Source organism: Cupressus sempervirens, chromosome 1 (genome assembly GCF_028749045.1).
Source record: "Cupressus sempervirens isolate cs-2001-9-10 chromosome 1, ASM2874904v1, whole genome shotgun sequence".
Classification (NCBI taxonomy): Eukaryota; Viridiplantae; Streptophyta; class Pinopsida; order Cupressales; family Cupressaceae; genus Cupressus; species Cupressus sempervirens.
The window spans coordinates 841,674,115-841,812,935 of NC_143118.1; the positions used below are offsets into that span (position 1 = coordinate 841,674,115).

A 138,821-nucleotide genomic window follows, 5' to 3' on the forward strand; every position below is an offset into this window, starting at 1 on the left:
TTTAAAAATGGATATCTATCTTTTGGAGTCATATCTTTCAATTTAATATTTTTTTGTCAAAGATATTTTTGGGGAGGTGATAAAATTCTTTATGTATGAATCATGATAATGACAATATGGGTTATTCAATATTGATGAATTCAAGATGACATGCGTTCTTATCTAAATTAATCTTTCCATTTCCTTGCAATTTCTTTTTTGTGAATATAAACACGTATATTATTTTATTAATAGAAAGAGGCTATTCATCAAAATAATAATATATAATAGCTAATTCTAGTTGAATCTTAAGTAAAACACCAATGTTAATTTTTTATTTTCTCTAATAACTAAAACTATTATTATTATTAGTATTATATTATATTGTATCACTATCTTAGATTCCTATCATAAATGTAACTCAAATTGAAATTTCAATCATAAGTTAATCTACCACACATAAATCTAATTTAATTTCAACCCATCTCTATCTCTAATTGAAGTGTAACCTCAATTATTATATTGTATTATATTATTGCAAGTTTAATTTTATATTTATATTATTGTTAATTGAATTATAATTCATTTATATTTACATATATTATTTTCTATTAGATTAACTTCACATCATTTATTCATTTTTTGATTAGTTAATAGTTGGGTCGAGATCTATAACCTTTGTATTATAATCAAAAAATAATACATAGTTTGATAGTTACAGTAGCATCATGTCTATCTCGGAGAAATTAGCTATTATCCCTATACATTGATTAGAAAAATGGTTGTTACTAGCACCAATCCAGGTACAAACATATATATTTCCATGAATCTTCTAATACACAACCTATCATGTCCATCTACTAGTATTATATGCACACAATAATACTAAACAGAATATTATGCAAAGAAAATCCTAATATAGTATGACCACACGGGTACACTCATAGCCAATTCTTTGATGGAGGAAGTAGAATGTATGCTAGTTGATATAGAAATTCTACTTTTTTCTAATGTCCCCAAGTCACACCTTCAATTCATCAAGCCCCATTGAAAAGATAAGTGGAAACTTTTTTACTATTCCTTTGTTTTCATGATAAACCTCCAAATAGTATTGTTGGGGCATTGGGATCATTTGATTGTTGTTAGTATTATCCAACGCTGAATCAAACTCCCCAAGAAAAAAATGCTTGAAAAGTATTTTACATGGCTTTTTTGCCTTTTCCTTCGACACCCCTTTGTGCAACATAAGGGTAAGGAACATTTTTGAGATCTTCATGTTGATGTGACACTTGTTATATGCCTATAGAACCTTGCATCCTAGGACCTCCTTTACTGTATGAAGGACTAGTGAATACTTCACTACAAGCATCAATTGTAAGTGTATGTTAGTTATTTCTCCAAAAAATGACACCAAACTCTTTGTGGTCTCTAAATAGATTAGTATATATGATGAGGGCACAACCTAAGACAAAATTAACACAACAGGAAAAGGGGAATATTATTATTAGAAGTGATATGCTATTACATTCAGTACAATGAAAACAGACTCAATGGTGTGCCCTAGAGGCTTACAATGTTGTCTGATTCTGGAGAAAAACACTCCTCATAGTACCTTCTCCCAAACTCCACCGAAAAATAGTGTTTGCAATGCCAAAAATGACCTTAAGTAACCTAAATTAGGTTTAAGGTTAGGAATACATTTTAGAATATTTCATTTGGCATCCATTGCCAAAACAAAAGGTTCTAGAAAACACATCAGAAGTCAGTGCAAAATTAGAAGAATCCAGAAATGGTAGTCCAACTTTCGAGAGGCATAACTTTTGATCTGGGACTCTGATTGACAAACTATTTACATTTTCGAAAAGCTCTCCAAGCGCTCTATAGCCCTATGGACAAGCTTTTATCATCCCCCATTTTTTAGGCTCGTACAAGGCCGTTTAGTGCCTCAAATCTTGCTTTGAAGCACTCTTAGGGGGTATCTAGGCAACTTAAAACTGCAATAACTTTCAAAGCATAAAGCCTTTTGACCTAATTCTTTTTCTGGAGTGCTTTAAATTACAAGTATAATCATCCCTCCAACTTAAACCCTCTAAATAATCATAATTATGGCTCAATTACAAAATAACCTATTTTTTGCATTGGCACATATCCCAAGGTGCTCAAAAACACTAATTGAGAAAACCAATAGTGGAACTATGAGAGTTTTAATCTCTATTTGACCCAAATGGGTATCCAAAAATAAAAACAAATTAAACAGAAACTAACACTAAGCATATTTTTGGGTGATACAAGATTGCCCTTACACCACTGGATGCTCTTGCATCAGACATCCAGGATAAATTGAAAAGTGGCCCTATCACTTTATAGTTGGTAGAGGAAAACCCACATGGGCAACCTCCGTCATGGATATCCAAGTTGAATCTTCCTTGGTTGTCATTTCCATTTCACTAGGTATTCTTCATATTGCATGTTTCTGGTACTCTGGCCAACACAGGTATCCAGAATTTCTTCAATCTCTTCCTTCTTAGAAGTAGGAATTGGACATGGCTCTAGCATCAACTCCTGATCTGCACCATCATCATGATATTTTGTTAAGTCTGCAATATTGAAAATAGGAGAAATGTGAATCTCATCTGGCAACTCCACCTCATATGCATTTCCTAAATCATGTTTCTTCAAAAATTTACAAGGACCAAATTTTTTCATCTTTAACTTGTTGTAGTACCAACTAGAAATCATTCCTTCCTCAAGTATACCATAACCAGATCCCTAACTTGGAACTCCTTATGTCTCCTCTTTTGGTATGATCTAGCCTTATACTACAGATTCATCTTGGCAATATGTGCATGTACCTCCTCATGTAGGTTCTTGACATGTTTGGAAAAGTCTTCTACCTTAGCACGTGTCCTCTCTCCTTGCTCCATCTTCCTCAGCTTTGGTGCATTCCTTGGACTTCTCCCATACACAATTTGGAATGGTGATCTACCAGTACTCTTACTCATAGAATTATTGTAAGAAAATTCTTCTTGTGGTAGAATCAAATCTCATCCCTTGGGCATATATCCTAGTAAGCACCTCAGTAAATCGCCTAGACTTCTATTCACTACTTATGTTTGTCTATCACTCTGCAGATGATGTGCAGAACTGAACTTCAATTCTATCTTCAACTTCTTCCACAAAGTCCTCCAGAAATACCCAAAAAAATTAGTATCTCTGTCAAAAACAATACTTTTTGGAAGGCCATGCAGCCTCACCACCTCTCTGAAAAATAAATCTGCAATATGCATTGTATCATGAGTCTTGTGGCATGGAATGAAATGTGTCATCTTGGAGAACCTATCAACCACCACAAATATTGATTCATTACCCCTTTGTGTCCTCAGCAATCCAAGAACAAAATCCATACTTATGTCCTCCCAAGGCTTCGATGGAATAGGCAATGGCTGATAGAGTCTAGTATTTTGACTTAATCCTTTGGTTGTTTGACATACTCAACAACTCTAGACAAAATTCTTCACATCCTGTGATAATTGATGCTAAAAATAATGTTCACTATTAATGGCAATGGCCTTATCTTGACCAAAGTGTCATGTCATCCCTCCACTATGTTTCTCCTTGATCAAGTTCTCCATCATGCAATTCCTTAGAATACACAATTGATGGCCTTTGAACAACATACCATCCTGAATCATGTAATCTGGCCACCTGGTCCTATTTAGAGTGGTAGGTTCTTTACAAGCCTTCCAAACCTCTGCAAAGTTAGGGTCCTTAGGGTATAGATTCTAGAGTTCATCAAACCCAACCACTTCAACCTACATTTCTATCAACAAAATTTGTCTCCTACTTAATGCATCTGCAACCCTATCAGACCTTTTGCTTCTATGTTTCAATACAAATGTATAGCTTTGCATGAACTCTACCCATTTCAAATTTCTCTGATTCAATTTACCTTGGCTATTTAGGTACTGCAATGCCTGATGATCATTATAGAAGAAAAATTCTTTAGGCAGGAAATAATGCCTCCATTTCTTTAAGGCTTGAACTATTGCATAGAACTCTTGATCATAAATAGAATACTTCTTCTTTGTATCATTCAATTTTTCACTACACTAGGCAATAGGTTTACCTTCTTGGCTCAACATAGCCCCAATAGCTCTACCACTAGCATCGCAATCCACCTAGAACACTTGTTTGAAATCAGGAAGTGCCAACACAGGTTGATTTATCACCTTCTTCTTCAGCAATTCAAAACCCCATGCATCTCCTATACTCCACTTGAACTCTTTTCTATTCCCCCTCATTGTTTCAGTTAGGGGTGCACATATACTATTGAAATTCCTAATGAACTTCCTGTAAAAATTAGCCAAACCATGGAATGACCTCACCTCAATGGCAGACCTTGGAGTAGGCCATGCCAAGATGACCTTCACCTTCTTTGGGTCCATTTTGAGACCTCCAGCTAGTACAACAAACCCCAAATAGACTAACTCCCTTTTGAAAAAGCTACACTTCTTCAAATTAAGCAAAAATTTCTCTTCCCTCAACCTTTCAAGGACACTACGAATGTGTAATAAATATTCATCTAAATACTTCCTGAAAATAAAAATATCAGTTAGATAGACAATAACATTTTTTTCCAAAAAATATTTTAGTATCTCATTCATAAGTTGCATGAAGGTGCTTGGCACATTGGTCAATCCAAATGGCATGACTGACCACTCATATAGACTCTCCTTGGTATTGAATGCAATCTTCCACTCATCCCCCTCTTGTATCTGTATCTGGTGATAGCCACTCTTGAGATCTATCTTTGTGAAGTATTGAGCTCCACTCAAATAGTCCATAAGATCATCCATCCTTGGCAAAGGAAATTGGTACTTGATGGTTATTTTATTTATAGCCTAAGAGTTTTTACACATTCTCCACTCTCCATCCTTCTTTGGTGCTAGCACTATAGGTACTACACATGGACTCAGGATCTCTCAAATCAAACCTTTCCTCAATAGCTCCTGAACTTGTTTGTTTAGCTCCTCAGTCTCAGTAGGAGTCATCCTATGAGTAGCCTTGCTAGGAAAACTAGCTACTAGGACCAAATATGTTTGATGACTGATTTGCCTTATTGGCGGCAACCCTTCTAGAACATTATCAAATATGACATCTCCATACTCACTTAATAGACTTGAAACTTCAAGTGGAACTTCACTAATACCTTCCTTATCCTTTCTAGGAATTAAAGCATAACACATATGTTGATGTTTCATGCCATCCATAAATTTTCTTCCATCGACAAGACATACCCTAGCACTATTGCATACCTTTTCACCCTCCTTTATCAAGAACTTCAATTTGTGGAAAACTCCATCCTTTTTCAGAGAGTATGTATTTGCATGACCATCATGTATAGAATGCCTATCAAACTACCACGGCCTTCCCAACAATAAATGGTAGACATCCATTGGGATGATGTCACAGAGAGCCTTGTCATGATAACTCCCAATCTTGAACTTTACCAAACATTGCTCACTAACCAAGACCTTATGATCATCCTGTACCCAAGAAATCTGATAGGGATGAAGATGTTTCTCCCTCTTGAGCTTTAGCTTTGAGACCATTTCTTCTGACACCAATTTGTCAGTGCTCTCACCATCAGCAATCACATCACAACATTTACCCTCACATTTGCACCTAGTATGAAACAAACTCCCCCTTTGTCCAAGTTCAGTCTCACTGCTCAGCAAGACCCTTTCATTAACCAAAACCTCTCATCTTTTTGCATCCTTTGAATGTGATGGTTGTGCATCATCATCCACATGAGAAACCCTTGCTTGACCATTAGCTCTCCTATCTATCCTTCCTTAGCGTTGAGGGAATTTTTAGGCACGATGACCTTCTTCATTGCAATGAAAATAGGTACCATGAAAGCCTCATCTTCCTTAACCTTGTCCACATCCTCTACCTCTTCCTCTTTGATCTCCAAAGTTTTGATCACAAGAGCCATTGAAACCCTTGTTCCTCTAGTTTTGGCTAGTACCCACATCTTCATTTTTCTTCAAGTTCTCATTTTGGCCTCCAAATGACCTGTCACCACCCCTTCCTCCTTGACTGCGCCCTCTTTGCCTTCCATCAAACTTTTTTTTTAACTTCTCCTCAACTTGCAAGGAAAAATGGTATTCCTCTTCAATGCTAGTCATTCTAACTAGACTTAACTCCCCCTGAATGCTAGGTCTTAACCCATTAAGGTAATGGGCAACCTTCTCCTTGTTTGCTTCTGCATGCCCCACCCTAATAAGAAATCGGTAAAACTCCTCTGTGTATTCCTGGATAGATTTTCCCACTTGCTTTAACCTTTGCATCTTCTTGAACAAATCAAGCTTGTAATAATAGGAATGAACTGCTTCTTTAGTTTGTCCACTGTGTGATCCCATCTTGTGATTTTCTCCTTTCCTCTTCTATTTCTTTCCAACTGAACCTCTTGCCACCAAATTTTGGCATGGCCTTTCATTTTGGTCTTCATAAACTTAACCCTATCAGGGTCCCCGATATCCTCATACTCAAAATATTCCTCTAGCTCATTGATCTAGTCGATCAACTCATCTGGGTTTAGATTTCTTAAAAACATGTTGACGCCAATTTTAGGTCTTCTTCCCAGCTTGGCAATGTCCCTAAAAAGCTTCTCCTCTACCTGGTTTAGGACTTCTTCATCTCCTTCCCCTTCCTACACAATATTTCCTTCTTCTTCATTTTCCTCCTCACTTTCGTCACCTACGGCAATATTCATCCCTCTACGGATCTCCTCTTGTAATGCCTGAACTTATCTTTGGAAGGCTCTAATGTCTGGAGGAGTAAATTTGGCTCTTCCACCCCACTGTTGTCATGGAGGCATCTTCTTGCTATCTCAAAACCCACAACCACATAGTCCTGGTGCAAACTGCCTCACAGTCAGTGCTCTATCTACACACTCGGGAAAACCCGCTCTGATACCACTTGATGAGGGCACAACCCAAGACAAAATGAACACAACAAGGAAAGGGGAATATTATTAGAATTGATATGCTATTGCATTTAGTAAAATGAAAACAAACGCAATGATGTGACCTAGGGGCTTACAATGTTGTCTGATTTTGGAGAAAAACACTCTTCATAGTACCTTCTCCCAAACTCCACCGAAAAACTATGTTTACAATGCCAGAAATGACCTTAAGTAACCCAAATTTGGTTTAAGTTTAGGAATAAATTTTAAAATATTCCATTTGGCATCCACTTCCAAAACAAAAGGTTCTAGAAAACACGTCAAAAGTCGGTGCAAAATTAGAAGAATTTAGAAATGGTAGTCCAACTTCTGAGAGGCATAACTTTTGATCTAGGACTCCGATTGATGAACCGTTTACATTTTTAGAAAGCTCTCCAAGTGCTTTATAGTTCTGTGTACAATATTTTCTCATTCCCCATTTTTTGGGCCCTTATGAGGCCTTTTAGTTCCTCAAATCTAACTTTGAAGAACTCTTAGGGGGTCTCCAAGCAACTTAAAACTACAATAACTTTCGAACCATAAAGCCTTTTGACCTAATTATTTTTCTAGAGTTATTTAAATTAAAATTATAATCATCCCTCCAACTTACACCCTCTAAATCATCATAATTATGGCTCAATTACAAAATAAACTATTTTACATTGGCACATATCCCAAGGTGCTCAAAAAAACTAACCCAAAAAACCAATAGTAAAACTATGAGAGTTGGAATCTCTATTTGACCCAAATGGGTATCCAAAAATAAAAACACATTAAGCAGAGACTAATACTAAGCATATTTTTGGGTGATACAAGATTGTCCTTACACCATTGGATGCTCTTGCATCAATATACATTGCTCCAAATCTAGCATGTTAACTAGTTTCCAAAATTATGACTCATCTATAGTTGTTCCCATTATAAATAGTGATCAGCTATCTATCATTGTACTCTAATCTCCACCATACCTCATTACACAAAGTTGTCATAAATGATATAGATTAACTAACCACTAACAAGCTTTCCAAGTGTACTTTCTGAACTATTTCATAAGTACTTAGCCCTTTTCTAAACATCATCCACCTTATGACATATTTATTTTAGTCTCATGTTTGTTATTATATGTTGTTTTTTAACACATGTTTTCTTTGGGATGAGAGTCAAGGTATACTTGTCATGTGATATTGTATCCTAGAAATCATTATTTTCCCTTAGCCTCACATCATCTTAGTTATTTTGTGTGCTAAAGTGTGTCAACTTCAGCTATGATTTTTTCAAGTAAGTCTTTGACTCCTCTTTTCACATTAACTTAGCTATATTGTATCGCAACTCAAACCACTTCTTAGTCCTTGTTTCCATAAATACTAGGATTTTACACTAGTAATTATCTCATTTATATTCTTTATGATAGCTTTTTGTGCAAACTCATCTGCAATAGGATTTCCTTGACAATAGATGTAATTAACCTTTAAGTCATCTAGCTCCCCCATTATTTTTCTCATTTGTGTGGTTTGTTTATTTAATCTCTAATCTAGTGTAGAATTTTTCTTGACAACATTAACTATTATCATTAAGGCTCCTTCCATGTGTGTTTTCCTTAGCCTACACTCCCTCCCAAGCTCCACATAATTGGCCTCAACAATAGACTGATAACTAGGAATACTTCCCATAACTAAGGATTGGGCGTCCATTAAGTAGTTATTTTTCTATCTCAAGGTGCATTTGAATGTCAGACTACGGACATAGACTTGAAATGGTGCAAGACATTATATATAGTGAGTTCCTTTTGGATCTATACATCTATAATTGAAAATAAAGTTGCAAAAAGGTGAATACTGGGAATGGAATCTATCTAATTCCTAATTACCAAAGCATGATCAAACTACAAAAGATTGTAAAAAATCTAGGTTTGCAGGAAAGAACTACTCTATTAGCCTTGGCTATAGGAATAAGCAAGGATCTAAATACTATCTAGGAAAATAGGAAAATACTAAGGTTCACTCACTAAGTGGGCCCCCTTGGGTTAGTGAAGAAAAATTAATAATCCATGAACTTTTTTCTTGTAGTCATAACAAAGGAATTGATTACTCATTGAAATTGAAATCAAACTATATTGTTAAAAGCAAAGTATAACAAAGTTACAATATAACTATCTCTCTTCACTCTACTTGCTAACTCGTAGAGGCATACAACAACTTATTTATACATATAACTATAACTAACTATCTTAACTATTGTTGACCACTCCTTCATAATAAATAGTAGAAGTTGTTTACATTAAATAGTGCATGAGAATTTGACTCAATAAGAAATAATATGTTTTCCATGCAAGAGTCACAAAAGATAATATAGGAGGTTTCAGTGCCTAGATCTTCTGCCAATTAAGAGAACACAAACCAATCACCCAAGAAGCCAAGAAGCTTGATTGGAACTACACTTCAATTTTTTCCCCTCCCTTCATGATCACTTGAATTGGTCTTGAAGTTGATGTACACATGTTATAAATTGATAATCCTCTCCTTTCTTGTTGACTTATTTCTATAAAGAGAGGTTGACAATACAAGACATACAACTCATTTATTCTAACCCTTTGGTAGTCCTCACCACTTTTTCCTTGAGATCATGTGGACTTCTCACCCTAATTTTTGGGGTTGTTTTTCACGTTGGTGGAACTTTTGAAAACTACAATTGGAATAATTATTATGTTGTCATTGATTTCAAACCTATTGGTGAGACAATTTTTTATATGATCTAAGTGTCATATCTATTTGATTGATGAAGAGGATTTGAGAAATTGTTCATAACAAAAGAATCTGGAGGATAGGTTGAGTTATGAAGTGGAAACTATAAATAGACATTTGATTAGTTGGACTTTGACAAGATAAATTGATTGTTTAAATCATGTTGCAAAAGGAGAAGACAATAATGCTAAAGCCTTGAAAGTGTGAACAAAGATAGATCAAATGCTTGGGCTTTGATCGAGCAACAAAGCAGAAGACTAAAGAATTTTGAAGTACATGTCGAGTGATGCCAGTGTCAACTAAGCCACTATAAGTGTTGAGAAAAATTAGTGTTGATTAAGCATTAGTATCGATAGAGTGATAGTGTATGTACTGAACTAGAAATTAAGTAGTAAGCAACCCAATGATGATCAAGTGTCAAAAATTAGTGTTGGCCAAGGAACAACATTTTAATAGTTTATGAGAAATCATAATTTCTAGCCAACTGAGTTGATTTCTTGGAATATGGAAATTGTGTTGAAGATAAGGATCAATTAGTTAGATCATTTGATATAATGAGGATTATGTAAATGACCTAAAAGATGGATTCTAAGAGAAGTTTCTAGAAAAGAAGAGGATAAACAAAATCGCAATTAGATTTATTTTATGTGACGAATCTAATAGTAAACCCTAAGATCCACGGTAATGATTAAGCAAAAAAGATTAGAATTGCCTATTTAAAGAGGTACAAGGGAAAACTTTTAATGAGTTCCAAAGTGATTTTCTGGAGAGTTCTAAATATTGGAGCAGTTGCTGATGTTATTGACTAGTCAATCTAAGTAGAAGACTGAGATGTGTTGAGAAGAGGTGAAGAGTGATTGCTTGAAGGGTTGCCAAGAAAATCAGACAGAGATGATAATGGAGGCTAGATAGTGAATCAATTTATGAGCTGAAAAAATATCTATACATGCAAAGTGAGTTGTACTTATAGATCAAAACCTCATTTTTACTTTTTAACCATTGTAAATAGTAGTTGAAATCCTTCAATCAAGATTGACCTAACAATCATATGTAAACCCTTTAATAGGGCGACATTTGATGGAATATTTTAAATTCCTCTAACAAGGCCACTCCTAACAAGGTGATTAAATCCTTTAACAAGGTCACATTTAACAGTGTGTTTTGTAACCTTTAACAGGGTTGGTTCCTAACATAGCTCACTTCGGAAGAGTGAAAATTGGTTACATGTTGTCGGTGGTTTTTCCTAAATTGGGTTATCACATTAAATCCTAGTTTCAAACTTGTGTGGTTTTTATTGTAATGTTTTATTGATTAAGGTTTACATTATGCAAGTTTTTTATATTTAGGAAAGTGAACTACTAGTTGATGTTACTAAAGTTTACAGTAGAGACCGAGTTCTAGAATGATAAGATATGAAATTGTTTAAGTTATTTTATGTTCAATTGGTACATCTAGACCTTGGATAACTGATTCACCCCCACCACTCCCTCCTCAATTATTCTAAATATTATAATAATTGGTATTAGAGCACTAGTACTTGTAGAGAGAAGTTTGAAGGTACTCAAAGCTAAATATCATGATGTACAAAAAGGAGGTACCAAAGTTGAACCCAAAAAAAATTCCTCGATGGAAAATGTTGATGAGGCTACATATATGATGAAGAGTGCTCCCCTTAATACCATAAACACATAATAGAAACAAAGAAATAAAAAAAATTTGTGAGAACAAAATATGGGCTTCTTATTATCAATGTCAATGCAAAATTATAGAATTGAGAAGTACAATATGCTAACCCACATGGGTGCCTTCATTATAGTAATATGCAAGACAAAGTTATGAACTATCACCTAGAGCTATCCTAGATCATTTTTGGGAATTTCTTAAATAGGAAATTGTATGTCATTCAGGAAGGTTCTCAACACTCAAACTTAATACCTAGGGCCAACAGACCCTAACAATACATATACAATCAGCCAAAAACATTTACATTTATTTTGGAAGTTTTGGTTGGCCCAACTTCAGAAGGCCATAGCTCTCGAACTATTGCTCTAATTGGTTATTATATCCACTTTTCAAAATCCTCAGCTTTTGATCTCCAAGCTCAAACATGTGCAAGCATCCATATGTCACTTTTTTGGGCCTCATTTGAGCATGTTTAGGCCTTCAACGGTGAGCCTAAAGTTTTTATACCAAAATTGCACACCAAAAATCTATAATAAATCCATGAATACTAATGATATGAAACTAAGCCTCAACTAGTAGACTAATATCCAAGATGAACATCCACATCTGATTAAGACATTTCGAGCTCATATGACTAGTTTACTAAGTAGCAAGCCTCTATAGACAACAACTCTGCATTAAGATTGTCGATAGTGGGCCAACGTCCCTCACAAGATTTGCAACATGGCTTAATCACCTCCTATGGTTTTATAAGACTATTGGTTGTATCACGTGTTAACAAGTTGATCTTTCGGTGCAATGACAACCCTATCCTTTCTAACAATTGGTATCAGAGCTTGGTCACAAGTTTAAATCCTACAAGCCATGACGAGTGACACTAGGAAGGGAATTGTTGCCAGTGTGCTAGCATCCCTCACAAGATTCACGACATGGTTTCATCGCCTCCTATGGTTCTATAAGACTATTGGTTGTATCATAAATTAATAGGTTGATCTTTTGGTGCAATGGAAACCCTGGCCTTTCTAACAAAGACAACCCTTATTCAAATAATTGAAATAAAATGTTTTTTGTTGATGCAAGATTACTCTTACACCCAGGATGCTCCTGCATCAATATAGTTGGTATTGGTGATGTTGTAGTAGATTTTTTGGACAATGCATGTGTGAATATAACAACAATCCCTCTGAATGCACAAAAAACTAAACGAAAAGCAAGAGCACAATCAAGAAATGTTGGAGATTGCTTCATCCCTAAGCTATGTTGAGTTTGATGACATAAAAGAGTGCAAGAATGAAAAGGAAATGTGGGATAAATTGAAGACCATTTATGGAGGAGATGATAATGTCTTGAGAGTCAAATCAAAAAGTTTGAGAGGAAACTTTGATGAAATGAGAATGACCAGAGGTGAGAACATAGTCTAGTACTATGCAAGAATCAAAGAGGTTGTCAATTCTATTCAAGATGCCAATGGAAATATTAAGGATGAGACAGTAATAAGAAAGGTATTGAGAACTGTACTTCCTATCTATGTTATTAGGGTTTCTACAATACAATATACACTAGGTAATGACTTAACTCTGGAAGGTATAATTGGTAGGCTTATTGCCTTTAAGATGTCTAATTTTGATAATTACACTTTTGTTACTATTGAATCTGATTTTAAATCACAACTGGCTCTTAGCAAGAAAGGAAAAGGCAAACATGTAAAAAGTGACAGTGATACTTCTAATGATGAACTTGATGAACTTGAGGCACTGGTAGCTAGGAGATTTGGAAGAGGCAAAGGAAAATATAAAGGTAAACTTCCTATAACTAATTTTTCACCCAAAAAAGTTGGTCATATTGTTGCTAGATGTCTTGATAGAAAAGACAAGGATGGGAGAAAGGAGAACAAGTAAAAAGGAAGAAGAGATGACCCAGACTACAAGAAGAATAAGGACTACAAAGATAAAGGTAAGAAAAAAAAATTTTATTGTTGAAGAAGAAATTGATACTAAATCTGAAAGTAATGATGAAGAAGTAGCCTATGTTTCTATGAAAGAAGATTCTGATGAGGATGAGAAAATTGCATTAATCTCTTATGTGAACAAAAGTGATAGATGGATAATTGATTGTGGTTTTTCAAATCACATGATTGGTGATAGAAGTAAATTTTTGAACATTGGACCATACAAGGGTAGTTTTTTTAATTTCGGTAATGATGTTCCATGTCTTATGAAAGGTAACAGATCAATTCAACTAACTGATAAGATAAAATGTAACAATGTTTATTAGGTTGAAGGACTTAACTATAATTTTTTGAGTGTTTCACAGTTAAACAAATTAGGTTACAAAGTTAAATTCCATCACAAAAAGGACAAAATATTTGATGTTGATGGTAAGCTAATTAGAAATGGTGATCAAATAAGAGGTAACTTATTATATCTAGATCTATCTAATGAGACATGTTTGTTTGCACAACATGAAGATATTTGGTTATGGCACAAGTCGTTATGTCATGTAAATTTTGACAATCTGATTAGCATTAGTAAAATGAAAAGAGTAAGAGGTTTTCCAAAATTGAAGAAACCTGACAATGCTATGTGTAAACAATGTCAATTGGGAAAAATGAAAAAGTCTAATTTCAAGAGCAAAACATATTCATCTAATGATATTTTGGAATTGGTTCATACTGACTTATGTGGACCCATTGGTGTTCAAAGCTAGTGTGGAGACAAATATTTCACTCTATTTGTTGATGACTACTCTAGAATGGTGATTGTAGTGTTTCATAAAGAAAAATATAATTCTTTATAGTTATTTAAGTGGTACATTTGTCTAGAGTTGAAAAGGAGACAAGGAAGAGTTTGAAGTACTTGAGATCTAACGGAGGTGGTGAATTCATTTCCAATGAGTTCAACATATTCTGCAATGACAAAGGAATCAAATGATAGATGTTAGCAGCCATGACCTCTCCTCAAAATGGAATAGCTAAAAGAAGAAATAGATCAATTATGGATTATTCTAGAACATTGATGATGGAGAAAAATGTGTCACAAAAATATTGGAGAGAAGTTGTAAGTACAGTTGTTTATACCTTGAATAGGGTACAAGTCAAGAAACGTAAAAACACTACACCTTTTGAATTGTGGTATAGATATTCACCTAAAGTGAAGTATTTCAAAAAAATAGAAGAAAATGTTACATACTTAAGGATAATAGAAATGGAAAACTTGATGCTAAAAGTGATAAAGACATATTCCTAGGATATTCCACTAAGAGAAAAGATTATAAGTGTTTGAACTCTAACAATAACAAAGTTATGGAAAGTGTGAATGTGAAAGTTAATGAATATACAAAGAAGAATGAAGTTTAATGCAAGATAGAACTTGAAGATTATATTTCATTCATATATGTGAATGATAATGCTCCTATCACTCCACTTGAACAAGAGAACAAAAAGTTGCAGATCCTCAACAGACTAGGAATGCCAAGTTGCAATAGCTAGTTGCCGAGAAGCATACTATGAGTGGTGAGCAATAGGGAAATGATGTTGAGTCACAGACAGGGGAAGTCAAACATCCAAAATGCAATGATGAGCATGTAGAACATGAACCAAAAACTAAACAAGAGAGAGTAAATGAGCTTGAAATCATTTTTCAAGATGAACTTGTTGAAGAACAAAGGATAAAAGAACCTATATTAGCAATATACGTGAGAAGACATCATGTACCTAAAAAAATTATTGGAGACAAAGAATCTATTTCTATGAAAAGAAAAAGACTCATATTTGATGCATCCTTACTTTCTGAGTTTGAGCCCAAATCTGTGAAAGATGCTTTGGAGAATGAAGATTGGAAAAAAAGTGGGTATTTAGGAATAAGTTGAATAAAAATGGTGAGGTCAAAATGAAAAAGGCTAGACTAGTATGCAAAGGAAATGCACAAGATGAAGGTGTTGATTATGGGAGACATTTGCCCCTGTATCAAGACTAGAAGGAGTTAGAATACTTCTTGCATACTCTTCCTATAAAGGATTTAAGGTATATCAAATGGATGTCAAATCTATATTTTTTAATAGGATACTTGAAGAAGAAGTATACATAGAAGACCCTAAAGGATTTTTGGATCCTAGCAAGAAGAATACAGTGTGTAAGTTGCACAAAGCTTTATATGATTTGAAATAAACTCCTAGAGCATGGTATTAAATATTGTATAACTATTTGGTGAAGATTGGTTTTGCAAGAACAAATGATAATAACAAGGTGTACTTGAAGACTAGTAAGAATAATGAGGTGTTGTTATTTGAATTTTTTTTTGATGATATCATATTTGCAGACAAGGAAGTGTTATGCAAATTATTTGTTGGCAAAATGAACAAGGAATTTGAAATGTCAATGTTTGGAGAGATTAAAAATTTGTTGGCTTATAAGTATATCAAATGAAGTAAGGTATCTCCATTACTCAATCCAAATATATCAAGGAGATACTTAAAAATTTTGGGATGGAAGATTCAAGACCAGTGAGTACACCTATGTCTACTGGACATAGATTATTTAAGAATGATGATTCTACTGATGTGGACCAAATACAATACAAATCAATGATTGGAAAATTGCAATATGTTGTTCAGCAGACCTAATATTGCATTAGCAGTTGGGATAGTTGCAACATTTTTTGCAAGTCTTAAAGAAAATCATATGATGGAAGTGAAAAGAATATTGAGATATTTGAAAGGAACAGAAGACTATGGGTTGAATTCCAAGAAGAATGATAGGTTTGAACTAAAAGTATTTACTGATTCTGATTGGGTATGAAATGTTGATCATAGGAAAAGCACAAGTAGAAGTGCATTCTTTCTAAAAAAGAGACAAGTTTCATGGACAAGCAAGAAACAAAACTGCATTTCCCAATCAATATCTAAAGCTGAGTATGTTGCAGTTGTAGTAAATTGCTCAAATATCATATGGATCTAGCAATGTTTGGAAGGTATGAAAGAAGAAATTATTAATCTAGTGGTTATCTATTGTGATAACATGAGTGCTATTAACATATCAAAGAATCATGTAATGCACACAAAGACAAAGAACATTTCTATCAAGTATCATCACTTGAGAGATCTAGTTCAAGACAAAGAAGTGAAATTGGAGTATGTGATTATTAAAGAACAAATTGTTGACATAGTAACTAAAGATTTACCTAAAGATGCTCATGAAATCTTAGAGGTAAATTAGGGGTGATTCCCCTAGACAAAGCTACTTAAGCTTAAGATGGTGCTTTGCATCAAATGTACTAATTAGACTATCATACAAATTGATGCAGAAAGTTCTACTTTAGGAGTTTCCTAAGGTAATAGTGAAAAGAAAGGCAGAATAATTGATCAATCATACAAAGATTATTTGTGAAGAACTCAAAACTAATATAAAGGTATCTACATCAAAAGATGCATAAGTTGAAGGTTCCTTTGGCATTGTTGTCAAAGAGGGAGAGATTATCTAGTCACCATGAGGGAGAAGATGTAATTTAGTTACCATGAAGAGAGAGAGAGAGAGAGAGAGAGAGAGATCATGGGAGAGATTATCAAAAAAATAATCCAGAAGAGAGATCAAAATGAAAGAGGGAGATAGTGAAAGCTATTGCAAGACAAAAGAGGAGTAGAGATTCCTAAGAGGGAGTTCATACATATCATAGTTACAGATGAGAATCAGAATGAAACTAAGGATATTGATGAAGGTATGATACATTGAGGGTGTTCTCAAGACACTAAAATGTTTTGGATTTCATGGTAACTTGAGGTGTTTGAAGTGTTACCATCAATGCCAAAGAGGGAGATTATTGGAAAATACAATTGGAATAATTGTTATGTTGTCATTGATGTCAAATCTGTTGGTGAGATGGTTTTTTATCTTATCTAAGTGTCATATCTATTTAATTGATGAAGAGGATTTGAGAAGTTGTTCATAAAAAAATAATCTAGAGGATAGGTTGAGTTATGAAGAGGAAACTACAAATGGACATTTGATTAGTTGGACTTTGTTTAAATCTTGTTACAAAAGGAGAAGATAGTAATGCTCAAGTCTTGAAAGTGTGAACAATGATAGCTCAAATGAACACATGACCAAGCAATAGAGCAGAAGACTAAATAATTTTGAAGTACATGTCGAGTGATTCTAGTGCCAATCGAGCCATAGTAAGTGTCAAGAAAAATTAGTGTTGACTGAACATCAATATCGACTTAGTGATAGTGTATGTGCCAAGCTATAAATTTAGTAGTGAGTGAGTAACCTAGTGTTAGAACTTAGTGTTTGGCCAAGGAACAACATTTATAATAGTTTATGAGAAATCATAATTTCCAGTCAACTAGGTTGATTTCTTGGAATATGGAAAGCATGTTGAAGATAAGGATTGATGAGTTGGATCATTTAATATCTAGAGAGGATTAGGTAAATGACCTAAAGGATGGAGTCCAAGAGAAGTTTGTAGAAAAGAAGAGGATAAAAAAAATGGCAATCAAATTCATTGTATGTGATGAAACTAATTTAGTAAACCCTAAGCTCTACAGTGATGATTAACCAAAAAATATCAAAATTACTTACTTAAGGAGGTACAAAGGTGAAATTTTGATGAGTTCCATAGTGATGTTCCAGAGAGTTTCAAAGATTGGAGCATTTGTTGATGTTATTGACTAGAAAATCTAAGCAAAAGGCTTAGATGAGTTCAGAAGAGGTAAAGAGTGATTTCTTGAAGGGTTTCCAAGAAAATTAGGTAGAAATGATAATAGAGGCCAGACAGTGAATCAGTTTATGAGCTAAACAGAGAACTATACATGCAACGTGAGTTGTACTTGTAGACACCTAAAAATCCTTTAGAAAAAAAGTATTTTTATTTTTTGAAAAAGTCTTGATGACATCATCATTTATTAATTAATTATTTATTTAATTTATTTATTTATTTTTATGCCATTAAATCCCTTTATCTTAATTAAAAATATTTAATTAACGAATCCCTCCCAAAAATGTTTAAATCTTATTTAAACATTATTTCCTTATTTATTAATTATTTAATTAATAAATTGACCAAAAATCCCAAAAATAAATAATTTATTTATTTTTTTCCCAAAAGTTGGCCAATTTCCTTAAGACCAATAACCTCTTCCAAAATCTTCTAATCCTTCTTTAATTTCGATTAAAGGCTAATCTCATCATTTCCTACCCCTAATCCCAACTCAAAATATTTAATCAAGATTAAAAATTAATCCTCATGTTTATTAAAAATATTTTAATAAATATCTCCTCAATCCAAACCCTTGAAATAAATAAAACTTTATTTATTTCATAAAATCTTATCCTAGGAAGTTCTAGACTCTTCTAGAAAGTCTTCATCCTCATCCAAAGTCTAGACTCTTCTAGAAGATGTCTTTAAACCTAATCCTAATCCCCTCCTAACCTTGTCACATTCCCTAAAAATGGGTTAAGACTTGCTAACTCAAGCCAAAGTTAAAAAATATCTCCTCCTTCACCCACCCTCATTAATTGCAATCCACTTGCCTATCCCTAAGCTAATCCTAAACCATCCTAATCCATCCTCTAATCATTTGCACAAGCCTAAGCAAGCTTAAAAACCTCCTAATCAAGTCCAAGTCAAAATTTCTCTCATCACCCTCAAAATATCTCAACCATAAAACTTTATGAAGCCCACTAGGCCATAAATGACTCTTCCAAGCCCTTTTATTGCTCTTACAAGCCATTATGAGGGTCTTTATGAAGATTTTATCCCTTGAGCCTCCTTTTTTGACTCATCCTTCCCCTTTCCTCCATCCTCTCACCATGTGACATGTGTCACTCCTTGATTGGCTGTAAGGAAGCACAATCCATGTGCTCTATTCTCATGCAATCTGAGCCCTCCATGAGCTTTTTCCCATCCTTGCATCTTAGCCCTCAATCCCTCAAGCCTCTTGCCTATAAATTGGATCCTTCCCCTTTGGAAAATAACACAATCCATGAAGTAAAGTCATAATTCCATTTTGAGAAGCCATTTTACATCAAAACCATACACTCACACCCAAATTCCAACTCCATTTGAAGCCCTTTTTGAAGCATAAAGCTTGAGCATACATCCTATCTATTTAGACAAAGCTACTCAACAAGAGAGCTTCTCATTGAGAGAGTCCATTAATGGCTCATATTCTCAATTGAGAGTTCATCTTAGTCTATCTTGAAGTTTATGAATTTTGTTTAGTTTGTAGAAGCTTTATTTAAATTTGGTTTCTATTAGCATACTAACATTGCTCATATACATTTTGGCACGCCCGATGGGACCCTGCATAGGTCATCTTCATTAGCTTTTTTAGTCAAGTTTTGTATGTCATTTGCTGATTTTGGCTAATTTTTCTTGTTTTTGTGATTGGTAGGATTGTATAAATTGGTTTTGTAGATCCACATGAGCATGAAGAAGACAAAGGAACTCATAGTCTATCTCATAGTATTTGCAGATTTTTTAAGCTTATAGGTGGACAAAGCACTTGGAATTCTTCTTCCTCTTCTTGTCTATATTCTTCTTATTCCATCTTCTTCTTCTTCTTCTTGTGGGAGATCTTGGCCATTTTTTTTTTAAGGAAGCAAAATCATACACACTTCTTTTTAGTGCTTAAAATGAACCCCCAAATCATACTTAAATCCATTAAAAAATTTAAAAAAATTTAAAAAGAAAAAATCTTTTAACAAGTGAAACTAAACCAATCTAATCATTTGCATCCTTGCAACATCAAGGTTTTAGATGCATTCATGCAAAGTTAGGAACACTTCATTTTTGGGAATTTAAAAAGAACTTCAAGTTTCCATTTCAAAAGGTTCAAAATCAACACTAAGTGCACACTAAAATCTAAATCAAACTCAAAGCATCAATCAAGGATAAAATGAACCTCATTTGCAAATATGTTAAAGTTCTTTTAAAAATCTCATGAAAACTAAGAGTCCTAAATGGTTGCCAAAATTGTCCTAAAAAGCTTTGTTATTTGTTCCAAACAAATGTCTTGTTGCAAAATCTTGAATTTTTCTTAGGTTTTTTATGCATCAAAACAATCTAGGAATATCATTTTTGGGCTTAAAACATGCAAACTAGAACACAAAATCTTGAATGAAAAGCAAAGTCCAAAGAGTCATTTTCACTTTTGAGTCCAAAAACAATCTTGAATGATCTAAGGTTAAAACAAAGCACTTCAAAGTTCTTAAAACAACACACAAAATCTCAATCTTGAATGCTCAAAGGAAAAAACTTGAATGTTTAATCACTTGTCTTTGAATGCATGTTGCTAAAATCACTCTTGAGTGCCATGGATTAAAATCAAAGTTTGTTTTTTTATGAATTCATTATTAAAACAACAAATCCAATCTTGAATGTCATAGATCAAATAATCATCTTTTGGAGCATAAAAAGAATCTACATTTTTGTAATCTTTTAAGTTATAAAAACAAATAAAAATGCTTTGAGTGAGTTTGCCGTTGTACTCACCCTCTTTAATCACCCATCAATTTAACCATTGGTTGCAATCTCAGTGCCATCTATGGGGATGGGTCCACCTAAGAGGGTGTTAAGTGCTCCACGCAAATCAAACTCCACTCACTTGGGTTTTTAGTGGTTTTTCTAAGTTAGAAAATTCTTTGAATGCGCATTAATCTCGCTCACACTTCATTTGGGCATAAAAATTGGACAAATCTTGACGTGGAGGGCCTCCGGGCACGCGCTTGAAATCGAATCTCACACACCTTTGTTTTGGGCTTAAAATAAACTCACACTCAATCTTGAATGCCTTAAAGAAAAATCAATCGATACTTGACATGGAGGGCCTCCGGGCGCACGGGTTTACCTTCTTGTTGACCCTAACTCTTCTTCTTGTTCGCATTTTCGATCAATTTTATTTTTGTCGATGCTTCAAAGTTGGAATAAACATTGTATCTTAAACATGAGTGCTTGCAAAGTCTAGATCAGAAAACTTAAGCGTCAGTTGGTAAAAGAAAAAGCGTGTTTTTTAGCCCAAGATCATCCAAGTCTTCTCTCCCCTTGTCGTCTTTTGAGGCCATCTTGGGTGCATAAGATTAGGATCCAAAATCTTGTCTTAGCTTTTTAGGAGGCCTAATTGGGGATTTCATCACCCCTTGGGACGACCTCAACTCCAGCGTTCCGGCAGAGTATAAAGATTGGGAGGTGAATCCAAAGACACCTGTCTTGGGATCAAAATTTTGTCACTCGGGCTAAGCCTCAAGGAACTTTATACCCTTGAGAAGTGAAAGAGGAGAAGTGGGTTACCGCTCCTCTCGACTGTGTGACATCTTTTTGGTTTCATCTACAGATTTGGGCCTCACGTACCTTGTGTATATCGAGAACTCCCTAGCTAAACCAAATTTCATCCTTGTAGAAAGCTTCCTAAGATGTTGTTGTGTTTGACGTGCTTGCTCAAAAAAAAATTCTGCTTGTTTGTTCATAGATTTTGAATGAATGTTCGCCAATTTTGGTCAAAATTCCAGAAAAGCAAAAATCTCCCAACTCAAGGCATACTTAGCGTAGTCACTGCCTTATCAGAAAATCATCCAAGCTCCCCCGATGCAACTGAATCTATCTAGTTCTTTGCCTTAGAACAATCCCAAATCCAAAGTCCATCAAAATCATCCCCCCAGCCAGCTAGCAACCCAATCCAAAATCACCCAAGCCTTTAAAGAGTTGTTGTCACTTTGCTAGATTTTGCTATCCAATCAATCCTACCAATCAACCAATCTCACCAAGGTTATCCCTTTGACAAAGCATTGTCTAGGGTAATCCAGCTTTGTCACTTGTATCCCTCATCACCTTGAGCTAAAGGTTGGGATCCACAAGTGGTCAATCTCATTTCATGCCATAGGATCACTAGTCTATCCTTAAGTTGACACAATCACCACGAATCCTGCACATAGGAAAGCAAAAATCTCACTTTTTGATAGCATACCCTTGAAGTCTTCCACCCACAAGAAAGCCAAAAATCTCCAACCAATCCTCCTTAGGTCTGTCATACAGCTTTGACTCTCCCTAGGAAATCTTTCATCAGCCAATCCAAAATCTGTGCTTAATCCAAATCCAACCATGAGCTTCCGTGTTCATCCATATGCAAGACCCCATCCCCATAAAACTCATCATCAAAGCATGAAGTACCAATCCTATCATGATGTGTTTGGTCGCATTTTCCTTGCTCCCGCCACCTCCTATTCCAATGATGATGAAAATCTTGTTGACTATGATGGGTATATTGAAAGCCTTAGAAACATTCCCCCAAGCATCCCCCAAAATCCAAGAGTTATTCCAAACTATCTAGTCATGCCATCCGATATTCTAGCTTCCCCTCCATCACCCCATCAACCAAGCTTCCAATCTTCCACCCCCATCACACTAGCTATTCCTGTCAATCCACCTCCACCTTCGACACACGAGTCTCCAAGGAATCTCCTAGAGGAAATACAAGAAAAGTTGCCTCCAACAGTCGATAAGCCATGTCATCTAATCCAACCATGTGAAGTAGTCAGTGATGAAGCTTCCCCATCTATAATATCACCTCCATCTCCCATAGCTATCATCCCCATACCATCCATCAAATTGCTTAAAATCCTTCCACTTCCCGCAAGCATCAAAATCCCACCACCTATCAAATCCCTCCAAATCCTATCCACATCGCCTCCAAGCATTTCCCAAATCTCTCGTAATGACCCTTATGCATCCATCTTCTACTCACCCATCTCCACTACTAAATCTCCCATCTATCCATCCGCTGCCTTTGAAGAATCCATCCCTTCACCTCCTATCACACCATCCACTCCAAACCAACCCTATCAAGATCCTGCCCAAAAGCATGTTGACATCCCCCAAAGCATAAATGAAGATATCATCATACCATGTCTTCCATCCATAGTGCAATCACCATCTCCTCCATCTCCAAAACCTCAAGCCATATCTCCTCCACTACAAGATATCTTGTCATCCCACCAGCTACATCAAGATCCTATCCTTCCATCTCCCCCACTCCATGCTTCCATATTACCACCTATCCAAGCTATTCCACCATCTATAATCTACCCTCTTGGTTCACTTACATTCATCCACGGTGGCCCTCTCTCAGCAGAAGAATTAAGAACAGTATCTCCCCATTACAATACACCTAATAAATCACTTCTACCATTTTCTGCAAGCAAAAAGTTTCCTCAACTTGTTCAAATGCTCGATTGATGGCATTATCAAGGTCAAGGTTTAGGACCACAAGAGCAAGGAATCAGAGAGCCTATTATTGCACAAAAAAATCTAGGATTTCATGGTCTTGGATATGTATCCAAAGGCTCACCATCTAAAGGTGTTGGTACACCACACCCCCAAACAAAGCCTATCTCCAAGCCCACCATGCCAGCCTCCCATCACTCCTTCAAGAAATCTTATGTCATCCCCCCTCTACCATCTTTGCAACCCAAAACAACCTACCATATCCCCCCTTCATCCGCTAAATCCATTTTGGGTCCCTATGTCCCAAAATCTACCATCCTCCATCCTCCTATTAGCCATCATAAAAATCCATTTCCATCCATTCCTATGCAAGATCAACAAAGGCACATATTAGGGCGCATCATCCATGATCATCCCCCTACATGCTCTTTCATATCCTCTCCATCTCACAAAGCCTCTCCTAACCATCTTCCCAAAGCTTACCACAACAATGTAAATGCCAACTTCAAAATGCATAAAGCTAAAAATCCACATCCTAGGCAATCATATGTCTATTCTAAAAGACATACTCCAAAAAGGCAAAATCCAATCAAAGAATGCAAAACAATGCATAAGCCTATGAAAAGAAAATCCAAAACCATGTAGATCCCCAAGAAAAAAGTTGAAACCCAATGCATAATGGCATCCACCATTGCTAATCCCCCATCTAGTGACTCATGTCCCCCATCTCCTAACTCCATCTTGGGTGCCTATATCTCCAAGCACACTTCCACAAATCCTCCATCACGCCCGCATCTACCATCTATCCCCATATGCTCTTTTCACACCCGTCCCAACATGTGCCAATGTTGCTCTTGCAAGCATCCCCATCTCATGCTCCTTTCCAGCATTTTCATCCCTCCATCTCCTACCATCAATCCCATCTAATCCGATCTATTGCATAAATCACACATCTGGTGTACCAACAGCTAGCAACAAAATTGAACATTCCAATAGCCAGTGAAAAATCCCAAAAAAGCCAAAATAGCTGAAGAAAGCCAAAATCATTCCAGCTAAGTCCAAAGTCAAAAAGTCAAAGAAAAATAAAGCGTCCACTGGTGAAAACTTGGCAATTCAAGCACCTTGGACAAGTACCGTGATGAAAACTTGGAAAACAAGCGTCATGCGTAATCCTGCCATCCCCAGCTTAGCCTATCACCCTCATGCTTTTGGTCATCTCTTGACATCCACCTCCATCTTCCAATCTATCCACCTATCCTCCACCCTCCATCTTCCATCTCACACCATCCACTTATCTCCTGCAGCTTCAGCCAACCATCCCAGCTATCATCCATCTCCCTAGCCCCTTCAGCTTTTTCCATCCTAGCTTCAATCCTATCACATCCATCATAAGACCTCCTTCCGCATATTATCTTCTGATTGGGGGCACTATTTTCCTTGGAGATCTTGTCTTGTCCATCCTCCCTTGTCATTGGTATCTAGCTCTAGGCTATCCTCATGCAAACCCAATGTCATCTCTTTATATCCATCATAATCCTAGCTATCTACCATCCTATCTAGCCATCTCATCCTGCTCCTCTAGCTATCCTTGGTCACAAAATCTCTCATCATCATTGGATGTATCCTTCCAAATGCATATCTTTCACTATCACCCCACCCTTAGCTTTTGCATCTTGCACAACATCGAACCATCCCACTATCCTAGCATCTTGAGCTTTTTCCTGCTTGTAACTATCTTGGTCAGCTTCAGCTTGTAAATATCTTGGTCTTTTAGCTTGTACATCCTCTTTAGCTTAGTACCATTGTATCTATCCAGCTTTCATGTCAGTTCCTCCTTGATCAGCATCTTGCACACATCGCACAACCCTTGGTTAGCTATCCCAATGCATCCTTTAGCTAGATCTCATGTCACCAAAGTGTTATCTTTCTTAGTTCAGCTTGCCAGACACATCACTCATCCAAATCCACCAGCTTAGGTGCTCTCCGATAGGTCCTTGTAGGATATAGCTTTCCTCATGTCTGATCTTGGTCCGTTAGTACCTAGTCCTACCCATCTCGTTGGCAAACGGTTCTCTTTTGGATTTTCGCTTTCTTTTGATTTGGACTCTTCCCTGTTGGGTCTTGAAATATCTTTTCCAAGAAATCTCCTTGTTCCCTCCTCAAGGTTGCCACGATCTTCCATATCATGGTATGTTACGAATGGGGCAATTAGAGCGTAAGCTCTTGATTAGGTCTTTTGTTTGTTTTTCTTTTCTGCTTGTGGGTTCTCCAGTGTCGTTTCCACGCTGCTTCCTCTAGGATTCATGTGTGATGCTGGAGCAATCCTTGCGTGTTTGTTTTGGGTCAGTTCGTCAGTCCTCTTGACGGTTGGTGAAAAGGCCTTGATGTTCTTGGTAACCTTGGCAATTAACCAATAGTCCTATAGCAAATCTAGTGCTCAACTACATGGTGGTACTTCTCTTTGAAGTATCCCCTCGCTCAAAAAGCTTCAATGGAATCCCTTCATCTCCATTATCCCCCATTCATATCCATCTCTCCTACCCCAGCTTATGCATCAGTATCTCTTTGAATCACTCCTCACCTTTAGCTTTAGGGATCCACAATCCTAGTCTTAGGGATCCACCAATCCAAATCAATCCACCAAGCCTCATCTTTCGAGATCCACAATCCTAGTCCTAGGGATCTTCGAAACCCATCTTTCGCCAATTTGACTCATTGAAATCCTATTGCATCAGCTTTATAATCCCCTCATCCATCTCCCTCTCCTAGATTCCTTTTTATAGCGCTTCGCTCCTTCATCCTCCACCTTCCCTAAAGTCTTAAGCTCGCTTCCTTTTGTGCATCTAATTCTCCTTTATCATTCTCCCATAGTGAGATTTTGAGCTAATTCAGCCCCTTCTCTTAGCAAATCTGAGTCTTCTTGCTGATCTCGGATTCTTGTACTTTTCAAGAAGTCATCGAGCCTCGCTTTCTCTCCCCACCGCCTTCTTGAGGGGGCATCTCATAGTCCATTCTCTCCTCTTCTGCTCTAGCCTTGGGCATCTTATTTTCTTATCTTTGATGCCATGCTACTTGCGGCATCACATTAAAGAGGGGCAAAATGTAGACACCTAAAAATTCTTTAAAAAATAAAGTATATTTATTTTCTGAAAAAGTCCTGATGACATCATCATTTATTAATTATTTATTTATTTATTTTTATGCCATTAAATCCCTTTATCTTAATTAAAAATATTTAATTAAGGAATCCCTCCCAAAAATGTTTAAATCTTATTTAAAAATTATTTCCTTATTTATTAATTATTTAATTAATAAATTGACCAAAAATCCTTTAGAAAATAAAGTATTTTTATTTTTTGAAAAAGTCCTGATGACATCATCATTTATTAATTAATTATTTATTTGATTTATTTATTTATTTTTCTGCCATTAAATCTCTTTATCTTAATTAAAAATATTTAATTAAGGAATACCTCCCAAAAATGTTTAAATCTTATTTAAACATTATTTCCTTATTTATTAATTATTTAATTAATAAATTGACCAAAAATCCCAAAAATAAATTATTAATTTATTTTTTTCCCAAAAGTTGGCCAATTTCCTTAAGACCAATAACCTCTTTCAAAATTTTCTAATCCTTCTTTAATTTCGATTAAAGGCTAATCTCATCATTTCCTACCCCTAATCCCAACTCAAAATATTTAATCAAGATTAAATATTAATCCTCGTGTTTATTAAAAATATTTTAATAAATATCTCCTCAACCCAAACCCTTGAAATAAATAAAACTTTATTTATTTCATAAAATCTTATCCTAGGAAGTTCTAGACTCTTCTAGAAAGTCTTCATCCTCATCCAAAGTCTAGACTCTTCTAGAAGATGTCTTTAAACCTAATCCTAATCCCCTCCTAACCTTGTCACATTCCTTAAAAATGGGTTAAGACTTGCTAACTCAAGCCAAAGTTAACAAATATCTCCTCCTTTACCCACCCTCATTAATTGCAATCCACTTGCCTATCCCTAAGCTAATCCTAAACCATCCTAATCCATCCTCTAATCATTTGCACAAGCCTAAGCAAGCTTAAAACCCTCTTAATCAAGTCCAAGTCAAAATTTCTCTCATCACCCTCAAAATATCTCAACCATAAAACTTTATGAAGCCCACTAGGCCATAAATGACTCTTCCAAGCCCTTTTATTGCTCTTACAAGCCATTATGAGGGTCTTTATGAAGATTTTATCCCTTGAGCCTCCTTTGTTGACTCATCCTTCCCCTTTCCTCCATCCTCTCACCATGTGACATGTGTCACTCCTTGATTGGCTATAAGGAAGCACAATCCATGTGCTCTATTCTCATGCAATCTGAGCCCTCCATGAGCTTTTTCCCATCCTTGCATCTTAGCCCTCAATCCCTCAAGCCTCTTGCCTATAAATTGGATCCTTCCCCTTTGGAAAATAACACAATCCATGAAGTAAAGTCATAATTCCATTTTGAGAAGCCATTTTACATCAAATTCCAACTCCATTTGAAGCCCTTTTTGAAGCATAAAGCTTGAGCATACATCCTATCTATTTAGACAAAGCTACTCAACAAGAGAGCTTCTCATTGAGAGAGTCCATTAATGGCTCATATTCTCAATTGAGAGTTCATCTTAGTCTATCTTGAAGTTTATGAATTTTGTTTAGTTTGTAGAAGCTTTATTTAAATTTGGTTTCTATTAGCATACTAACATTGCTCATATATAGTACTCAACTGGTCAAAACCTTGTTGTTACTTTCTAACCATTGTAAATAGTTTTTGAAATCATTTAATCAAGGTTGACCTAATAGTCATACTAACTTAATAGTCATATGAAAATCCTTTAACAAGGTGACATTATGATAGAATGTTCTAAATTCCTTTAACAAGGCCACTCCTAATAGGGTGATTAAATCCTTTAACAAAGTCACATTTAATAGTGTGTTTTATATCCTTTAACAAGGTTGGCTCCTAACAAAGCTCACTTCAGAAGAGTGAAAATTGGTGACATGTTGCTGGTGGTTTTCATGTTAAATCCTAGTGTCAAACTTGTGTAGATGTTATTCTGATGTTTTATTGATTAAGATTTAATATCTGCAAGTATGTTATACTTAGGACAGTGAACTACTAGTTGATGTTACTAATATTTATAGTAGAGACTAAGCAGTGGAATGATAAGATCTAAAGTTGTTTAAGTTATTTTTTGTTCAATTAGTACATCTAGATCTTGGATAACTGATCCACACCTCACCCCCCCCCCCCCCCCATAAGTTATTTTAAATATTCTAGCAGGAACACTCTATTTGAATGCTTTAAAATGAAAAGAGTCTCTTATAATCTAAAGTTCATCGAAAGGGAACTCAAAGGCTGGTCCAAGTCCTCTTTTTGGGACACTTTGAAACAAATAAAGGAAACAAAAAGAAATATTTATATTTTTTGGAACTCCATGGCTAATGGAGACCTCTTCCATGGTATTCATGAGGAGGAAGAAAGGTGGAGGAAAATGTGGAAAGACAACCTTGACAAGGAGGAAATAGACTAGAAATAGATGTCTAGAACCATTTGGTTAAAAGAGGGGGACCACAACAACCTCTCTCTTCCATGTAACTACTAGTACTCACAAAAGAAGAAATTGTATAATCTCTCTCCTTAATGACGGTAATCAATTGATCACATATGAAGGAGAAATTGGTGAAATGAAGCCTAATTACTTTAGATAGACCTTTAATGAGAAGGGAATTGTCAATTTTTTAATAGATGATAAATTATTAGATCACCTCCCTATTATGGTTGATGAAATTGATAATAATCTTCTTCTAGCTCCTATCACTCATGATGAGGTGAGAATTATGGTATTCCATATAGGTGTCTTAAAAGCCTTTGGCCTGAATGGCTACCCTTTGGCTTTCTTCTAGGAATTTTGAGACATTTTTAGCTTTGATGTTATTAGGGATACTCAAGATCTTTTAGGAACTAGAAAACTATTGAAGAAGTTGAACAACGCATTAATTGAACTTTTTCTTCAAGTATTTGAAAGGAAGTCCACGAACGACTTCAAACCAATAAGGTTATGCAATACCACCTATAAGATATTTTCCAAGATATTGGTCAACAGATTAAAGCCCTTGACAAATGTATCAGATGCAGTGAGAAGGGTCTTATTCCTTGCATATGAAAACTTAATGTTGTTATTGCTACGCACGAAATAATACACTCCATCGATAAAAGCCGCAAACAAGGTATGACCCTTAAAACTTGATATGTCTAAGTCTTATTAATAGGTACTTTATTTACAAAGTTATTTCTCAATTTGACTATAATGACAAAATGATTTCTAATGTTAAGATTTGTGTTGAAACCATTATTATCTTTAATTAATGGGATACCCTGGTGATTATTTCTTTTTGGTAAATGTTTTGGACAGGGATATCCTTTGTCTCCTTATCCTTTTATCCTATTTATTGAGGTTCTTAGGAGGAATTTCATGACCCTTTCCTTTATTGGTCTTCTTTAGTGTATCATTCATGCTTCTTCTATTCTCCCTTTAGTTTGTAGTAGTTTGTAGATGATACCTTCCTTTTTGGAAGATCATCTATGATTGAAGCTAAGAAATCAAAAATTCTTCATAGGATTACACTATTGTGTTCGGTCAATGCATCAACTACCAAAAAGAAAGATCTACTTCTTCAATACTAAGGAGGACCTCCAATATAAGATTAGATATATCCTAGCCTATTAGAGTGCTAATTTCCCTAATACTTGGTTTTTTCACCCCCTCATAGTTAAGGAGGCTACCCCAACATTCTAGAATGACATTCCTGAAAGGATTTTAAAAAAAAATTGCAAGGTGGAAGGTTAAATTCAATTTTTCATTGCTTACCTTCAAGGTATTCTTGTGTACTTCCTATCAATCTAAAATATATATCTAGAGTCATAACTGAAAAACTTGAGAGAATCAAGAGGAGCTTTTTGTGGACTGATATGGATGAAAATAAAATAATGGTGCTTTCCAATTAGGACACAATTTTCCACCCCCATATCTGAAGGGGGTTTGGGTGTGATAAAACTTACTAGCCTATACAAAGCTCTCTTTGCTAAGATGGGATGGAATATTTTTGTTGTTAAAGTTGATAGGTGCAATATTATGAAAAAAATTGCCTCAACCTAGACTGCTTCCACTAGGTCCTTGGCTTTAATGGACTTCCATCTAGTTTTAAAATTTGGAACTACATCACCAAATGCAGACCTATTAAAGGAGGGGCCAAAATGACTTATTAAAAATTAGAGAACTATTAGATTTTGGGATAATAAATGGTTGGGAGAACATGCCCCTCACAAACACTAATTTTCTACTCTAATGAGGCATGCCAAGATGATTTTGGGTCCTACTATTGTTGACTACTTTACCCCTAAGGTTTGATAGAAAAATATTTTAACCTGACCTACTCTCTTTGGTCTAGGATCTCTAACTTCTCTTTTCCCAAATCAAACTTTCTATCTTCCCTCTCTGGTTTTTTTCTATTAGATGTACATTAATGCTCAAGTTCAATAGTGACCCCAAAATTTGGTGAATAGTATGGAATGCCCAAATCATGCCAAAAATTATTCTGATGGACCTCCATTCATGGAAATATTCTAACTCTTCATAATCTTCAAAAGTGTGGCTTCCAACTCTCAAAATGTTTCTATCTCTATAAACATGATACATTACAAGTTTGTTTCCTATGTCTTGCAACACATTCTCCAAAGACAACAAACATTGGGTCTTTCAAAATGACATTCAATAATTTAATTTGGATTTTGAACCCCTTCCACCACCCCCTTTTTAAATAATTATGGTTGCAATTACCTTCACATGTTTTTTGGTTCCAGTGAAAAAAAAAAGAAATGGCAAAGTGTTTAGAGACAAGGAGCAATTTGGTGACAAAGTGTTATTTTACTATACAAATTAATTTTGGATAATTTCTTTGTTAGTAAATAGAAAATTCCTACTAACCCTCCTTCATTATAGATTTCATTTTTGCTTCATCGTAGATTATCTTGGAAGACTTTAAGAAATTTGGCAATTCTCAAAAAATGGTGTGTGTTGATACTTTTTTGAAACCCCTTATCTTTCCTTCATGTAAGATCAATTTTGATGACGCTTCCAGAAATAGTTTGGTTGCCAGGGGAGGAATCATTAGAAACCATAATGTTTCACTTATTCTCACCTATACATGTCACTTATATGACTCTACCAAAAACTAGACTCGAGATGGGGCTTCACTCTAGGGAGTCAAGTACTCCCTCTCCATTAGGATTCACACTTTGGTGATTGAGGAGGAATCCTAGTTAATTAATGAAACTAAAAAAGGTATTTTCTCTCCTATTGTTCTATTCAAGGTATTATAAATGACATCTATGGTCTCCTCAATGGGTTTGATGAATTCAACCTACAACATATCTAAAGAGAGGGTAATGATATTTTTTATGATCTTACCTATGTTGGGCTTAACACAACTTGAACTAGATGTTAGTGAAATGGGAGTACCTTCCCACATGGGACTCTCACTTTTATGAGAAAAGACACCCCTTCAATTATTATGATGTGAAAAGATAATGGGAGACCTCTATTGTATGTCCTATTTGAGATTCTTGTTGGGCTCTTGGTCTATTAGCCATTGTTGTTCTTCATTAGGTTCAATTTGATTTGGCCATATGGGTAGCTTTTGGGCTTATGTGTCACTCTTATTTAGCATCTTAATTTTTCAAGGGAAAGGGTTCATAATTTTTGTATCACTTTATTTTTTATGGGACTTCAACCTAGCTGATGAAATGTGCTAAAAATTATGTTATTCTTATAATTATTTGTATTTTCACCTTTTTCAGAATGTTATTATTTTGGAACTATCTTTTTATAATTTAAGATACAAGCACTTCATAGTTGTTCATGCCTTATACTTTATAATAAATATCATTCATTTTTGTTGTAATCAAAAGATAAATCTCCCACCATATATATATTATGAGGAGAGACACAACTTTCCTAAAAATATATTTAACATTTATCATTAATAAATAGCTAATATATTATTAATAGTACACTATCCATTATTAGTATATTAATGTTATAAAATATCATCCATTAGTTAAAATATTATTGATATAAATAATAGATTATATTATATTATTTATTTAAATATCTTTCTAAAATTATTATCATCATTATAAAATGATATTAAATAAAGTATTATAATCTTTTATATTATGATATAATACTATATATTATATTAGTATTCTATTTGTTCATTGATATATGATATTATATTACTTTAATATGTAATATTAGGAATATAATCAATTTAATAATAAATCATATTATAAATTACTCTTTAATTTATTTTATTTTTTTATTATTTATTATTTAAATATACAAGGATATAATCAATTTAATAATAAATCATATTATAAATTACTCTTTAATTTATTATTATTTATTATTTCAATATACAGGGATATCACAGTCCTCCCTCTCAAATTTTGCTTCTCCTCAAGCAAAGACAATTTATACAAATATTTCTATGTAATGTTACTATCCATAAAAATATGATGTAATAGAATATAAATCATATGCATACATGTTGATGCATAAATACACAAAGAAGATACATTAATGCATGAAGAAACAAAGCATACACAATGTAGATAGATGAAGACATGAAGTATACATGATGTAGACACACATTATGCAATTCCTTGATTAAGCCCTTTAATTTGTAATTTTTGGGGTTACAACAAGGAATTATAAAATTTACTTCCTTATTGTACTTGATTGTGAATCTACAACCACAAAATCATTAGTACATAGATATATTTAAAAGAAAGGTGTGTCATGATAAATTAGGTTCAAGATAATTCCATAGTAAACCCAAGAGCAAGACTTTAACCCTCTTTGTCTTGGTGGTAGGTATTAGGCATCCATAAAGGTGGTCTACTTAGGTAATTAATATATCTTTCTAGGTTTAGAGGAAGAGTTACAATAGGGTGCCATGTTACCCAACCCTAGGCTCAAGGACAGATCATTTAACCCCCTTGGCCCCATGTCAAATGGAGTGGTGCACCTAGTGTGCCTCACTAGTTGATAAGAAGCAACTAAGATTTGGAATGATAGAGGAGGTAGAGAAAATCTTTCCAAACAAGAAGAAGAAGCTTGAAAGAAAGTAGAGCCAAAGAAGAAGAAAGAAAAGAAGCAAGTATTTGAGCAAACAAATAAAGAAGTTGCACAATATAAGTTAGAGAGGAGCTCCACTCTAGAACCTAAGTCAGAAGAATCCAAGAAGAGGAGGAGACAAGAAACCTCTAAGCCCTTGACATTGGATACATACAAGAGAAAAGGTGAAAAAGGAAAGAAGATACCTACTCAACCAAAGGAAGAGGAACAAGAAGTAAAGTCACACCATGAAATCTTAATGTTTACAAAAGAAGGTAAGAAGATTTCTCTACAAAATATTTTTGAAGATATTGAAAACAATGGTAACTATACCACCATTAGGTATAGATTTTTAAAATTTACCAAGTTGAATAGAAGTAAGATAGTACAGTCTATACTAGTGAGCTTAAGAGCACTTAGCAGAACACCAAAAGAAGTAGAATCTCAACTACCTGAAGAGCTATCAAAGATAATTAAAGAGAGGTGGTCCAAGGCCACCATAGAATGGAAAGGAATGTTGGAGGAATATCTCATAAACATCAGACTCAAATGGATAGAGAAGAGCTCAAAGATCTTGTAAAGTCATGTAAAGAAAGCTCTAACCCAATTGAGAAGATAGCATTAATCAAAACAGGATTGAAGACAGATGCATTTGCTAATGAAAATAAATTTTGGTCCTAAAACTATAGGTCCCAGAACCACTAAAAGGAATCCATCATAGAAGCCTACTAAATAGGTCAAACAAAGGACACAAATAATTCAAGATCTAAATATTGATCCAAAAGGTAGTGAAGAAAAATAACAAGCCTCTAGAGGACCATCTAGTACATATGAGCAACATAGTACACAACCTCTAATCGTGGACATAATTGCAAGGGAAGTAAGAGAAAGTGTTAAAGAGATAATTGATTAAGAGAAGGACATGAACTGATAAGGAAAAGGAGAATCTATGAAAGAGAATTAACCATAGTAGGAAATGAAGGATACTCATCTACCACCAATGGAGGTACCAACTGATGCAAGTGAATAGCAAGAAAAGGGCACTGGTGTAGAACAAAGATAGGAAGATCCACAATCCAACTAGTACTAGGAAATGTGAACTGTTGAGCCATCATCAATATCATCCAAAGGACAAAGGATAATTATGATCCTAAGAAGAGAAAGCAAGATTCACAAGAATCAAAAAGTAAAAAGAGGAGAAAATGGATAGAAGAATCCTAGGAACCCAAAGAGTCAGACATATTAGAAGATGAAGGAGCACTATATAACTCTAATGTTTCCTAAGAAATAGATGTGTTGAAACTTGGAGAATGAGTAAATGAAATCAAAGGAGTTGGTAAAATTTACCAAACTTATTATAAAATATAAGAAAATGAAGTAGAACAACAAGAGATACGAGCAAGTAGTTACACTAGTTGATGCTCATGACATCCTCAAAGGACTTAAAGGTGAAGCAACCTTTGATAAAGATGATGATTTGATCACTCAAATTATAGATGTAACAAGACAACTTCCTAACAAGATGGTACAAATCCCAAGGACAGTAGAACAACATGTTCCAATAAGAGAACTTGAAGTTGAAAAGAATTTTCTTAAAGAAAAGAAAGGGGAACTTATGACACTCAAAGATGACACATCAAAATCCTTAATAGAGATAACCAAATTGATTCAAAAATAAAGAGTGTCACACACTCTCATGATTGAGCTTGAGCAATCAAAGGAAAAGGCTCAACGAGAACTTGATATAGTAGCACATGCATTTGATCCACTCTCTGGATTAGTAGCTAAGCACCTAACCAAGATATAAGATAGAACGTACTTGTTATACTAGCTATGAGCTGAAGAAGAAAAGAAAAGCATCAAATTGATGGAGCTTCAGTGCTTATTGACTCCCACCATTAGATCCATTAGTGCCACACTCAAAGGTAGAAAAGATCTACTTAACTTACCACCACCCGAGAATAAAGAAGAATTCTACCGATAGTTAGTAGAACAGCAAAGTGTCATGATTGCACTCAAAGATTTGAAGGATTCATGGGAGATCCTTGTCAACTCATCTCAAGACAAGTATAAAGAAACATTTGAAAAGTTGTGATAAGTATTGTACAAGGGATTTCCCTCACAAGGAGAGACAACACCAGAAACCATACCATCCCATTGTCATTGATGACAAAAAAGGGGAAGTATAAGGATGAAAAAAGGAGAAGCTCACTCAAGGATGAAAAAAGGGATAGAAAGAAAAGGAGATGCGCATATAGGGGGAGAATTTAGTCTAAAATTTCCTTAAGGCATTAGATAGGCAGCATGAACTAGTCACATCTAAGTCTATATGTCTTATTAACCTACAGAGATTAGCTAATGGTAAAAGGTTTTCTTATCACTGCTAAAGGGGAGATTGTTGCAATAATCTATATAAATTTGGAAAGTGATGATAAATTAAACTCAAATAGTAAGTTAGAAGAGTGTGTTTTCATTGATTGACAACTAGTTAACAAGAAGTGGTGAAATATTGCAAGGGTAACTATCGATAGACTAGCTTACTAGTCAAGGAAGCAAGATGAAGGAAGTGCATGAAACAAGGGATAGAAGTATAACAATCATCATTCATGTGAAAATATGGAGGAAGTCTTGAACATTATAAGACATGTATCAAAGCTATGTGGTGGATTATGGCTAAACCTTGTATAGTCACCAGTCTAGACGTAGGTATGTAGTCGATCAAGGTAGCCTATATACATAAGCATCTATGAATAGGGGCCCACATGTGCCTTGTGATTTTGATCAATGTGGGTTTCAAATTTAAAACCATAATTTGAGTAGGATAATCCTTCAGGGTTTTCATTTGAAAGCATAGATCATGATATATATATACATATGAAAAAGATAAAGCAAAAAGTGAGTGTGTACAAGAAGGAGGGAAATCTAGAGAGATAAGATCCAAGAACAGTACTAATGCAATGGTTGTGTGAGCAAGAGAATCCACCTAAATAGTCAATCGTGATCGAGAGCAAATACAAGCAAGTGCAAAAAGCACAAAAGAAGGAGAGTAAGAGCATAGGGAAAGTTATACAAAATCCAGAACATCACTAAAAGATCTGTTAGAAATGCTTTAAATTAACTAAGAGGGGAGGTGAATTAGTTATTTAAGTTCCAAATGTCCTATTCAAATGTTTCACTAAGTGTAGTGAGCCCATTCAACCATTCATTCATCTAAGCTTTAACTTTTCTAATCAGAAAGTTACTGTAAATCAACATGCAAGCATAACACATAAGAAATCACCACATAAAAAAGTGATTTACATGAAAACCCAATTTGGGAAAAACCACCAATAACATGCTACTCAATTCTCACTCTTTTGAAGTGATGCCCTATGAAAGGCCTGCCCTATTAAAGGCTTACAACACACTATTAAATGTGACCTTGTTAGAGGATTTAACCACCCTATTAGAAGTGGGCCTGGTTAGAGGACTTTAGAACATTCACTTGGAATGCCACCCTGTTAAAGGATTTACAAATGGCTATTAAACCAACCTAATTCCATAGGATTTTTCCTTATCTAATACAATTGCTAGAGAGTATTAGAAAATCTTTGACCTAATTACAACATACAACTTATCTTGCAAATCTCATATCACTTCTTAACTCATACCATTGTCTAGCCTTCAATCATTGCAACTCTAACAATTTTCCCTCCTTTCAAGCTTAGTCTCCTTGAGTCTCTATGCTCAATGTACCAGTGCAATCATCTCTTCATGACCACTTGTAGAAGTAGAGCCCCTATGCTCTTCCTTCTCCTAGATGTCTTCTCCTTGACACCCTTCTAACCACTTCGTAGATTTGGCTCTTCAGCAACAACAGTATTAGCAGCATTTACTTCTTGGTCTATGACTCCTTAAATAGAAGTCTTGGAATTCTGTTTCCCGCTCAATTATTCCATTCTTTGATTTCAATTCGTATGGATTAGGTAGGATTCATTCCATCTAACCCATATTTTGTTTCCTCTAGAAACTTCTTGAATAATCCTCTTGAATTTGCTCAAAAATGGTCTACATAGAATTTTGTGCCACCAACTCGTCATCCTTATCTTCCAACTCATTCACAAAATTCAAGGTAACCACTTTGTCAGCTCAAATTTGGAAAATCTTCGTCATTTGAAATAATGCAGCAACTCAGCACTATTGAAATACTAGTGCTCGGCACATACTGTGTTACTCAGCATCAACTACGATTTTCCTAATGCTCAATACCTGAAGATCACTAGGCACCAACTAAGATTTTCGGATGCTCAGCACCTGATCTTCACTCGGCACACACTAGAATTTCCTATTACTCAACTCCAACTAAGAATTTGCTTGGCTTCAACTAACTTGCTTGGCACCCACTAATGATCTTAGTTTAAGCTTTGGAATCAACCTTGTTACAACTTCTTCCTCTAATGTTTCTAAGTGTGACCACCCTCTATATCTTTGAGTATTGTATCAATACATCATTTGACCATTGTCTTAACTGATCCTTGCACTTCATTACAACATCATAACTCAACTTTTCTCTTAGGTTCTCTTGTTACATCTTGTTGATCAAATCCTCTTCATCAATCAACTAAGTGATAGTACTTGGATCTTATAAACAAATGTCATTCCTACAAATAGTAGGTTTGACATCAATGAGAAAACAATGATTGAAAACAACAATCTTCTTTGTTTGCAACAATCTCCCTCTTTGATTTTCAACAATGAGCTTTTCAATCAGATTTCCAACAAGATCAAAGTTGTTTAAAATATAGAATAGGCTAGGTTACTGAGAGGGGAGGGGTGAATCAGGAACCAATAAAACTTAATCTTATTTCACCAATTAATCCTTCATATATGTTCTGATCTAATTGCATGCATGAAAGACTGAAAGTAGCGAAACATTCATAACACTTTGACACAGATATGGTGACCTAGAAACCTTCCAAATAGAAAGTAAAACTAGGGTGGGGATGATAACTACAAGCTTTAGTACTATAGTATAAATTTGGTCAATTAAGGCTTACAATTGATCACTTCTTATGATCTACCCTTTTAGGAGCAATAAGGACTGCTAGGTCCATCTTGTTAAAGGATTTACAAAATATACAATGAAGTATGCACTCGGTAAAGGATTTGCAAAAGATGGTTAAGTCTACCTTGTTGAAGGATTTAACTAATACACCTATTAGGATGAACCAGTGGTTGATCTCTGATTTGCAACTCTAATTTGTTGGTTGAGATTCCTTTGAAATGTAGTGATCACCTTGTTGTGCTAGATAAATCTTTGTTGGTCCTTATACTTCTTGTAGCCTTCTCACTTTGCACTTCTACTCTTCATCTCTTCTTGTTATATTTGGATGTGATAAAATACATTACATATATACCAATCCAAAATAGTATTCATCAAAGTCAGCTACAACACAGATTTCTAATAAGATCACAAATCTATATCAACTGCTAGCACTCAGATTCTACAGAAAAACTCAATGAGGTTCTGATACTCAGCAACCATTGTCAACACTTGACATCATCATGCACTCGGTAGACATAGAAGCTTGGGTCATACTAATCACTTCCAAGTAGTCTAAACTTGGTGAGCACTAGTGACTCAATGAACACTACGAAACTCAGCATATAAACTAAATCACTTGGGTAACTCTATATGGCTCAATCAAAACTAATACTGCAAGCTTAGTATAAATTGAATCACTTGGTTGACCCTCCTTGGCTTGGTCAACACTAGATTTACATCACTGACACTATGAGCTCGATAGACACTAGAGACCACGGTTGACACTATGTAACTTGGTTAATAATATGAAGCTCAATTAAAACTATCACTAATCAACTCAATAGATACTGCTCGGCATGAACTGAATACTAATTCTAGAATTTGGCAACAACTCTAGAACTCAATAACAACTATAGCACTTGATTAATACTACAAACTAAGAGATAAGCTCAGTAGCATCTTAACCAATTCACTAAGTGTGAGTCACTAATAAAAAAAATTGACCATAATGTCAAAAATATCCCCCTTTGGCATTAGTGACAAAAACACTTATCAATCCAAAACTGAATTCTCAAAATTTCAAGTCCAAAACATTCTTTTATCTCCATCCTGTGTCTTCAACTTGGTAATATACTCTGTTTTTGAGATTTTTTCAAAATTGCTTTTGTAAAAGATGTTTTGTGATTATATGTACATGTATTTGTATAATATTATACTACTTCCCCATACATATATACACATATTATACTTCTCTTCAATAAATACAAATTTCTCCCCCTTTAATATATATATATATATATATATATATATATATATATATATCACATCTTCTCCCCCTTTTTGTCATAAATACCAAAGGTGTATACTACATGTTAATCCCAAAATGTGACAAAAAGTCATAATGTACCTTCAAAATCAATGCCATTATCTTGTCCCAATTTTCTTGTAACACCTTTCTTGCATGAAGTTCAATTTGTACTTTTGTTGATAACTCCATCATGTGATCAGCTATGGAGAAGTTATTGTCATGAATGAGAGTTTTGGCATGTGCAATGTGTTTCTATAATGCATTCATGTTCAGAAGAATCATGCCCTGGATTTCTACAAGTGTGGCCCTAATCCTAGCTTCTTCCCTTAATATTTTTTTCTTGCAAATTAGTCAAAAATCTGATCTTTGAGTAGTGAGAACTGTAGCTCGGTTCAAGTGACAACTAGTGTGTACTTGCCTTCAAGTCTTCATCTATCTTAGATCATTTATCTTTGATTTCTTGAGTGAAGATAGATGTATCACACAACATACTGAATAATGAAGTAACATTATTTGTAGAGGTTTCCAATGAGCTAAGAAAATTAGACAATTCTACTTGATTTGTTGTAATTTTTTGTGCAACTTGCTCCAATACTTTGTTCTCAATTTTCCTCTCTGCCTTTTGTAGAAACTTTTCTTTTCCATTCAAGTTTTCATTTAATTTCTGGATAATTTTTGCTAACATAGCCAAAATAGGTTGTGAACTATCAACCTTAGTACTTATTGAATCTATATGTATGTTTTTCACATCTTCAAGCACTTGGTTTTCTCTGCTCTTCTCCTCTCTAAGATTATAATGCTTAGCTCTCTTTTGCAATATTTCACCCATGATGTTCATTTGATCAGAATTTAGAGTAGAGATATCCCAACTCAGGACAACTATATCCTCATCTAGATCAATGTCTTCTTCTTTACTTTTATCCTTACTTGAAACTTGAGTACTCGGTTGAGACTTGTTCTCAACTATCCTTGTACTTGTTATTTGTACACTTGTAATTGTAACAACAATAGAAATAGAAGGGCTAGCAACAAAAGTAGATATTTCACTAATAGTCAAAATACCTTGTTTCTTTCTTGCCAAATCTAATGATGGTGGAGGCACTACTTACTCGGTAGATGAAGTACTGATCACTTTAGTCAATATGGTACTCAGTTGAATAGGTGTAGAGATCGGTTAGGTGCATGGTGTCACAATGGTTGCTACAACCAACTCGGTAGAAGCTTTCTCTAAGATTGATGGCATTAAATCTTTGCTCTGAGAATGAGGAAATGAGGCCATCGCTATTGTTGCAATCTTCTCTAGGTTGATTTCCTCAATACTCTAAATCTAAGGGAGATTCTCCTCTATAGCTTCCTATTCTTGCTCCTCATCATCCAGATTTACATCATCTATTTCTATATCTTCTTTATCATTATTTTCATTATCTTCCTTTTCATCTTCATCATCCATGTCACTAACATGAACAAAAAAATCACCTAGTTGATGAAGTTTGTAAACATTCTTCCATGTAATTGTAGCTATCTTCACCACATGTTCAATGTCATTTACCAATATCATGCATGTGTTGAATTTTAGAGTGAGCTTTTCCTCATTTTTCTTCATGGATTCTTTCACCTCTTTGTCACTAAGACTTGGCATGAGCTACATCATAGTGTGTTCAAATATATCTTTCACAGTTTTCTTAGCATTTTCCCATCTTGGCTTGATTACTTACATAAGCTCATTGGGAATTTGTTGTACAAGTTGATCAGGAGAGTATTTCCATTTACCTAATTTTGACATCATCATGTCTTCAACTTTCTTCTTCTCCTCTACACTTCTGGTTTCATATTTGAGAGATTTGAAATTAGCCATTCTAGCTCCTCCTTCAATTTCCTTTAATTTTTCTTGGAATGTAGGTGGAGAGTTCTTGAAAATAACTTAATCAGCATCCTCCTCACTAAATTTCAATTTCTTTCTTGATCTTGATGCTCTTCTTGTGAATAATTGTAGCAGATGACTTGGTGGGTTGGGTAATGATAATCTTACCTTTCTTCCTTATAGGCTCTTCCTCTTTAAGCTTTGTTTCTTCTATTTCATCCTCTACTTCATCTTCTTCCATATCATCTCTTTTTCCTTCAGTCAACAAGAGAGTAGAAGTTGCTTGCCTTAGTTTTTCTATCCTCTTCTTTCCTTTGTTGACTACTTGAGGAAGATTTATTTCAAGTTCTATTCTAGCTTTGGCTTCATCATAACTACCAAAATATGTGGCCTTGGGATCCACAAGCTCATTCAATAGTTCCTCAATGATATCCTTAGTGTCATCAATGTTAACTTGATAGCTTAGAGACTTAACCTACACCACTATAGGTTTGACTACTTGAATGTACACTTTGTCACAGTCTACCATAAAACAAACATCATCCTTGTATCTTCTACAAGTTTCTTTGGAATTCTATATCTGTTATTCATCTTTTCCTTGAATGAATCAAAATAGTTGTCCATGATACTGACAAAGTTCTCACCCATCTCTACTATATATTCATTAATCTGATATAACACTGGTACATTTTTTCTCAATACTACTGAACCTTTACAAGGGAATAATTTTTTCACAAAGAAGAATAAACAAGTCAAGAGTGAATCAAACTTACATGGATTTTTCTTTGAAGTCCTGATGCTCTCCATGTTTTTGTTGAATTGATTCAGCATTAGCTCAACAAGGTCGAAGGACATTTTGTTCTTCACTACCTTGAGATCCAGATCAACTGCCTCACACAATACATTGTTGAGATGACCAGAGCTATAGATCTTATGGTAAATCACATGAATTAAATTTCAGCTCCATTTTAGTCACACTACTGATCTTCATTCATCTTCCATCCCACTCGGCAAGATTCTTGCTTTCTAGTTCTACTTGACTTAAGAGTTTTGGTGGTCTTTGTTTTGTTCAACATTGGGAGCCCTATGATTCGATGAATATTTTCTTTGTGATTTGAATAGGCTAATCCAACCATAATTTCCCATTTTGTACTCGATTAAGGATAAACCTTATCCATTTTATCTGAAAGTCTTGGGGAATATGTGGAATGTGTGTTAAACCCTTGGTCTCCAAATATTGATGCCCAGGTTTCAACACACCATTAACACATCACTTGTTCAAAGAATCATCCATCTCTAGGGTTCCAAGTTCTTGGATCAAACAAAGAAAATTTGAATGGATATCATTAACAAGTAATACCTTGGGTGGAATCTGAGATTTTGCTCCAGTTGGGTCAAGGGCTTCTACAATTGCCAGACTCAACTTGAAGTCTGGTGCCTTCCAATCGACTCCTCAAACCAACATCTCAAATCCTTTCCTGGCTTTGTTGTTGAAAGATGCCATGCTCAGTAAGGTTTATGAAAACACAAAAATCTTCAGCAAAAAACACACAGATTGCTTGGAAGCACAGAAATTGCCCTTTGCAAATAGCTCTTTGAAAATTCACGATGATAAATGAATTTGATCTCCTTCCTTTTAAAAAAATTTCACACTACAATCACCATAGATGATTGGTATGGTCACTCATTTGGTGATAGGATATTTTCCACTTGGTTCAACCTTAATGCTCAGTAGAGTCATTCATAGTTCAATGTCCATACAATGTTTTAGCATATCCCAACATTGCTCGGAAAGGTCTTGCAACCTAACCTAGCTTGGTGAGATCTTGATTTTCTATAGTCACTCGATGATCCCTTTGCATATTGAATGTTGATATAGATCTTTCCTTCTTACTAGCTAGAACTAATGTAAGATTTCTACTTTAGAGTCTTAGTCTATGGTAGATCAAGTTGAAATGCTTGAGTCGCTGAAATCTTGAGTGACATGTGCTTCATGACTTGAACTTGTATTCTCGAAAGATTTTAGAATCCATTGCTGCCTCATCTACTTTTTGATATTATCATCTTTGGCTTTCTTTTCATCTTCAATCCTTCCAGTGTTCATATAGTTCTTGGCAAGATATCCAAGTTCTATACAAATAAAACATCATCTAGTGGTGTCTCTTGTCCTCGTGTGATGTTTCGCACAATTTTCTCTAATCTACCCAAATTCTCCATAGTAGTGGCATCTACACCATGTGTTGTTGTCCCAACTAAATATAGCTTTCACAATCTATTCTGCTAGGTTCAATATCTTGGTTTTGCATTCAGAAGATTTGTGTCCTTGTTTATTGCACTTGTGACATTTACCTTCAAATTTAGGTTTCTCTTTGCATTCACTTGCTCTATGACCATGCTTATTGCAATTGTAACACTTTCCACTGAATTTTTTTTTACTATTACTCCAAAATTTGTTTGATATACGACCTAACTTACCACAGTGTATCCTATTCCTACTTTTCCTTTCTATCTATATTGACTTTACTCATTCAACTGATTCATGTCTACTTGAGATTTCAACATTCTTTCATTGGTTTTTTTCTAGTGTTTAGATCATTTTGCAATCTTTCATTCTCTAATCTTAGATTCATGATCTCTTCATTTTTATTATTAATTTAATCAATGAAGTCTGCTAAAGGGATAGATGTTGAATTTCATTGTTCTTTTCTTATATCTCTTTTTTGGCTTTGTCTTTTTCTTCCATGACTTCACATAATCTTACTGATTGAATTTCTTGTTCCCTTTTCATCTTTCTAACTTCTTCTTGAAGATTGCAATTCTTTTCCAATAGGTCTTCAATTTCCTCATTAGCTTCATCTGAATTTCTTTCTGGATATATGTCTTCAATTCTTTCTTCACTATAGAGATTGTCATTTATTTGTACTGCAAGATCTTTTCTTCTTTTCAATAATTGAGAGAGTTGCTCCTTTTCTTTCTTTAGTTTCCCAATAATCAATTCCAAATACATATTTTCATTGTCAATAGCCTTGTCTAGCCTGTATACCTCCATTACCTCTGATCTTTGCTCAAGCTGCTAAACATTTTCTCTGAGAACCACAAAGCTCTGATACTAATTGTTGGAAACATAGGATAGGCTAGGTTACTAAGAGGCAAGGGGTGAATTAGGAACCAATAAAATTTAATCTTATTTCACCAATTGATCCTTCATATATATTATGATCTAATTGCATGCATGAAAGATTGGAAGTAGTAAAACATTCATAACACTTTGACACAAGATATGGTGACCCAGAAACCTTCCAAATAGAAATTAAAATTGGGGTGGGGATGATACCCACAAGCTTTAGTACTATAGTATAAAGTTGGCCAGTTAAGGCTTACAATTGATCACTTCTAATGATCTACCCTATTAGGAGCAATAGGGATTGCTAGTTCCACCTTGTTAAACGATTTACAAAACATACAATGAAGTATGCACTTGGTAAAGAGATTTTCAAAATATGGTTAAGTCTACCTTGTTAAAGAATTTAACTGATACATCTATTAGGATAAACTAGTGGCTGATCTCTAATCTGCAACTCTGATTTGTTGGTTGAGATTCCTTTGAAATGTAATGATCACCTTGTTGTGATAGATGAATCTTTGTAGCTCTTTATATTGCTTGTAGCCTTCTCACTTCTCACTTCTACTCTTCATACTTTCTTCTTTTTATATTTGCGTGTGATACAATACATTACACATATACCAGTCGAAAACACAATTTATCAAAGTCAGCTACAACATAGATTTCCAATAAGATCACAAAGTTAGCTCAACTACTGGTACTTGGGTTCCGAAGACAAACTTGGTGAGGTTATGATACTTGGAAACCATTGTCAACACTTGACATCATCATGCACTTGGTAGACAAAGAATCTTGGCTCATACTAATCACTTCCAAGTAACTTGAACTCGGTCAGCACTGGTGACTCAGTAAACACTATGAAACTTGGCATATAAATTGAATCATATGGTTGAAACTACATGGCTCGGTCAACACTTATCTTGTGAGCTCAATATAAATTCAATCACTTGGTTGACCCTCCTTGGCTCAATTAACACTAGATTCACATCATTGACACTGTGAACTCAGTAGACAATGAAGACCACAGTTGACAGTATACAACTCAGTTAATACTATGAAGCTTAGTTAGCACTATCACTGATCAACTCGATAGATACTACTCAGCATGAAGTAAATACTAATTCTAGAATTTGGTAGCAATTGTAGAACTCGGTAACAACTGTAGCATTTGTTTAATACTACAAACTAAGAGATAAGCTCGGTAGTATCTTAACCAATTGACTAAGTATGATTCACTAATAAAAAAAACTTGACTATATTGTCAACAAAAGTATCTTCATGAAGCCAAAGTGGAGGATTTATTAGAAAAGGTATGCTAGATACTTAGATCTATTACTATATTTTTCTTTCAAACAATTTTATCTATTATAAAGCCTTTAACAGGGCAGAGTTGAAATAAGTCTTCAAAATCCTCTAACAATGTATCTCTAAGAAAGAGATCAAAATCCTTTGGCAAGATAGACTTAAAAAGCTGATTATAATCATAACATGTTACTATCATTCCTAACAGGATGAGTTCTAAAAAGTAATGATTGTAAGCTCTTAATCGAGCACCCTTTTACTTACAAGGAAAGACTAGTGGGTATATTACTCCCACCATGGCTTTTACCCTCTCATCAAGAGTTTTTGCATATAAATCCCTGTATCATTGATGTATGCTTCTTTGTGGAACATTCTATGGTTTTACTACATATCTTTTATAATTTTCTTAGCTGTTGAAGAGGCAATAACTAAGTTTTTTGAGAGAATCATCAGACTAATCGGTAGGAAGAATAAAAGTATAGGTATTGATTCACCCCCCTCTCCATACCTATTGGGACCAACATCTCTACCATCTATTTCTCTTTAAATGGAGGCTCTCTCCTCACTCTCTCAAACCTTATGCTTGCACTCTATTGTTATGTTGTGATTTTGCTTTCTCACTCTTGAGCACTTTGCACTCACATTTTCTTTACTTGCATTCTTAGCTTAGATTTCCTTTATGGACTAGGTTAGTTCACATAGTTTAACTAGGGGTTTTTGTATCTCTTTGTTATCTTAGATCTTGCATTTCATCTAGTTCTTACTTGCATTTTCATTTCATACTTGATTCTTGGATATTGGCACTCTTGCCTTTACTCCTTTGAATCTTCCATTTTGTGGTGCACCTTTCAAGGATTACCTAAGTAGGTTCTTTTGAGATCCATTACACTATCATTGCACTATTGCATGTCATAGATAGGAAGTTATAGACTACCTCTTGAGATGCTCTTCATCATGGGTATTCATAAGTATAACAGTCTATAGAAGTGTGACACTTTTTATACACACAAAAAGTCACTAATATTTTATAAATATATATAACCAGTTCAAAGGCTCATGGAATAAACAACTAGTAAGAAAAACCTCCAATCATTATCATACACAAAAATAACATAATATTCAAAAATGAGAGCCAGATAGATTCCCTTATAAAATGGATTGCATATGTATAGGGCTTAAACTACCACTAGACATAATATAAAAAGAGGGCGATAAAGATGCACTTATATAACATACTACATATGTGTGTGGCTCTAACTATCAAAATGACTAGACATGAAAATTTCCAAATACTTTGGATAACAATACACACACATCATTTTATAATACTCATAATACGAGTTATATCTTTATAATACAAATCCCACCATATTGGAAAAGGATCTTCTATAATGTACCAAAATATGATATTATTAGATTCTAAAATTGTAGTCCATGTTAGCTTATACTCTTGCCAGTCATGTTGCCAAACAACCATTATTTGCCCGAAGCTGGTATCCATGTTAGCATGTTCACCTGCTAAGAAAGATATTTTATATTTTCCAAAAAACCATGAACCACAAGGACATATGCTCACACTAGAAAAAGACACTACACAACCCCAAGAAACACAATGAAGCGTGTATGAAGAAACTAGGGCCATGAATGAGTAGTGCAAGTTTTCCCCATTTGTGATTGTGTATTAAATTCAAACTATCCATTAAGGCCAAGTGTATTTTAAGCTAGCATATTACTATAAGAAAAAATTGGGGCACAAAAATGGAACACTCAAATTTTTATTCCTCCATAGATTGACAACCTACACCCTTGTACCAATTAGAAATGTGAAAGTGTTCAAGGGTCAATGTGAGAAAGTCCATTTCATCATGTGAGTTATCATTTACAACAAAAGGGCATTGTGAAGGGACTGTCAATTGAGCATATAGAGGGACCATTAAAGTGGCATAATGGAATGTGTAGCAGAGGGAGAAAAAGAAGTGGTAGTTGAAAATGACCTAACCCCAAACTAAGGAGAGGGCATTGAGTGGTGAACATGCCCTAACATGGCTAAAACAACATGAAGCTTAGTAAAAATATTACTGCAATTATCATGGAGGAAACCCCTACCCATAATCTTGGGAACATTTTGATAAGCATTGATGTCCTATGTTTGAATAACCATCTTCATGTTGCCATTAACCAATTTATATTTTTACTTATCCTTCAAGTATTCACAAGGGAAAGTTTTAGTTACAAATGCCTTCCCCTTCTAAAATTGTAGTTATTCACTGTGTCCAACATATTAATGGTGTCTCTAATCTCCTCATTATTTTTTCAATAATTTATTCCAATACAACCCAACACTGAACCATGTCCATGATATTGGACAAAAAAATTGAACCAAGTTGAGAAATGAATATAAACCATTTCTCTTATGGAATAATTACCACATTACCCAAAATTTTATTGATGGCTCTGAAGAAATGAATGTATGATGACATAAAATCTTGACCAAGCCAAGTGTCAGAGATATTGTTGTCAGAGAATATATGCTATTGAATTCCCCTTTCTGAGAGTGTGAGATAGGATACACTCTGAGAACAAGTGCATCAAAGTCCAAACTCATTGTGGGATGTATATAATCTTCCAATTTCTCAAAGATCTATTAATGTGAATTTCGTCAACCTTTATCTTTTTTCTTAATATTAGTCTACCAAGAACAGATTGGGCTTCTGCTATATTATCTGTTCCCAAGGAGATTGATTGAGAAAAGATAGCTATATTATTTCCTTTGTGATTATAAATACAATCCAAAATACTAGAAGCTCCTAGACTTCCCTCTGAGGATCCATCAAAATTAAGCTTGAGAGAACCAACTATTGGAGGTATGCATCTTATTGTAGATTTCTCTACTGGTTGTGTCCCCAAATTTATAGCCACTAAATATGTTGAGGATGGCAAGGATTTCCAATTATTGGAAATCATAATATCCCAAGATGTGATTATTATTTTCTCTGAGTTATTTCTTACATGAGCTGAGAAGACCTCCATAATTGGTGACTCAATAGAGGTTACAATTGAACTTAAAGGAGAAGGGGAGTTCCCGAAGATACGTTTGTTCCTCTCCTACCAAATACCCCAAAAAACTAAAGTTTAAATGCACTTCCACAAGAAAACATAGAAGGAATGGGGAGAGAGGATTGATCATCATTGAAACATGTCCCAAAGTGTTGTTGGTAGTGGCATGACCATTTTTTTTTGCGTAATATAATGCCAATAGTATTGTGAAAATTTACAATGGAGGTCTCAATTTTTTATTAGCATAGAACACATGTAAAAACTTGTGTTATGTTAAATCTCTCTAGATTGTCACTTGTTAAGATTTTATGTCCTAACCATCAACATACTTTAGGAAAAATGGAAAAGTTCCAATAGAATGTGAATGCCAAATATTTAGGTATGCTTTCTTCCATACACCTAGCCGCATTATACCCATGTTTGATAGTATAATACCATCTTTAGATGTTGGCCATAGTATTTTATCGTGTTGATCAAATATGAAAACATTATACACTATTATATTTTGGAATGATAATTTGTCCTCTTTTGAAAGAGGAATATCACAAGGATCTTTCCACCTTGCTTTCCCTATCAACATATCTACATCATCAATATAATCAACTAAAAATTGTCATAATATTTAATCTAATGATTTATGTTTTTAGTTAAATTATTTATGATTTAAGATGATTTAAATTAATAACATTTTAGTATGATATAGTCAAATTGATCAAAGATAAATATAATTAATATTTAAATAAGATTTTATTTTTTTTAGTCGAGTATTAAATTATTCAATGAATTGTAGGAAATAGTATCATTATTATATTGATTAATCATATGGCATCCTTATACACATGATTTTATAAATGTTTTGTACATTTGGGAAGCTAATAACCTTATTAAACAAATGGTGATTTAATGTACACGATGAATTTATTTAACTTATATTATAGGTATTCATGCATGTTACTAAACAAGAACTCTTTTACTCAAGTTAAACTTTAGAATATAAATTATTATTTTTGCAATACTAAACTTATATTATTATCATGATTTCTCTGTATGTGGTTTTGTTGTATTTTCTTTAGATTTAGTTTTAAGGTTTGAGGTTTACCCATAAGAATTGTGATTCGAAGGCTATGGAATTTTATGTTCTATGTGAAATGACATAATTATTCTTATGTCTTGATTAGCCCATGCATGGTTTGGAGTGTAACTGAGAGTAATCCTACTTGTTCTCATCATTTTGTCTTTTGACTAAAAGGGGTTATGACCATTATTTTTGTTAAGTCTAATTTACCTAGTCACCTTTTATTATCATTTATGTCATTCTATATTCTTGATGATTGTGTTATGGGTTATATTACTTTATGTTCATTCTATAATTTGAATGGTGATCCTTATGTGTTGTACTCTATGATGGAGATGATATTATAGTGGGTTTATCATTTCTCTCATGTTATGAGACATTGTGGATTGTTACCATAATTATGAGATATTCATTATGGGATGGATCTTTTGATATCTTATATTGAGATGGACAATGAATTCTTATATGTTGTGATATTCTTTCTTATGCTCCATTACTTTGCTTTGGTGATTTTCAGGATTATGGTTTATGAGTATCCTTTATGGAATTTTTTATTCTTCTATTTTGATATGTTTTGAATGGAGCATTGGGGTAGGTTATCTAGGTGTATAGGGGGAAGTGTCTTACAATGGGGATCGTGGCCCTCGAGGTAACTCGTTGTAAATAACTTAATTATGTGATAATAACACACATTAAATGTGAGGTTTTAAAATGAATTAAAAAATAAGTGTTCCTTGCCCATGCCTTGAGTGCTAGTACATGTTAGAATGAGAGTGGGAGAAGACATTTGATTGTGATCTTGCATAGTTAGTTTCCTTATCATTACAAAAGGATTACCAATGCCACATAGAGTCACTTGGGGGTGGGGGGGTTCCAAAGAGATTGATATGGTAAGCTTAGAGTTGACTCATGTGATGACACTTCCCCATATACATATTAGGTTTCCTATATTTATATTTATGCTTTTGTATTGGTTTCCTCTGGGACCATCTTTTCATATGAATAATATCACTTGAGATAGAGAGCTTTTAGGATCTGTTGCCTAGAATTTGTATTGTTGTGTTTATGTTTTGATATCTATTTGTGGATCATACATTATCTCTCCAACACAATGGAAGTAGGCCTAGCCAGGTTGCCATGGGCTCGAGAGGTAGTGAATTCTTACTATTTGGGTTCTCCCATAGATTGACATGAATGTTAGTGTTAGAAGCATGAATTCTGATGATATTCCAGTGGGGGAGTATTGTAGATATTTTACCATGATTATATGTTACATTCATGATTGTGTTTGTCATTGATGTCAACATAGCAGTTTTATGTAGTATCTGATAGAAGAATAGTGCAAAGATCAAGTTGGTACAGTGCCTAGTTGAGTATTCTCACTATCCAAGGTTATGGGAGTTACTTGTAAGTATCTAGCATATGCAGTTAATGTTAGGTGAAGAAATGTTAAGTATGGAAGAAGTTATGTAAGTTTTGGTGATGTCTATTTTGAGTTAGAGTTTACAGAGGCATGTTCTAGTAAACTTTTTATATCTCTTAGCAGAATTGTTATTCTAAGAATTGAGCTTGAGGATGTGAAGAAGACATGTTGGTGATGATGTGGCTAAGTTTTCTCATCATAATATTATGTGTATGAAAAGTTAAAGTATCAGGGAAAAAGATTAATGTTATCGCTAAGTGTAATGTGTTCTTAATGTGGTCCTATAATAATTAATTGAGAAGGTCTAACAACCAACTCAGGGAATTTTTTATGAATTCAATATAAAGGAATGATATTTTCCTTTATCAAGGATGACATGGAGATGTGATTGTAAGCAGCAAAGAGAGTGGAATGCGAAGTTGAGCAGAGCAAAATGAATGTGAAGGAAACTTCATTGTCGAGGTTTTATTGAGTGATCTGAAGTTGGATACTTAGATCTAAGATTTGTGACCTAGTCTACAAGGTTTGACAGTGATTGGTTCAGTTGATAGAATAGAGGAAAGAGGAACTTAATAGTAAATTACATTTTTGGGTAGAGAGATCTTCTTGTAATTGAAATTACATGTTTGGGCAATGGGCTTTTCTTACATACATTGTACTACAACTCCTAATAGGGTTGGCACAACTCTTAACAGGGTTGGAATCTCCTAACAAGGATTCAAAGTCTCCTAACAAGGACTCATATGTACTAAATTTTGTAATAGACTCCTAACAGGGTCCATCCTCTAACAAGGAATATGTTGAGATAATGGGTGTTGCACACATTGTATAATATTGTTATGTTGTATTATTTTATTTTATTTTATTATGTAATCTTGCATCTAGATGGATGTGCAACATGGAAAGATTCCCATGGGATATAATTGATGAGTTGCATTGTAACATTTTGATAATATTTCATGTAATACCACTTGGTAGTTTTGTGGAACTTGCTACTATATAAGTAGCCACAAGGGTAGTTGTTGGAGTGAGTGAGAACGGAAAAAAAGGCAAGAGTCGAGCGGGACAAGGCTTTACAGGTTAGACAAGGGAGCATTTGTGAAAGTTGGAAGCATGGCATGGGATGTGTGGATTCATGTGTGTTCACATGGATTGCTTGGTTGTGGCTATGGCTTTGAAGGCTTTCATGGTTGTATTGCAATGGTATTTTTTACTCAATAATACATGGTGATGGATGCTTTTGGAGGCTAGGTTTTTCCCTCAATAAGGGTTTCCCTAGGTATATCTTGTGTCAATTTTTTTGGGTATGTTGTCTATTCTCTTGCATGTGGATTTCAATTGCATATTTATTTTAGATCTATTATGGGTTATGTGTAAATGGTTATAATATTTGTTGTGAGTTTCCTTACAAAATATTTATATTAGTACATCATCTTGTGGGCATCATTCCCATCGACGTTTTCCCTTTGATCAAGGGTTTCCCTAGTTAACCTATCTGGTGTAATTATCTATGTACATCTTGTTATGGTTCATGTTTACTTTGGTTGAATGGATAAATGTTTAGTAAAGATAGTCCTACATCTGACAGAAGAAATTTTGACACCTGAATGGTGGAAATTCTTGGTGAGTTATCATATTTGTGTAAAGAGTAGAGTATTGAGTTTTTAGATCCATAATCCTTATGTTGTATACAAAAGAATAGAAGCTCAAGAAAAGATAGATCCATATCCATAGAAGACATAAAGATAGATGAAGGTATTGATCTACTTACAAAAAGAGAGTCGGAAGGTATGAAAAAAATTGTTTGTTAGATATGTAAAGAGTTTGGTCATTTTTTGAGTAGATGTCCTAAGAGATTAAGAAAAGTTAGAAATAATCTACTTTCTAATAAAGTTAAAGAATTTAGAGAAAGCACAAAAATATCCTTGAAAGATTGTATTAATGAGTCTAGATTGGTTAATGAAGAGAAAGTATTAGAAGAAACAATTTTGGAAACTATTATGGAAAGTGAAAATGTGAGAATTGATGAGAAATCAGGATACAAGAGAGAATGAATAATTACAATTCAGATGATGATGTTGTTACTAAACCAAGGAATGATGAAGTATTCCTTGAGACTAATAATGATCTGTAGAATGAAGGAGAGCCAAGGAAGAAACAAATCTCAGAACCTTCAGTAGAGCCAAGAGTTGAGATAACATCTTCTACTTCAAGTAAGAATATGACAAAGAATCATCCACTTGAGCAGATCATCAAAAGCAAAGATAAAGGTGTAATGACAAGAAGAAAATTCAATGAAGAACTATGTTTCATATCATAAGTTGAACCTAAGAATTCATATGAAGCATGTAAATATGATCATTGAAAGCAAACTATGAAAGAGGGATTGGATCAGATAGTAAAGAATGAGACATGGGAATTTGTCCTCAGACCAGCAGACAAGAATGTGATAGGAACTAAATGGATATTCAAAAACAAGATGAATGAACAAAGTGAAAGTGTAAGGAATAAGGCAATATTGGTATGTAAAGGTTACTCACAGCAAGAAGGAATAGACTATCATGAGACCTATGCTCGTGTGGCTAGAATAGAAGTAGTGAAATTATTCTTAGCATATATAGCATATAAGAAATTCAAAGTATATTAGATGGATGTCAAGTCAGTATTTTCAAATGCAAAACTTGAAGAAGTGTACATAGAGTAGCCTAAAGGTTGTCCTTTCATAGATGACAAGGACATAGTATGCAGACTAAAGAAAGCATTGCATGGCTTGAAGCAAGAACCCAGAACCTAGTATGCAAGGTTGGATGAGCATTTGACAAAACTTGGATATAGCAAAGGTATGGCAGATAGTAATCTGTATTGGAAAAAAATTGATGATGGATTTGATGATTTTGGTAATATTTTTTGATGATATCATATTTGGAGGAAATGATGATGAAAGTGATAAGTTTGCAGAAGAAATGAAGAAATAATTTTAAATGAGTATGATAGGAGAAATGAAATATTTTGTAGGATTAGAGATTGTACAGGATAAAGAAAGAATCTTTATTTCTCAGACTAAGTACTTGAAGGATTCACTAAAAAGGTTTGTTTTGGAAACATTAAACCCATTAGAACACCTATGGTAACTAGACACAAGTTGTCTACAAAGGATGAGAGTCCTACTATTGAGCAGAGGAAGTATAGATCTATGATTAGAGGTTTGCAATATCTAACTCACATAAGGTTAGATATACAAAATGCAGTTAGAAATGTTACATGATTCTAAGCTAATCCCAAAGAAGAACATTATCCAGCATTCAAAAGGATATTTAGATACCTGAAAGGAACACCAAAGTTTAGATTGTGGTACGATAGATCTAATGTTTTCACTGTAAGTGCTTATACTAATGTTGATTGGGCAGATAGTATGGCTAATAGAAAGAGTGACAATAGTGGAGCCTTCTTTCTTGGAAGAAGATTGGTTTCTTGGCTAAGAAGTAGGATTGTACATCACAAAGTATAGTGGAAGTAGAATATGTTGCAACAGCAAACAATTGTAATCAAGTTGTTTGGATGAAGCAGATATTAAAGGATATAAGGATAGAAATAAGTGAACCTATTGTCATACATTATAACTATACAAGCACACTAAATATATCTAATAATCTAGTGTTGCATTCAAATACTAAGCATATTTCTATTAAGCATCACATGTTGATAGAGAAAGCTATAGAAAAGGAAATTAGATTGAAGTATGTGAGCACTAAAGAGCATATTGTAGATATTTTCACAAAGCCTCTTCCCAAAGAAACATTTGAGTATTTGTGAGCTATGCTAGGAATTATGCTCCTTCCTACATCAGAGTAGAAGATGCAACAGTGCCTCAGTCTAGTGTAATAGAGAACCATTGTTTTTCTAGACTGAATGTTGATGCTTCCTATGTGGGGGAGTATTTGTGATGGACGAAATCATCTAGGACTCTTGTTGGATGTTGTTTTGAATAGTGTCTTTGGACACTTGAGCTAGTAAGAATAAGTTTTTGCAAAGTTTGATGGTTTCTAAAACCTTTGACATTGATGTCAATGGGGGAGAAGAATTGCATGAAAAACATCATGGGGGAGAAGCAAAAATAGGCAAGAACAAGTATAGCATTTTCAGGAGAAGTACTGCATGAAAATAGTTTAGAGACATGGAAAAATAGAAAGCACATTGAGGCATATCAATGGGGGAGAATGATTGATGAAGAGGATTTGAGAATGATTGATGAAGAGGATTTAAAAAGAGAGATTAATAGTCTTTTGCAATTGATATTCTTGGAACTAGATATTTTTCATCTATGCTGCCATCAATGCTAAAGGGGGAGATTTTTGGAAGCATGAATGCTAATGATATTCCTATGGGGGAGTATTAAAAATATGTTATCATGATGATATGTTACATTCATGATTGTGTTTGTCATTGATGTCAACATAGCAATTTTTTGTGGTATCTGACAAAAGAATAGTGGAAAGATCAAGTTGGTACAAATGGCTAGTTGAGTATTATCACTATCTGAGGTTATGGGAGATACTTTTGAGTATCTAATATATGTATTTAATGTCAGATGAATAAATGTTAAGTCTGGAAGAAGTTATGTAAGTTTTGGTGATGTTTGTTATGAGCTAGAGTTTACAGAGGCATGTTCTGGTAAACCTGTTATATCTCTTAGCAGAATTGTTATTCTGAGAATCAAGGTGAGGATTTAAAGAAGACATGTTTTTGATGATGTGGCTAAGTTCACTTATCATAATATTGCATGTACAAAAAGTTATTTAAGTTGCAAGGCAAAAGATTAATGTTATTGCTAAGTGTAACATGTTCTTAATGTGGTCCTATAATAATTAATTGAGAAGGTCTAATAGCTGACTCAAAATTATTTTATGGATTTGATATATAGGAAGGACATTTTCATTTATCATGGATGACATAGAGAAGTGATTGTAAGTAGAAGAGAGAGAATAATGCAAAGTTGACAAGAGCAAAGTGAAACTAAAGGAAACTTCAATTGGATACTTGGATCTAAGGTTCATGACTTGGTCTACAAGGTCTAACAGTGATTGGTTTAGTTGATAGAATAGAGGAAAGAGGAATTTAATAGTAAATTACTTGTTTGGGTAGTGAGATCTTCTTGTAATTGAAAATGCATGTTTGGGCAGTGGGCTCTTCTTGCATACATTGTACTACAACTCCTAACAAGGTTGGAATCTCCTAACAAGGATTCAAAGTCTCCTAACAAGGACTCATATGTACTAAATTCTGTAATAGACTCCTAACAAGGTACATCCTCTAACAAGGAATATTTATGTTAGTACATCATCTTGTGGGCATCATTCCCACCAGGGTTTTCCCTCTGATCAAGGGTTCCCCTAGTTAACATATCCGGTGTAATTGTCTATGTGCATCTTGTTATAGTTGTTGTTTACTTTTTTTGAATGGATAAGATTGTTTAAGTTTGATAAATATTTTAATTGTTGGATAACTGATTCACCCCCCCCCCCCCCCCCCCCCCTAGTTATCTTGGTGGACTATTGTTTCTAAAAATAGGTATCAGACCATCAAGTCCTTGAAGATAAAGTCTAACAATTTTGGGAGATCCATGCCGAGCATGTTTTGGAAAGATAGTCCTACATCTGACAAAAGAAAATTTTGACACCTGAATCATGGAAATTCTTGGTAAGTTATTAGATTTGTGTAAAGAGCAGAGTATTGAGTTTTCAGATCCAAGATAGATCTAGATTAGAAGAAGACATAAAGATAAAGGAAGGTATTGATCTACTTACAAAGAGAGAGAACCAAAAGGTATGAAATTTTTTGTTTATTGGACATGTAAAGAATTTGGTCATTTTTTGAGTAGATGTCCTAAGAGATTGAGAAAAACTAGAAAGAGTCTACTTTCTAATAAAGTTGAAGAATTTAGAACAATTATCGAAAGACTCTTGAAAGACTATGTTAATGAGTCTAGGTTGGTTAATGAAGAGCAAGTAATAGAGGAAGCAATTTTGGAGACTATTTTGGAAAGTGCAAATGTGAGAATTGATGAGAAATTTAGGATACAAGAGAGAATAGTTGATTACAATTTAGATGATGATGTTGTTACTAAGCCTTCGGTGCACAGCACCGAGGGGTGTGCTAGGTCCTTGGCTCTATAAAACCTAGGACCCCCCTACCCCCTTCACTTCATGTTCGCCTTTTCGAACTCATCTTCTGCACCACCACACCTCATCAAGTTATTGAGACTATCAAGACAACAAAGATGCCAATTGATTGGGCTTCAATTCTTAGTGAGAACTTGGGTGAGTATCTAGTGGCAGTTAAGAGTAACCATAAGTTTTACATGACATCATATTTGGTGTACTTGTTAGCTACAAGGGTGACAGATTATCCAAGACTCTACAAAAAGGGTAGCATGCAAGATGCAAATGCATGGCCCTATTTAGTATATCCTCAACTAGTGAAAAAGAAGCTTCCAGAGCGTAGTAAGGAATGCAGGATAGTGAATGATGCATTTATTTTCTCAATAATCTGGTTCATTGAGGGGATTATGTGAAGAGGATGTCAGAGGAGGCAGTGGTTAAGATATCAAAGTTTGGAGCCTACTAAATCCCTTTTTGAACATTCACTTATTTAAGGGTGGTTGGTACCACTATCAACCCCAAGAAGCTCCCTAGGTATCCCAATGATAGACTTATACTATTGGAGATAGCTCGACAACTCTTGTCTACTTACGATAGAGTTAGAAAGCAGCATAAAATAACATGGGTATGGCCTATTTTGATAGGACCATTTAGTGTGGTCTAGAGACAAGATATTCCATCTTTCAAGCCTAAATGGGATCAGTATCCCTTGGAAGAATATAACTCTCCTTTCCCTTATTTTGATAACATTGGAAAGGTACAATATTTGGTTGGCAAGACATTTTAGCATAAAGATGCAATTGAGGATCATTGGATGAATGCAGTAGATGACTATGATATTTGTATAAGGGATTATTGTAAGATGACTCTCTATCTAGTAAGTAGTGCCTTGAAACTAAAGATCCCTTTGAAGATTATGCAATAGGATACGAAGGATGTTCTTGATCAATTGTTCAATAGGGACAAGATTGGTGATTGCCCTATCATGAATGTTCAGATTGACAAAGAAGAAAACTCAGACATCAATCATAGGGCTAGGCATGTCATCAAATTGATAAAGGATTGGATCAAGAGGCCTTTCAAGTTGGATCTAATTCCTCAAATAGTCGTCTTCCACACTCAAGCCCACCCAGCTAAAGGTCAAGGAGCTGAGGTCATAGTGCCTACATTTATAGCTCAGTCCCCAGTGAGGCGAGAAATAGTGCACCAACTTGACAAACAAGTTGGATATTATAGGGCTTAGAAAGGTGAAGGTAAAAGGAAGAGAACTTCTACTCAACCAGCTAAGACAAAAGAGGAAGCAACTCAAGTACCTCCACAACCAAGGGAAGAAAATGTACAAGAGTCAAAGAATGTTGAGGATATACAGACCTAGGACAATCCTCAAGTGCCACCAATGAAGGAAGAGCAAGGAGGAGCTGAAACAGAAATACAAGAGGTATCTCCACCTCTACAAGAGGTACAAGCCTCCCCATTTTCTTTTCAAAGATGAAAGATTAAGACTCCAATCAAGAGGAGAAAAAAGGTGATTAGGAGAGTGATTCCTTTCCCATTAATCTCAAAAATTATCCCAAAAGAAGAAGAAGAAGAGGATGATGAGGATGAAGAGGATAACCTTCCTTTGAACTAGAGGACTCATCTTGCAAGAGCTGCTAAGTTAGAATGGAGAAGAAGCTCCACAGTTACACCCACATCCATTCTTGAGCAGCCTATTTAGTCTACTACATTAGAAGATGAGTTACAATAATGGATCGATGAGTAGGAGGGTGAAGGCACTGATGTCTTTCAGATGTCAGATTTTTATTTTATGCTAGTTAGTATTGAATTGGTGGGAGACAAAATAAGGGACACTCCAACTAATCAACCTGAATAGGAGGATTAGAATCAGTTGCCACCTGAACCACAAGGACCCGAAGTAGCTCCACCATCACCCATTCATGTTACATTTTGTGTAGATAAGGGATTGGCTACCCCTCTTCCTCCAAACACGTAAGAAGAACAAATTCAAGTAGAACAAGAGGAAGAGCCACAACAAGTATCCACCGATGAAGTGTCAGAGGAAGGGAAAATAAGTGAGTAACCTCAGAAAACTTCCCAAGACATAGAGATGAGAACTATAGACTCCATAGATATAGAGGCTCCCAGTATGGATCTCTCATAGAAGGAGAAGACTTTAGAGAGGAGGGATAAAGGGGAAAGCATAGCAAAGAAAACTTTGTTGTCTTGAAAAGGAAAATCCCTGATAGAGCATGTACCAAGATGGTTGAGGAAAGAAGTCATTAGAAACAAAAGGCAGCAATTCACTACTGAGGAAGAGGATAGGATGGAATTGATTAAAGTTCTTAGGAAACTTGAGTCACCACCAAAGGATGCATGGGCATTAGCCTTTATCATGAGTGATTAGAACTAGGACTTACTTTCTCATGTGGCTCTCCCTCCTCTACATGCAGATGTTAAAGAATTGACTCCATGAGACTATTAGATCAAGGAGGTCATGCTTGGGAAACCTGCATTGGACACAACTAAGTTGATGGTGACAACGAGAACTAAAGAGGTTTTTATGCACTTAGAATAGGATGGGGAAGAATTGATAACACTTCAAAGACATAATGAGATCCTAAAAGGGTATTTGAATGAAGTTGTTGGTCCTTTAGATCTTACAAATCCCAAGGAAATGTTGACCATAGCATTGGAGAGAAGAGATAAGGGGATAGTACAGCTAGACCCATTTTTGAAAGCTTGTCAATAATGGCGAGAAATTTTTGAAGAGAAAGGTGTATATATTATACAAGGAAATCTTAAGTTGCTACACCATATACAGGATAATGTGAATAGGCTAGTGGCCATTTTGAATCAAGATTTTGGTTTTATGGATGAAGTACATACCTAGGGAAAGGACTTGCAAGCACTATAAGCAATCAAAGGCCAAAGGTATCAAATGTTAATGGAGGTGTATATAGTAGAGGAGTTAGATAATATTGATGATTGGATAAGAGAATATTGCAAATGGCAATAAAGTAATGGAAACATTACATGTGGAGATTCACAAGCTCAAGGATCAAACCCAAGACCAAATTTTGGAGGCAAAGAAGCTTTATAGTGAAGCGTGTTTAGACATTTTTGAAGATGATTCAAGGGACAAATTGATAGCTATAGAGGTAGTAGTTGAGAAATTTTGGAAGAATTTTGAAGAAGTTTATAATGATGATGACATTAGACAAGCATTTAGAACGGAGGAAGCATTATCAGAGTTGGATGTAAAAATTGGAGATTTTGTAGAAACTCACATCAAGGTGGGCAATTATAGGTAGAAAGTGAAGGATAAGTATGAAGCCTTAGATTTGACAAATGCAGCTCAAGTTACTGAGATCATCGAGAAGTTCAAGGGCAAATACCCAAACATAGCTCTAGTATAAAGGGGAACAAAACCTAGAAGCTAGAATTTTAGTTTTGACACTTGGCAAAATTTTGTATTTTTTGAACCTACTTCTGAGGTGTGTAGGTGTGCTAGGTGCACAAGTATGCCAGGTGCGCAGGTACACTACTTCCAAGGTGTACTTTTTCAGAGGTGTGGTAGAAGATTTTGAAGAATTTAGAGGTGCACCGATAGATAAGTGTTAGTTCTAAATTTAGGGCTTTCAATGCATTAAAAACGCATTCTGATGGCAATTTAACTCCTACAGACACCTAGTAAAGATGAAGCTTCTATTTTTTGCACTTCTAGACACTCCTACATCATCTAAAGGCTTTCTTCTTCTTATTTTCTCATGCTTTCTTTGTTTTAAGACATGTAAAGACTTTGTATCCATTAAATGATGTAAATATGGATGGAGTCCTACTAAGCACTAGTTAGAGAGTTAGTTTGTATATAAATGGATTTTTTTTATTAGTTTAGAAGCATATGTTTGCATAAAGATATCTCTCACTCTTAACACAAATCGAGGAGAAGATTTCTTATAAATTTAGGAATCTAATATGTATTCTAGACCACCATTGTTTTGATGCAATAATAAATGCTATTGGTGCTCAAATTTGGAGTGTAGTGATTCTTTCCTAGGTGTGTTATATTTTGTGAATGTATGTTCATGAAGTGTAATTGAGCCAATAGTTTTATTGTGTTGTTCAAGTTGTGTGATCTTTTAATTCTAGTGTTTGCTACAGGTCTACAAATTATACTGACATAGTTAGTTCAAGAAGAGATCACCATATTATTCCTGCATAGCTTTTTGTCTCACATGAGTGCACTTTTTGTGGCCTTGAAATTTGATGAAAAGTGAAACATCTTATGGTTACTGAATTTCCATCGACGATTGCATCAATGGAATTAAGGAAGCACTGCTCCTATTTTCATTGGTTACCCACTGATCTTTTCAAAGGCCTAACTCACAAACACATTATTTCCATGGTTTATGTCCATTAGGATTTTACTTTCATGTTATTTGCTTAAACTTCTTGTTACCTTATCTTCGTTATTTGCTTTTACAAACACTTGGTTAATTTAGGAATTCATATAGTTGCATTGTTGGATTGCATTTGTTAAAAAAAAATAGAAAAATACAAAAATATATTTCTTTTAGTGTTTTTTATTCTTTTGAAATAGCAAGCAAATCCTACATCTTATCTGAATTTTTCAAACCAGCAAAGGCCTCCTTGTGAACAAATACATTTATCTTCAACTGAGCAGATTCTAGTAGGTCGCAAGATCACCCGAAACTTTGGAGTTAATCCTAGATTAACTTTTTAAGAGATGAGTTTGAAAGGATTCTTGTCATTAAGCATCGTGCAAGACAATAGCTCAGCATTACCCTCGTCTACCATCACTCCCACTCAACCGTGAGACCTTCCTGCAGAGGATCGCTAAAAAAAAAATACCAATGGTCTGGCTAAAAAAAATAAAAACAATGATCGTCTGGCTCTGATACCACTTGTTAGGATTAATCTCAAATAGAAATAATATTTACATGCAAATATAACCAATATCAAAAAATAATAAATTGCACATAAGAGAACACAAGATACCAAGATTTAACGTGGTTCACCCAATTCCTAGGCTACATCCACCAACAAGAAGTCCAATATTATTATTATCCAGTGATTACAACCTGATTACAATATGTAATCCCTTATAGCTCAATAACATTGCAAGAACCAGTTTTTGCATCACACATTATGAAAATCCCTAACCCTAAGCCTTTTTATACAAGATTTTTCCGTTTACAAAATTAGGGCTACAGTAATAGAAAAAATAGTAGCTAATGCCTTTTACAATATAAGGTCATTTTTGGCTTCGAGGGTGTTGCCCCTGAAAATGCCTATAGGGGCGTTTCTCCTTGATCCCACCCTATGCTATGACATGGAGCGCACCTAGGGCACTACCCTAGGACCTTGTAGGGGTACTACCCCTTGACCTCAACTTGGGGATGCTGCCCCCAAACCCTCATAGAAATAATATGGGGAGAAAACCATGTCAAATAAACCTCCAAGTCTGATTAGGCTCCACATCACAACATCATGATGCTACGATCATAAACTATGGTCAAAACCCTTTAAATCATCTTTTATTCATAACCTTGACCTCTACAATCTTACGATTTCCAATACCTCATAACATCAAGTCCATCCTTCATTCTCTTTACGATCCTTCAATAGTAACAAGATCATACGATCTCATGATAGAATGACGGCCCTTAACACCCCTGGCATAAGGTCATAGTACCATTATTTTTTCCTTGCGATGTCACATCATGGTTGACTCTACCTTTATGATCTTATGATCACAATCCATTGTTATAGCAGTAGCCATGGCCATAACCCTTGTGATCCTATGATCATGGTTTGACTATCTTTGTTGTGACCTTGGGAGGCATCCTCACTTGTGCTTGCGACCTTACAGCTTTAAGATCATATGATCCACCTTCCCCTTAGTAGTATCGGTGACCTAAGAAGTCAACTCTATGATCATGTGATCATTGACCCTCATAGCATTGGAACATATCCTTGCAACACTTATGATCTTATGATCACTTACTCTCATAACATCAGGCAAGACCTTTTCCTTGGCTTATGACCTCTTAACTATCTATGATGTTATGACAACCTGACCACTTGACCAACAGGAGCCTTGTAGCATCTTATCTCTACTTAATTTTCTCGACAATCCTCCAAAACATGAGCTATTGTAAGATCAAGACCATACCATTTGTTCATGGCTTCAAGATTTAAAATATAGAATTTAATCTTGTGACCATTGGGTGTTATTCAAATATTTGAAATTAATCCTTGGCAGGAAGGCACTTTTGGCCAATAGGACCCACTGTCCAAATAGCTTCAAGAGCAAGACCAATGAACCCACTATCCAATGATTTTTATATTATTCCTTGCAAAATAATAGAATTGAATTGTACTTTCATCCTCTTTCTCCATCCTATCATCTAGACTTCCTCTCCTTATAATCTTGTAACCAAATCACAAATCTCACATCTAATAATCCCTTGGATCACTTACTCGTATTCACCAAATACTCTGCTCCTTTTTGCACTTTGCATAGAACACATATTACCATTACTTCTTACAAACAAGGAAAACATCTTTCCTTTATACCCTATCTTAAAAATAATTCCTTGAGTCAGTCTTGAGGCTTTCCCATTTAATTATAATAAGATAATTAATTAATTAAATCATAATTACAATAGCACTATTGGCTCACATTATATACAAAACTTTACACGTATGACTTCAAGACATGCACATTTGTTGACATCACCATTAGATTGTCTTCTATCATTGGTTGCTCGTGTATCACTAGATTATATCTCTTCTAGAAGATATAATAGGATCATTAGAAACTACTTTTCATGCACTCTATCTCTACACTGTTCTCTATAGATCACTTATAACTTTCATACATATTCAACTTAGACTCTACACATTCAATCTCATCATTAGGACACAAGGTACAAAATTTCCTTGATCACACTTCACTTGTACATCAAAACTCTCTCCATATAAGTATGATCTCTATCTACTACTCTACCAGTCTTCACAGACTTACTTCTATGTTGACATCAATGACAAACATGACCATGTATGCAACATGTCAATACTCTCCAATACTTAGGATACTCCCCCAAAGTAATACCATCAACATTCATGCTAAAAATATCCCCCTTTAGCATTTATGGCAACATAGATGAAAAATATTTAAGTTACAAGAATACCAAATAGTACTCTATTGTTGTTCTCATCTTTTCAAATCCCCTTCATTAATAAAATATGAAAATCCTCTGGAACACTGCTTGTTCTATATCTTCATGTTGTAAATATCCCCCATAGAGATATTCATTAATCTTTCTGAATCTCCCTAATAAAGTATCTCTCCTCCATACATACGTAGGAGATGTTTTTCATGCACTCTTCTCCCCCATTGACATCAATGACAAAGACCTCATTATGTTGATTGTTTCTCAAATAATTTAACCAACTCAAGTGTCCAAAGACATAGTTCAATACCAAATACCGAGAGTCCTTAATGACTCTACTCATCACAGATACTCTCCCATATAGGAAGCATTAGCATTCAGTCCAGTCAAACAGTAGTGCTCTATACCTTTGGAATGATACAATCTCTACATCATCTACTCTTAAGTAGGTAGGGGCATAACCCCAAGCATACCTCTCAAGTAATCAAATGTATCTTTAGGTAAAGGATTTGTAAAGATATTTGCAATCTAATCTTTAGTACTCACATACTCTAATCTAATATATTTTTTCTGCCACCTTCTCTCTTAGAACATGATACTTAATAGATATATGCTTACTCTTAGAATGAAATATAGGATTCTTAGATATACTCACTATACTTGTGTTATCATGTTACATGATAACAAGTTCTAAAAATTCCATCCTAATGTCTTTCAGCATCTACTTCATCCACATCACTTGATCACAATTATTTGTTGTTGCCACATATTCTGCCTCGATTGTACTCTATGAGATACAATCTTGTTTCTTGCTTAGCCAAGAAACCAATCTTCCTCCAAGAAAGAATGCTCCACCACTAGTGCTCTTTCTGTCATCCATAATGCCTACCTTGTCCACATCAGTATATGCACATAGAGTGAAATCACTCGATCTATCATACCATATTCCATAATCAGATGTCTCCTTCAAATATTTTGAATATCTTTTTTACTATTACATAGTGATACTCCTTAGGATCAGCTTAAAATCTAGCTACAATCTCAATTGCATTTGCTATATCTGGTCTAGTGTGAGTCAAATATTGCAAACCTCCAATCATGGATTTTTACTTCTCTTGCTCAACTACAGGTGTCTCATATTTGCTAGATAGCTTGTGACCAGTTATCATTAGTGTACCAACGAGCTTACAACTTTTCAAGCCAAATTTCTTCAACAAGTCTTTCAAATAATTAGCTTGTGAAATAAAAATGCCATCACTATTTTGCATAATCTGCAAACCTTAAAAAAAATTCATTTCTCCTATCATGCTCATCTCAAACTCATTATTCATTTCTTCAACAAACTTATCACTTGCTTCATCATTACCTCCAAATATTATGTCATCAACAAATATTACTATTTATCAACAAACCATTCTCTATTTATTTCAAATACAAGTTACTATCTGTCATACCTTTAGCAAATCCAAGCTTTTCCAAATAACTATCCAACCTTGCATACCAGGTCCTAGGTGCTTGTTTCAAACTATATAGAGATTTCTTTAGTCTACATACCATGTATTTTTCTTCTATTAGAGGAAAACCTTTAGGCTGCTCAATGTATACCTCTTCTTCAAGTTCTCCATTTAGGAAGGTTGATTTTACATCCATCTGATACACTTTGAATTTCTAGTTTGCTACATTAGCCTAGAACATTCTTATTGTTTCCATTCTAGCTGCAACGGCATATGTTTCCTCATGGTCTATTCCTTCTTGCTGTGAATATCCTTTACACACAAGTCTAGCCTTGTTCCTTACAACTTCACCTTGCTCATTCATCTTGTTTTTGGATATCCATTTGGTTCCAATAACATTCTTGTCATTAGGTCTTTGAACTAATTCTCATGTTTTATTCTTCACAATTTGATCTTGTAGACACCTAAATTTGTCCAAAACCCGTTCCTAGCCAATTAAATAAATATTCATTATTTATTTAATTCCCCTAGCTTAATTAAATAAATTTACATTTATTTACTTACATTTGCATTACCTTGATTTAAATAAACTAAGGTTTATCTAAATCCTAACCTTTCCTTGATTTAAATAAGCTAAGGTTTATTTAAATCCTAACCCATCCCCTTTAATTAAGTACTTTGTTTACTTAATTAATTCCTTTCCTAATCCCACTAGGAAATAAATATTATATTTAATCCTATTTTAGCACATGGCTCCTACATTTAACCCTCACCTAACTTCACTATCCTACCTAACCCATCATGCTAAACCAACCCACTTCCTAATCATGCTTTCTTTTCCTAATCATCCTAGCTAATCTCCTCTTAATAGTAAGTGTGTTCTCACACATGTGTGAGAGATGTTCACACTTTCCTCATCCCTCATGTCTTTCATGTCTCTTGCACACTTGTCCTCTTGCATGAGATTCAAGGTGTCTCACACATGTGTGAGAAGCCATGCCTTCTCACACCTCTTGCATACTTGTCCTCTTGCATGAGAATCAAGTTGTCTCACACCTCATTGATCATGTCACCATCAAAGGTTTCTCACACATGTGTGAGCATATGGCCCCCTTTGAATGTTCAAAACCCTAATCCATGTGGAGTCTACTTGGCCTCCACCTCATTGACACCTCATCGATCTTGAGGGATCCTAGCCCTCCATCCTGCATTTGATCTCAGCCATCCGTTGCATCCTTTTTCCTATAAAAGGAGAGCCCTCTCCTCATTTCTAAGAAGCACTATCTACCTTATTGTTATGCTACTGGACTTGTGAGCAACCACATCCCATGAGCGATGAAATCATCCAGACTTGATGGTTTCCTGAGATTTGCATAGTGATATTTTAAATGCTTTTATGCTCTTTTTTATTTTATGTTGTTCATTTACATGTCTTCTTTCATATTTTGAGGTTTTGCATGATAATGTAGGAATGTGCATTAGTTGCTTGATGTTATTTCCTTAGTTACATTTTTATGCAACACAGATCTAATTCTTCCTTCATAGCTTGAATCCAATGATCATCTTTACAGGCTTCATGTGCACTCTTAGGTTCAACTTGAGAAATCAAACATATCTCTGCATTAACTTTTTGTCTTGTCATCACTTTGTAGACACTTAAAATTGTCCTAAACACTATATTAATTTATTTAATATTTATTTTACATTATAATTAATTATGTATTAATTTATTATATATGTCATGTTCCTCTACTTATTTAATTAAATAGATTCACTTCCCTACTGTATTTAAATTTAATTTAAATGCATCCCTCTAATGTATTAAATTTATTAGTTTATTAGTTGGTAGGGGAAGAAACTTATTAGTTTATAGTGAAATTGTTCCTTGTGACAATAAAATGAATGTTGTTTTACTGTTGACAGTGATCTCATTAATTTGCAAAGGACATTGAGATTGTTTGTGTATTAACTTTGTGTGATAGATCAAGACCCATAAAATAATGTATATGAATAAAGTATTGGTTGTAGTTGTCCATGCTATGATCTTACATTTTGAGTGAATTAGTTGGTGTCCATTGGTGCTGAGCAAAACTGTCACTCGGCACCTTCATGTGCCGAGCAAAATTTTTAGGTTTGTGATTTTATTTTTCACAATCAATAGGCTGGTTAGAGTTATTATAAATAATAAATTAAGGAGTCATTCAATGAATCATTAACCAACTAATTCACTCAAAATTTAAGATCGTATCATGGACAACTACAACCAATACATTATTCATATTCATTATTTTATGGGTCTTAATCTATCACACAAGGTTAATACATAGACAATCTCAATGTCCTTTGCAAATTAGTGAGATCACTGTCAACAATAAAACAACATTCATTTTATTGTCACAAGGAACAATTTCACTATAAACTAATAAGTTTCTTCCCCTACCATCATAAATCAATTAGTGTACCCATCATAAAAATGTTGACATAGCATTTCAGTCATCAACAAACTTTAGAGTAACTTAAATCCATTTTCCTTCACTTGTCATAAAATTTATGTAACCCCATTTGTTATGAAATCTCTATTACAACCATAAGGTTGTTGTCAACAAGTTTAATAAATTTTCCTCTAATAGTACCATTAGTAATCTTACACCCTTGAAGGAAAAATTTTAATGCTCTTCTCAGCTTCCAAATAAACATTTGGACAACAATATTCCATCATAGAAACAATAGTCAATATATTTAGTGACTATCCTTAATTGAGGTGACTGTCATTTATAGTTTTAATAGACTTGTGCTCTTCCACCAATAACGTTTGCCCTAGACATCATTTTTGTAATTGCTTCAGTGGAAATGTGGAAGATTAGGTTTGAAAATACATATCCAAAAATGAGAGCAATCTAACGGTGCATTTCAGATTTACACCCCCGTACAGAGACCCAAATTTAATGTCAAAAAAAATCAAAATTTTATAGTTTTAAGGCACCAGGGCATCAAACCATTCTTACATAACACAACATTCTAAACTGCCATCAAGCTCATTAGAAAGTATAATAAATCTACTTCAAAATGTTCCAAGATTCAAACTTTCCAATGGTTATTATGAAATATGTAACAAAACCTTTGTAACCATGTTTGTTTGTGAGGGTTCCTAGCAGATTTTGTAAAATCTATTCGATCTTTCATTCTATTCCATGGCTGTAATCAAAACTTGGTTGAAAAGATTTTTAACTCTCCATGCTACATGATTCAATCATTTGATGAGCCTTTCCTATCCATTCTCATGCAAATAATGTTCATGAACAAAAAAATCACCATGATTGGCATAAGATCAATCAAGATCATTCACCAAACTAGCTTTATTGCCTTGTAAATTTAAAATGATTACATTACATGAGTTCAGATGGGCTTGTTCATGTCTTTTCATGATTATTGAGTAGATATAAGTTAATTTTTACATTTTTCTTCATTTCAATCTATTACAGAGATAGATTGATGGTGCTTTCTATTTTCATAATGGTGCACTCTATTTCAACTTATCCACTTTATTTGATTTACAGTAGAAATTTAAATTCAAGAAAATTGTCTAAATGTGGAGTTTTACATATGATCACAAAATTTGGGGTTTGAAATAGTTCATTCATAGAGGACATGAACAAATATTTAATCAATTTTTTTAATTTTTATTTTATTTTTTTGATCTGTAAATGACCGAAGCCTAGATTCATTGTTGTTATTTGATGTAATTATTTATTTTATGTGTTAAGTGAATTTGAACCCAAGACCTCCTAGATGAGAGGCTCACAAGTTACCATTATGTTGTAGGCTCTTGCCTATATTTAATCATTTTTTATATGCAGTATGGAGTACCTATTTTTTCTGAAAGCATGGCAATGCAAATCAGATTTTCTTACATTTCAAGAAAGAAATTAGATCTAAACCATTTCTTATTTTTCTCCACTTAGATCTTTTCTGCAGCTATCTTAAAGCCTTCTCTAAAGTGTTGGCTACCATTTACCTTTCAGCACACATGGCACATACGTATAGAGGAAAGAACTCAATTTGAGACTACTCTTGAGAACATTATGGCTGAGTTAAATAGAGAGAGAGAGAGAGAGAGAGAGAGAGAGAGAGAGAGAGAGAGAGAGAGAGAGAGAGAGAGAGAGAGAGAGAGAGAGAGGCTCTGATTGTAGGCATTCCCTTGTTGCTACCCACCCCCCCCCCCCCCCACTGCTTAGCAAGTACCTGTTGTTGAGAGAATGATGCACCCTAAAGCACAACACATATGGAACGATAAATTTATTAGGTGGATGGAATGATAGCATGGATGGCATTTTTTTGTATATGACTATCATTTTTGTACAACGGTAGTTTATGCTACAATTACTTACTCAACATCATATTATATAGGCCATAGATATATAATGTTTTTTGTGTTAGATATGATAGGAACTGATCACTTTAGTCATAGTATCGTACTTAATTTATCACTTATCACAGTCAATGAATATGTATAGTATTTGATTCCTTAGACATACCTTAGAAAAACATGATAATTAGTGTAAAACAAGATAATGGTATTCATGAGACAGTTGATATACATTTCATCAAAGATAGTATTGATCAAATGGCATTGGGCATGCTAGCTAAAAAGGAGATCTCACCAATTCTTAATAAAATCAAATTATTTTGCTTAATGATCCTTATTGGAATTATGTAGAGGCTCTTACATTCATGAAAAATAGTGATGAAACTATACATCCATCTCTCAAAATGCAAGAAATGTCTAATAGAGAAGATGTAGTGGATGATGCTTTTGATGTAGAGCTACAAGATTTTGAATGCAGCAATAATTTTGGCGTTGTAGAGGATAATTTGAATAATATTACCCTGGGCTCAAATGGTTCTTTTGCTCAAGCAAAAACTTACAATTGGGCAAGATTTGGCTATGACTAATTTATGTTTAAAGATGACAAGGATTCAACAAGTGAAAATACACTTGACTATTTGTTCTTAGGGATGGGGGTCTTATCCAAATCAAATGCTTAGGCTGGTCCTGAGCACTAGAATTTTTGGTGAATTAAAGATGTACAACATAGTTCGGATGCTCATAGTGAACTTTCAAAAAAAGACAAGAAATTAAAGAAGAAAAAGGAATTATTTTCCATTGACTTTTTGAATTGGTCTGAAATTGAAAATAATAAAAAATTTGCACACCCCCCCCCCCCCCAACATATAGAGGTCCTTGCTCTTGCCCCAAAATAGTGCTTCTAATAGGACTATTATGCTAGAAGATTGTCATTACCAGCTAGAACATAAGACTTCAAGTTAGAAATTGTGTGCCCAAACACTTAAACTCTTCTTCATGTCATGTGCTATGTGTATTGGGGAAAAAAGGAAGAAAAGGCAATTATGATTTTCTTGATCCTACCAACTGCTTTCAACCATCAGCTATGTGGGGCTGCAATGACATTTTGTTTCTTCTAACTAGGATGGTGCACATGTTTACAATGTTCTTGAAAATTCAAATGTGACCATGGTTTTTAAACCTCGTAAGGTTCAAAAGATTCAATTGAACTATGAAAAAACATCAAAGCAAGTTGATGTTCATGTTTTAAAAAGGACATTTTGGTTTTCCATCGAAGATGTTTGGAGGAAAGAATAAATGGTTTAGGAGCAAAAATTTAGAACTACAACATCATTTTAAGGGACTACTAAGCAACTTTTTTGTAGATTGCCTAGCTATTGTACCTGAGGTATCTCTGTGAATCTTACTACATTTACCTAATGATTGTGAATAGTTTATTATGATTTTTTGCCATGAGTACCTCTTGATATCATGAGCCATGAAGTAAATAATTGGGAGCTTCTCTAAAGGTTCTTCAAAATAATATGTCTAAGGATATTTTGTGCATTTTAAAATATCAATGGCATGTGTTAATATTTTGAAGCTAATTTCATTGTGCTCCATATAGTTGTTGTTAACTTCTCTAAGTTTGAAATTGTTGAAAGTGTAGATTTCAATTAGCAAAGAGGTTCCATGCAATAGAGAACAAAGTAGAGTGATTCTATAGTTCAAGGACCAAAGATGCCATGAAGAGTAGTTACTTAACAAATCCTTTATCTAGACAAGAGATAGTGTGTGGAGCCCAAAAAGGCAAGGCAGCCAAGAAGGAAAGAATATGAAGAAGTACAGTTGAACTAGATAGAAAGACATGAAATCTATCTCAAGATAGCTTGAAGTGAAGACTGGAAATAAAGGGAAATATGGCTCCATGAGGGTTATAAGAGGGTTGCAACTATGTACTAAGAGTTAAATGTCAAGTCACTTAGGGATATACTCATGAAGGGAATGTTAGTCATGCAATGAAAGTAGTAGTTTTGGTAGTCAGCATCTAGTGTGAAAGGTTGAATTTGAAGGTCTTATCAAATGACAATCAATACCTTTGAAAAAATGATTGTGATAACCTATAGAAGTGAATACATGTATAAGCACAATAAGTGTTGAAGACACTGAGCTTATAGATTCATTGTGGCAAGGCTTTCTAGCTCTGTACCTTCAAGAAGATTGTGAAAATCTTGAAACATGGTTTTTCTTAATAGTCCAAATGTAGTAGGGAATAATTTTTCTTGTATAGCTTCTAAGTTCAATTCTTTTGAAACAATTTCCCTAAACCAATCCATACACTTAACATCTCTTCTTGACAGTAAACATCTATTTGAGGCATCTTACTCTTCCATCATTCAACAGAGTTTTAAATAGTTGAAGGAATGGCGACTAAATTAGACCAAATGACAATGCCAAAGAGAGAGAAAATGTCCAAGACAGAGGATAGTAATGGTGAAAAGTGCAATCAAGAAGAACTTGACCACGATGGAGCAGTTTTTGTGTATCATGTGAGGTAAAGTAACATGGTGCAGTTAGTGAACTCTGAGATCTTAGTGCTTTAAGGAACTCATGACAAGTATGAAGAGGAATGGTATGAAGAAGGAAAACTATTTGAAGGGTCAATAAATTCCTCAATTCAGACAGAGGTCAAAGACTTAGCCAATGAAAGGCATAATTTTTTTCAAACAAACTTGGTTGTATTCAGGTAGATTGGATTGCATTCACAGTAGTGACCACAAAGAAAGAGGTCAAGAGTAATAAAAGGATGATGATAGGTCAATTTATGACCCTAGAAAATGTAGGTATGAAGTCCTTTTATGAAGAAGAAATAAATTATTTGTGGACAATAAGAAAAATGCAAGAAAATGAGAAGAAATAAGTGATGAATTTGGAAGGTCATCCAACTGGTACACTTGGATGTGACTCGTTAGGAAGTTAGAAAGTAATTTTCATTGCATATATCTATGCAATCTATTGTGATGAAGAGAAAAAGAAAAAAATAGGAATTGGTGTAAAGTTAAGAATTTGAATAGTTTATTAACACTTTTGTCTTGGTGCAGAACTGTAGTAATTCTTGTTACATCTTGTAGATATGAATTATCCTAGGCCTTTGTAGAGTTGTGTACATTCCTTTGTACCTTATGTTAATGTTCATTTAAGTGCCCAAGCATTGGGGTAAGGTCTATTTGCTTTTATCTACTGCTTTATCAGTAGTTTAGTCAATGCATCATTTAAGTTTGTTTCCACCTTGAAAAAATCATCAAGGTGATTTGAGTTAGCGTAGGACTAGGTAGATGTTCCTTCTAGGTTGGTTTCATTTCCTTCAAGTTTTCACCATGGCCATTACTAAGACAATTAGTTAGGCAAGACATCTCAATGTGGCTTGCTGGAAATTATGTTAACAATGAAAAGGAAAAAATAATTCATCATTTAGGTTTGTTTCCACCTTGAAAAACTCATCTAGGTGATTTGAGTTAGTGTAGGACTAGGTAGATGTTCCTTCTAGGTTGGTTTCATTTCCTTCAAGTTTTCACCATGGCCATGACTAAGACAATGAGTTAGGCAAGACATCTCAATGTAGCTTGTTGGAAATTGTGTTAATAGTGAACAACATTAAAGGAAAAAACATGATAGTGGTTTGTCTGAATGTGTGTTAGAGACCTTGCATACATTAATGGGATGTTGAAGTCTCATTGGTTGAGTTGGGTAAGCAAGATAAGGGAGATTTGTGCTCAGTTTGGAAGTGCTTTCATGGTTTAAGCCTAGCTACCATATCAACCACATAGTTCTTTAAACTTTTGTAAGCTCTTGTACCTTGTTTCTAGCATTCTATGAAGAAAATGGTCTCTCTCCCCACATTTCCTAATTTTTGTAGGGAAAATTCAAGGGGTGCATAAAGGGATTTGTTTTTGACTGGTTGTTATGATTCTCAAGTGAATGGTCTGACCTAATGTGTAACTATAGTTACTCGGTTAGACATAGGTATGTCAAATCATGAAATGGCATGCCTCACTATAAATGGTATAAAGGCCTTGAAAATTTGTATTTCATCAAGACTACATAGTTTTCCCAAGTAGAGCGATCATAAAACATTATGAATGAACAAAAAAAATGATGGGCTTAATGATAAACAACAATTAGAATATTAAACAATGCAACAATCTTAATTAGAGAAAACTTAAAAGGGATTAATTAATTAGTTATAACAATGATCCATAAAGAGGCATGATTACATTGTGAGAATTATTGAAGGGGCATCAAAGAGGAGACTTAACCCCTCACAAAAGGACAACCATCCCAAAGGTCACACATCCTGAGGAAAATAAGAAGATATAAAGCCATGAAGGGATAGGATAGAAAAAGGGCATGGAAGATCAAAAATAGAGATTTAATACATAAAACAATTAATTAAAAGTGGGTCTAGATTATTTATATGAGAAGAAAATCCATAGGTTTGAAGTTTGAAAATCTCAATAGTCATCAAAATTAGGTAAAGATCATTGTGATAGTGCACACAACACAAAGTATCAGTTCAGAAGAAACATCTCAAGAAATATCATTAGAAAAGTATTCTCAAAGGGACATCAAACATCATAAGAAAGTATATGATATTCAAAAAACTAATTGATAGATGGAACCATTTAGAAATTAGAACTCATTCAAAGGAGTGTCAATTTCTTTAAAGAAGTAAATAGTTTCAAACAAGATCTATCTATATTGCACTAACAGACTAAGAAACATGAATTAGGGCAGTTCTAGAAAGGGACATCACATGGAAGAAAAAAGACTCTATAAATATTTTATAGAAACACTAATATATGATTTGCACTTCATTCTAATTTTGGAGCTCAATGTTGGAATTTAGTGATCTTTTAACAAGGTGTTTGTTAACCATCATTTCATTTGGTGTCTCAAGCGACATCCATATCTACATCACACAACCCTCTTTTGCAAGTCATTATTACTAAAGAAACATACAAATTTAAAAAATCAAATTATTATCTTACTTATCATTATATGATTCATTCATTTCAACTACAACATCCACATTTCCTATAGTCATTGAAATTAATTGAAAAAAACATGGGAAGCGAGAGCGGTGGGAGCGGAGGGAGCGAGAGCTTTCAATTTTTGAATTCCTACAAGGGTGGGATCTCCTTGAATGGCTGGTTTTAGGTCCCTAGTCTGGAACACGGATAGCAAGATGGAGGCAAACTGGTAGATCTTGGCACAGGGGATCAGTCGAAAAGCATGGAGGGGGCCCAGCTGTCCATCCCAAGGAAGCGGGTAAGATTCCTTTAGTTCCCACAGCAAACAAGCTAGGAACTACAAAATGGTCTTTGTTATTCAAGGTAAAACCTTTAGGTAATTCCTCTTTCCTACTTATTAAAACTATATAGGATTTTGTGAAAGGTTCTTGCGCGATTGCTATGCCGGATGAGATAGTGGATCACAACATACGAGCTATGGCTTCTACTTTGGTTGGAAGATTTTTGGGTCCTAGACCGAACATTGATGATGTCAGGTTGGTCATCAAACAAAAATGAGCTCTCAAAGGTCAAGTCTCAATCACGTCTATGGAAAAAGGCTTCATGTCTTTCGACTTTACATGCTTGGAAGACCTTGCCAGCATTCTATGTGAAGGGCAATGGGCCTTTGGTCACTCTACAAAAGTGGTCATCCAAAATGAGCTTGAATGATTCTTTCTTTGTTCAAGCCCCTATGTGGGTCAGACTACTAGAATTGATGTTAGAATACTAGAAAGAGTACATCTTTGTGGGGATCGTGAGGACCTTCAGAGAACTCCTCTCAACAGATCCGATCTCTGCCTCTAAACGTCGTCTCAATTACGCTCGCATATGGATTGGGGTGAGTGAAGGAATAAACATGCCTGAGTTTGTTTCTCTTTACTCTAAACTAGGGGTGAACAACCAAAAAATCATTTATGAAACTATCCCCTTTGCATGCTTCCTTTGCCTGAAGGCTAGTCATAAGGCCTACCAGTGCCGCAGTGCAGCAAAGAAGATGCTCATGGAACCAGTAATCTCTAACCAAGCCAAGAAGCAATCATCCCGCCCTTCTAGTAAGGGTAAGATGAAGTTGCTCTAGAGGCACAAACTTTCTGTGGTGCAGGGGAGGAAGGCTGTCAGCCAGAAGGATAAAGCCTTGAAGGATATCCCTAAGAAGGACATTCCCAAGGAGCAGGTAAGTGCTACCCCCCTTGAGGAGGGTCCTGCCTTGGAGATGCTAGTCTTAGCCTCGATGGAGGATCCAAAGATGCAGGAAAGTCCCCACTCCCAAGCCATGGGACCTATAGAGGAGCAAGCTCCACCTTTGGATGCAACAAAGTAGCTTAGTTTCGCAGTGGAGCAAGCTCCACTTTTGGAAGCAACTGAGCAGCTTAGTTTGGGGCAGGAAGCCCTAGCCCAAATTATTCCAAAAGAAAAAAAAAGCCAGGATAAGATTCTTTCCCAAAAGCTCACTAATGCCAGACCCCTTTAGGGTCGAAGGGGGGAGAACCTTCTGTTCCCAAAGGGCTAGAGGCCAATCTCCATCTTCTCATTAAAAACACGGATCCAGACCAGATCGCCCAGTGGGAAGGTTGGTTAGAAAGCAGTGCGATGGTAAGCCTAGTTGTTTGGTGCATGGTAAAGAAGAAAAAGAAGAACCAAAACAAATTCCTCCCTCCTTTATCTCCAGCATCTACCAGAAGCAGGGTCAAAGCTGACATTGGGATAACCCCTAAGGGAGCAGGAAGAAAGAGCTCAAATCAGCTTCTACAAGAAGTAACAAAAAGGAACCTAGCAGATGGGAGCCAAAGAACCATCAAGGATTTCTTAGGAAGTAAGAAATGAAAGTCATTTCATGAAATATAAGGGGCCTAAATGGGGCTCATAAACAAGATCTAGTCAGAAATATGATTAGAGACCATATACTCGATTTTCTGATGATACAGGAGACTAAGATGAAAAGGGACCTGGTTAAGAGGATATCCTTCAATAAAGCTTTTAGCTGTGAAGCCTCAGATTCAAAAGGTGCTTCTAGAGGAGTACTAATCCTATATAACTCCAAGGCCTTCAAGTTATCTACTCTTTTTAGCACTCACAATGCTCTTCTGTTTGAAGTTTCTCACATCCATAGCAATGATTCCTGGCTTATCCTAAACTTGTACGCCCCCAACACCAAGAAGGAAAGATATTGTTTCTGGGTCAAGCTCCTCGACATCCTTTCCAATTGCAATGTTAACAAAGGGATTATCATAGGGGACTTCAACTCGCCTCTCTCTGATGCTGACAAATGGGGGGGTCTTGCCCCAGATCAGGACAGTAAGTGTTACCTTGCATTGTTCATTTAGAATCTTGCCTTCTTGGATATGGACCTTCAAGGGGGAAGTTTCACTTGGTCTAACATGAGAGTTGGGGGAGATAGCATTCAGGTTCACCTCGATAGAGCCCTTATATCTCCTGAATGGCTTCTTTCCCATTCTTGCAGATTATCCCTCCTCCCAAGGGTGGGTTCCGATCACTCCTCGATTTCTCTCTGTGTTTCCCCCCTATCTAGCAAAAGGGCCTTCCCTTTTCGCTTTGAGAAAATGTGGCTTTCCCATCCAACGCTGGAAGGAAAAATCTCTTCATGGTGGAACTTTGAGGTTGATGGTAGTGCTATGTACAAAGTTGCCCAGAAGCTAAAAAATGTGAAAAGGAACATTAAATCTTGGAACATAACTAACTTTGGCCACATTTTCTAGGAGAAAGATGAGAAAACTAATCAGCTCAATTCTATCCAGGAAGAAATCCAGCTCTCCAGATATAACGATCACAATAGGTAGGAGGAAAAGGCAATCCTCTCAAATTTGCATAACATCATATCTAAGGAAGAGCTTTATTGGAAACAAAGATCTAGAGTCAGCTGGTTGAAAGAAGGAGATCGTAACACCAGATTTTTTCACCTAACCACCCTTAAGCATCGAGCTAACAATAGGATATCTAATATCAAAAAAAGCCAGGTTTTGGTTTCTAAGGAAGAAGAGATAGTGAAGGAAGTTTTTTGCTAATTCTCCTCTCTCCTCACAACTGATCCCTCCCTCTCTGCGTCTAATCAAGAGGATATCTTGGCAGCCATCCCCCCCCCTACTGCAAGATCATCACAATTCCTTGCTGAAAGCTATCTGCACCCTAGAGGAAATTCACCAGGCCCTCTTTTCCCTCCTAGGGGATAAAGCTCTGGGCCCGGATGGTTTCCCTACCTTCTTCTTTCAAACTTATTGGAATGTGGTTAAGAAGGATGTGGTAAAGGTCATTCAAGAATTCTTTGGGGCTAGGAATCTGCTCAAAGAACTTAATGGTAACTTTCTAGTCCTCATCCCCAAGATTTCAGGAGCTGACTCTTTGGACAAATTTAGGCCCATTAGCCTCTACAACTCATTCTACAAGATCATTTCCAAGGTTCTCACTTCCAGACTCCTCAGCATTCTTCCCCTGTTCATCTCACCCAAGCAAACTAGCTTTGTCCCAGGCAGGCAGATCCTTGATTCCATCATATCGGTTCACGAAGTCATCCACTCTCTTAAGGCGAGCAATAAGGAAGGTTTCCTTCTCAAATTGGACTTGTCTAAAGCTTATGACAAGGTCGACTAGAAGTTCCTCTTTGCTGTCCTTCGGGCCTTTGGTCTCGATGCTCAGGGATGCAAGCTCATCTCTCAGCTCGTGTCTTCTCCCTCTTTGTCTGTTTTGGTTAATGGTCTCCCCACTCCTTTCTTCTCCCCCTCAAGGGGTTTAAGGCAGGATGACCCCATATCTCTTGTCCTTTTTGTCATCTTGGCAGAATGCCTGGGCAGAATCATCCAGATGAAGATCCGAGACAGGAGTTTGAAAGGTCTAAGGCCTTCTTCGGGACCCTCTACTTTCACCCACCAACAATTTGTGGATGACACTATCTTGGGGGGTGAAGCCTCTGTCCAGGAGGCCAGGACTTTCAAAAGCATTCTGAACTCCTACACTAGGGGCTTAGGATAGGCTATCAATTTGGATAAGAGTTTAGTTTTCTTCCTCAATACCCCTTTGGAGAGGCAGAGGAAAATTGCTTGCATCCTAGGATGTAGCATCGGGTCCCTGCCAGTGATTTATCTTGGGCTACCTCTTGGAACAAAACCTCTGGATTCCTTTTCGATCAGCATTATAGACAATTTCAACAGGAAACTTGTAGGTTAGAAAGGGGCCAACCTCAGTCAAGCTAGCAAATGCTCTCTAGTTAACTCTATTCTCCAGAACCTCCCTACCTAAGACCTTAGTCTTTTTAGGATTCCAGTTAAGTTTGTGAAAAGAATGGAGAGGATTCAGAGGGATTTTCTCTGGATAGGGATTGATGACCACAAGAGATACCACCTGGTTGCATGGGACCTAGTCTGCCAGCCCAAAAGCCAAGGTGGTCTTGGTATTAGAAAAATTTCTCACCTCAATCAATCCCTTTTAGCTAAAAATCCTTGGCACATTTTCCAAAGAACAGGTGTTTGGAGGGATATTTTGGCTAAGAAATATCTAGGTAGACTGTCTCTTAACTCCATATTTCAAGGGGTTGAGCTTCCGACAGGATCCCATATTTGGAATGGGATCTTGAAGGCCCTCCCCCTTGCTAAATCCAGAGCTAAATGGAAAGTTGGAATGGGAGACAAAATCCTTTTTTGGCAGGATAGTTGGCTATGTCAGGAACTCATCATTAATCACCCCATATTTGGCAAGTGGGTTGATCAGTGTATTGGCAGATATGATTTGATGGTAAGGAACTACAGAAATGGTAATGAATGGCACAATCTGGCTGAACTTTCATAGGACCTCAAGCCTTTAATGTCCTCTCTGAATGCCATCTTCATCAACCAGAATGGTGACTCTTTAGTTTGGGGAGATTCTTCAGGGGGCCTTTACTCTGTGGCCACCGGCTATCTATCCCTTGTGAGTAAAGAGGAGAAACCTATCTGGGCCAAAGTTTGGATCCCTAGGCTTACGCCTAAGATAAACATTTTCTTCTGGCTCCTCCTTCAAGATAAAATCCTCACCCAGGATAATTTAGCCAAGAGAGGCCAAATCTTACCTAATAGATGTTGCCTCTGTAAGTAAGATCTGGAAATGATTAATCATCTATTCATCCACTGCCCCTTCTCCTCCAGGGTGTGGAGCCATCTAACTACTAAATTGGACTTCAACTGGTGCCCTCTAGCTTGCATCTAGGATTTTTTTAGTCAGTGGAGAAGCCACCACCAAGGTTTGAATTCCCAGTTATTGAGCTCCTAGATCCTCCCACACTTCTGCTTGGGAATTTGGAAGGAGCACAACAATAGGATATTCAGAGACAGAGAAGCCCCTGAGGTTATAATAGCTGAGAAAATTGAAAATCTTATGACAGAGAACTATGCCATAACCAGAGAAGGAGACATAAAGGTTGGAGGGAACAATAAAGCCAAGAAAGAAGATAGGATCAAAAGAAGATAGGAGGTTGCTTGGTCTTTTCCCCCTAAGAACTGGCATAAAGCCAATTTCGATGGGGTGGCCAAGGGGAATCCAAGTCCAGTTGGATGCAGAGGTATCATAAGAAATAGTTTGGGAGGTGGCATTGTTGCTATCTCTTCCCCTATTGGCACCAAACCAATCATCTAGCTGAAGCCAGTGCTGCTAGGTTCACTTTTAAGTTGGCCCTGTCCTCAGGGATTGAGCAGTTGTGGCTTGAAGGTGACTCTTTAAATATAATAAATTGCATTTTAGGAGTCACAAAACCCTCCTGGACCATCGAAAGCATTATTGAGGACCTAAAATCAGACTTAAATAAATTTAAAAACTACCACGTCAGCCATGTTTATTGTGAAGAAAACACGATCGCTGACTGGTTTGCCAACGAAGTGGTTGCTAGCAACTTGATGATGACATGGGGAAGCAACAATGACTTTTTGGCAGCGACGACTAAGCTAATCTGAAAGGAGAAAATCCATAGCACCAACATAACATCCTTTTAATGATTATAGGATTTTCAAAATTGTACTTCAAAAAGGAATTTATTTGGAGTTATGCGGAACCCCCTCCGCTCCATAATCACGTGTATGGAAGACATGAGCTGAAGGAAGCTAGAAATAAACCCATAAACACAAGCAAAATTATTTTCTCTCTCAGCACCTTTTGCTACTTTGAACTTGGCAATACTACGAGTGGTTTAGGGTTAGTTGAGCCAAAAACTGCAATGGTGGGTGAAAGGATCAGAAGAGAGCCATGGGGTGAAGTAGAGAGATGGAAAGAGAAGAGGAAGGTCTGGAGAAAGCTCCAGAAGGGAGGTATAACCAAATTCATAGAGAAGCTTCATAGATTTGATGCGGAGGTTATTAAAGCTATGGTTGATTCCTGGCACAGTGGCAGGGTCAAAATTGATGGTGTTTCTCACCAAATCACTAAGGGTCTTATTGCGAAGGTGACTGGCTTTTCTTAGGATGGCTTGAACTTCTACAGGGACAAGAAGATGTCTACCAATGCTATCAATGACTTTGTCAAGGATGATAAGGAGAAAAGCAAATTGGTCAAGATTGACAGCTACTACAACATTGATTCCATCAAAAAATTCTAGAGGTATGTTCTCAGGATTATCATTGAATATGTCACTCTTGACCCTAGGTTTGATAGAATCAGGACTCATCATTTTGTTCTGTTAAATCATTTTAGACACAAGGTGAAATTTTTTTTTCCTTTTTACATTTTCACCTCCATGGCCAAGAATATAGAGGGGTTCAAGAAATGCCCTATCAAAAATCCTGCCCTCCATGAGGGTCTCCTGCTTCTGATTTATGAGTTCTTGAAAACCCAAACTAGAAGTAAAACCATTGGGGATTTGGGTAGTGCCTCAGAGGACACTGCTAGTTCTAATTCTGGGGATGAGCTTGTAGTGAAATCAGAGAAAATTGACACCTCGAGCAAAGCTATCCCTATTACTCATGATCCTCGCATCCCAAGCAAGAAGAGCCCCAGATGTCTTCCCCCTATCCCCCACTCTCCTCATCCTAAGGAGGTGAAAGAGGCTAGTGATGATGATGTGGAGTCTGATACGGAGTCTGAGGAGGAGGATGAGGAGATGGAGAAGGAAAGTGAGATGGAAGAAGATAAGGGGAGAGAAAATGACAAGGAGGTGGTGACCCCTATGGACCCCAAGGTTAACCCCAAGAAAAGAAAAGTGAACCAGGCCCTGCCCCAGGATCATCCCAGCGACCTTGTTGATGGGCCCCCTAGCCCCACCCTACCCAATTCACCTCAGGAAGTTCCCATTTCACCCCCGGAGAAAATGATTGAAATCATGGTTGAAAAATGGGGGGAGGTAATCAGAAAGAACAAGAAGAGGGCCTGGAGGAACTTCTATGGGGACAAGGTCAGTTTGGGTATTGTTAGAGAACCTGCTAAAATCCAGGTGCTGGAGGACCTTGACAAAAGTACCCACTATGACGAGCTCATTGACCCGACTCTTTTGGTTATCTCTGACAATGTGCAAGAAATTGGCTTCAATTTCTTGAACAATGCAAAGAACAGCCTGATTGACAACTTTCGTTCCATCAAGTGGCTTTTTCAGGAAATTGAGGCTCTAAAGGACAGGAGCAACCAGCCCAACAACCAAGATTCTAACAAGGACTAGGAAGCTAGAGGAAGCAAGGACCAGGTGGGTAGCTAGGAGAAAGATAGAGGCCAGGTTTCCAGAGACCATCAGAATGACAGACTCACCCAACTTGAGCAGAAGGTCCAAAGGTTGGATTCTGTCCACTAGATAATCACCAAATAGATAGTGGACACCCTTTACACCTTGAATGAGAATATTGTCAATCTGGGGCACTATCTAACTATAACTGGCCTTGAAAGGGATGTGGAGTAGAACATAGAGCAAGGATTCAATCGGGATGAATTTTCGAAAGAGGCTAGTGACCAAGTGAATCAGGGGAACTAGATGAACACTCCTACTAGAACTCAGGAGGGCACAGCCAGTCAGAAGGACAATGATGCTATAGAAACCCCATAGGCCATGGACACGGATGGCCACTAGCCTATTCACCTGGCTTTTCTTCTTTGTCTCTAGCCTTTGTACTTTGGCTTCGATCCTTCTTTTTTCTCCGGCCTTTTGTGGTAGTTTTTTGTTTGTTTAGTCTATTTCTTCTCACTCTTTTTGCTATAAAACTTTAGGTTTCAGGATCCCTGTAAAACCTGTTTTACCTAATCAAAAACATCCACATTTCCTATTGATCTCTGCTAATTTTTTAATTGTATTTTATCATGGAGGGATTCTTGTAGTATTATAGGATTAATTCACCAACCAAGAGTACCCTCCAGAGCCAGTTTATCCCCCTCTAATTCATTAATGAAAAAAAGCCTCCTGAAGAACTATAAAAAACAAATAAGTAAGAATAATTCAAAGATTTCCATGTTTACTTGGAAATAAAAAGAAAAAGGAAAAGTATTTTTAAAAATACCAAAATTGGACAATTCTTCTGTTTCCTCTTAGAGAATGGCAACCTAGCATTAGAACTCTTGGTAACCCTATAGATTGTTCACCCTAAGAAGTCTTGGTATACCTAATAACTGTTGACCCTAAGAATTTTGAGTGTAATGATGCTTATTTACCCTATTTAACCTTTATAAATGATGGCATAGCTTCCTTTGTAAAAAATGATCTTTGAAAGAGGAACAACAACCACAAATGAAAAGATTCAAAATCCAATGGCGAATTTGGACTTCTGATAGAATTGGCAATGATATTTTGGGGTCATTTGGATCAGAATGATCACATTTGAGTACAAAATATTGACCAGAATTGCTTCTCCCCTTAAACTAACAATATTTTTTAAAATTATAAACCATGAATTTTGAGATAGGTTAAGATCGATTTAGAAAAGAAACCTATAATCTCTAGTTTTTCTTTGATATTTTTTGTTCCCCTCTTAACTCCCGCCCTACTCTCCCTCTTTCTTTGGCTTCCACTTCTCTTTCTCTTAGTGCACACCCGTATTTTTTTGTTAATAAGACCAACAATAATTTCACTTTTGATTAATAATGGTGAAATGATAATATTAATATTTAAGATAAAAATTTACTTTTGTCTAAAAAATTGGGGGTTTTCTATTATTATTATTATTATGCATAACATTAGTTTGTATTAATTTTTTTTTTTAAAATTAAAATATTTTTAAATTTTATTTAAAATGATAGAAGTAATAGTTTAAGGAAAATATTAAATAATTTTAAGTATTTAACTATTTTTTATAATAATATTAATTTTTCATATTGTAATTACTTAACATGATTCAATGTTTGGAAGGAATTATGGTAGAAGGAGAAATAAAAACTATAATGAATGGTTAATAAGACAATAGTTTTAAATATTTAACAAGTGTGGTGATGAAGTGAGTTTCTGGGAAGACATCTAACTCATCTTTAAACAAAGCTAATTTGTCATCCTTTATCACCAAATAGGTTAGAGTGGTTACTCAATTTATCAATCAAAGCCAATAAGATTACACTCAAACACAAAGGAATAATTATTAAGCATTGTATGAATATATTACATTGATAATATATGCCAGGATCTTAGTGGAGTTCTATCATTTGCATGGTTCATGGGTAACACCCTTGGTAGCATCTAACTATATTTTCATTTTAATATAAGTTGTGAAAAATAAGATAAATTCATCTATCTATATTAGTTTATGATCGTATTATCAAATATTGTGATTATAAAAGAGTAATGATTATTTATAGTCTTTTTTTTTGTGACTAATTGTTTAGTCACTTATTTGGTAGTTTATTTAGTAATTTTATATCATTAAACTTGTGATTTTATCCAATGACCAAATTAGTCACTTATTTAGTCACCTACATATGTAAATTACACAGAAATAGTAGAATAAGATCAGTTTTAGTCACGTGACTAAAATTTTTAGTAGTGTGACCAAACGTTTTAGTCACGTAGTCACATGTTTGCCAAAATGTGCTAGTTTCAAAACATATGTCCTCTTCCCCCACGTTGCCAAGTCCATAATCCTCATGTTCCATTCACCTTGAATCCTCCATGTAATTCCCCATACTTTTAGCTTAATGTCCAAAACCATCATCCCGATCCCCTACCTAGCTCTCAATCGCCACACAATCCTAATCCTCCAAAATCAACATCATCCCAACCTTATAATAGGTTTATCTCATTAGAAACCTTATCTAAGTACAAAACTAAAAATAAAGTGACCCAATCACCCAATGTCATCTTAAGAACTCGTTCCAAAGAATGCCACTATGGATTCCTTCTCTCCTTTAGATCCAAGAAATTCCCCATCCCATAATTCTTGTATCCCTCAAAATCCATTTATCCCTCTTAATCCATCTCATGATCCCCTTCCTAATCAAGGTCAAGACATTCCATGTACCATGCACATTACTGATTCCCCTCCATCTCATGAGTTAGCATCCATTGATCCTCCACTTCATGAATATTTTCCTTCCACTTCATCCACTATGATTCCTCCATGTCAAGATCAAATTACTCCATCTCATGGTTTCATTCCCTCCACTCCATTTTATGATTCTATTCCATCTCATGATCCAATAATTCCTTCCATTCCACCACATGATGCTCTTATAATTCAAGATCAAGTATCCCTGCATTTAAAATTTAATGACCTCAATCCATCTCACAATCCTATTATCCCTCATAATTCCCCTCATGATCCAAATCATCCACTAGATTCCATCAAACCAATCCAATTCATTCATGAACCCCATACATAAACTAACATCTTGTATTAAAAATGATAAGTATCCCATTGAAGAAATAATGTCTCAGGATGTTGGCATACCTTCCACTCCTTCCAAATCCAAAATTGCTCCATCCAAACCTAAATATTCCCATCATCCATATTCCAAGTCCATTTTGGGACCTTATATCCATAATCCACTTCCTTACTCATTTCTATCCATTTTTGGTTGTTATGTTCCAAAACCAAACCCTTCATCCCCTACATACACTTTGGGTCCTTACATACATCCATCCACCATATCCAATTCTTCCACTTCATCCCCTCATGATCCTAATAATGATCAACAAAGGCACACATCCTTGAATTCCTTCCAATTTTCACCATCCATAAGTTGTCCATATCATTTGTCCTCATGCACCCATACCATGACCAATGGAAGCAAATTGGATGCCAACAATAAATTGAATAAAGCCAAATATCCACAAAAATCCAAGGATCAACATGTCAACTCTAAAAGACATGTTGAAGAAAAGAAAAATGTGATCTAGAAGAAAGAAGAAATTAAAAAGCTGCAAAGGCTCAAAATAAAAAATAAAAAATAAAAAAATCATGTGGATTCAAAAGCTACTTAATGAAGCAATTATTCTCAAAGAAAAGTTCAAAATGGAATCCAATTTTGTTAATCCAAAGGCTTCCTTCATCCATAAATTTTCAAATCTTCCATCTTCCAACTCCATTTTGGGTCCTTATGCCCCAAAATCCATCATCTCCTTCATCCATTTTGGGTCCTTATATCCCAAAATTCAAAATTTCTCCTAAATATCCTTCAAAATTTCCTCATGTCCATCACCCTTCAAGGTGAATGCCAATAATGATATTTCCACGTCCTTCATCCACTTATTCACAATTCTTCCAACCTAGCATCCATCAACAATGTCTTCCTCCCAACCACTCTACCCCCTTAATCTAGACTTGTCATAAGTCTTCGACCTCCATTTCCCAACCCATTTCATCATTCTTTTCACTATCCTACCAACATCTATGTGAAAATAGTAAAAAATTTCTTGAAAATAAAAAAGAAAGAGAGATAAATATCAAGGTATACCATCAATGTATTTAGATGCTTGAGTCATCCCTTTGTTTTTCTATCATGCATCTAGTGTCTTCCAATTCCACTTATCCATCCATTCACTTCTCCTCTTCCACTTTCATTCTACACTAGGGGCAAGCTTCATCAATACTACACTGCCTTATATATTTGATCTTGAATGTCATTTTCCTTCCATCCATCCATGCTCACTCACCATATCCCTTTCTCATTATCCTACAAATATCCATCTAGTTTGACATATTTGATCTTGACATCCTATCCATATCTTCTATCCCTCGTCCTTGCTAGATTCATTTCCTCCATTCTCCATCTATAGTCCTATATAATCCCATCCTCCTTTCATGTATCCTTGATCTTGATTATCACATGTATTTCCTCCATTTCATATTCATAACCTTCCCCTTATGTCTTGTATTCATATCTCTTCCACTTTCATACCTTTGCTTGTGATAAAAAAAACTAGAGGAACCAAATATAACAAAAAATAAGTAATAATATCCATGTATTCTTTGGAAAAAATTCACAAACCTCCATTTCCTCCATGTGTATCCTTTACACACCATCTTCCCTTTTCCATGCATCCTTTCCCACTGTATTTCCTTCCATTTTCCTATGCTTGGTATGAGGCATTTATTCTCCTTTGAAACATGGTCCTTGGCTCCCCATTGTCTGATACCATATCCTTCGGTCCCCATATTCTTTCACCTTTCATTTCATCCATTTACCATTCCTTGGTTCTCCCTTGTCATTGGGTCTAATCTAGTCCACCTTCCATCAATTTTAACCTTTTCCAATTCATGCAATCAATTCATTTATCCTCTAATCTTATCACATTTCCTTCTTCCAATCATTTCATACAAATCAATTTCCATCATATCCATTAAAAAAAAAATTATAACCCAAGCTTATCACAATAGTTTTGCTAATTCAAACATGTTCTTCCTTCATCCACCATCTTGTCCAAATTCTTCTATTCATCATCTAATCTCATGAAGTTGAGCTTCAACCCATGAAACTAAGCTTATAAAAATAGTGATTGCAAAAAAACTTACACAAATTCACATTAAGACTAGATGATTTGACAACCTTGTTCCTTTCACACAATTTCTAGCAAAAAATCACAAACATTTCAATACAATTCAATCAAACAATCAATTTTCACCTTACAAGATGCATCCCTCCTACACAGGCTTAATAGATTCACCATCAAAATAAAGTTCATGGCAAGAACTGTGGACTGAATGACTACATGGTATTAAGGTCTTTTGTTGATTTTATCTTTGTATGTCAGTGATAACCTCCCCAAGTGTGCCTCAATCTTCAATATCTTGGTATCAGTTGAATGACTTGACCTGATTACATGGGTATTTTTTGATATGACCCATTTTCATGATTCTTTAGCACATCTATGTCAGTTTCAAGCTATGGTTATGCATTGCTCACTAGGGGCAATAGGTTAGCACACTTTCCACCAATATCCTTAAAAAGACTTTGGGTATGCCCAGACCTCTCTAATGTGTATTTGTCATTTTTTCCATCATAGCTACAAAATCTACATTGTATTTTATGAGTCTAGTCCATGCAAAGGAACCTTGTCATCTATGCTACTATAGCATTTGATGCATAACTCCTCTTGCAATATCAAACTAGGGTGTGCTCTCCCATGTGAACACAACTGAATCCCATGAATTCATGTAGTTAGGATGCATTTAGATTAATTATCTAGTTAAATCATTATCCAATTCACCCTGCTTCATTTTGATCTTACTGACAAGTCATGCAAGGTCATCTTTTTAAGCCTTTTTATTTCCCTTTTCCTTCCTGTGTCTATTTTGGAGAAAATGGGGCAAAATATATTCCTCTTTCATCTTATTTCTTTGAGGGGCACCCTCCTCCCTTTTCATCACTACAACATGACTCTTGTGACTCCTCTCCTTGTCAAGGAAACCTGTATTTTCTTTTATATGATGCAATGCCATCCTGACACTACATCAAAGAGGGGGGAAATGTAGACACTTAAAATTGTCCTAAACACTATATTAATTTATTTAATATTTCCCTTGACATTATAATTAGTTATGTATTAATTTATTATATATGTCATGTTTGTCTACTTATTTAATTAAATAGATTCACTTCCCTAATGTATTTATATTTAATTTAAATACATTCATTTAATATATTAAATTTATTTAATACAAAGTGCTCCATAAATCCCCTCTTAAATCAAGTCTAATTTATTTAAATCCTTCCACTTTATTAAATTCTCTAATCCTCTGACTAAATTAAATCATGTTTGATTTAATCATAATCCCACCTAAAACCTAGCCTACCACCTATCACTCTCATCCTTCTAAGCCCACCCACTTGTTAAACTCACTTTTATAATCCTAAGCTCCATTTTAAACCTCTTTTTAGCCCTCAAATGGTTGCTCACACATATGTGAACAACTCAATCCCTAGGAAACCCTTTTTCATTAAATTCTCCAAAAGGACTCTTACATCCTTATCCCCCACTCCTTTCCCCAAGGTTGCTCACACATGTGTGAGAAAATCTTGAGCCACTCAAATCATAAAGGCTCCTTTTGTTTTTTGCATGGCTTGTCCTTTAGCCCATGTGTCTCCCTTGTGGCACCTATGTGGATGGATTCCACATAGTTGCCACTTCCTCAAGGTCTCCCTCAAGCCTATAAATATAGCTCTTGTCTCAAGCATTTTTTATCTCCTCCATTGCATTGTCATCATGCTATTTTAATTTTAGAGCTTTTTAGAGATTATTGCTAACCCTTTGGTAGTTATTTGATTTCTTGCATTTTCATTTAGCATTGCATCATTAGATTTACTTGTTTGCATTCACCTTCACATCATTGAATGCTTACAAGCATGTTTTCTTGCATAGCCATTTATTGAAGTGTTCTTCACTCATTTTAGTATATGTTCATACTCATTTTCATATTTTCATCATCTAGGGATTTAATAGTTGTGTTTGAGGAGAGAACATCCAAATCCCTCAATCTTGAGCACACCAACAATGTCTCATTTGGGTGCCCTTGTTGAGCTTCTCTGAGGTTGCATATGAATTCTTTCTTTAGGTTGAATTGGTGTAGTAAAACACAATGATACTTAGTAGTTATTTGTTTGATTGAAATCTTGATATATGTACATGCTACTAACGCTTGTTTGTTTACATATGCTCCCAATAGATTAGATTTTCACATATATAGACTCCTTTGTCTTTGGTTCAAATTATCTACTCTGGAGGGTGATTCTTTGTCAAATTCCTATTAGAGGTAGGATTTTCTAACTCAACTCTTATATCTTCTCTTGGTTCATATCTTTCTCCTCGTTGCTCAACAACTTGCACATCATTCTATAGATCATTGTTAGTCTGAAAGAAAACTTCTATATTTTGTCTAACAATTCCATTATTATTTTCATCTTCATTAGAATTGTAATCCATCATCTTTTCCTTAACTCCAAACTTTTCATCAACTTTTACATTTGTGCATTCTACTATAGTCTTAGTTCTATGGTTAAAACATCTATAAGATTTACTCTTCAATGAATAACCAAGAAACATACCTTCATCACTTCTTGGATCAAACTTACCAATATCAGTGTCTCCCTTTATATAACATTTGCTTCCAAAGACTCTAAAATACTTTACTGAGGGTGAATGACCAAACCATAATTCATTAGGAGTCTTATTTTGACCTTTTCGAATATGTACTTTGTTCATAGTGTATACTATTGTATTGACCGCTTCTCTCCAAAATGTCTTTGATACATCATTCTCAAACATCATTGCTCTTGCTACCTCTACTACCAGTTTCAACAATCTCATTCTTCTCAAGTGTCTTGGGTGAAGACAAGTGTCTCTTGATTCCATTATCTTCACAAAATATGTTAAAACTTTCTAGACGTAAACTCTCCTTCTCTATCAAATCTCAATCAATTTATCTTAACATCGGATTCATTCTCAAATCTATTCTTAAATATCTTAAACTTCTCAAATGCTTCAGACTTTTCTTTAAGGAATGCTACCCACATCACTCTAGTGAAATCATCAACAAATCATAAAATACCTTTATCCATAGAATTCTCTTGTCCTTCAAGGACCACTCAAGTTAGTTTGAATAATATCTAGTTTCTTTATAGTAGTGAACTTATTACTAGGAAAAGATACCTTCTTCTACTTAGCCAATATACATTCTTTGCAAACAATACTAGTGGCTTTATTATCCTAGGTAGATCTCTAGCTACAAATGTGCTACTAACGTTCACAATGTCATCAAAATCTATATGACAAAACCTCCTATGCCATAGCCAATTTTCATCCAATTTAGCAACCACATATGTTATTTCAGTAGGATTCAACTGAAATACATTACCTTTGAACCTTTTTCCAATTCTAATTAGCTTGTCATCTTTGTCTTTGATAATGCAAGTCTTCTCTATTAATTGCAATAGATAACCTTTATCTACCAACTGTCCAACACTCAACAAGTTATGCTTTAATCCATCAACAAAGTAGAAATCATCAATGTTAGTCTTTCTATATAGAGTAACAAATCCTACCTCTATGATGTTGATGTAGGAGCATACTGTGTTGCACTACTATCTTACATGTTTTCAGTTTTCCTAGTTTCTATCAAGTTGTAATGTCTTGCATTGTTGAGTTCTTAGTTGTTGTCAAGCATTTAGTGGATGTCAAGCTTCCAAGTTGATGTCAAGTTCATAGTTGCTGCTAAGTGTCTTTGGTCACCAAGTGTTCTTTGGTTGCAAAGTTATCCTTTGGATGTCGATTTTGTGTGGTTGTCAAGTTTGTTTGGATGTCGAGTGTCAATATTTCATGGAGTCTTTGTTTGCCAATTTGTCTGTGTGTAGTTTCATGTTGAGGTTAACCTTTGCATTTAATTTAGTGTTTGATAGTTGTTGTGAGCTGACTTGTGGCTTAGCCTAGCATTTGATATGATAGTTTATTTAGTTGTATTTGCAACAGGCCAACTTGTGGTTGTGCATGTATTTAAGAGACCTTGGTTAGAGTCTTAGAGAGGTAGTGGGAGAGATGTTGAGAGAGGAAGAAAAACATGAACTTTAATCATCAAAGATTGTAATTGAATTGATGTGGTTGTAACCTAGAAGGCCTTACAGCTGGGTATGTAATTGATCTTTGGATGAGTATATGAATGAAGGCTTTTACTTCCTCTATCTCCTGAGTTGTTTATTTTTGTATTTTTTGGTCTCCACTATGTGACTCTGTGCAAGTGGGTGAATAGTTGGGTGTGCCTTTGGCCCTGGTTGTTCTCTTATGTTTAATCATCAAAGATTGTAATTGAATTGATGTGGTCATAACCCAAAAGGCTTTATAGTTGGGCATGTAATTGATCTTTGGATGAGTATATGAATGAAGGCTTTTACTTCCTCTATCTCCTGAGTTGCTTGTTTTCATATTTGTTGGTTTTCATTGTGTGACTCTACGTAGGTTGGTGAATAGTTGGGTGTGCCTTTGTCCCTAATTGTTCTCTTATCAACCCTATGTCAAGTGGTATTAGAGATGAGATTCATCCTTGTGGAGATGGGATTATGTAGAAACCTAAGTGAATTTGGTAGGGGCTAGTAGATCTAAGGATTTGGCCCACAATTTGTAGAGGGTTACAATCTTGCAAGAACCTAATTTGTAAAGATGGTTCAAGGTAGAGAAAATGTTGATAATGCAGTATTGGATACATCAAGGTAGATTGTAGCTAGATTAGATGATGTAGAGATAGCCCAGAGGAGAGGAGCACATCTTGATAATGTGAGTGATGATGAAGCAGTAGCACCAAACCCTAATCTAGAACCTGAAGAAGATCAAGATGAGGCAAGATTGTTGAGGGTATTGTCTAGGGAAAATTCAAAGCCTGTTGTATAAGTTGTTCCTTATAATCATAAATTGGACACCAATGATGTGTTAGATTGAATCTTTCAAATGGAGAAGTTCTTTGAGTATGAAAACACTCTTGATAATAGTAAAGTGAAAATTGTAGTTACTAGGTTGAAGGGACATGCCTCACTATGGTGGGAGCATTTAGAAATTGATAGACAAAGGAGAGGAAAGGAGAAGATCAGAACTTGGGTAAAAATGGTGAACAAGGTAAAGAATAAATTCCTTCTTGTTGATTACCAAGTTAGCTTGTTGAAAAAAATGCAAAATTTGAGACAAAGAGACATGACTGTGAAGGAGTATACTGAGGAATTCTATAGATTGGACATTAGATTTGGACATGTGGATGATGATGTTGAGAAAATTGTAAGGCGCATAAATGGATTGAGATCTAGGATTCAAGATGAAATAAGTTTTGTAAAATTGGAAGTGTGGAGGAAGCATACCAATATGCCTTGAAAGCTGAGGAGATCTTGACAAAGAAGCATGAACAAAGACAAAGAGGTAGAGGTGGCAGATTCCAGAGAGGCCAAGGTAGATCTTATGGAGAAGGTGGCAAATCAAAAATTATGTGCAAGATAAAGGAAAATTTGAAAGGAAGAATGATGACAAAGGCAAGACTGAGTGGAAAGGTGGTGATTCTTATGGAGGAGGTACTAGTTCTTATCGAGGAAGAGGTAATTTTTATTCTAGAAGTGGATTTCATGGTAATTGTTTCAGATGTGGTAAAGAAGGACATAGATCCTTTGAATGTAGATCCTATGAAAGTGGGCAAGGTAACAAAATTGATGTAGTTCAAGGAGACACTGAGGTTCACCAAGTGGACCTGAGGCTGGAGAAAATTTGATGGTGAGAACCTTATGTAATAAGGGAAGTAATGAGGAACTGTCCTAAGGAGAAGTCTTCAAAACCAAATATAAGATGGCTAGAAAATGTTGCAAGGTAATCATTGACAGTGGAATTTCTACAAATTTAGCATTAGAAGAGTTGGTTACAAATTTATAGTTGCAGAGGTTGAAGCATCCTAAACCCTATCATGTTTTATGGATCAAGGATGAGCATAAGATATTGGTAAGTGAACAATGTATTGTGAAGTTCAAGATTGAACATTACTTTGATGAAGTTGTGTGTCATATTATGCCTATGGATTATTGTCATATTTTATTGGGTAGGCCTTGGCAATATGATAGATATGCTATACATGATGGAAGATTGAATCAATATACCCTTTGGGTGAATGGAAAAAAGAAAATATTGTTGTTTTTTATTGAAAGTCCAGATGAGGTTAATTGTACTACTACGAGAATTTGCATGGTTAATGGGAAAATATTTGAAAAGGGAATGAAAAAGAATCAAGTTTGTTTTGCTATAATTCTAAGAAGACCAAGTTGTGTCAATAGCAACCAAGTGCCAGAAAATAGTGTTAACCGAGTGCCAGTCAGTGGTGACCAAGTAATAGCAGAAACTGGTAGTATTGACCGAGTACCTATGGAAATTGAAAATTTGTTGAATGAGTATAAAGATATTGTTGTAGAGGATATACCTAATGGTTTACCACTAGTAAGGAGTATAAGTCATTGTATGGATCTAATTCTTGGAGCCAATTTTCTAAATAAAGTACCATATAGATTAACATCTACAGAGAATGAAGAACTTGATAGACAAGTGCATGAATTGTTGCAAAAAGGTTTGATCAAAGAAAGTTTGACTCTATGTGTTTTTCCTATTGTATTAGCACCTAAAAAGAATGGAGAATGAAGAGTGTGTACTGATTCAAGAGCTATTAACAAGATCACAATGAAATATAGGTTCCCTATGTCGAGGATGGATGACATAATGGATTGTTTCAATGGAGAAAAGTATTTTATCAAGATTGATTTAAAGAGTGGCTATCATTAGATCAGATCCAAGAAGGTGATGAGTGGAATACTACTTTTAAGACAAAAAATGGTTTGTATGAATGGTTGGTTATGACTTTTAGTTTGACTAATGCACCTAGCACTTTCATGAGGTTAATGAATGAAGTTTTGAAAAGAATCTTGGGTAAGTTTGTGATTTTTTATTTGGATGACATTTTGATATTTAGTAAGACTAATGAAGAATATTTTGAGCATGTTAGACAAGTATTGTAGAGGTTGAAAGAGGAAAAGTTGATGATTAATTTGAAAAAGTGTTCTTTTATGCAAGAAGAGATTGTGTATTTAGGGATTGTGATTTCAGTTGATGGTTTGAAGATGGATCCTGAGAAGGTAAAAGCAATTTTGGAATGGCTTGCACCTAATAATATGGGTGAGGTAAGATCATTTCATGGTTTGGATAGTTTTTATAGAAATTTTATAAGGAATTTCAGTTATATTTTTAATTCTATGACTTAGACAATGAGAGGAGATAAGTTGATAAGAGTTTTGAGACTTTGAAACAAAAGGTTGTTGAGTTACCTGTACTAGCTTTGTCTGATTTCAATAAGGTATTTCAAGTTGAATGTGATGCAAGTGGTAGTGCAATAGGAGTTATATGGATTCAAGAAGATAAACATGTTGCTTTCTTTAGTGAGAAGTTAAATGATGCTAAAAGGAATTATTTTTGTGTATGATCAAGAATCTTATGCTATTGTTCAAGCCTTGAAGAAGTGGAGACATTATTTGATTCTTAAGGAGTTTGTGTTGTATGTTGATCATAAAGCTTTACAATACTTGGGAAGTCAACATAAATTGAATCAGAGACATATGAAGTGGGTTGAGTATTTGCAAAGTTTCACATTTGTTATCAATCATAAGAGTGGAGTTACTAACAAAGTTATTGATGCATTGAGCAAAAGATATTCTTTATTGACTGAGATGAAGGTTGAAGTTCTTGGTTTTGATGATATAAAAAAGTTGTATAATACTGATACTAATTTTTCTAAGGCATGGAGAGAGTACAGAGCACCAAATCTAATAGATCACATAAGTATGATGAATATTTCATTCAAGAAGGTATGTTGTTCAAAGGAATTCAATTGTGTATCCCTAGAAGTTCCATGAGAGATAATTTGATTAAGGAAAAGCATACTAGTGGATTTGCTAGACATTTTGGAATTGATAAGGCATTGAGTTTGTTGAAGGATAAGTATTACTAGCCACAAATGTATAAGGATGTTCATAAATTTGTGAAGAGTTGTGGAGTTTGTCAACTTGCAAAAGGAGTAAGTCAGAATTCTACTTTGTATACACCTATTACTATTTCTGAGAAACCTTGGAGTGACATCAATATGGATTTTGTTCTTGGATTGCCTAAAACAGTGAAGGGGTATGATTCTATATTTGTTGTTGTGGATATATTTTCTCAGATGGCTCGTTTCATACCTTGTAAGAAGACATCAGATGCTGAGCATGTTGCTGAAATTTTCTTCAAACAAATTGTGAAATTGCATGGATTACCAAGAAGTATTATTTCTGACAGAGATAGTAAGTTTGTTGGTTATTTTTGGAAGAATTTGTGGAAGAAGATGGTTACTAAGATGAATTTTAGTTCTACATTCCATCCACAGATAGATGGATGGACAAAGGTTGTGAATAGAAGCTTGGGTAACTTATTAAGATGTTTAGTTAGAGATAAGCGAAGTAATTGGGAGATGGTATTAGCACAAGCTGAGTTTGCATATAATAATTCTGTAAATAGGAGTACATGGAAAATACCTTTTGAGATTATTATAGGATTGCAGCCTAGAGGAGTATTAGATTTGAGGGATGTTGTTGGTGAAGAAAAGAGAAGTGTTGCAGGGGAAGAATTTGTTGATTTTATGGAGTCTTTGCAAAAGGAAGTAAAATTGAGGATGGAACAAAGTAATCAGAAGTATAAGGAGAATGTTGATAAGTCTAGAAGACATCATGTTTTTGGAATTGGTGATGAGGTGATGGTTCATTTGAAGAAAGGAATATTTCCTAGTGGAACACATAGTAAGCTAAAAATGAAGAAGTTTGGACCTTGTAAGATCTTGAGGAAGTTTGACAGTGGTAATGCTTATGAAATTGGGTTACCCGATGACATGGATATATCTCTTGTATTCAATGTTGTTGATTTATACAAATATCATGAGTTAGAAGATGAAGTGGATGTATCAGATGATTATCCTAAGAAGAAGATTGAAGAATTTGAACAAATACTAGAGTAGAGAGTTGGTAAGAGCATGAGAGGGAAAGACTACTATGAGTATTTGGTAAAATGAAAAAATAGACCTATTAAAGATGCTACATGGATTTCTTAATCTGAGTTGGATTTAGCTCAAGTTGTGACACTTGCATGATTCGAAAGAATCATTTATTTCTACTCTAGTTGTCTGATGCGGGAGCATCCTAGGTTGCATTGCTATCTTGCATGTTTTTAGTTTTCCTAGTTTCTATTGAGTTTCAATTTCTTGCACTATCAAGTTTTCAATTGTTGTGAAGCATTTAGTGGATGTCAAGCTTCTTGGTTGATGCCAAGTTCATAGTTGATGCCAAGTGTCTTTGGTTGCCAAGTGTTATTTGGTTGTTGAATGTTCTTTGGCTGCCAAGTCATCCTTTGGATGTTAAGTTCATGTGGTTTCCGAGTTTGTTTGGATGTCAAGTGTTAGTATTTTGTGGAGTCTTCATTTAGCAAGTTGTCTGTATGTGGTTTCCTATTGAGGTTGACCTTTGCATTTAATTTAGTGTTTCATATTTGTTGCAAGCCAACTTGTGGCTTAGCCTAAAATTTAATATGAGAGTTTAATTAGTTGTATTTGCAACATGTCAACTTGTGGTTGTTCATGTATTTAAGAGACCTTGGTTTGAGTCTTTGAGAGGTAGTGGGAGAGATGCTAAGAGAGGAGGTAGAATGTGAAGTTTAATCATCAAAGATTGTAATTGAATTGATGTGGTCATAACCCAGAAGCCCTTATAGCTAGGCATGTAATTAATATTTGGATGAGTATATGAATGAAGGTTTTTACTTCCTCTATCTCCCAAGTTGTTTGTTTTCATATTTTTTGGTTTCCGTTGTATGACTCTACGTAGGTGGGTGAATAGTTGGGTGTACCTTTGGCCCTAGTTGTTCTCTTATCATCCCTTCATCAAATGTGAGAGGCTACATTATTAATAACTCTAGCAATACCTCCATCATGACTCCTAAATTTAAAAAAACTTATTCATATCACCAATAATGTGATGTGAACATCCACTGTCTATTATCCAATTAGACTTCTTTTTAACTTGGGAAACTAGAGATTTTTCTTCTCTAATTTCTATTTCAAGATCATATTCCTTAATGACTATGAATCCTAGCTCATCATCACTTTCACTATGAACTTTTTCATTAGATTCTTCATCTTCATTTGCATAGAGACAATTTCTAGGTCTTCTAGCCCTAAACTTCCCCTTAGACATTTTCTCTCTTTTAGGACATTTAGATGCATAATGACTAAATTCATTATAAGACCAACATTTATAAATATTCTTAACATCTGGTTTTCTTTTTACAAGAAGGGCTATACCTTCTTCAATTTTCTTACACTCATTAGATCCGGTTCTATTGTTGCTAGCAAAATCTCCATGTGTGCTTGCACTTCTAGTTAGATTAGGAAAAACACTTAAAGAATTGAATGTTGTTTCAACTCTTGTCAACTCTCTAGACTATCTCAGACTTTCTTCTATTGATTCTAATCTTCCAAGAAATTTTTCTTTAGAAAAAAACTAGTACAGGGTATTAGAAGTTCAATTATCTAAGTTGCTTGCTTGAATGATGGTGTCAAGGTTTTCAAGATCATCTATACTACCTCATCTTATTCTTTGGGTCCACCATATGATTTAATTCTTACACCAATATTATATATTCTACCAACATAGCTTCTTACAAATTCATCTTCCATCATTTTAGCATCTTGAAATGAACAAATCTAATTTTGCAATCTTATCCTCTTTGTATGTGTATCACCTTCAAAAGTAGATTATAATGCTTTCCAAATCTCATAAGATGTTAATAGAGATTTTACCTAATTGTATTCATTTTATGGAAGGGATGATTGTAAGGCTTCTTTGGCTTGCATATTATACATAAACAAATCTCTTTCTGCTTCACTACATTCTTCAATCTTCTCTTCTTTTACAACTTCCTTCTTGATTTTTGTTAAAAGCCAATAACCTAGACCCATACATAACAAACAAGTCTTCATCTTATCCTTCCATATGTCATAGCTGACTCCATCAAAATTAGGACTATCCTTTCTGAAAATATTTTCCATAGATCTCCCAAAGCTATTAAGTTTTCTCTTCAAGGACCTAAGGATCCTATACAAATTGTTAGAATATATAGTCTACCAATATAAATGGGGGGGTGGGGGGAGAGGGGGGAGTGAATCGGTCATACAATTATTATGACAATTATGAACCTTAAATAAACTTAACCATGTGAGCAATATAACCAAAAACTACAACAAGATACTCATGCACAATAACACCAAATATGTTAACTAGGGAAACCCTTGATCAAAGGGAAAACCCCAGTGGGGATGGTACCCACAAGATGGTGTACTAATATAAATATTCCTTGTTAGAAGATGGACCATGTCAAGAATCTATAACAACATTCAGTACATATTAGTCCCTATTAGGAGAATTTGAATCCCTATTTGGAGATTCTAACCTTGTTAGGAGTTGTGGAAGGCAGATGGACCCACTGTCTAAACAGCTTCAAGGGCAAGACCAATGGACCCACTATCCAAATTATCTCTATATTATTCCTTGCAGAATAATGGAATTGAATTATACTTCCTTCCTCTTTCTCTTTTCTGTCAACCAGACTTCTACTCCTTCTGATCTTGTAACTAGATCACAAATCTCACATCCAATAATCCCTTGGATCACTTACTCACATTCACCAAATACTTTGCCCCTTTTTGCACTTTGCATAGAACACATATTACCATTAATTCTTACAAACAAGGAAAACATATTTCCTTTATATCCTATCTTCAAAATAATTCCATAAGCTAGCCTTGAGGCTTTCCCAATTAATTATAATAAGATAACTAATAAATTCATAATTACAATAGCACTGTCGGCTCATAGTATATAAAAACTTCACACATGCTACTTTAGGACCTATGCACTTGTTAACGTCACCATCATATTGTCTTCTATCACTGGCTGACCACACATCACCAAATTATATCTTTGCTAGAAGACATAATAAGATCATTAAAAATTACTTTCCATGTACTCTATCTCTGTACTATTCTTTGTAAATCACTTATAACTTTTGTACATCTTTGATTTAGACTATATTCATTTAACCTCGTTATCAAGACATAATGTACAACATGTCCTTGATCATGTTTCACTTTTACATCTAATCTTTGTACGTACAAGTATGATCTTTCTCTGCTACTCTACCAATCTTCACAGACTTACTGCTATATTGACATCACTGACAAACATAGTCATGAATACAACATGTCAATACTCTCCAATGCTTAGGATACTCCCCCAAAGGAATACCAATAACATTCATGCTAAAAGTGTCTATATCATGTCTTCTTTGTGTTTTCATGCATTCATGTGTCTGTTTCATGGTTTCATGTGACTGCTTCGTGTTTTCATACATTTGTGTGTTTACTTTGTGTTTTCATGCATTAATATTTATACTCTATAAATCATTTAGGTGTTGTTGCATCCAAGTATAAGCTTTTTATGTTGAATCTTTGAGTAAGGTTATCTTTTCTTGAGGACGAGAAAATTCGAGAGGGGAGGACTATGATATCCCCACCTCGAGATAAGAATTTAATAATAAATAGCTATTAGATATAAAATTTATAATATTAAAACTAGCAATCACACCTTAAGGTGCAATGGGAATGCTGAACTAATATTGAAATATAATTACGAAAGTAATTGGTCTAATTTTTTTATATGTGTGAAATTAAGAAGGTAAGTTGGGTAGAAGTGGTTGCTATGAATTAACTACGCATCCATGTACATCACTCTAAACACAAATACATTGAAAGCTTCTTTACCATTAACCCTAATCTTTAATCTTATCAAAAATATTCAAGTGTAATCCTAACCATAATTTTAATCATAAATAATTTAGTAAGAGAAACTCCAAACAACTCTAACTATGACATAAAGAAAAAATCTTATCCTAAACCTAACCTCAAATATTTGACTATAATAAAAAATCTAACTTCATAAAATAAACCTTCAATCCAACTATAATAATAATAATAAACTCTAATCCAAGCAATAACAATAGAATAAACCTAATCAAAATATCTAAAGAACTAATTTCCACATCAAATGTTTCAAATAATAAATTATAATTATATCATTTATATATAGCAATGTAATTTACAATATAAATTTAATCTACTTATCAATTTTATTATAAATTTATAGACATGTATATCTAGTTAAATCTTTTAGAAATAATTATATTTTTCTTATTGGTAAATAATTCCACTTTGGTCTCTAAAGAAAATATGCCTAACATTTGTAATTTATCCCATAATTAATGATAAACATAATAAGTTATAAATACTAAATATTATTCTAATATTTTGATATTTTTATTACATAAATTTAATAATGTAAATTTAATGAAAATCAAATACTATAAATTACTTATATAATATTTATATATTATAATAATATACAATAAATTAAATATAAGTGTAGATGCTTAAAATTGTCCCAAAGACTATATTAATTTATTTAATATTGCCCTTGACATTATAATTAATTATTAATTAATTAATTATATTTGTCATATTCTTCTACCTATTTAATTAAATTTATTTAAGTAGGTTCACTTTCCTAAAGTATTTAAATTTAATTTAAATACCTCTAGCCTTAATGTGTTAAATTTATTTAATACATGATCCTCCATAAATCCCCCTTTTTAAATAAATTCTATTTATTAAAATCCATCTATCTCATTAATTCCTCTAAACCTATGATTAAATTAAATTTTATTTAATTTAATCTTAAACCTAGCTTGAAACCTAGTCTACACCTATCATTTTCATCCTTCTAAGCTTATCCACAATTTAATCCCTCTTAATTACCTTAATCATCTAGCTATACCCTTCTTAAGCCTAAGTGTGTGCTCACACATGTGAGACCACTCCCTCTTGCAAGCTTTGTCCCCCACTCTTCTCTCTAAGTTTTCTCACACATGTGTAAGCAAACTTTGAATGTTGACCACTTGCATGGCTTGTGTATGTGTCTCCTTGTGGCACTATGTGGATGTCACAGAGATGCCACCTCACCCAGGGTCTCTCTCAAGCCCATAAATAGAGCCCTTGTCTCAAGCATTTTCATCTGCTACACATGCATTGTTATCATATTAGTTTGAGTTTTAAGCTTCCATAGTGATTTCATGCTAGTTTGAGTTTAGAGTTTTCATAGTGATTTCATGTTGCATACTAACCCTTGGTAGCTGATTTTAGATTGCATTTGCATTGTTAGATTTAGCTTATTCATGCATTTAGATATTTATTTCACTTGCATACTAGTCTAGCATGCACATTAGCTTAATTTCTTTATTGCATTCCATCTCCACATCTTTGAATGCTTTCAAACATGGCTTCCTCCATGGCCATTATTTGAGGTGCTCTTTATCTCATATAGCTTAGTTTCATAGTTTCATCAATCACACTTGCACCTTCACATCAAGAGATTCAAACATAGTTGTGTTTCAGAAGAGCACACCAAACATCCCTCCAATCCAACACACCAACAAGGCCTCTCATGGGTGCCTTTGTTGAAGCTGTTTGAGGTTGCTTGAGGACTTGAGTTGTTAGTTTCTTTGAGTTGCAAAACTTAAGCAAATGTTAGTTAGCTTCTTTCCATAGTTTAACATTTGAAATATGCATATTGGCTAATGTTTGTTTATTTACTCTTACTTCCAATAGGTCTAGTTTTTCAACATACATTTTGACACACCTGGTGGGGCCCACATCCCTATTTTCATCTCAAAAATCTGTCAAGAATCTGCAGTCCATCACAAAAGATATTGCATTTTCATTTACGTCGAACGCGATGTCATTTGCGTCAAACACCTCCGCTGACCAACGTCTATGCATCTGTGCATATTAGCATCTCCGCATTGCATTTGGGAACATAGTTTTAGCATTTGTGTAGTTATTATGTCGTCTACATCGAGGTGGGTTTTAAAATTTCAAAAAAATCAATCTGTCATCGACGCATAGTATTATGTCATCTGTGATTTTTCATCTATCATCTGAATTATGGGCTAGATGTACTTTATCGTCTATGTGTTTCGATGTCTCTGCACATAGAACTGTTATCTGTGCCTGACAAACAGTACCATCTGACTAAAAATTTGTACATTGTTTTCTTCTATCGTCTGTGAGTTTCGACATCTGCACATTTCGACATCTTTGCATTCTGTCATTTGCACCTGTGATTTGTCATCTGCACTTTTTGATATAGTTATGAAATTTTGAGACATTATGATTTTCTAACTGGTGGTTTGCAAGGATTGTTAACGAATTTTCATGCAGGAAACAGACCTTGAAAGACTTAAAACAAACCAATAGTGATTTTTATCACTAAGAAAATTTGTAGTGATTTTTATCACTTTAGTATTAAAGGTTAATTAACTTGAATGCTATAATCATTTGTTCTTTGAATGAATGCTGCAAATTAATGAGTAATCTCTAAACACACTCTCAAGTGCCTAAAAGAAAAATTTTCATCCAATCTTGAATGACTTAAAGGAATTTACTCATATTTCATTGGAATGGATGTTTAGGTAGAAAACTCAATCTTGAATACCCTTAAGAAATGAACCATCTTTTTATTGGAATGTATGTTTAAGGTAGAAAACATTTGGATTTGGTGCTTAAAATAAACTCATACACTCTTGAATGCCTTAAGGGAATGGACATGCATCTTTAGGCTAGTAAACATTTGGAATTGGTGCTTAAAATGAATTCACACATTCTTGAATGCCTTAAGGGAATTGACATGAATGCTTAGGCTAGCAAATATTTGGAATTGGTGCTTAAAATGAATTCACATACTCTCGAATGCCTTAAAAGAAATTGATTTCATTTTCAGTATTTTTCTTATGTTCACACTCGATTTACTTTCTTATTGATGAATCTACGCTTTTCATTTATGTTGACATCGATTTCAAGTTGGAAAGAACATTATATGCTTTAAACATGTGTGTCTTCAAGTAGATTACAAAACTTAAAGCTTCATTGGGAAAGAACGCGTGTCTTTTAAACCCCAAGGCCACTTACGTATTCTCTCCCCTTGTGCCTTCGGGTGATCTTGAGTGCACAAGAAATAAGTGGTCTTGTTTTTCTTTTTAGGAGGTCTGCTTGGGGATTTCATCACCCCTTGGGATGACCTCAACTCCAGTGTTCTGGCAGAGTATAAAAATCAGGAGGTGAATCGAAAGATACCTCTCTTAGAAGTAAAATCTTGTCACTCTTGGCTAAGCCCCGAAGAACTTTATACCTTTGAGAAGTGAAGGAGGAGATTTGGGTTGCCATCTCCCCTCGGCTATGTGGCATTATTTTCTTTCATCTATAGATTTGGGCCTCATGAACCTTACGTATATCGAGGATGCCCTTTAGATAAGCCTTGTATATCCTAGTTGCAGCCTTATTAGGATTGTTGGTGTGTTATGTGTGCTTGTTTGTTTAAACATTCAAAACTAACAAAAAACATCAAACAAGTACAAAATGAGTGAAAACTGTGAGCTAAACTTTAGTGAGTGAAATAATGGTAAGTGGGTCCTCTTGACTCACGGTTATTTTCAAAAGTATTATATTGGTCTAGTATTTGAAATTGGTTGAGTCTAGTCATAGTTTGTGCTTAAAACGGAGTCTTATTTTGTTCCTACCATGACCAAAAAAGTCAAACATAAGAAGGTGAAATTGTCCAAACCATTTGTCTACAAGGAAAGGAAGAACCTAGCACACAATGACAAACAATTTCGATATGCTATCAAAGACATCCAAAAGGAAGAAAGTAAAGAAGACCGCTATGATAGAATTAAGTACAATGCAAAACTTCAAAATTGGTCTACATTCCCAAGAGTAAACCCCAAGTTTTTGTTCCCAGTGAGTGAGGATTGAGTTAACCATATAAGTGACCACCACACCTACATTTTCCATATACCATTTTCTTTTCCCACCTTTCTAGTCTTTCATTTGCAAAATTCCTCTAGAGAGCTTGATCATTTGAACCTAAAGACTTTGGCATAAGGACACCTTCCGAGATCACAACACTAGACCTTTTATCCATAAGCAAACACTTATCACTTATTTGGGATCACAAGTCCATCGCCAAATAGTGAGTAATCACACTTTGTTTGCTAAACCAAGGTCTTTTGCTTACATTGCATAAGGTTTAGCAGTTCTCTCCCACATTCCTTGCTTTCTTCCATAGTCTTCCATCCATTGGTTTTGTCACTATTGTATGGTACATACACGATCTAGCATATTCACATTTAATCCCATGTCTCGCTTATTGGAGTCATTGAGGCAAAAAGAGATAAAGAATCCTTTTCCTCCACATGTAACATCATTAGGGCCGGGGGAGAATTTCCCTCTAGTTCAAATCTTGGCATGCCTAGCTTAACATCCACACAAGAACCATAAAATCCTTTTCACAACACAACTTTGGAAAATGATGATGAGGAAGTATACCAAGAAGAAAACCCTATATATAACAACAATATCCCTAATGATGTTCGAACATTCCTTGCAGATCCATACAATGTCAAAATGATGGAAAAATCTATTAGGGCAAACAAAACTAAGATTTTCCTAAACTTGGTTAAAGATGGTGTTAATGTCCCTACAAGCTTTGATGAGACCACCTTGTTTGGACAGATTATGAAGGGTGGTGCTCCCATATTGTCAAACACAACCTATACATCTAGCCAAGGACCAACAATGACAACTAGTGCTACATCTACATCAAGTGTCACCACACAACCAACATTCCAATTAAGTGCGGAACATATCAAAGAAATCATTAGTGTCATCAAACACTATAGCTCATCACTCTCAAACAATGACACAAACAACAATAGAAAACCCAAATTTTGGTCCAAAAACAAAGGTGTCACACATGATGGCGTCATTGATGTTAAAAACATGCAAAACCTTCAAGGAGGAAACAAAAACAATCGTAACTATGACAATCAAAATCAAAACAATCAGCAATCTCGCAATCAAACACATTTTTTTTCTTGCAACAACAACAATACCAATAGTAATTACAACTGTGGCTATGGTCGCAATAGGGTGTTCACTAACTTTCATGAACCCTTGGAAGTCATATTCCAAAAACTAGAATCAAAATGGTATAGGGAAAATGAATATTGCAAATACCATCGCATCAAAGGACATGACACAAAAAAGTGTATAAAACTCAAAATCTTCATTCAAAATCTTGTTGATGATGGAGAAATTGAGGTAGAAGGAGGACCATCCTCTAAAAATGCTAAGCTAAAGATATTCCAAAAGCCATTTCCTGATCACAACAATGACAACAACAATGGAAACAACAATATGAACAATATGAATCAAGATTTGACATCAAATGCATTACTTTATGACTATTCTACTAATCACATATCAAGGTTTGACTCCTTGTGTGGTAAAATAGAAACCAACAATCTATGTGGATTTGATTCTATGTGTGGTCACATTGAAGAGGTAGACACTCATGTGAATACAGTTGTCTTACAAGTAACTGATTGTGATGCAACCACTCAAAGGAGAAGACTTACTTTGCAAGCTCCCACTCCCAATCACACTAATCCATCAGTTCCACATGCACCTGCTACACCATCCACCTCACAAAGGCCCACTTCTCACTATGATGTGTTATCCCAGCTAGGTAAGACTCTTACACAAATATCCATTCTTGTACTCCTTACCACATCACCCATCCACAAAGAAATTTTGGAGAAGGCTCTTTTAGAGTCTCGTGTTCCTGAAAATATTAATGCCTCCCAATTCACCACCATGATTGGAAACCTTGCCACACAACAACACCTTGTCTTCATAGATAAGGATTTCCAAGTTCCTGATCCCCATCATAATTTGTCACTCCACATTGAAGTCCTTATACAACGACATAAGATTAAAAGAGTCCTTATAGATAATGGATCTAGTTTAAACCAATGTACATTGAAGATGATTCATTTCTTGGAACTTCCAGAAGACCTCCTAGATGTCAATAAAAGGATAACAATCAAAGCCTATGATGAGAGGGAAAGAGAATCAAAAGGATTTATCATGTTGCCACTAAAGGTTGGACCACTTGTCATAAATACTGAATGCCATGTCTTAGACTTGGATTTTCCATATAACATTTTGCTTGGTTGACCTTGGATACATACACTAAAGATTGTTCCATCTACCTATCATCAATGCTTGAAATTTCCTCACCAAGGAAGAGAGGTCACAATTCCAAGAGATCCCATGCCTTTTGCCTTTTGTACAAGATTGGAAGGTGCACCAGCAAATTTTTGCCCAATCAGTGAGTTTGCTAAAGTTATACCTAAGCCTCTCACAATAATAGAATCACCTTCCACAACAATGCCAAAGTTAGCCAATAATGATTCCAATTCTTGTAAAGGAAAAGAAAAGGTGGAAGATACTAAGGTCAATACTATAGGGAAGAAGGTTACTTTTACTGATTTAGGAATGGGAGAGTATAAGTTTGAAAATGCCTTGTGTGTTGGACAACTACCACTCTCCCCTCATTCCTTTGGAAAACCTTCGCAATTATCACCTCCTACCAACAAATAAACTATGCATATTAACAAGACCACATTTGAACATTGGGGTTCACTTAATGATGAGCATATGGAATCTAATATCTTGGATTGGCTATACTATGATGGAAAAGATGAACTTGTGGAGTTCCCCAAGGATAAGTATGTTAAGGCCCCTCCCATTATCAAAAACATGGGATATCATGGTACTAGCCTTGGGCCTAAAGAAGATGGAATTAGACAACCCCTAGAAGCTAATAGTTATCCTAAAGCATGTGGTTTGGGCTCCATTAAACCTAAGGTATCCTTTGCTGACAACTATTGTACAGTTGAATCTAATTCTAAGACTGATGAGGAGGAATTCTTCGAAACACCCTTCCAATACATTGAAGATGACCTAGATACCCATGTCCATGCCATTACCATAGCTGACCTTTCATCCACCGACCTACCTCTCACCAACCTTGACATGATAGACTGGGACCTTCAGGACACACCACTAGCTCTCGATATCTGTAAGTCTAATGAGGCAGTGATGGCACTCTTTGGCCTTAAGAATCTTCGAGATTACGAACATGAGATCCAATACAATGAAGAAGCCTACTTTGGTAGCCAAGTCAACTCTCTTCATCGCAAAAGTGAAAAAGAAAATAAAAATGGAAAAATAAAAGAAACATCCTCTAGTGAAAACTCTTCTAGGGAACTTTTGGATGAAAAAAAAGATAAAATAAAGGATGCATCTTCTGGTGAAAACCCCCTACAGGTGCCAAAGGAGGGAGAAGTTGACTTTCCATTTAGATCTTTACCACCAGAAAAGTCATCTATTTTGAATGAGGACACAATTTCGATCAACTTGGGTATAGAGGATAATCCACAAGTCACCTACATTGCAGCTACCCTAAGTCCTAAAGAGAAAAAGGTAATGACTAAATTCTTGAGAAAGGGTAAAATCAATTTTGCATCGACATATAGAGATATGCCTAGTTTAGACATAGATTTGGTTATGCATCACTTGACAGTAGATCCCAAGATTAAACCAGTGAAACAAAAGTTGTGCAAAATGCATCCTAAAGTATCACTTTTAGTCAAAGCAGAGTTGTAGAATATGTTACAAGCAAAGTTCATCTGCCCTATTAATTATCCTGAGTGGGTCTCCAACATTGTTCCTATAGGAAAAGCATCTAGGGGCATCCATGTTTGTTTAGATTTTCAAGATTTAAACCTTGCATTTCCTAAGGGTGATTTTCCACTTCCTAACATAGACATCATAGTGGATTTGACTGCTGGACATGAATGTTGTCTTTGATGGATGGCTTCTTTGGTTATAATCAAATCAAAATTGCAAAAGAAGATCAACATAAAATGGCATTTACCACACATGGGGAACCTTTTGTTATCAAGTCATGCCATTTGGCTTGAAAAATGCTGGTGCCACTTATCAACGCATAATGACCACAATACTCCATGATCTTCTACATGTCATAATGGAGGACTATGTTGATGACATCCTAGGAAAATCAAAGACCCGTGAGGCCCACATTGATGTCCTCACCACCATTTTTGAAAGGTTGGGGAAATATAAAGTGTGCCTAAATCGATAGAAATGTGTTTTTGGGGTCAAATCAAGCAAGTTGCTAGGCTACATTATGTCAAGAAGAGGTATTGAGGTAGATCCTGCCAAAGTAAAAGCCATCATGGAAATGCCTCCACCTACCACATTGAAACCACTCTGCAGTTTTCAAGGAAAGTTACAATCCATCAGACGATTTGTGGCCCAGTTAGCAGATAAGGTTCATCCTCTTCAACATTTTCTTCGCAAGGAAACTACATTTCAGTGGGATTTTCTATGTCAGAAAGCATTTGAACAAATCAAGGCATACTTGGCTAATCCTCCAGTTCTAGTCCCTCCAATTGCAAGACGACCATTGATCCTATACATTTCAGCCACTTCAGTTGCCTTAAGTGCTCTTTTGGCACAATTAGAACACAATGGTAATGAGCAAGCTATATACTATATCAGTCAAACATTAGTTGGTTATGATTTGAACTACACTGCTATTAAGAGAGCTTGTTTAGCAGTAGTCTTTTGTACACAAAAGCTACGCCATTACATGCTTAATCATACTACACATCTCATTGCAAAGATAGATCACTCAAATATTTTCTACCAAACACCTCCTTCACTGGTCAAGCTACAAAATTGGTCTTGATTTTGAGTGAGTTCAACATTGTTTATAAAGAACGCAAGGTCATTAAGGGACAAGTACTTGCAGATCAACTTGCAGAAGCTCCTCTTCCAGGAGACCATCCCATAGTAGTAGATTTTCTAGATGACACCATAATAACTATTACCCCTACTACACCTTAGAAGTTATTATTCGATGGTTCATTCACACAAAAGGGATCAAGGGTAGGAATTTTGTTTGTTACACCGCAAGGAGATCTCATTCCTAAGTTTTATAAAATATCATTCCCTTGCACAAAAAATATAGCTGAATATGAAGGATTAGTCACAGGGTTCCGTCAAGCTATCAGATGGAATATTAAAAACCTTCTTGTCTTTGGAGACTCACAATTGGTCATTAAACAAGTTACAGATGAATACCACACTAAGGATGAGAAGTTGTTGCCATACCACAAGGTAGTTGAGGATCTTAAACAATACTTCACAGAGCTAGTTTTTTAGCAAATCCAAAGGGCTAATAACAAAGCATCAAATGTGGGGACCAACACCATAACTTGCAACTATTTATTTTTTTAATTTTCCTTCTCGCCTGGCTCCTTGTGCTTGGCTTCAGCTTTGGCTTCGACCCTTGGCTTTGACCCAGCTTCTGCGCCTAGCTTCGACTTTGGCTTCTACCCCTGGCTTCATTTCGGATTCTGTGCTTGGCTTTTAGCTTGCTTTAAGATAATATTTTTTCTTTTTTCTTCCCACCTAGCTCCCTGCGCTAGGCTTTGGCTTCGACATCGGCCCCTGGCTTCTTTCCATCTACTACGCCTGGCTTCATCTTTAGCTTCGACTTTGGCTCCTACGCCTAGCTTCAGCTTTAGACTCAGCTTCTATGCCTAGGCTTAGCTTAGGCCTAAGCTCTATTCTTTCTCCTATGTCTAGATTCAGCTTCTTGTCTGGCTTTTCGCCCAGCCCCCTGCACTTGGCTTCAACTTTGGTCTCAGCTTCTGCTTCTAGCTTCAGCTTTGGGCCTAAGTCCTATTCTATCTCCTGTGTCTGGTTTCTTTCTGATGGCTGCTTTGGCTTCTTCTCCTATGTCTGGCTTTGCGGTGATCACTTCTGCTTCTGTTGTTCAGGCTAGGGTTTTGCCTGTAATTGTGGGTGGTTCAGCCATTTCCTATGCTAATGTGGCTACTTTTGAGGCTGGTATTGGTGGTCAAACTGTGTAGCTAGGGTTTCGTGATACCGTGCATTTGGGGTTCTATGCTGCCATGCCGGTTGTGGTATGTAACCCAAAAAGGCTTCATCTAATTTCTTCTATAGTTGATGAGATTTCTATTAATATGGATGATCTCTTGGTTTCTGCTGCTATCTTTCGCTTTAAGGGTTTATGGACCTCTTTTTTAGATTTGCATGCATGGATATCCCATGTTTGGGATCCATTCATTTCAAAGAGTGCCCAGATTTACCCTGTGGCAAGGGATTTTTTTGTTGTGAAATTTGATTATGCAGATGATAGGAATGCCATCCTTAGCAATAATTTCTCTTGGGATGGGAAGTTTCCCTTGATGGCAAAAATTTGGCACAAGGATTTCAACCCTTCGACTGAAACTTTTAATAAGATCCCTCTGTGGGTAAGGTTGTTGAACCTTCCACTTCATCTTTGGCTGGAACCTTTCCTGGTGGAGGTGGGGAATGTGCTTGGACACTTCATAAAATCTAATTCGGATGTTGTGGGCTTGTTTCGGACAATATTTGCTCACATGCTTGTTGAGATCGACATTTCTAAGGGACTCCCTGATATGATTTCAGTGGATTCTCCTCTTGGTTCTTGGAATATTCTTCTAGAGTATGAGGGTATCCCTTTTCGCTACAAGAATTGCCACTTGATAGGTCACCTAGCTGCTAGGTGCTCTTCAGGTAAATCTAGACCAAAAATGTCCCCTTCTTAGTGGAAGGGGGGCTTGGAAGACCACTACACGTATGAGAAGGCTGCTGAGAACTCTTCTCAGATTCTATCTTCTCCTGGCATCTTGAAGAAGGTTCCTTCTTCAACCCCTTCCATGGTGACTGCTAGCCTGTCTCTAGTTTATGTTCCTGTTCCTAGTTTTCCTGCTACTGTCCCTATTTCTGGGGTAGATTTTTCTTCTATTTCTATTATGTCCTCTCCTCTAGCTCCTTCAGTGGTGACAACAAGTCCATCTCTAGATTTCCCAGTTTCTAGATTGGACTCTACTCCTATCTCTGTTGATCTGCCCTCTCCTGAATTCTTGTTGTTGGATCCACTTTTGGCTCCCTCAGTTGTGGTTGCTGGTCTTTCATCTAGTTTTTCCAAGGCAGTTCCTCCTCTGGTACCTTTGCTAGGTGCCATTGTTTTGTCTTAGGTCTCTGCTGTCACTTCCTCTTCTTTGTCCTTTTCCCTGGCCTCCGAGGTTTTAGGTTATGGCTGTGATGGTGCTAATTTTCAATGGTAGAAGGTTGTTGGTTTGGTGGAGGATGGATGGACTACAGTAAAAGGGAAAAAGGTAAAGCCACCCACTTCCTCTTTTCACATGGCACTAAGGTCTAACAAGAAGGGCTCAAAAGGGAAAGTCTGACTCTCCTGGATTTTGAACAGTTGTCCCCTGGCTCTTTTGGCCTTTTGCTCTTGGTAGTGTGTTTCATTTTGGGGTTTTAGGAGCCTGATAAAAACCTATTTTGGTGGTTTTTATTGTCTTGTTTTATGTTTTGCCACTATGGTCACCTTTTGTTTGGTGACTTGTTTCTCCTTTGTTGACTCATATAGGGTTTCAAGCACCCTTCAAAACCTGGTTGTCTGGCTGATGTGTACTATTTTATTTGCGATGCCACTCTGGTCACTTCTGTTTCGTGACTCGTTCTTCCTTAGGACTGTAGTTTTGTTTGGTTTGGGCTTCATTGAAAATTCTTGATTTGTAAAGGGTTTCAGGGTCCCCTTCAAAGCATGTTTATCTTATAAAAAATAAAGCATCAGATGTTATGGCTACTATTGCCTCCATGATTTCCATGCCAGAATATAGTCCTAAATGTGAGTTTCTTGTAGAGAATCTTTTTACTCCTGCTTATGAGCAAACTGATTCAGAGTTGGTGTGTGAGATTGTTGGTCTTGAGTCTCCATGGTACGCCAACATTTTTACCTATTTACGTCACAAAACCATTCCCATAACCCTCAACCCAAATCAAAGTAAGGCCTTCATCCTTCACACTGCCCGATATACCATCCTAGATGACACACTTTTCCAAAAACATTTTGATGGAATCCTCCTCCAATCTCTCAATTCAGATGAAGTTAAAATGGCATTAGAAGAGGTCCACCAAGGGATTTGTGGTGCCCATTCTAGTGGCCTTACGTTAGCAAAAAAGCTTCTTAGAATGGGTTACTATTGGCCTACTATGGAAGCAGATGCCTATAATTTTGTGAAGAGATGTGTCCCTTGTCAGTAGCATGGTGATTTGATACATGCTCCCGCCCAAGACCTTCAACCCACCATCACTCCACGGCCCTTTTCTTACTGGGGATTCAATCTTGTTGGTCAAGTATACCCAAATTCTTCAAATGGCCACAAGTTTATTATTGCCACCACTAAGTACTTCACAAAGTGGGTCGAGGCTATTCCATTAGCCTACACTATTGGAAAACAAATTTTGAAGTTCATCTTGAACTACATTATTTCTCATTTTGGTATACCTCAAGATATAATGACTGATAATGGAACCCCTTTCAAAAATTAGGAAGTTGCCACATTATGTAAGAAATTCAAAATCACCCAGCATTTTTCCACCAAATACTACCCCCAAGGCAATGGCCAAGCTGAAGCTACTAATAAAACCATTTTGAAAATCCTAAAGAAAACCATTGATGCAGCTGGTCATGATTGGCACCTCCATCTTGCTCCCACCCTTTAGGCCTACTGTACCTCTATCTGTACCCCCATAGGAGCCACCCCATTTTTCCTTGTTTATGGTTCTGAGGTTGTCTTACCCATCAAAATTGAGCTCCCTTCCCTCAAAATCTCTCTCAAGAATCTGATGTCTGAAGAAGAATATATAGTTGCTCACTTGCAAGAGCTGCAACTCCTTGATGAGAGATGCCTTAATGCCCTAAACCACCTCCACGTGTATCAAAATTGCCTTCAGCTTCAGTATCATAAGAAAGTCAACCCATGAGAGTTTGAGGTGGGTGACTTAGTTTTGCAACATAACATGAAGAATCTCTAGAACTATGAAAAGAAAGGAAAGTTTGAGGCTAATTGGCTTGGTTCATTTATCATTACAGCCAAATATGGTTCTAGGGCATATCAAATTACCACTCTAGAGAGAGATCCGCTGCTTGAGCCTATAAATATCCAACATCTCAAGTGGTTCTATGCTTGAGTTTTGTAGTTCCTGTACAATGTTCTTATAGTCCTACAAAAATCCAAAAAATCCAAAAAAAAAAATCATAAAATGTTCCTAAAAAAAGACAAAAAAGAAGAAAAAGTTCCTAAAAAAAACATTTTGATCCATTATCTATAAGGCTCATTTCCCTTCACTCCATTCCACCATTCCATTTCCATTGTACAAAGTCTTGTCTAGCTTATGCTTTTCATGCATCCAATAAAAGACCTCTTGTCTGCGAGGCTTCGTTTCACCTCCAATTTTTGAAAGACCTCTAGTCTGCGAGGCATTTTTTTCCCAGTCAAGTGTTGGTTCCAATCCCCTCACAGTGAGCTTTTTCACAATAGTGACCATGCAGGACTTGAACAAAATCACCATTTGAGACTTAATGATTCGAGAAACTTGTTCTTTTCATAGCATTTTCCAAAAAACAAATAAACGATTTATGATACTTGACGTCACACAAAACAAACTTTCATAGGATGAATCCTTCCTATAGGTGGCATTATGACATTCACTTCTAGACCTAAGGTTCTTGGCAGGAACTGTGGACTAAATGACTACTTGGTCATGAGGTCTCTTTTTGGTTGATTTCATTTTGTATGTTAGTCGAAGCCGCTTATGGTGCATCTTGATCTTCTATATTTTGATCGTACTTGAATGACTCTCATTGAGTAAACGTTTTGTTTGTGGTATGATCTATTTTTGAGGCTTTACTACATATGTGTCAGTTTCAAGTTATGTTAATGCATTGCACAGTAGGGGCAACAGGTTAGTACACGTTCTGCCAAAGATCCCTACAAAGACTTTGGGTGTACCTAGACCTCTCCAACGTGTATTGTTCTAAAATCTCTAAGTCTATGCAAAAGAGTCATGTCATTTATGCTTCTATAGCATATAATGCATAAACTCATTTTGCAAAATCAAACTAAGGTGTGCTCTTTCATATAAACACAACTGAATCTCTTGATATCATGTAGTTAGGGTTCATGTAGTATAAGGTGTCATTGAGCCATGCTTGAGACAAGGGTTATGTTTATTCCTTCCCCTCCCCCCCCCCCCCCCCATGCTATGCTACTTGGTTTCTATGAGTGAAATTTTTTGACAGATAATTATTCATTAGGTTCATTATTTCTACATTTTCATTTTAGGTTGCATTCATTAGTGTTCATTAGGCATTTTTTTCATTTTATTAGGTTGCATCATTGGTTCATTAGTTACATGCATCTAGGGGCATATACATTATAAAAAATCTCATAAAATGCATCCATACATGTAAAATAAAACAATGCATACATCTCATAATCGCCAACAAACATGTATCATCCACACGTTAGGCATCATATATATACATAGGAAACATCACATCACACACATCTTGCATCACAAGTGTCAGTATCCACATCATAGATATAATATGCATCACATAATCCATATACACATAGGGCCATCGAATCATGTCATATATATCAAAAAATAATATATGTACAATCTGTATACAAAATCATGTAGTACAAATACATCATCAAAAACTCGCTACATCTGCACATATCTATCAAAACTTATCACTATACAAAATCAAGTCGCTGGCTATGAGAGCCCAGCCCCCCCTTTGCCCGCCCCCCCCCCCCCCTTAGGGAGTTCTTTGTTGTCCTATAGACTACTCTGATCTGGCCCTACCCCCTGTGGTCCATGAGCTAGCACCCCTCTCAAAATCTAGCTAACCTTGATCGGCAGGCATGGCCTCATGATATAATGATCTATAATAAGCCACCTCTCATATGGCTTGTGCCTTTGCTCGACTGGCTAAAATGGCTTCCTCTATGACTGTGATGATTTCCCTAGGCTGTAGCATTTGTCTCACTATGTCCCTCTGCCTACGGTAGCTGTCCAACTACACCTGATAGGTAGCCCACTCAGCTCGTAATACGGCCACCTCTCCTCGGAGTCTCTCTAGCTCTGCCTGCTCCTCAGCATCTGCATGGACCTCCATATCCATGAACTCCCTGGAATCCACCTGTGCCTATAGGGCTGCTAAAGCCTCCTGTGCATTATTTTCTCTAGCCCTTTGAGCCTGCAGCTCTACCTGTATGGCCACCATGGCCTACTCTAGACTGTCCGCTCATGCTTGTTGCACCTATGCCACCCCCTATAATCGAGCTACCTCTACACGAAGGCTATCCTGCTCAGCCCTCACCATGTCTAGGTCCTTTATTGGCCCCTGTCTCTGTCTACCTGGTCGAATCTGTACCTGTACTTGTGGTCCCTATCTTGGTGCCTGTACTGGTGCCTCTGCTAGTACCTGTGTTGGTACTAGCCTTGGGCCTCTCCTCGCATAGGCTTTGCACCCTCACGGCCCCTCCTATGCTCCTTGTGCTAGTGCTGGCATCATAATTTCCTACCCACATCCCCTACTCCCTCTCCCTCTCCCTGTGCCTGCTCTACCAAAGGAGGTGCCCCAGGCACTGTTAGTCTCACAAGTTGATGAGTTGCCCACCATTGTGCATATGCTACTATCACCCCTGCATCTTCGTGATCCTACCCATGTACCCAAGGCATCGGCTACATCACCAACCATGAGCTCTGAGCCAACTGTAAGGTGGTCCCATCACTCCAGAGTCTGTCGTACTCCTGAGACATGACAAGGTACAAAAACCTGTCTGGAACTGCATCTTGAATCCTACCAAACTATCGTCGCACTCTAGAAGGCATGTAGCACATAACCACATGAACTAAGCATCCAATAATCTAGTAATCGATCCGTGTAAACCAGAGATACATCTAATCCTCCAAGTAATCCTCCTCACCTGCAACCAAAATTGTCCCCCATCACTCTACCCCATCATACGGAGTCCAATCGAACATGATGATCTCATCTAAACATAGCCGCCAAAATCTCATAGACTCTATGGAGGTATACTAGATCAAAGGTTGGTATTTGTAGGTGAATGGATCACTGAGATGTCTAGTCTCCCGCCTAGTAATGGGTTGTGTGACTCTAATATGCTCCCAAAACCACACCATCAGTAGAGTCAATTTTGGCCCCATAGTCCTTTGTGTTTGATACGCAAACATGTGCAAATTTGATAAAGCTCCACTAGAATGGTCTAGCCCCTGCAATAGACCTCTCTGTCCTCTTGTAGAAGGGTGCTCAACACTCGTGCCCAGCCAATAGGGAAGCCATGCCCAGCATGGTCTAGCAACATCCTCTAGATCAATGACACTAAGTACACCACCAATCGGAGCAATCTCTACTCCAAGGCTCCTCTCCACGTCAACCATGATCTATGGACTGATAGCCTTGCTGTCATCATCCAAAGAACTCTTGTAGATATGGGTCTAAGCCCTCCAACACATACTTTGGATACGCCCCCCAGATGGGCACTTGCAAAATTTGCCACACATCTAGTAGCGCAACTGTCACCTCTCTAGTAGGTAGATAGAAGCTCCCTATAGGTGTGTGTCATCACTCAATGAGAGCCAACAGTTGTGCTAAGTGTGCCCTTAAGTCTGGCCACTCATGGATGTGCTCCAACCTACATAGTCGAATGTGTCCCCAGTCTGCATCTGTCAGCCTCTGCTCTAGCACCATGGTCGGAGGATAATGCTCCCTCCACCTAAAAACCATTGTCTCCTCCTGTAGCATAGACATGCAGCGAGTCAATTTTCTTAGCTTAAGTTGTCCTTAGAATGGGGCATCATACCTTGTCCTCTATCAATTTTTCCCAATTGGCGCAGACATCGATATGCATAGACGCCAATATGCGAAGATGTTAATTGACGCAAATGTCGATCAGCGTAGATGACTATTCTCGTCGACGTCGAGCAATTTGTCATCTATGAAGACAATGAATAATGGATCGTCATCTTCGTTGTCTTTTAGGCCTTTTTATCATCCATGAAGACAATAGGTTGAACCCTGTCATCTTTGCAGACCTCATTTCCCTAGTAGGTCATTTGCACAGACGACAGGATAGATCCTGTCGTCTCTACGAATGACATGGTCTCTAGTCTATCATCTACACAGACAACAAGGTGGAGACTGTCATCTTTGCTCCAACCACATTTTTGCCTCATTTAGGGCACAATAAATGCCCCTATCCTAGCTTAATCAATCGAAATGACAAAGAGGATCAGATGACTTACCAGTGAGCCCATCTTGGCTACTCGCTGATACTCCTACACATGCTCACTAAGCTGTAAACAATCAATAGGGTTCATCTCTACTCTAGATGCTCTGCTCTCTAGGTGTGCAAGTGACCTTCTTTGATCCCCTTAGAGCCTTATATAGGCCCTTCAAGACCCCATTTTGAGCTTGTGCCTTCCTTGAGCTGTGTTCGTCCCTTATTTGCTTGCAAGTCATGCAATGTCTTCATTTATTTATTTTTTCTCCTTTTTCCTTTTCTTCCAAAGACCTTTTTGCGAAAAATTGCCCAAAATTTATTTTTTGTGCAATTTCCATGAGGGGGCACCCTCCTTCTCTTTCGTCGCTCTTAAGACTCCTATCCTCTCTAGGGCAACCTATATTTTCTTTTCTTTGATATGATTTCATTTCGACATCACATCAAAGATGGGCAAAATGTAGACGCTTAAAATCATCCCAAAGACTATATTAATTTATTTAATATTACCTTTGACATTATAATTAATTATTGATTAATTATATTTGTCATTCTTCTACTATTTAATTAAATTTATTTAATTAAGTTCGTTCACTTTTCTAAGATATTTAAACTTAATTTAAATACCTCCAACCTTAATGTGTTAAATTTATTTAATATATGATCCTCCATAAATTCCCCTTTTTTAATTAATTCTATTTATTTAAATCCCTCCATCTCATTAATTCCTCTAAACCTATGATTAAATTATTTAATTTAATCTTAAACCTAGCTTAAATCCTGGTCTACACTCATCATTTTCATCCTTCTAAGCCTATCCACCATTTAATCCCTCTTAATTACCTTAATCATCTTGTTAAACCCTTCTTACGCCTAAGTGTGTGCTCACACATGTGTGAGACCACTCCCTCTTGCAAGCTTTGTCCCCCACTCTTCTCTCCAAGTTTGCTCACACATGTGTGAGAAAACTTTGAATGTTGACCACTTGCATGGCTTGTTTATGTGTCTCCTTGTGGCACTATGTGGATGCCACATAGATGCCACCTCACCTAGGGTCTCTCTCAAGCCTATAAATAGAGCCCTTATCTCAAGCATTTTCATCTCCTATACATGCATTGTTATCATGTTAGTTTGAGTTTTGAGCATCCATAGTGATTTCATGCTAGTTTGAGTTTAGAGTTTTCATAGTGATTTCATGTTGCATACTAACCCTTGGTAGCTGATTTTAGATTGCATTTGCATTGTTAGATTTAGCTCATTCATGCATTTAGATCTTCATTTCACTTGCATACTGGCCTAGCTTGCACATTAGCTTAGTTTCTTTATTGCATTCCATCTCCACATCTTTATATGCTTCCAAATATGGCTTCCTCCATAGCCATTTTTTGAGGTGTTCTTTATCTCATATAGCTTAGTTTCATAGTTTCATCAATCACACTCGCACCTTCGCATCAAGAGATTCAAACATAGTTGTGTTTGAAAAGAGCACACCAAACATCCCTCCAATCCAACACACCAACAAGGCCTCTCATGGGTGCCTTTGTTGAAGTTATTTGAGGTTGCTTGAGGACTTGATTTGTTGGTTGCTTTGAGTTGCAAAACTCAAGCAAATGTTAGTTAGCTTCTTTCCATAGTTTAACATTTGAAATATGCATATTGGCTAATGTTTGTTTGTTTACTCTTGCTTCCAATAGGTCTAGTTTTCGAGTATACAATAAGTTAATAAAAATAAAAATAGTAATTAAAATCAATACAAATCGACATATTTTAATATCAAATCTAACAAATTTAACAAATTTAAAATATTCTTGATTTTTTGAAAATATTTACCTTAAAAACACATTTCAAGTAAAATATTAAAATAAGAATTCACCATATAAAATTGTAAATACTAAAATTTAAATTTTAATATTAAATTTAAAATAAAATAATTTAATATACTAAAGAATTATAATTTAATTAATTCAAATTATTATGATATTCAAATATTGTTTTAAACATCAAAATCAAATTTAAAAGATAATCATATACGACTGCATCATTTCAAAAGAAGTGTTCACATTCAAATGCTATGCTCCTAAATAAATTACACATTATGAACCATTTCATCTAATTTTACCTGGTGCCTTTATGCTAATAGAAGAAAATGTTTAAAACGCTCGTAGCAGTTATGAAAATTCTAGTCCATTTTTATTGTTTTTTTTACAACGACGAATGAAAAGTAAATGATGTAGACAACGAAGATGCTTTCCATCGTCTTGTATCTTGTATTCACTATTTTAAACCATAGATTCATTTTTTAAAGCTTGAGAACTTAGTATAGGAACACCTTCAGCGTAAAGATAAATAATATTTATAAAAGTAAATAGTATAATAATATTAAGATTGAATAAAAATTATAATACATTTTATATATGATATTCTCATAACACTACAAACATATGTATGTATGTATGTATGTATGTATGTATGTATGTATGTATGTATGTATGTATGTATGTATGTATGTATGTATGTATGTATGTATGTATGTATGTATTGAAATAATAATATTATAATATGTGTGTGTGCGTGTGTCAACTATCACTATATTTTACTATACAATAATAAGTAGGAATCGATATATAAAATAAATAAATATATTAATCATATGAGTTATTATATGTTATTTAATATGTAAAATTTGAAGTATATATGATATTAATACTATTATGCTAATAAATAATAACCTAATATTAATATATTTCTACCTGGAAAGTCAAGTGGTTGTCTTTGTCAAGTAGAATTCTCTTAGTCGGATCTATTCTTTCAACTATACCAAACTATTTCATTTATGTTCTTCATGCTCCAGAAACATTGATTAAACAAATTAGGCAGATCATTACCAATTTCCTATGGAGTGGCAATATTTCAGGGTAGAGGAAAATCCCTTTAATTTCTCTCCAAGAGATGGCTTTAGATAAACATTGTGGTGGGTTGGGTCTTCACAATCTTTCTCTTAGAAACAAAGCATATGGAGGAAACTTAGTTTGGCAGATGATGAAGAAATCAAATAGCATATGGTGTAGGATTATGCAATCAAAATACTTGGACTCTATGGATCCCACTCATATCATCTCTATTGCTTCTCTACCCAAAGGCTCTGAGATATGGAATTTTATGACCACCTCTAGAGAAATTGTTGGTGATTACATATCCTAGGAAATTAACAATGGGCAGAGTGCATTCTTTTGGGTAGATTCGTGGAATGGTTTCCCCCCTCTAGTAAGTATTCCTAAATTTGTTGATTATATTTATGTTTTTAAATCCTCTTGGGGGGATAAGGTGTGTCACTATATAGATCATGTGGATCCAGTGCCACATTGGGTCACTTGGAAGGAGCCTAGTATTCTTCCTATTTCTGATGTTTATGCCAACCTTTTTAAGGATATTTTAAAAGAGAGGCAGGATTTTATCAAGACAATGAGGATTCAATTTTTTAGGCCCTTGCATTTTTTGGTAATTATTCGGCTAAGGCCAGGTACATGGCTCTCAGTAGAGTATTGGATTCTAGAATCAAAAGTAGGGCATTCTCATTTTGTTGGAATGATTGCACATTACCTAAAGTCAGATGTTTCTCTTGGCTAGCCCTTTGAAAGAGATCACTCACTAGTGATAGGATGGAAAAATTCAACATTTCTTAGAGGTTTAGATGTCTTGTCTACCAACAAGATCTTGAAGATGCAGATCATATGTTTCTACAATGTGAGTTTGCATAGGAATGCTGAAAATTTGTTCTTAATAAGTTGAATTTTGTTACACCATTCCCTAATACCCTTTGGCATTTATTTGAATCTTGGCCTACATTGTATACTAAGTCTCTCCTTACATATATTTGGATATGTTCTCCATCTCTAATCATTTGGTCATTATGGTGGGAGAGAAATAAGCATATCTTTAGGCAATCCCCTTCCAGAGTGGATGTTGTGAAGATTACTATTGAAAAGTCTATATTAGAACTAGTTTCAAACAATATTAACAATAATTCCTTGCACATCTTATTCTCTAATTGGGATGATGCTAAAACCAAGGAGTGGAAATATATTTCTCTCCCAACTTTCCTTAATTTTAATAGGGCATCAAGAGGACTTGATAGGACAAAGGTTAAATGGTCCCCGCAAAAACATGGAGTTATTAAGGTTAATTTTGATGGAGCCTCGCGCAGGAACTCGACTAAGTCATGCATCGGGGTTTTCTTGAGAAATAATCTTGGAGTTCCTATTGCCTTATTTTCATCTCCCATCCCACGAGGTACAAATAATGTGGCTAAAGATTCTATGTTGTTACAAGGCTAGTGATTGCCAGTTCTTTGGGATGCACTTGTATCCATGTTGAAGGGATTCCATGATTTCTATTCATGCTTGTATTAATAGAAAATTGTTAACAAAAATTTGGCCTATATTTATAAGCAAATTTGAAGGCTTATTGAATCCTTTTATTCATGCACAATTTCTCATATATACTGGGAAGGTAATTCAGTTATTGATCATCTTTCAAACCTAGGTTGTGATGATATTTTGATTCTGGACCATGACATGGATAAAGTACTTTATCTACATCCAACACTGGCAGTAATCATATTTGAGGAGCAAGCTAGGATTTGATTTCATCAATTTCTTATATTATTGATTCAGTTAGTATGAAGTTTGGGGAAGTCCAATTCGTCCTTTAGCTTCATAAGTTCAATATTGTAATTGTATATATCTTTTTTGTAATGGGGTTGAGAAGCAGGGTTTTCTTCCTAGTTCCTTCCCCATGGAGCCTTTGAACTAGGTTTTATCTTTATCTTTATATATATATATATATATATATATATATATATATATATATATATATATATATATATATATATATATATATATATATATAAGCTTTGTCTACTTTTCTTTAAAAAATAATAATATTAATAATATTATATGCAAACTAAATGAAAAGACGTGTCTTTTCTATTGATATTATATATAAGAGAACAATATAACTTGATATAGGGTGTATGAGATTGATTTATAAAATTCTAAAATATAAATTGAAATAAAATTGGACAATGTCTTAATAAGGGACATTACATCTTTCTCCTTCATTTTATTCTCGACAATACATGGCACACCGTAATTTTTTGCAAGTTGGGAAAAATATTAAAGTTAAGATTGTTATATTTTTGGCATGTTTCATATGTTGGAAATATGATTGAAAAGCTCATTGTTGAATATCAAAGAGCGAGATTGTTGCAAAGAAGGAAGATTGATGTTTCCAATCATTGTTTTGTCATTGATGTCAAACCTGCTACTTGTAGGAATGACATTATTATACTAAGAGGGGGTTGACTTAGCATTATAACAACTTTTCCAATTTACAACTTTTTATCCAAACAATTGCTTTATAATAACTTATAATGTTGAAATCAACAATTATGCACATGGAAAAAAATGGAGAGAGGGAGCGGACAAGGGAGTGGACGGGATGCACTTGTTCAAATTTCAAATATGGTCTCAAGCAGGAATACGTAGGGAGGAGGAAATTGGAAACCAAGTATGAAGGAGGGGTTTCAGCCAGAGTGTAGAGAGGCAAAAAATGGGGATGGGGACCCACGTGCTGTTGGCGGAGTCCAGGACAAGCCAAAAACATAACCCAAGGTGGACAGGCCAGGGAATCTTCCAGCGAAATGGGCCTCGCTCTTTGGTGTCAAACCCTCTGGTAAGTCATTTTTGCCTCTGTTTAAGATTGTCTCTGGTCTGGAAAAGGGATTGTGCACGATTGAAATTCTAGACAAATTAGTTGATCATAGTATTGCTTCGATGGCCTCCACGTTGGTTGGGAAGTTTATTGATCAGACGCCAAACATCGATGCGGTGCGGTTCTTCACCATGAAGAAATGGCATCTAAAAGGTCAGGTCAATGTTACCATGATGGCAAAGGGGTTTCTCTCTTTTGACTTCACTTGTAATGAGGACATGGCTAATATTTTGTGTGAAGGGCCTTGGAGCATAGGACAGGCAACACTGGTGTTGCAGAAATGGTCTTCAAAATTGGACTTAAATGAATCCTTTTTTTTTGCAAGCTCCAGTATGGGTTAGACTCCCTTAGCTCCCCTTGGAATTCTGGAATGAGGATTTTTTTTTGGTGTGGCCAGTTCTTTTGGAGAACTTTTATCTATTGATCTTATCACTACTTCTAAGAGTAGACTAACCTATGCAATAATCTGTATAGGAGTTAGGGAAGGGGATGATATGCCAGAAGTGGTGTGTTTCAAGTCTAAACTCGGTACTCATATTTAGTAGTTGGACTATGAGAGTGTACCTTTTGGATGCTTTCATTGTTTAAAGACTGGACATAAGGCTTTTCAATGTCCAAAAGCAAAGATGGATAAGAAGAAGATTCTTTCTTCTTCTTATCTCAATAGGGACAAGAAAGTTTGGAAGAAGAAGACCACCATCTTAGGCCAGAAGGATGGTTCTAAAATGGCTGGTCAGAAGGTTGTAGAAGTTAAGAAGGATGAAAATCAAAAGCTATCATCTTCTACTGCAATACCTCAGACCAAAGATAAGAAGGATGTTACCCAAACTGAGATTTTGGAGCTAGCCCAGAAATCTTTAAATGCTGATGGATCTGTCGATCTAAAGGAACTGCCAAAGGCAAATGACCCAAATGAAATTCAAAATTTCATTCAAGAGATAGTGGAATCTCAAGTCATGGAAGGGACAACAGTATTGCAATAGGTTAATCCTATGGTAATTGAATGCAAGGAAGCTTCACAACAGATTATGCTAGAGGTTGATTCAGAAGGGATCCTTGAAGAGCCTGAAGGAGGGGGGGGCGGGGGGGGGGGGGGGTGTTTTAGCCTCCAATGAAGAAGAAAAGGATAGAGTAAAGAAGGATATAATTATCTATCAAGGTTCTGAGGATAATCTTGTTTCCTCTAGAGTAGGAGATGAAAGAGTAGCGGAGAATGATGTTTTGGAGAAGGTTCTTGATGATTGGGAGGTTCTTCCAAGTACTCCAAAGAATGCTCTAATTGTATCTAGGTCATTGGACATTGAACTAGAAAGAGAATTTTTTCTTTCCCCTAAGCCTAGGAAGAAATATGTTAAAGAACCCTCTTTGGCCTCTCTGATGGAGACCAGAAGCAACTATAAATCGAATGTGGGAACAGTGGCTAGAAGAGGTAGAAGAACAAAGAAGCAAACTAGAGAGGAGGAGACTAGAAGATGTTTGGCGAATGGGTGCCAGAGAACTCTTCAGGAGTGTTCCAAGAATGGAAAATGAAGATTATTTCATGGAATATTAGGGTCTTAAATGGAGCCCACAAACAGGAAATTATTAGGAATTTGATCAGAGATCAAAGACCTGATATTATGATGATCCAAGAAACTAAGATGAAAAAGGATTTTCTGGGGAAAATTAAGTTAAATAACATGATGAGCAGGGAGGCTTCAGATTCAGAGGGTGCTTCTAGTGGTCTATTAACTCTGTTTAATAACAAGCATTTTAGAGTTGAATTAGTTTTTAATGAAGGTAATATTCTTTTCTATAAAGTTTATCATATTCAATCCAATGAAAACTGGTTTTTGCTGAATTTATATGCTCCTAACAACAAAAGAGAAAGAAAGAATTACTGGATTAAAGTAGGAGAGCTGGTGCAGAGTAGTAATTTTAAGAAAGGTATCATTATGGGAGATTTTAATACCCCTCATGTGGATGAGGAGAAGATGGGTGGCCTAACTCTGGACTGGGAAAGTAAACAAGACCTCTCTAGCTTCATCAATGGTTTGCCTTTTTTGGATCTAGATCTAATGGTAGGTGCCTTTACTTGGTCAAACAAACATATTGGGCAGGATTGTATAAAAGTTAGAATGGATAGAGCTTTAATCTCTCCTGATTGGATGCAGTCTTCCTCTTTTAGGTTAGCTCTTCTGCCTAGAGTGGGTTTTGACCATTCTCTTATCTCCCTCTCAGTTATTCCTATAGGACCTAGAAGGAACCCCCCTTTTAGATTTGAAAAAATGTGGACCACTCATCCTGATCTTTTGGATAAAGTTAAAAATTGGTGGGGAATAGATGTGGAAGGCACTGCTATGTTTAGAGTTGCCAGGAAATTGAGTAATGTTAGGAGGATGGTTAAAGTTTGGAACAAATCTAATTTTGGCCATATCTTTCTTGAGAAAGATGACTTGTCTGATAAACTTATTTCTATTGATGCCTATATTTAGCAGGATGGGTATGATGAGCTTAATAGGGAGGCTGAGTTGTCTATTCTTTAAGACTTACATAATATTATCAGCAAAGAGGAGAAGTTCTGGAGACAAAGATCTAGGATTAACTAGCTTAAAGGTGGAGACCAAAATTCGAAGTTCTTTCATCTAACCACACTCAAGCATAGAGCTAATAACAAATTTATTGGTATCAAGAAAGGGCAGGATCTGCTGACTAAGGAGAATGATATATTAGCTGAAGTAGTATCCTTCTTCTCCTCTCTTTTGTCTTGGAACCCTTTGCTATCTAAGGTGGACCAGGAAGACATGGTTGCTTGCATTCCTCAAATCATCCAACCTCACCATAATTTAATGCTTCGAGCTATTCCTACTGCTTTTGAAGTTCGTGAAGCTCTCTTTTCTTTGCCTGTTGATAAATCTCCAAGCCCAGATGGGTTTCCAACCTTCTTTTTTTAAATGTATTGGCAGGTGTTGATGGAAGATGTGGTGAAGGAAGTTCAGGAATTCTTTGGAGCCAGGAGCATTCTTAAGGAGATTAATTCCACCTTCTTGGTTCTCATTCCCAAAGTGCCTAGAGCTAACTCTTTGGACAAGTTTAGACCTATTAGTTTATGCAATTCCTTTTACAAGATTATTTTGAAGGTGCTTACTTCTAGGTTGCTCAAGCTCCTCCCTTTGATCATATCGCAACAACAAATAGGTTTTGTCCTGGGAAAACATATTTTAGACTCGATTATGATGGTGCATGAAGTGATTCACTCTATGGAAGCTGGCAAATGGGAAGTAATGTGCTTAAACTAGACCTCTCTAAAGCCTATGACCGAGTTGATTGGTCTTTTCTTGATATGATGCTCAAGGCTTTTGGGTTTGATTTAAGATTTTGTAAGTTGATATCTCAACTTTTTTCTACTTCCTCTCTTGTTGTGTTGGTTAATGGAGCTCCTTCAGATTTTTTCAAACCCTCTAGAGGTCTTCGTTAGGGGGATCCTCTCTCACCTATTCTCTTCATTATCCTGGTTGAATGTATAGGAAGGCTTATTGAGAGAAAGAAGAAGGAAGGTAGAATCAAAGGGATAAAACCTTCCTCTAAAAGTGATCCTTTTTCACATCAGCATTTTGTTGATGATACTATCATGGGGGGGGCGGGGGGGGGGGAGGCTTCAGTTAAGGAGGCAAAAGCTATGAAGAAAGTCCTAGATATCTACTCGAGAGGGTCGAGTCAGCTTATTAACTGGGATAAGAGCTCTTTATACTTTATTAATACCCCAAAGGATAGACAGAAAAATTTCTAGGATTCTAGGTTGTGGAGTGGGAAAGTTTCCCTCTACTTACCTTGGGCTTCCTGTAGGAATGATTCCTCCTGACTCCTTCTAGAACAATATTATGGACAGGTTCAGCAAAAAGTTAGTAGGCTAGAAAGGTGCCACTCTTAGCCAAGCTGGCAAATGCCAACTGGTTAAATCCACCCTTCAGAACTTGCATGTGTACGCTTTGAGTCTTTTTTTGATTCTAGTGACATTTGCTAAGAGGATGGAGAAAATACAGAGGGATTTCTTATGGGCTGGTGTAGAAGGGAAAAAAAAAGATATCCTATTGTTGTCTAGGACAAAGTTTGTCTCCCTAAGAAATATGGAGGTCTTGGTATAAGGAAGCTTACTCATCTAAATAAGGCTCTTTTGGCAAAGCAATTATGGCATATCTTCAACAGCATTGGGGAATGGAGAGATATTTTGGTTAACAAGTATATTAAGAGGTCTTCAATTCAATTCACCCTTTTTAGTGAGGATATTCCTAGAGGATCTGCTATTTAGAATGGTTTTTTGAAAGCCAAGGACCTAGCTAAGGCAAAAGTTTCTTGGGAATTAGAGAATGGGGAGGATATCCAGTTCTGATCTGATAGTTGGCTTATTCAAGGTCCCCTTATGAACAATCTTGTCTATGAAGTTTGGGTGAACCACTGTATTCAACATTTTGGGCTGAAAGTCAATAACTATAGGAATGACCAAGGTTGGAAAGATCTGTCTATTATCTCTGAAAATCTAAATCCAATCATGTTAATGTTAAATTTTATGGCTCTTAGCAACAAGAGGGATGAAATGATCTGGGGGGACGATTCCAACAGAAACTACTCTGTTGCTTCAGGTTATATGGCTCTTTGGAGCTTTAAAGAGAAGCCTTTATGGTCGAGAGCTTGGCTCCCTGGCCTCATACCAAAAATCAATATATTTTATTGGCTAGCCCTACAAAATAAAATCCTCACTTAGGATAACCTTATAAAAAGAGGATAGATTATGCCAAATAGATATATTTTATGTAAGAACCAGCTGGAAATAGGCAACCACTTTTTCATTCACTGTTCCTACGCAAGGGAAGTTTGAGATTTCCTTTCCCAAGACTTAGGTATTAGTTGGTGCATGCCAGATAATCTCCTGGATTTTTTCAACCAATGGAAAAATTTGTTCAATTTGTCTATTTTGCAAGAATTAAGTACTTGGATCTTACCTCACTACTACTACTAGAGAATATGGAAGGAGAGGAACAATAGAATCTTTAGAGACAGAGAATCCTTCGCAAATACTCTGTATTGACCTTGCTGTATTCCTTGAACTGTTGTTGAAAATCCTTTGCAGATACTTTTCAAAATTGCTTTTCATTACTTCACTATTCCTTAATATTTGATATCTTACAATACATCTTACATATATACCTTTCAAATTTACAAAATTTCAAGGTTAGCCAAAATACAAATGAACAAATACATTACAAAGTTAGCCTAATAGTAAATAGCTCGGGTTCACTGAACTGACTCGATGACCTTCTGATACACAGCATCCACTACATTACTCGGCATTGTCATGCACTTGGTAGAAGTGAAGGCTTGATCCATACTAATCACTCGATGTAGTTCTGAACTTGGTAACCACTGGTGACTCAGTAGATGTAGTGTCACTTAGTAGATACTACACACTGAATTTACCTTGCTTCACTCAGTAAACATTGCTTCTTCCAATGCTTGGTTTACACTGAATCTCCATGACACAAACTTACTGCTTGGTAGACACTGGAAACTCGGTAGACACTACTGGTCTTCACATTGCCTGTATTTACTTGTCAACTTTAGGAATGCTCAGTGTAAACTGCTTAACTGTTAAGCTTACAAGGTAACCACTGAATACTCGGTAAGCATTTAGAATTAAGTGTTGTCACTAATGACAAATATAACATAATACCAACAATCTCCCCCTTTGGCATTAGTAACAAAAACACTTACGAACCAAAACTTATGTTAACTAACATTCTAATTTTGATTTACCAAAATTGATCTTTGTAAATCTGCTATATATACATATCTTACATATCCCCCCCATACATGTGGCATACATAGCTTTTATCTATACATATGTCAATTTCTTTTCTTTCTTATTTCTTCACAAGTCTCTTTTACTCCCCTTGCTCTCTTCTCTTGTTCATCTCATACTCCCCCTTTTTGACAATAATGCCAAAGAATATATAAAATAAATTCAAATAGAGACACCAAAATGTGAGAGAAATTTGGAGTGTACCTTGAGAATAAGAGACAATGTCTTATCCCAATTATCTTGCAAAATTTTGCAGGTGGAGAGAGCCATTTGAACTTCTTTAGAAAGTTCAATCATATGATCTGCTATAGAAAAATTGTTGTCTTGGATCAATGTTTTTGAATAGGCAATATGTTTCTGCATTTGGTCCATGACTGGAAGGATCATATTCTGGATGTCAATCAGTGTAGATTTGATCCTAGCTTCTTCTCTAAGTAACACTGCCTGCATTTCTGACAAAAATTTCACCTTCATGTGATGTAAAGAGCTTGAACTATGGTCAAGCTGTAACTTTTGAGCACTAGCCTTCATATCCACATCTATCTTATTTATTTTTTCTTTAACATCCTTGGTGTACTCAGTAACATGCCAAAAAGTAATGTTACATTTGTAAAAGATTGCTCAAAATTGTGGATAATTCTACCTACTTTATTGCAATGTGCTCAAGCACCTTATTGTCAAATTTCTTCTCTACCTTTTCAATGAGTTTCTCTTGCCCAGAGGTGTCCTCATTGAACTTATTTATAGCCTCTTCTAATTGTAACAAAATGTGTTGAGATGGATCAACATCAACACCAATAGCTTTAGTAATTATATTTTTGGCATTCTCAATTATTGTGTATTCTCTATCCCTCTCTTCTCTTAGTGGCTTCTACCTTGCCTTTTGCTCTAAATGCTGACTAACCATTCTCATTTTTCTGGTTGAGGCAGTGTCCAAATCTATCTTGGGAATAATAATTTCTTTATCCAATTCTAAATCTTCATCAATTTGCTTACCAGTAAGCAGAAGTTTTAGAGGAGTCTTAGGTTTTACTTCAGTGCTTACTTCCTTGGATTTAGAAACAGAAACAATAGTTGATATAGATGGACTAGCAGAAAAAACTTGAATTGGTCCAACTGGAGGAAAACTAAGAGAAGTACCAACTGTATTCAAAATTGATGTGCTTCCCAAAAATGATGTACCAATAGGTAATGTATAGGCTAGAATATTTATAATTGAAGTACTAATAGAGATTGGTGTAATTAGAGCTGTGGTAGAGAAAATTGTAGAATGGGTTGGCGAACTTACTACACATGGAGTAGAAGAAGTTGGCAAAGTTGATGATGTTGTGATTGATTGCTTAGGTGTTGATGAAGAGGTTGCAGCTTGGTAGATGAAGTAACTAATACTTCCATAGAAGATGCTTGGAGTTGTGGGGTGGTAGGAGCAAATGATATTTCTAATGTAGATGCAATCAATCCTGCTGAAGTTGTTTCCAACTTTGATGATGTTGTCAGCTTAGGTGGAGAGTGAGGAAGAGAAGCAATGACTTCTACTACAATCTTCATTGGGTCATCTTCTTCATCCACTTCATTTGTGTCTTCCTCTTTAGCTTCTTCCCCTTTCTCTTCATCATCAGCCCTTAGTGCCTGATAATCTTCAATATCAACAGTAGCACATGGAGTGTTGTCATCTTCTTCATCATCACTATCACCATCATCATCCTTGATCACAACTGGATTCATCACTAGGCTTATGCAGATGATAGATATTCTTCCACATGTTTGTTGAATCTCTTACAATATGCTCAATGTCCTTAATTAGAATCAAACATGTGTGAAATCTAATCATCATTTTACCTTCATTATTCTTCATGGCTACTTTTACTTCTACCTTAGTGAGATTTGGTAATAGATTCTTCAAGGATTGTTTATAGATGTCCTTTGTTGTCTGTGTGGCTGACTCCCACCTCAATTGCAGTCTTACTAATAATTCTTTTGAGATCTAAGGAGAAATTTAGTTTGGGGAATACTTCCACTTTCCCATTTTGGTGAGTACCAACTCCTCAATCTGCATTAGTTCTGGTTTCAAACTTTAAAGCCTTGAAGTTTGTGATGCCAGCTCCTTCTTCCATCTGTTTTAGCCTTTCTTGGAAGGTAAGTTGGGGCTTGTTGAATACTACTTCACCTTTATTTTTTCCTTTGTCTCTCCTAGTGAAAACAATTGTGGAGGCCTTTGGAGGTTTAGTAATGGTAACCCTCCCTTTCTTCTTTGTTGGCTCTGCCTCTTTTTCAGATTCTTGCTCTTCATTTTCTTGTTCTTAATCCTGTTCTTCATCCTCTCCTTTTCCCTCAGTAAGCATTAAGGGACCAGTGAGATTTTTCATCTTAGCAATATTTCTCTTACCTTTGTTGATTGCTTGAGGTAGCTTAATTTCTAATTCAATTCTGGCTTTTGCCTCATCATAAGTACCAAAGACTGGTTGCTTGGGATCTACAGGCTCATTTACCAGTGCTTCAATGATGTCCCTAGTTTAATGAATATTGACCTCATAAGGGAGACGTTTCACCCATGCAACTTTGGGCTTGACTGCCTGAATGTATACTCTATCATAGTCTAACATGAAACATACATCATCTTCAAAGTCCTTAACAAGTTTAGGAGGAATCCTAAACCTGTTGTTCATTCTTTCTTTAAAGTCTTCAAAATAATTATCCATTATATTGTCAAAGTTTACACTCATTTCTACTATAAACTCATTTATCTAATACAAAATGGGAACATCCTTTCTCCATACGACAGAACCTTTGGATGGAAAGAATTTTTGCACATAAAAGAAAAGACATTTTAACAAAGAACTGAATTTGCAGGGATTGTTCTTTGATGACCTGATGCTATCCATATTCTTGTTTAGTTGCCTTAGTAGTAGCTCTGACAAGTCAAATTCCAAGTTTTTTCTTCACAACTTTGAATGCTAAGTCTACTGCCTCACATGGCACACTGTTCAAACGACTGGAACTATAAATATTGTGAGCAATTACATGAATTCTGAACCTTAGCTCTACATCGGTAATGGTGCTAATTTTTAAGCCTCTACCATCCCACTCGGCTAGGGTTTTCTTTTGGAGTTCATCTCGACCTAGGGTTTTTGTGGATTTAGCTTTGCTTAGAATGGGAAGGCCAGTAATATTGTGAATCATCTTTTTGGTGATCAATACAGGCCGCTCCAACCATAACTAACCATTGTGAACATGGCTAAGAATATACCTAATCCATTTTATCTGAAAGCTTCTTGGCAGGTGTGATATGTGTGTCAACCCTTTTGTTTCCAAATGCTTGTGCTTGGGTTTCAATGAGCCATCAACACACATTTCTTCTAAAGCACTATCCATTTCTAGGGTTCCTATCTCTTGAATTGAACATTTAAAATGAGTTGAATATTGTTAATCAAAAGTACCTTTGGTGGAATTTGTGATTGCACGCCATTAGGGTCGAGTGCCTCCGCCACTGTAGGAACTAACTTGAAATTTGGTGCTTTCCACTCTATACCCTTGACCAACATCTCTGATCCTCTTTTTGCTTTGCTATTGCTGGTGCTTTCGGATCCCATTGCTGCTCGGTAAGTGATGGAAATCTTCAAACAAATTTCCTAACTGTAAATTTGCTCAAAATCGCTTGGAATCTCTTGAAATTGCTTGAATGCACCTAGAGATCTCTTTGCTCTAAGGATACAATGAAAAATGAAGTTGAATTTTGCCCATTTTGATGAAAAGTTCACCATTAATGCTAGGTACCATATTGTCATAGTGCATGATAGATTGTCATCCGCTAACCTAACTCGGCAAGAGTATCAACTCGACAGACAAACCAAATTCCTTTTACTCCCGACTTCACTCAGTAAGGTCTTTAACCAACTTTCCTCGGTGGAGTCTGATGCAACTCAGTGAAAGACAACCTTTCTGTGATCCTAGTGTATCTAGAATACTAATTGGATAATTTACATTCCTCATATTTCTTGGAACTACTTATGATTTTCTTGCTGAGTATAGCTCCAACACATTCTTAGGAATTTAGTTTGAGGGGATGGAGTCACCCACTTCTTGAGTGACTTCACTTCCATGATTTGAGCTTATATCTTCAGTGGATTTAGGAATTCATTACTGCTTCATTTGTTTCCTTATGTTTTAAGCCCTTACTTTCTTTTCATCTTCAATTTTGCCTATATTCATGCAATTTTTAGCTATATGACCGAGTTCAGTGCATGTGTAACACCTTATAGTAGCGTCATTCTTCCTTAGGTGATGTCTTGCACAATTTATACCAGTGTGTCCATATTCTCCACAATAACGATATATGCACCAGGTATTGTAGTCTCATCCAAATATTGCATTTACAAGTTGTTCAGCTAGATTGAATGATTTGGATCTGCATTGAGATGCCTTGTGACCATGCATTTTGCATTTGTGATAATTACCTTCAAATTTTGGTTTCTTCTTACATTCATTGGCTTTGTGACCATGCTGATTACAGTTATAGCACTTTCCATTGAATTTTCCTTTTCCATTGCTCCAGCATTTGTTTGATGTATGACCAATTTTCCCACAATGATTGCATGAGGGTCTTAGATTCCTTTTTGCACCTTGCTTGGAAGATTCACCTTGTTCTTCGTTGTATCCAAGTCCTACTTACCTTTTTTCTTATGAAGATTCTACTCATTTTGTTGAATTAATTGATTCATGTCTTCTTGTGATTTCAACATTCTCTCATTGATTTGTTTTTTAGTATTTAGGTCATTCTTCAATTTTTCAACAATTTGCTTTTCACATCTTAGTTCTCTCAATATTCTTTCATTAATTTCCCTTTCATAATTTAGATCACTTCTTATTCTTTAATTTTGTGCTTTGAGAATCCTGATTTCTTTGTTTGCTCTAGTGATTTGATCAGTGAGGTCTTCATGTTGATTGGATTGATTATGTTCTTCATTGTTTCTTGCCTCCAAGTCTTCATTTTCCTTATTCCTTTGTTCCAAAATTTCACATAGCTTGATTGATTGGATTTCTTGTTCTCTTTTGAGTTTTCTTACTCCTTCCTATAGAGAGCCATTCTTTGCTAAGAGTTCCTTGATTGCCTCATTAGCCTCATCTGAGTTGCTTGATGGTCAAAGGTCTTCAATCTTTTTTTCAACATACTGATGGTCATCCATTTGTCTTGCAAGTTCCTTCCTTCTTTTCAGGGATTGGGAAAGATGCTCCTTTGCTTCTTTGATTTGAGCTATGGCCATCTCTAGATCTGGCTTTTCATTTTTAATTTCCTTGTCAAGTCTGAATATCTCCATTTATCTTTAGATATTTTCTCAAGTTGCCAAACTCTTATCTTGAGAACCCCAATGCTCTGATACCAATTGTTGGAAATATTCAAGATATGACAAGTTATTGAGAGGGGAGGGGTGAATCAATAACTTTAAAACTTTCCTTTAAATTTACCACACATCCATCTATGCTACTGCATACATTAGTTCTGAAAGATAAAACATTCATTACACAAAAGAACACAATATTTTGGTGACCCAAAAACCTCCCAAATAGAAAGTAAAACTAGGGTGGGGATGATACCCACAAAACTTCAATACTATAGCATAAAGTTGGCCTGTTAAGTCTTACATTGACCACTTCTAGTGATCTGCCCTATTAGGAGCACAAATGACTGCTAAGTCTACCTTGTTAGAGGATTTACAAACATACAATGAAGTATGCACTCGAATAGGAGATTTATACAAAGACTGTTAAGTCTACCTTGTTAGAGGATTTAGAAAATTGATTCACCTATTAAGATGAAGTAGTGGATCTACTTACAACTGATTGTTGATAAGATCCTTTATGCACTGATCACCTCATGTGATGAATATAACTTTTCTGCCTCTGTATTGACCTTGTATTCCTTGAACTGCTATTGAAAATCCTTTGTAGATACTTTTCAAAATTACTTTTCATTACTTTGCTATTACTTAATATTTGATATCTTATAATACATCTTACATATATACCTTTCAAATTTACAAAATTTCAAGGTTGGCCAAAATACAAGTGAACAAATACATTACAAAGTCAGCCCAACAGTAAATAACTCAAGTTCACTAAACTGACTCGGTGACCTTCTGATACACGACATCCACTGCATTACTCGGCATCATCATGCACTCGGTAGAAGTGAAGGCTTGATCCATACTAATCACTCGATATAGTTCTGAACTCGGTAACCACTAGTGACTTGGTAGACGTAGTGTCACTTGGTAGATACTGCACATTGAGTTTACCGTGCTTCACTCAGTAAACATTGCTTCTTCCAATGCTTGGTTTACATTGAATCTCCATGACACAAAATTACTGCTCAGTAGACACTGTGAAGCATGGTAGACATTGAGAAACTCAGTAGACACTGTTAGTCTTCACATTGCCTGTATTTACTTGGCAGCTTCAGGAATGCTCGGTGTAAACTGCTTAACTGCTAAGCTTACAAGGTAACCACTGAATGCTTGGTAAGCATTTAGAATTGAGTAAGTGTTGTCACTAATGACAAATATAACATAATGCCAATAGTAACATCCCCTCGTAGGCTGGGAAAGAGGAAAGTGGTAGCTCAAGCTACTCCTTTGACTCGGATGATCTTCAGAGCATTAGCTCTAAGGAAGGGGGGTTAACTTTCTCTAGTAAAAAAGTTACGCCTCATGATAAGAAGTCACCCTCTCCAATTACCCCTAGTAGAAAAATACCTAAGGGTCATGGTTAGAAGATGCTTGGGAATGAGGAGAAGGACTACAGTGATGAAGAGGAGGACATGGAGATGGAAGATGAGGATAAGGAGAAGCAGGAGGAAAAAAAGGAAGACCAGGGTGGGAAGAAACACAAGCAGGTGGGATTGGACATTGAGAGGACGCAGCGAGAACTGGATATGTCTTCGCTACCTCTCTCCCTTGTCCATCCTCAAGCCCATCCAGATGAGCAGAAAAAGGATAGTATTGGAGATGAAGGGGGGGGAAGTGCTGGCCAAAGACAGGAGGAAAGCCTAGAGGAATTTTAATGTGAGGACAATGAAAATGAGTATTTTCAGAGAGGTGATGAATCCCCAAATTTTGGTGGAGAACTAGGAGGAGCCGCAACTTGAAGAGCTAATTAACCCTGCAATTGTGGCAATCTTTGATAATGCCAGGGAAACTAGGATGAACATTTTGAACAACGCCTACAACAACATGATTGACAATTTTAGGTCAATCAAGTGGCTCTTTCATGAGCTGGAGGAGGTTAAGGAGAAGGTGGGTCAAATGGAAGGAGCCAAGAATCTGAAGGGTCTTGAGATAGAATTAGCCTAGTGGAAAGAAGGATTCTCAACTTGGAAAATTACAACCACAATCTTTCGAGCTAGATGATCTCACTGCTCAACTCGATAAATGACAATATCCTGTCTTTAATTGGTTTGCTTAAAGATAGAGGAATGTAGGGGGATGAAGAAGGAAAAGACAGGGGAAAAGCCAGATTTGATAATGAAACTACCACGAGTATCACTAACACTTGTCTGGACTAGGATGTTCATAGGACTCATCAGTAGGAGGCTGAGGAGAACCAAATGCCCTATGAGGCTACCCAGGTCATGCAGGAGCTGGAAAGAAAGAACAAGGATTAGCTCTTTTCTGTCCTTTTGTTTCTAGCTATTCCTTTTTTGTCTAGATTTTTGTCCTGGCTTTTGTCTATTTCATTTTTCAAAAAATAATGTGGCCTTTCCTATGGCCTTTG

At 35.7% G+C, this 138,821-nt stretch overlaps 1 pseudogene; it reads left to right on the forward strand.

The window, feature by feature from the left end:
• Positions 1 to 57,689: 57,689 nt before the first annotated feature.
• On the forward strand, positions 57,690 to 112,159 carry LOC149580468 (condensin complex subunit 2-like; annotated as a pseudogene).
• Positions 112,160 to 138,821: the final 26,662 nt, after the last annotated feature.